Source organism: Triticum aestivum, chromosome 6B (assembly GCF_018294505.1).
Source record: "Triticum aestivum cultivar Chinese Spring chromosome 6B, IWGSC CS RefSeq v2.1, whole genome shotgun sequence".
NCBI lineage: Eukaryota > Viridiplantae > Streptophyta > Magnoliopsida > Poales > Poaceae > Triticum > Triticum aestivum.
Window position 1 is genome coordinate 538,924,938 of NC_057810.1, and position 144,179 is coordinate 539,069,116.

Here is a 144,179-nt window from a genome sequence, read left to right on the forward strand (position 1 = left end):
TGTCACTCCCGGGAAGAAACCCAAAGCTAGACCCAAGCCTGGAACTAAGTGCTTCTACTGCAAAGGAAATGGTCACTAGAAGCGGAACTGCCCAAAATATTTGGTCAATAAGAAGGATGGCAAAGTGAATAAAGGTATATTTGATATACAGGTTACTGATGTGTACCTTACTAGTGCTCGTAGTAATCCCTGGGTATTTGATACTTGTTCGGTTGGTAAGATTAGTAACTCGAAATAGGAGTTGCATAATACATAGAGACTAGTTGAGGATGAAGTGACGATGTGTGTTGGAAGTGGTTCCAAGATTGATATGATCATCATCGAGCACTCCCTATACTTTCTGGATTAGTGTTGAACCTAAATAAATGTTATTTGGTGTTTGCATTGAGCATGAATATGATTAGATCATGTTAATTGCAATATGATTATTCGTTTAAGACAGGGAATAATTGTTATTCTGTTTACATGAATAAAACCTTCTATGGTCATACACCCAATGTTGATGGTTTATTGAATCTCGATCGTGGTAATACACATATTCATAGTATTGATGCCAACAGATGCAGAGTTGATAATGATAGTGCAACTTATTTGTGGCACTACCGTTTGGGTCATATCGGTGTAAAGCGCATAAAGAAACTCCATAAAAATGGACTTTTGGAATCACTTGATTATGAATCATTTTATGCTTGCAAACCGTGCCTTATGGGCAAGATGACTAAAACTCCGTTCTCCGAAACAATTGAACGAGCTAGTGACTTATTGGAAATAATACATACCGATGTATGCGGTCCAATGAGTGTTGATGCTCGTGGTGGGTATCGTTATTTTCTGACCTTCATAAATGATTTGAGCAGATATGGGTATATCTACTTAATGAAACACAAGTCTGAAACATTTGAAAAGTTCAAAGAATTTCAGAGTGAAGTGGAGAATCATCGTAACAAGAAAATAAAGTTTCTACGATCTGGTCGTGGAGGAGAATATTTGAGTTACAAGTTTGGCCTTCATTTAAAACAATGTGGAATAGTTTCACAGCTCGCGCCACCTGGAACACCACGGCATAATGGTGTGTCTGAACATTGTAACCACACTTTATTGGATACGGTGCGATCTATGATCTCTCTTACCGATTTACCACTGTCGTTTTGGGGTTATGCATTAAGTCAGCTGCATTCACGTTAAATAGGGCACCATCAAAATCCGTTGAGATGATGCCTTATGAACTGTGGTTTGGCAAGAAACCAAAGTTGTCGTTTTGTTAAAGTTTGGGGCTGCGATGCTTATGTCAAAAAACTTCAACCTGATAAGCTTGAACCCAAATCGGAGAAGTGCGTCTTCATAGGATACCCAAAGGAAACTATTGGGTACACCTTCTATCACAGATCCGAAGGCAAAATATTTATTGCTAAAAATGGATCCTTTGTAGAGAAGGAGTTTCTCTCGAAAGAAGTGAGTGGGAGGAAAGTAGAAATTGATGAGGTAATTGTACCTTCTCCCAAATTGGAAAGTAGTTCATCACAGAAATAAGTTCCAGTGATTCCTACACCAATTAGTGAGGAAGCTAAAGATGATGATCATGAAACTTCAGATCAAGTTACTACTGAACCTCGTAGGTCAACCAGAGTATGATACGCACCAAAGTGGTACAATAACCCTATTCTGGAAGTCATGTTACTAGACCATGCTGAACCTACGAACTATGAGGAAGCGATGATGAGCCCAGATTCCGCGAAATGGCTTGAGGCCATGAAATCTGAGATGGGATCCATGTATGAGGACAAGTGTGGACTTTGGTGGACTTGCCCGATGATCGGCAAGCCATTAAGAATAAATGGATCTTCAAGAGGAAGATGGACGCTGATAGTAGTGTTACTATCTACAAAGCTCGACTTGTCGCAAAATGTTTTCGACATGTTTAAGGAGTTGACTACGATGAGACTTTCTCACCCGTAGCGATGCTTAAGTCTGTCTGAATCATGTTAGCAATTGATGCATTTTATGATTCTGAAATTTGGCAGATGGATGTCAAAACTGCATACCTGAATGGATTTTTGGAAGAAGAGGTGTATATGATGTAACGATAAGGTTTTGTCGATCCTAAAGGTACTAACAAAGTGTGCAAGCTCCAGCAATCCATTTATGGACTGGCGCAAGCCTCTCGGAGTTGGAATAAACGCTTTGATAGTGTGATCAAAGCATATGGTTTTATACAGACTTTTGGAGAAGCCTGTATTTACAAGAAAGTGAGTGGGAGCTCTGTAGCATTTCTAGTATTATATGTGGATGACATATTGTTGATTGGAAATGATATAGAATTTCTGGATAGCATAAAGGGATACTTGAATAAGAATTTTTCAATGAAACACCTCGGTGAAGCTGCTTACATATTGGGAATCAAGATCTATAGAGATAGATCAAGACGCTTGATAAGATTTTTCAATGACTAAATACCTTGACAAGTTTTTGAAAGAGTTCAAAATGGATCAGTCAAAGAAGGAATTCTTGTCTGTATCAAAAAGGTGTAAATTTGAGTAAGACTCAAAGCCCGACCATGACAGAAGATTGAAAGAGAATGAAAGTCATTCCCTATGCCACAGTCATAGGTTCTATAAAGTATGTTGTGCTGTGCACTAGACCTATTGTGTACCTTGACATGAGTTTGGCAAGGGGGTACAATAGTGATCTAGGAGTAGATCACTGGACAGCGGTCAAAATTATCCTTAGTAAGGACTAAGGAAATGTTTCTCAGTGTTGGGGGTGATAAAGAGTTCATCGTAAAGAGTTATGTCGATGCAAGCTTTTACACCGATCCAGATGACTCTAAGTCTCAATCTGAATACATATTAAAGGTGGGAGAAATTAGCTAGAGTAGCTCTTTGCAGAGCATTGTAGACATAGAATATTTGCAAAATACATACGGCTCTGAATGTAACAGACTCGTTGACTAAACTTCTCTCATAAGCAAAACATGATCACACCTTAGTACTCTTTGGGTGTTAATCACATAGCAATGTGAACTAGATTATTGACTCTAGTAAACCCTTTGGTTGTTGGTCACATGGGGATGTGAACTATGGGTGTTAATCACATACAGATGTGAACTATTGATGTTAAACCACATGGCGATGTGAACTAGATTATTGACTCTAGTGCAAGTGGGAGACTGAAGGAAATATGCCCTAGAGGCAATAATAAAGTTGTTATTTATATTTCCTTATATCATGATAAATGTTTATTATCATTCTAGAATTGTATTAACCAGAAACTTAGTACATGTGTGAATACATAAACAAAACATAGTGTCCCTAGTATGCCTCTACTTGACTAGCTCGTTAATCAAAGATGGTTATGTTTCCTAACCATAGACATGTGTTATCATTTGATGAACGGGATCACATCATTAGGAGAATGATGTGCTGGACAAGACCCATCCGTTAGCTCAGCATTATGATCGTTACACTTTCATTGCTACTGCTTTCTTCATGACTTTTACACGTTCCTCAGACTATGAGATTATGTAACTCCCGAAAACCGGAGGAACACCTTGTGTGCTATCAAATGTCACAATGTAACTGGGTGATTATAAAGATGCTCTACAGGTGTCTCCGAAGGTGTTTGTTGGGTTGGCATAGATTGAGATTAGGATTGGTCACTCTGTGTACCGGAGAGGTATCTCTAGGCCCTCTCGGTAATGATCATCACTATAAGCCTTGAAAGCAATGTGACTAATGAGTTAGTTGCAAGATGAAGCATTATGGAACGAGTAAAGAGACTTGCCGGTAACGAGATTGAACTAGGTATGATGATACCGACGATCGAATCTCGGGCAAGTAACATACTGATGACAAAGGGAACAACGTATGTTGTTATGCGATTTGACCAATAAAGATCTTCGTAGAATATGTAGGAGCCAATATGAGCATCGAGGTTCCGCTATTGGTTATTGACCGGAGATGTGTCTCGGTCATGTCTACATAGTTCTCGAACCCGTAGCGTCCGCAAACTTAACATTAGATGACGATTTGTATTATGAGTTATGTGTTTTGATGTACCGAAGTTTGTTCAGAGTCCCGGATGTGAACACGGACAAGACGAGGAGTCTCAAAATGTTCGAGACATAAAGATTCATATATTGGAAGGCTACATTCGGACACCGGAATGGTTCGGGTCATTTCGGATAAGTTTCGGAGTACCGGGGGCTACCGGAACCCCCTCCCGGAAGTTATTGGGCCTCATGGGCCTTAGTGGAGAAGAGGGAGGGCCGGCCAAGCGGTGGTGCACGCCCCCTTGCCCCAATTCGAATTGGACAAGAGGAGGGGGCGTCGCCCCCTCCTTCCTTCTCTCCTCCTCCTCCTTCCCCCCTTCTCCCACTTGGAATAGGAAGGGGGGGCGAATCCTAATAGGTTTGGAGTCCTAGTAGGACTCCCCCCCATGGCGCACCTCCCCTCTTGGTCGGCCTCCTCCTCCCCCTCCTTTATATACGTGGGGAGGGGGGCACCCTAGGACACACAAGTTGATCTTTTAGCCGTGTGCGGTGCCCCCCTCCATAGTTATACACCTCGGTCATATCATCGTAGTGCTTAGGCGAAGCCCTGTGCCGCTAACTTCATCATCACCGTCGCCACGCCGTCGTGCTAACGAAACTCTCCCTAGGCCTCAACTGGATCAAGAGTACGAGGGACGTCATAGAGCTAAACATGTGCTGAATAGGGAGGTGCCGTACGTTCGGTGCTAGGATCGGCCGGATTGTGAAGACGTACGACTATATCAACATCGTTGACAAAATGCTTCCGCTTTCGGTGTACGAGGGTACGTGGACACACTCTCCCCTCTCGTTGCTATGCATCACCTAGATAGATCTTGCATGATCGTAGGAATTTTTTTGAAATTACCGCGTTCCCCAACATACCATAGTAGATTATAACTTGGGTATTTCTTATACCCCAGGCAAGGCTAATGTGATGGCTGATGCCTTGAGCTGCAAGTCATATTGCAACCACCTCAACTACGTTCAGTCCCTTCTTATACCCCAGAAAAGTTCAGTCCCTTCTCCATGAAGAATTCAGCAGGGTGAACCTCCATATAGTTCCTTGATGTCTACTACACAACTTTATTCTTGTTGACTCGTGTTGGGCTTCCAAGCACAGAGTTTTGTAGGACAGTAGCAATCCCTCAAGTGGATGGCCTAAGGTTTATCAATCCGTGGGAGGTGTAGGATGAAGATGGTCTCTCTCAACAACCCTGCAACCAAATAACAAAGAGTCTCTTGTGTCCCCAACACACCAAATACAATAGTTATTTGTATAGGTGCACTAGTTCAAGAAAGAGATGGTGATACAAGTGTAGAAATGATAATAGATATTGATTTTTGTAATAGTAACGATAAAAAACAACAAGGTAGCAAGTAACAAAAGTGAGCACAAACAGTATTGCAATGCTTGCAAATGAGGCCTAGGGTCCGTACTTTCGCTAGTGCAATAACTCAACAATGCGAATATAATTGGATCACATAACAATCCCTCAACGTGCGATGAAGAATCACTCCAGAGTTCCCATCTAGCAGAGAACATAATAAAAATTGTTTGTAGGGTACGAAACCACCTCAAAGTTATTCTTACCGATTAATCTTTTCAAGAGTTCATATTAAAATAACACAAAGTTATCCTTTCCGATTGATCTATCCAAGAGTTCGTACTAAAATAACACCATATGATACACACCAACCAACTCTAATATCACCTAGATACTCCAATGTCACCACGAGTATCCGTGAGTTGATTATACGATATGCATCAAACAATTTCAGATTCATAATACTCAATCCAACACAAAGAACCTCAAAGACTGCCCCAAGATTTACACCGGAGAAACAAAGACGAGAATGTGCATCAACCCCTATGCATAGATTACCCCAATGTCACCTCAGGAATCCGTGAGTTGAGTGCCAAAACACATATCAAGTGAATCAATATGATACCCCATTGTCACCATGGGTATTCATAGCAAGACATACATCAATTGTTCTCAAATCCATAAAAGTATTCAATCCGGTAATAACGAAATCTCAAAGGGAAAACTCAATTCATCACAATAAGATAGAGAGGGGAAAACACCATATGATCCAACTATATTAACAAATCCCGTGATACATCAAGATCATACCAAATCAAGAACACGAGAGAGAGAGAGATAAAGAAAGAGAGATAGATAGATAGAGAGAGAGAGAGAGGGATCAAACACATGGTTAGTAGTACAAACCCTCAGCCCCGAGGGTGGACTGCTCCCTCCTCATTATGGTGGCCACCGGGATGATGAAGATGGCCTTCGGTGATGATTACCCCCTCCGACAGGGTGCCGGAACAGGGTCTAGATTGGTTTTCGTGGCTACAAAGGCTTGCGGCGGCGGAACTTCTGATGTAGGGTTATTTCTAGGGGTTTCTGAATATATAGGACTTTTGGGCGTCGGTTTCATGCGAAGATGGGCCACGAGGGGCCCACAAGACATAGGGGCGCGCCCTGGTGGGTTGTGGCCACCTTGTGGCTCTTCTGGACCTCCCATGAAGCTTCTAGTGCCTCTTTTGTTCCAAAAAAACGTCAAAAAGTTTCGTTGCATTTGGAGAACTTTTATTTCTGCACAAAAAACAACACCACGGTAGTTCTACTGAAAACAGCGTCAGTCCAGGTTAGTTCCATGCAAATCATACCAAAACCATATAAAATTGTGGTAAACATGGCATGAATACTTCATAATTATAGATACATTGGAGATGTATCAGCATCCCCAAGATTAATTCCTACTCGTCCTCGAGTAGGTAAATGATAAAAGAAATAATTTATGAAGTGTGAATGCTAGCAAAGTGCATAAGTTTGATCAATGATAATTTGAAGCACTTCTCCTAGCATCATAACAACAAATCTTTCTCATAAAACTCATCATGATAAAGTAGTAGTTGAAAACAAAATTTTTGATGTCGAATGCTACCTATTATAGTCCTCATATACTCTTTTCTTTTATAGCATGGACATTTGGACTTGCATGATTCAAAGCATAGTCTATAATTTGACATGATGACATCAATACTCAAGCATATCAACAAGCAACCATGTTTTCAAAATATCAACACTAAATTAAGCTATCCCTAGCCCATTATGCTCAATCGTAGATCCATTCATGAGACACACTCAAATATTAACTATGCTCAATGCACAAGTATGGCAATAATGTTCCCTAGTTGGTGCTTTATAAGAGAAGATGGAGACTCAATAAAAATAGAAGTTGCATAAAGTAAATAGATATGCCCTTTGCGGAGGGAAGCAGAGATTTGTAGAGGTGCCAGAGCTCAAAGCTTAAATTGAGAGATAAAATTGTTTTGAGAGACATGCTTTTCCCGTCAATGAAAATGACCGAGAATTCCGAATACTTTCCATCCTAGGTACATCATAGGCGGTTCCCAAACATAAAATAAAGTTCATTCCTTTTTCCACCATTCTTCCACAACCCATGGCTAGCCATATCCATGGGTGCCTTCCATACCAACACTTTCCAAGGAATTTATTATTTGGCAACATAAAGTAAATTTTTTTTGATTTCGGGACTGGGCATCCCTATTACTGCCACACTCTCGTGCAATGACAAGTGAATAAACACTCATCTTGAGAATAACACATCTAGCATGAAAAAATGTTGGCCACCCCCTGCCGCTTCATGAGCAGTACGGGCACACAAAAAGGAAATTCATTTTGAAAATTAGAGTTGGCACATACAAATTTACTTGGAACGACATGGAAATACCGCATATAGGTAGGTACGGTGGACTCATTTGGCACAACTTGGGTTTAAGGATTTGGATGCACAATTAGTATTCCCCACTCAGTACAAATGGAGGCTAGCAAATAGATTGAGAAGCGACCAACCAAGAAACGAAAACGATCATAAAAGAGCATTAAATATAACTAATGCCGAATAATGCACCATAAGTAGGATGTAACTTCATCGCATAACTATTGACTTTCATGCTTGCATAGGGAATCACAAACCTTAACACCAATATTCCTACTATAGCACAATTACTCACCAACATGACTCTCATATATTATCTCCATATCGCAAAACTATTGCAAGGAATCAAACTTATCATATTCAATGATCTACATGAGAGTTTTTATTATATCCTTCTTGAATATCCATCAGTATGGGACCAATTTCATAGTTTGTGCAAATTGTAATTACTATTATCAACTCTCAAAATAATATAAGTGGAGCATGAGAGTGTTCGACAAGCTACTCTAAAATGATATAAGTGAAGATAAAACGAGTAGTTAAGTAAATGGGTAGCTATGTGAGGACTCTCTCTTATTTAAAGGTTTCAGATCTAAATATTTTATTAAAATAGCAAGAAAAACAAAATAAAAATAAATGCTAATAATAGCACACATCATGTGAAGAAGTAAAAGCTTAGGCTCAACCGAGGCTAACCGATAATTGTTGATGAAGAAAGGTGGGATGTCTACCAGGGCATCCCCAAGCTTAGATGCTTGGATATTCCTTGAATATTACCTTTGGGTGTCTTGTACATCACCAAGCTTATGGTCTTGTCACTCCTTATTCTCCTCATATCGATATCTCACCCAAAACTTGAAAACTTCAATCACACAAAGCTTAACGGAACTTCGTGAGAACGGTTTGTATGATAAAGAGCAAATCATTCACTTTGCTACTGTCAAGACAAGATCCATAATTTTTCTCACACAATGCCTACTGTACTCTATAATTTTCACAATTTATATTAACCAATATAATCCATAGAAACCATAAAACAAACAAACTATGCATTGAAAACAGAATCTGTCAAAAACAGAACAGTCTGTAATGATCTGAATTCTTCTCATACTTCTGCAACTCTAAAAATTCTAAAAAATTAGGAAAAGATGGGCAATTTGTATATCAAGCATGTGTAAAACATTCAGATTAAATGCACATTCGAGTGAATTTAAACAATTCTGATATTTGGCGCAAAAGTTTCTATTTTTTCATATAATCAAATCAACTATCATCCACATTATCCCAAAGGCTTTACTTGGCACTTTATTGAAACAAAAGCCATAAAACATGATTACTTCAGTAGCCTAAACATGTGAACACACAAAAACAATATGTATAAGTATTGGGTTATCTCCCAACAAGCACATTTCTTTAATGCCTTTTTAGCTAGGCATGATGATTTCAGTGATGCTCACATCGAAGTAAAGAATTGAAACACAACAAGAGCGTCATGAATCACATGACAAACACATTTAAGCTTAACACACTTCCTATGCATAGGGATTTTGTGAGAAAACAATTTATGGGAACATGAATCAACTGGCATAGGAAGGCAAAACAAGTGAAACTTCAAAACTTTCAACACATAAAGAGGAAACTTGATATTATCGAGATATCTAAAAGCATTTGTTCCTCTCTCAAATTAATTTTCAGTAGCATCATGAATAAATTCAACAATATAACCATCACATAAATCATTCTTTTCATGATTCGCAGGCATCAAAAATTTATTACTCTCCACATAAGCAAATTTCTTCTGATTCATAGGAGTGGGAGAAAACTCAACAAAATAACTATCATGTGATTGAAAATTAAAATCACGATGACAAGTTTCATGGTTATCAATATTGAATATAGCATACATGTCATCACCATAATCATCATAGGTAGCAACTTTTTATCACAGTCAATTGAAACCTCTTCCAAAATAGTGGATTCATCGATAAATAAAGTCATGACCTCTCCAAATCCACTATCATAATGATTAGAATAAGATTGAACACCCTAAAAAATAGTGGGGTCATTGACACCTAGAGTTGACACTCTTCCGAACTCACTTTCATCATTGTAATCATCATAAATAGGAGTCATGCAATCATTATAACAAATTTGCACATCAAATCTTGGGGGACTAAAAATATCATCTTCATCAGATATAGCATCCCCAGCCTTATAGCTTTGCATATCATTAGCATCATGGATATTCAAAGAATTCATAATAATAACATTGCAATCATGCTCATCATTCAAAGTTTTTATGCCAAACATTTTATTAATTCTTATTCTATCAATTGAGCATAATCTTCATTTTCATCATTTTCAAGAAAGACATGATAAAGAAGAATAATATGAGGCAACCTCAATTCCATTTTTTGTAGTTTTCTTTTATAAACCAAACTAGTGATAAACAAGAAACTAAAAGTTTCAATTGCAAGATCTAAAGATATACCTTCAAGCACCCACCTCCCCAGCAACGGCGCCAGAAAAGATCTTGATGTCTACTACACAACTTTATTCTTGTAGACTCGTGTTGGGCCTCCAAGCGTAGAGTTTTGTAGGACAGTAGCGATTTTCCCTCAAGTGGGTGGCCTAAGGTTTATCAATCCGTGGGAGGTGTAGGATGAAGATGGAATCTCTCAAACAACCCTGCAACCAAATAACAAAGAGTATCTTGTGTCCCCAACACACCAAATATTAATACAATGGTAATTTGTATAGATGCACTAGTTCGGCGAAGAGATGGTGATACAAGTGTAGTAATGATAATAGATATTGATTTTTTAATAGTAACAATAAAAAATGGCAAGGTAGCAAGTAACAAAAGTGAGCACAAACATTATTGCAATGCTTGAAAATGAGGCCTAGGGTCCGTACTTTTGCTAGTGCAATCTGTCAAAATTGCTAATATAATTGGATCGCATAACAATCCCTCAACATGCGATGAAGAATCACTCCAAAGTTCCAATCTAGCAGAGAACATAAGAAGAAATTGTTTGTAGGGTACGAAACCACCTCAAATTTATTCGTTCTGATCAATCTTTCCAAGAGTTCATACTAAAATAACACAAAGTTATCCTTTCCAATCGATCTATCCAAGGGTTCATACTAAAATAACACCATATGATACACATCAACCAACTCTAATGTCACCTAGATACTCCAATGTCACCACGAGTATCCGTGAGTTGATTATACAATATGCATCAAACAATTTCAGATTCATAATACTCAATCCAACACAAATAACCTCAAAGAGTGCCCCAAGATTTCTACTGGAGAAACAAAGACGAGAACATGCATCAACCCCTATGCATAGATTGCCCTAATGTCACCTCAGGAATCTGTGAGTTGAAAGCCAAAACACATATCAAGTGAATCTATACGATACCCCATTGTCACCACGGGTATTCGTAACAAGACTTAGAACAAGTGTTCTCAAATCCATAAAAGTATTAAATCCGGTAATAACGAAATCTCAAAGGGAAAACTCAATTCATCACAACAAGATAGAGAGGGGAAAACACCATATGATCCAACTATATTAACAAATCCCACAATACATCAAGATCGTGGCAAATCAAGACCATGAGAGAGAGAGAGAAAGAGAGATCAAACACATAGCTACTAGTACAAACCCTCAGCCCCGAGGGTGGACTACTTCCTTTTCATCATGGTGGTCGCCGGGATGATGAAGATGGCCTCCAGTGATGATTTCCCCCCTCCGGCGGGGTGCCCGAATGGGTTCTAGATTGGTTTTTTGTGGCTACAGAGGCTTGTGGCGGCGGAAATTTTGATCTAGGGTTATTTCTGGGGGTTTCTGAATATACATGATTTTTGGGCATCGGTTTGACGCGAAGATGGGCCACGAGGGGCCAACAAGACACCAGGGTGTGCCAGAGGGGACTGGCACGCCTTGGTAAGTTGTGGCCACCTCGTGGCTCTTCTTTACCTCCCACGAAGCTTCTAGTGCCTCTTTTGCTCCCAAAAAATTGTCAAAAAGTTTCCTTGCATTTGGAGAACTTTTATTTCTGTACAAAAAACAACACCACAGTAGTTCTACTAAAATAAGGTCAGTCCGGGTTAGTTCCATTCAAATCATACCAAAACCATATAAAATTGTTGTAAACATGGCATGAATGTTTCATAAATTATAGATACGTTGGAGACATATCATTCCTCCGGGTTATCTTGCCCCCCCTCCTAAATAATTTCAAAAGATGAACCTCTGTGTTGTTACCCAGGGTTCCGTCAATACCCTGGTTGCTGAACAAGATCTCGTAGGCGACATCAGAATTATTAAGGGATATGACTCTCAAGCTCAAAAGATTAAACGCTATCTCGCGGAAGGAAAGCCCTCATTCTTCACTGTTGATGATGGTGTCGCTTTGTTCTTCAAAATTCACCTAGTGGTTTCGTGTAGGGAGAAAAACTTGGATATGACTCAAAAGGTTATGAAAGAAGCTCATGATACACCACTATCTATTCATCCTGGTAGTAGAAATATGTACCAAGACATTCGTTAGAGATTCTGGTGGCCAAACATGAAGCAAGTTGTTGCTCGCTATGTTGGTGAGTGTGACATTTGTCGATGAATCAAAGGAAAACATCAAAGACCTTCTAGAACTCTACAACCTATTACTATTCCTGAATGGAAATGTGACCATGTCAAAATGGACTTCATCACTGGTTTCCCATATCGCAGAAGGGAAATGATGCTATTCTTTTCATCATTGATCGGCTTTCCAAAGTTGCACATTTTCTGGCCGTCAAGGAAACCATCTCTGCTAATCAGCTCGCAAATCTATATGTTTCTAGAATTGTTTCACTCCATGGTATTCCGATGGTAATCAGCTCGGACTGTGGTAGCTTATTCACTTCAAGATTCTGGGAAAATTTCCAGGAAGCTATGGGAACTCATATGTCCTTTAGCACCGCTTTTCACCCTCAGTCTTAGGGACAAGTTGAACGAGTCAACCAAATTATCGAAGACATGCTTCGAGCTTGTGTCATTTCCTTCGGTAAGAAATGGGAGGAATCTCTCCCATATGTTGTGTTCTCATACAACAATAGCTATCAAGCTAGTCTGAAGATCCCCCCCTTCGAAGTGTTATATGGACGAAAGCGTCGAACTCCTCTGAATTGGTCAGAAACTGGGACTAGTCTCTCATCGATCCGAATATTATCCAACATGCCAAAGAACAAGTCTGCGTTATTCGCGATAATTTGAAGACTGCTCAGTCTTGTGAGAAGAGCCAGTATGACCGTCATCAGAAAGATATGGTCTATCAACCTAGCGAAAAGGTTTATCTTCGAGTCACACCGATGAAAGGTGCTCACTGCCTCGGGATGAAGATCCAGCTAGCTCCTCGTTATATTGGTCCTTTCACCATTCCCAAAAGACGTGGAAAAGTGGCATATCAATTGGAACTGTCGTCGAACCTTTTCCAGGTTCATGATGTTGTCCATGTGTCACAGCTCCGTCGCTGCTTCAAGGACCCCATCTAAGCAATGGACCACGAAATGCTTGAATTGCAACCAGACCTCTCCTATAAAGAGCACCCGGTCCGCATTGTTGATCAAGCCGAATGTCACAACTATCAGAAGGCAATCAAATTTCTTAAAGTCCAGTGGTCACATCATTATGAAGACGAGGCCACTTGGGAATGCGAGGATCGTCTATGTGATGAATACCTCGCCTTGTTTCGGTCTGACTCCTAAATCTTGAGACAAGATTTCTTGTAGTGGAGGAGATTCGTAACACCCCGATAATTAAGCTACAGTATTTCCATGCTAATTGTGCCATGTTATCACATTTACTGTTGCTAAACCCCACTATGATCCAAACACAATTCAAATTGTAGATGAAATAATTAAGTTATCAAACATGAAAACTAAAATGTTCAAAAAATGGCAAATAATCCATAGGTAATTATGGTGGAGAAACCAACACTTTTAAAAGTGTTTAAATGCCCTAAAATAAATAAAACAGGGGTAAAACAATTATTTAAATGCCTTTTCAAAATTTTAAAAACGCAAACTAAATTATTTAAGAGCCAAACTTTTTGTGTCAGTGGCATATTTTGTAACACTATTTTAGGTGCTATTTTTGTATTTTATAAAACTAAAACAAATAGAAACTAAAAACAAAACAATAAACAAAAAATAAATAAAAAGAAAATACAAAAGAAACTAAAAAAAGGGCAAACCCTCCCCTGGGCCTTGGCCAGCCCAGCCAGGCCGACCCAGCCGCTCCCCCCCCCACTCGTTCTCTACTACAAGGGGCGAGGGGTCGTGGCTGCCGCCGATGCCCGCCACGGACCCGACCATCGTCGTGGCGGCCATCCAGCGCCGCCCTCGCCTACTTATACCGGTCGACACTGCGCCCTTGTAACCCTAGCCGGATCCGCCCCTCTTCCCTCGCGCCCCTTCCCCTCTACCACCCTATGGCATGCCCTGTTGTCTTGTGACTCCCTCGTAGGTCGGTTGGGGCCATTCTTCGGCCGCAAGAAAGCTTATATCGGAAAAAAACATGTTAAAATTTCAGCCCGATTGGAGTTACGGATTTCTGGGAATATAAGTAACGGTTTTCGGCCAGAAACAGAGACGCGAAATAGAAGATAAACACACACACACACATACACACAAACAGAGAGAGAGAGAGAGAGAGAGAAAGAGAGGGATCCAATCTCGGATGGGCTCCTGCCCTCCGGGAACCATGGCGGCCAATGACCAGAGGGGAACCCTCCTCCCATCCAGGGGGAGGCCAAGGAAGAAGAAGAGGAGGAGGGGGCTGTCCTCCCCTCTTCCGGTGGCATAAGAGTGCCATCGATGGAATCACCGTGAGGTGATCTACACCAACAACTTCACATTTGTCATCACCAATGGTATAACACCTCTTCTCCCTGTTGTAATCTCTACTTGAACATGGTGCTTTATGCTATATATTATTACCCAATGATGTATGCCCATCCTATGATGTTTGAGTAGATTCTTTTTGTCCTATGGGTAATTGGTGAATTGCTATGATTGGTTTAAATTGCTTGTGGTTATGTTGTTGTCCTTTGGTGCCCATCATATGAGCACACACATGGATCACACCATAGGGTTAGTTCTATGTTGATAGGGCTATGCATTGGAGGGAAAGAGTGATAAAAACTGCTTCCTACCATAGAGATTGGTTCATACGGGATTGAAGAGGGACTGATATATCTTAATGCTATGGTTGGGTTCTACCTTAATGAACTGTAGTTGTTGTAGATGCTTGCAAATAATTCCAATCATAAGTGCATAGAATTCCAAGTAAGGGATGACATCCTAGGAGTGGCCTCTCCCACATATAAACTTGCTATCAGTCTAATAACTTAAGTCAATTGCCTAGGGGCAATCTCTCTCTTTGTGTTACAAAAAGTTCTCTACTAAAACAAACTAACTTTTATTATCTAGTAAAGTACTTCTAGTTTTATTCTTGGAAACTTATCCTATTACACCTACAAAGTAGTTTTATTCTTGTTCTAGTAAAGAAAAAGTTGGTGTGTGTAGAGTTGTATCAGTGGTCGATAGAACTTGAAGAGAATATTAATTCTACCTATACCTCCTCATTGGGTTCGACACTCTTATTTATCGAAAAAGGCTACAAACGATCCCCTATACTTTTGGGTTATCAAGACCTTTTTCTGGCGCTGTTGTCGGGAAGCAATAGTGTGGGGTGAATATTCTCGTGTGCGTTTGTTGGCTTTGTCACTAAGTAGTTTTTATTTTCTGTTCTTTGTTGTTTTTTATCTTTAGTTATCGATATGGCACACGAAATACCAAAAAAATGTTGTACTTTCTACTCATGGGGATGGGGAACCTCCTAAAACCCTCGATGCTGGTTATGTGGAAAACATTAAATACTACTTTAATAATCCTAATAAATCCCCATTCAACTTGATAATGGGAGATACTTTGGATCACCGGGAATACTTTAGGGATCATCACTTGTCTAAAAAGGGAAGCACTTATGGGATCAAATTAAAATGTCGCGTTGGTATGCTTGGAATATGTGCTCTATGTATGAATATACTTGTTGCTCTAAGATGAAGGCTCCACGCCTTCCCTTTCAATGTGAATTTAACGATAACGAAACCTTAGCTTCTTATCCTAATGGTATATATGATTACTATGATGTGGAATGAATAGAAGAATTTGTCGCTTTTAAGGGTGCTTATGAAATTGAATCTTTGTTTGAAAAGTATGAAAATTGTGATGATGCTCTTTATAGATATGAAAACTATGCTATTCTTAAATATTGCTATGAGAATTATAAGTACAATGCCGATATTGATGAATTTACTGAGAAAGTCTTTTATGTCCAAGAAGAGAATAATATTTTGCAGGAACCTATGGAAGAAGAAATTACTGAAATTGTGAGCTCATTAGATGAAAAAGATGAGGAGGAGAGTGAAGAACAAAAGGAGGAAGATCAGATTAGCTACCTGTGGCCACCTTCTAATGACAGTAACTCTTTATCTCATACATTGTTTAATTTCCCTTCATGCTTACCCAAGGATGCATTCTATGATAATTGCTATGATCCCTCGAATTCATTTGAAATATTCCTTTTTGATGAACTTGATGCTTGCTATGCTTGTGGCCATGATGCCAATATGAATTATGCTTATGGAGATGAACTTGCTATAGTTCCTTATGTTAAGAATGAAATTGTTGCTATTGCACCCACACATGATAGTCCTATTATCTTTTTGAATTATCCTAACTACACTATATCAGAGAAGTTTGCTCTTATTAAGGATTATATTAATGGGTTGCATTTTACTATTGCACATGATGATTTTGATGGATATAATATGCATGTGATTGCTGCTCGTACTTGCAATTATTATGAGAGAGGAACTACATCTCTACCTCTCTATGTTTCTAGTGCGACAAAATTGCAAGAAACTACTTATGCTATGTATCGGCCTTTATTATGTGTGCATGAATTGAACTTTTATGACATGCCAATGCATAGGAAGAGAGTTAAATTTGTTGTTACATTATATGTGTTTCTTTGTGCTCACTACTAAATTATAAATCATTATTAATTAAAATTGGCTTTGATATACCTTGGGATCCGGGTGGATCAATTACTTGAGCACTATATGCCTAGCTTAATGGCTTTAAAGAAAGTGCTGCCTGGGAGAGAACTCGAAAGTTTTAGAGAGTCAATTATTTATGTTTTGTGCTTTCAAAAAGTTTTAAAACAAAAAATATATAGGGGAGCCTAAATTTTTTTCAAAAAGAGAAGCGATTGAAAATTTATGCATTGAATAAGTGAGGGTCGACCTTGAACACTTGTGTTCATGCTCACATAAACATTCTAGAGTTTTTCATGAAATTTCTCAAAAAAAATCCCCTTTAACAAATCCATTTTATTATAAAAATAAGGTGCCAGGATTTACCTTTAGGGTGTTTAAATTGCTTGTTTGGTGTGTGTTGTGCAAAAGCAGAAACTTTGGCCGTAGTGCCCGAATTTACATTTTTTACTAGAATGTCAAAAGTTTGTGATTTTTTTACACAATACTGCTAAGAAAATTTCTTATCACTTCCTAAGTTTTCAGAATTTTTTTAGTTGCATAAGTATATTTTTTATCTGCATATTTACATACTATCCTGCTTTCTTAGATTGCTGTTATAGTTTCTTCATCAGCTTATGTTTGAAATCTTGTTGAGCCCCATTGATTTGGGAGCCATAGAATTGTGATAGAATGAAGTGGATAATGTTTGATTATAATTATACAATAATGTTATAGTAGTACATGATGGGATTTGATGTTATATGTACTAACCCCTCTAATAAAACGTTTGGTTGAGTTTTATGTGGATGAAGTGTTCAAAGATTGAGGAGGTATCAATATGAGAAGAATAAGGAGACGCAAGTGTTCAAGCTTAGGGATGACCAATGCACACTACTGGAATTAGAGGATTTTCCATCAGCCAGTTCTTTGTCGTCTGCTAGCTGATGGCAAATAAGGTCTTTACCGTCTGCATAAGAAAAACAGACGACAAAGAAGTGGCGGATGGCAAAGATACTATTTGCCATCATCCACTTCTTTCTCGTGTGCTCATTACCGTAACTTACAGTGCTGGACATGTTTGTCGTCTGCGGCTGACGGCAAAGACCTTTGCCGCCAGCTTTCTGGTCCTTTGACGTCTGCCATGGCAGACGACAAATCAGCTGATTCCTGTAGCGGCACCTTAAGTAAATATTCAAGGAGACTCAAGATTCTAAGCTTGGTGATGCCCCAGAAGGCATCCCATCTTTATTATTCGACAATTATCGACATGTCTTGGTTATTGTTTTGTTCACATGATATGCCTAAATTCTTGGAGCGTCTTTTGTGTTTATTTTCCCTTTTCTTTTATGCACCATGCTGGTATGAGATAGTGCTTGGTTGATTTATAGAATGCTCTTTGCACTTCACTTATATATTTTGAGTAGGGCTTTATAGAATGCTTCATGGGCTTCACTTATATCATTTGAAGTTTGGATGCTTGTTTCTCTAAATTTTGAAAACCATTATTTGTATAATGCTCTTTTGCTTCACTTATATTTATTAGAATGTGGTCTTTTGTAGAAAGAATTAAACTTTCATGCTTCACTTATATTTATTTAGAGAGTTACTAGGAATTGGTCATTCACATGGTTAGTCATAAAATCCTACATAAAACTTGTAGATCACTGAATATGATATGTTTGATTCCTTGCAATAGTTTTGCGATATTGAGGTGGTAATATGGGGGCATGCTATTAAAATAATTAAAGTTGAGTATTAATAATGGTGTTAAGGGAAGTAGGTCTTTACACAAGTAAATCCTCACACCTGTAAAGTGGTGGCCACTGACATTAGCACTGAGGTCGGTGCATATTTATTTCATTGATTGATCCTTTGTATTATTCAAATCAGTCGCGTGCGATGGTTAACTCCTCCCAACCTCCTCCCTAGGGGCATGCGAGTAATACTTCGCTTCGAGGGCTTTGACATTTTCACAATAAGTATATGAGTTTTTTGTGACTAATGTGAGTTCATGTACTACACGCACTCTCACCTTTCTGTATATTGCTAGCCTCTTCGGTACCGTGCATTGGCCTTTCTCACCTCGAGAGTTGGTGCAAACTTCGCTGGTGCATCCAAACCCCGTGATATGATATGCTCTACCACACATAAGCCTCCTTATATCTTGCTCAAAACAGCCACCATACCTACCTATTATGGCATTTTCATAGTCATTCCGAGAGCATTCATTGTCATGTTGCTTTGCATGATCGTAAGATAGCTAGCATGATATTTTCATGTCATGTCTGTTTTTAGATATCTTTGCTATGCTAGATCATTGCACATCCCGGTACACTATTAGAGGCATTCATACAGATTTATCTTGTATTAAGTTAATCGAGTTGTAAGTAAATAAAAGGGTGGTGCATTCTAGAGTGTTGCCCCTGCCAGTGGGGAAATAAAAAAATAGGCCAAAAAGAGCCCATCAAAAAAGCGAAAAAAAAGAGGAAACAAAAAAATGAGAGAGAAAGAGAGGGGGCACACTACTATCCTTTTTCCACACTTGTGCTTAAAAGTAGCACCATGCCCGAGGTCTTCATGAGAAAGCAAGTTGGATGCACACCCACTTAGTTTCAATAGTGAGCTTTCATACACTTATAGCTCTAGTGCATCCGTTGCATGACAATCCCTAGTCCTCGCATCGATATCGATTGAAAGGCGTCTCTGTGGCCAAATGATCCGAGTTGACGCGAGACTTTCTTCCTTGTTGACTTCCCTTATTTATCTCTACTACCACATTCTATTGCACCCATAGTGCTATGTCCATGGCTCACGCTCATGTATTGAGTGAAGTTGAAAATGCCGAAGCGCATGAATAAGTATGATACAATTGCTTGGTTTAGCACTGGGGTACTCTTGATTTGATATATCTATGCAGGGAATAACGAGCATGTCATGCTTACCACAACTAAGTGTATAGAGGTTGTTTCCTTTAGCTTCATTATTATGAAAGGCAATGATGATTTACATGCATGTTTTGTATTATTGTTTCAATATCAAATTGATAGACTATTTCCTTGGATCACTTGCCATGATTAGATTATTTGATCAAGATTATGCTAGGTAGCACTCCACATAAAACATTATATTTTTATCATTTACTTACCTACTTGAGAACGAGCAAGAATTAAGCTTGGGGATGCTGATACGTATCTGTTGTATCTATATTTTTTATTGTTTCATGCCAATGGGCTACAACTTCCACATAATTTTGACAATATTTTATATTATTTTTGGGACTAGCATATTGATCCAGTGCCAATGCAAGTTCCTATTTTTTTTGCATATTTTTTTTGAAAACAATCCATATCAAACAAAGTCCAAACATGATAAAATTTTATGGATATTTATTTTGGAATACATGTGATTTTTGGGAAGAAGAATCAATGCAAGACGGTGATCGAGGGCCCCACAAAGCAAGAGGGTGTGCCATAGGGGTATGGAGCACCGAGTTGCCTTGTGAATCCCTCGTAAGTCGGTTGGGGTCCTTCTTCGGCCGCAAGAAACTTATATCAAAAAAAGTTAAAATTTCAGACCAATCGGAGTTACGGATCTCTGGGAATATAAGAATCAGTTTTCAGCCAGAAAGAGAGGTGCAAAACAAGAGAGAGAGAGAGAGAGAGAGAGAGAGAGAGAGAGAGAGATCCAATCTCGAAGGGGCTCCTGCCCTCCAGGAACCATGGTAACCGAGGACCAGAGGGGAAACTGATGACCCGCAAGTATACGGGATAGTTGTAGCCTCTTTCGATAAGTAAGAGTATCGAACCCAACGAGGAGCTAAAGGTAGAACAAATACTCTCTCAAGTCCTATCGGCCACTGATACGACTCTACGCACGCTTGATGTTCGCTTTATCTAGAACAAGTATGAAACTAGAAGTACTTTGTAGGTGTGATAGGATAGGTTTGCAAGATAATAAAGAGCACGTAAATATAAACTAGGGGATGTTTAGATAAAGATGCAATAAAGTAAATAAAGCGAGTATGGAAAAGTGGTGTTAGGAGTTGTGAAAGTGTCCCTAAGCAATTGGCTACGTTACTAGACCGGTAATCACTATTGCAATTCTATTTGGGGGAGAGGCATAAGCTAACATACTTTCTCTGCTTGGATCATATGAACTTATGATTGGAACTCTTGCAAGCATCCACAACTACTAAAGATTTATTAAGGTAAAACCCAACCATAGCATTAACGTATCAAGTCCCCTTTTACCCCATACGCAAACAACCTACTTACTCGGGTCTGTGCTTCTGTCACTCACGCCACCCACCATAAGCAAATCATAAACATATTGCAAACCCTACAGCACCCACGCTTGCGCGACACGGAGGGCACAATAGGCCAGCACCACTAATAAAACATGAAACTCCAACCCATCATAGCAATTCATCAATCACCGATAGGACAATGAAAATCTACTCAAACATCATAGGATGGCAACACATCATTGGAAAATAATATGAAGCATAAAGCACCATGTTCAAGTAGAGGGTACAGCGGGTTCCGGGGGAGTGGACCGCTGAATATAGATGGGGGAAGGTGATGGAGATGTTGGTGAAGATGATGGAGGTGTTGGTGAAGATCGCGGTGATGATGATGGCCCCCGGCGGCGTTCCGACCCCACCGGAAGCAAGGGGGAGAGAGCCCCCCTTCTTCTTCTTCTTCCTTGACCTTCTCCCTAGATGGGAGAAGGGTTTCCCCTCTGGTCCTTGGCTCCCATGGCTTGGGAGGGGCGAGAGCCCCTCCGAGATTGGATCTATCTCTCTGTTTCTGCGTTCGCGAATTCTGCCCTGGCACTGTTTCCTTTATATCTGGAGATCCGTAACTCCGATTGGACTGAAACCTTCGCCTAGATTGTTTTCCAAAAATTAGCTTTCTTGCGGCCAAAGAAGGGCATCAACATCCTTATGGGTGGCCCACGAGATAGGGGGGCACGCCCACCTGGAGTGGTGGCGTGGGCCACTCTCGTGGCCACCTCGGGCACCGTTTCGCGTTGATTCCTCCTCCCAAAAATCACAAATATTCCAAAATAATTCTTTCATCCATTTTTATACCGTTTGGACTCCGTTTGATATTGGGTTTCTATGAAACAAAAAACATGCAACAGACAGGAACTAGCACTGGGCAGTGGATCAATATGTTAGTCCCAAAAAAATAGTATAAAAAGTTGCCAAAATTATATAAAAGTTGAATAATATTGGCATGGAACAATCAAAAATTATAGATACGACGGAGACGTATCAGCATCCCCAAGCTTGATTCCTACTCGTCCTCGAGTAGGTAAATGATAAAAAGGATAATTTTTGATGTGGAATGCTACCTAGCATAATCTTGATCATATGTCTAATCATGGCATGAATATTAAGGCACGAGTGATTCAAAGCAATAGTCTATCATTTGACATAAAAACAATAATACTTCGAGCATACCAATAAAGAAATCATGTCTTTTCAAAACAACATGGCCAAAGAAAGTTATCCCTACAAAATCATATAGTCTGGCTGTTGCTCTATCTTCATCACACAAAGTATTTAATCATGCACAACCCCGATAAAAGGCCAAGCAATTGTTTCATACTTTAATAATATCAAACTTTTTCAACTTTCACGCAATACATGAGCGTGAGCCATGGATATAGCACTATGGGTGGAATAGAATATGATGGTGGAGGTTATGTGGAGAAAACAAAAAGGGAGAAAGTCTCACATCGACTAGGCGTATCAATGGGCTATGGAGATGCCCATCAATAGATATCAATGTGAGTGAGTAGGGATTGAGAGAGACCGGGATTAGGGGGTATTCGGACAGCCAGACTATATGCTTTGTCCCAATTATTGGAGCGTGAAGATACAAGACTCAAGACTCCATCCCATGTCAGGATGGGACTCTCCTTTGCGTGGAAGACAAGCTTGGCGAACCGGATATTATATTTCCTTCCTTGTAACCGACTCCGTGTAAACCCTAGCCCTCTCCGGTGTCTATATAAACCGGAGAGGTTGGTCCTTAGAAGGCCGATCACAATTACAATCATAATCATCATAGGCTAGATCCTAGGGTTTAGCCTCTATGATCTCGTGGTAGATCTACTCTTGTACTACTCGTATCATCAATATTAATCAAGCAGGAAGTAGAGTTTTACCTCCATCGAGAGGGCCCAAACCTGGGTAAACATTGTGTCCCTTGCTTCCTGTTACCATCAGCCCAAGACGCACAGATCGGGACCCCCTACCCGAAATCTGCCAGTTTTGACACCGACATTGGTGCTTTCATTGAGAGTTCCTTTGTGTCGTCGCTGCAAGGCTCAATGGCTCCTTCAATCATCGTCAACAACACGGTCCAGGGTGAAACTTTTCTCCCCGGACAGATCTTTGTGTTCGGAGGCTTCGCACTGCGGGCTCATTCGCTTGGCCATTTGGACCAGATCGACGGCTACACCCCTGGCCACCAGATCTGGTTGGGAAACCTGAACTACACATCGGACATTCACGGAGACTTGATCTTCGATGGATTCGGGCCTGTGCCAGGAACATCGGATAGTCACGATGAGCATGGCTTAGACCTGCTGTTAGACAATGCTCGGGATATCATCCGTGCAGTAGCCCCGGACCTAAATCCGGTGCAGGTTGCGTTGCCTAAGGATGGAGGGATGGACCTCGCCCCGCAGGCCGCACACTCATCGGCGGTGGAGCCGAACACGGGTCTCACCTCTGTGGAGGCCTGTGACTCCGGACCTTTGGACTCATATCCGGTTGTTGGTTCTAGTCCACGAGCTCCCGAGCCAGCCGAGCCAGGTTGGGCCCCGGTAATGGAGTTTACCACTGCGGATATCTTCCAGCACTCGCCCTTCGGCGACATGCTGAACTCGTTAAAATCTCTCTCTTTGATAGGAGACTCTTGGCCGAACTATGTCTGGCCCAAGTGGGAAGCAGGCGACGAAGGAATTCGTTGCCCACCCACCACCCACTTCATTGCCACGGTTGATGATTTAGCCGACGTGCTTGACTTCAACTCCGAAGGCATCGACGGTATGGACGACGATGCAGGAGAAGATTCAGAATCTCTGGGGCGCTGGACTACCACCTCGTCACACAATATATACATGGTGGATACGCCCAAGGAGGATGACAGCGACAATCCGGAAGATAAAACCCCCGGGCAAAAGCCAAAACAACGGTGCAGACACCACTCAAAGTCCAGCAACAGTAAAAACAGCAACAAGAGCGCCAGAAAGATCGACACACCAGTCAACTCCGAAGGCAACAACGACCACATGGACCCAGCGATGGAGCAGGACGAGCCAGGTCACGCTGAACCTAGTTTGGAGCAGACGCCCGATCACAATAATCCCGAGGGACGAGTTCATCAAACTGCCCCAGGACAAGAACACAGTCCAGACGATGATGCGTTCATCATCCCGGAAAAATGAGTGGAACGAGATAACCTCCACAGAAGGCTTATGGCCACAGCGAGAAGTCTAAAGAAGCAGAAGCAACGGCTAAAAGCCGCACAGGAAACGCTCAATCGCAGATGGAATAAAGTGCTAGACACTGAAGAAAGATACGGCGATGATCTCCATACAAAGAGCTACCCAAAATGCAAGCTACTGCCAGAATTCGACGACGAGGCCGTTCCACCAAAGAACAACACAACAAGGAGGCCGGACGTACCACTACGTAACCGCAATAGAGTAGCTACCAACACCGCGCACGATTTATGTGAGCACCTGGATGAGAAAGCCGGCGCGGCTAGATCCGTCTATGGATCTAAAGGACACAACCCGGCGCGGGACTACGGCCACCAAAATGATTATACCAATCGAATACCAGTTCGGGATAAACACCAGACACAACAACAGCCGACGGCATGCCACAACACGTCCAGATACAGAGGGGCTGCTCACCCCCTGTGCTTCACCGAAGAAGTACTGGACCATGAATTTCCACAGGGTTTTAAACCTGTGAATATAGAGGCATACGACAGAACGACAGACCCAGGGGTCTAGATCGAGGATTTTATCCTGCATATACACATGGCTCGTGGGGATGACCTCCACGCCATCAAATACCTTCCCCTCAAACTGAAGGGACTAGCTCGACACTGGTTGAAATGCCTCCCCGAAAATTCAATTGGGAGTTGGGAGGAACTCGAGGACGCTTTCAGGGCCAATTTTCAAGGGACTTATGTCCGGCCTTCGGATGTAGACGATTTAAGTCACATAATCCAACAGCCCAGAGAGTCCGCCCGCAAGCTTTGGAACAGATTCCTCACTAAGAAGAATCAAATTGTCGATTGTCCCGATGCCGAAGCCTTAGAGGCATTCAAACACAGCATCCGCAACGAGTGGCTCGCCAGACACCTCGGCCAAGAAAAGCCAAGGACAATGGCAGCCTTAACATGCCTTATGACCCGCTTTTGCGCGGGTGAAGATAGCTGGCTGGCCCGTAAAGGCACAAGCGATCCTAGCACATCCGAAATAAGGGATGGCAACGGGAAGCCACGGCGTAATAAAAACAAACGTCAAAACAAGGAAGGGAGCCCGGACAACACAACGGTAAATGCCGGATTCAGGGGCTCTCGACCCGATCAGCAAAAGAAGCCATTTAAAGGCAGTAAAGAGGGACCGTCCGGTCTGAACAGAGTCTTGGACAGACTGTGCCAAATTCATGGCACCCCCGACAAACCTGCAAACCACACGCACAGGGAGTGTTGGGTCTTCAACAGGCCGACAAATTAAATGCCGAGCACAAGGGAAGGGAAACACCAAGTGAAGACGAGGATGAACCTCGCCAGGGGACAGAAAAAATTCCCACCAGAGGTTAAAACAGTAAACATGATCCATGCGACTCACACATCCATGAGAAGGCACGAACACGCGCTCAGAGATGCGTATGATATAGAGCCCATCGTACCCACACCTAACTACTGGATGGCTTGTCTGATCACCTACGATCACACGGACTGCCTAACTAGTATTTGGCGTGGAGGATTAGAGGCCTTGGTACTTGACCCAATAATCGACGGATACCATCTCACCCACGTCCTCATGGATGGCGGCAGCAGTCTCAATATAATATACGAGGACACTGTCCGCAGGATGGGGATAGACCCATCCAGAATTAGCCAAAGCAACACCACCTTTGAAGGGGTGATACCAGGCGTTGAAGCCTACGGCAGGGGCTCCGTTGTACTGGAGGTAACATTCGGCTCCCCAGGCAACTCCAGAAGCAAAGAATTACTCTTCACCATCGCACCCTTCCAAAGCGACTATCATGCATTGCTTGGAAGAATGGCCTTCGCCCGCTTCAACGCATTACCATGCTATGGCTACCTTACACTCAAGATGCCCGGTCCACGTGGCGTCATCACCGTTAACGGAAACACAGAGCGCTCTTCACGTGCAGAGGAAAACGCGATGGCCCCAGTGGCCGGACTATAAGCGGCCTCCAATATCAGAAATTATGACTGGTCATTAAGACCACAGACACGATTAGATGAGTCCGGCAGCCCGGATAAAACTGAACCAGGGCACCGTACATGTAATCCCATAGAGGACACCAGGGGCTATAAATATTTAATATAGCCCCACACTTGGCTCAACCTTATTGGCAGGCCAATGTCGTACACTTTTACTATCCATCGCATACTTACGTTGTACTCTCCTACACGAGTTTTCTTTTTTACACGCAACATTCGCGCGATACCCTTCTAGGATACGGCACAACGGAGACAAAGGCGCAAACATGCAGTAGGGCCCCGCTCAAAAGGTTTCTCTTTAGATTAAGCCCCTGTGTAAACCTTTTATATTGCCTCTTGTTGTTAAAACATCCCATGGGTTCCATACCCACAGAGGATACTGCTGTTATTGGCATTTCGCTATGACAGACTAATGCACGTACCTGGAAATACAAGGTTTATAATGAATGGGCATTCTTCAGCCCATTTTCTGTTATAAAGTCCGAATACCTTTGGGAGTGTTCGGCGTCACGAGTTTGGCCTTATATGCATCAGCTCCGAATCATGTCTTTGGTCAAATGTTGGGTTCGCCCGGCTCCTGGGTTTTCCGCCTTACGTTCCGTTCTTATCGGCTAAGGCGGCCAAAGGAGAACTACTGCGATTGTGCCCTGGTTATTCCGGATGAGCACCTCAATAGAGAAAGCCGAAAACTGACTGTCATGATACAGCGCGAGACTGTTCAACCACTCGAAGACTTAGCGGAATCTTTAGGATTCCTCCGCATTAACGAAGGGCCGTTTCCCGGCCATGTACATATGTGCCCGTATTCGGATGCATGTAAAAGTACTAGGGGCTACATAGTAGCCCCACTGTCAAACTCCTATGGCTAAGTGAAAGTGTTACAGCTATATAGTCTGGTTGCCTAGTACGAAGTCCGATCACCTCCTTAATGGACCAAGACGTTGGAACAAGTGTGATTATCGAAATTTTTCGCGAACACCCCTGCACTGTATGTGTGGGGGCTGAAGCCAACGACTGCTAACTTTCAGAATTACACATAGACATAAAAACGGCCGCACAGGAGGCACAAATAATAATTTTGGGCACAAAGTATAAATATAGCCTCATAATCAAAATAACATTGTTTTTACAATGATTCGATTTGTCACTCAAACAATACATTCTTCGAGCACTGCGCCCCTATTAAGCGGGCACCTTCTGTCACCTGCTCCAAGTAGTGCTCGGCCGGATACTGGCCTCCCGCCGGATTCTGGGTCACTACAATGGTGGCCTCCATATCTGTCCAATAGGCTTTAACGCGGGCAAGAGCCATTCGTGCACCCTCTATACACGCCGACCTCCTCATGGCATCGATCTGAGGCATGGCCCCAAGGAATTGTTGCACCAAACCAAAGTAACTGTCCGGCTTAGGCCCCTTCAGCCAAAGATGGTCTATTACAGACCGCATTGTAAGCCCGGATAGCCTATGAAGCTCCGCTACAGCAGCCATCTTCTCACTTAACGGCAGCGGGCGCGCGGGAGCATTGAATTGCAACCAGAAAAGCTTCTCCACTTCTTTATCACCTTGATCCTCGAAAAACTTGGCTGCATCAGTTGTACTCTTCGCCAAGTCCGCATACGCGTGTGCAGGACTGCAGCGTCCATCCAGGGGAGCATACTTCGGATCCAAAAACTTCGTCCGTAGTAAGCAGGAGCCCCCAGCTGCGATTTTACCGGCATGTTGAGCTCCTCCCGCACACCCCTGACCTCGGTCCGCATCTCCTTGGTGGCATTAAGTGCCTTGTTCAGGTCGGCCGAACTAGCCTTATTCTCCTTTTCAAGGAGTTCATACCGGTCAGTGGCATTTTTCAACTCCACAGCCATTTCAGCTATCTTTTCCTCGCTTCGGCGATGAGCAGCCTGTTCGGCTCTCAAATCTTCGGCCGCCTTTAGGGCAGCCGCACTGCTAACCCGAGCTTGTTCCTTGGCCTGGGCAAGTTTTGCCCTCGGGGCTTCCACGGCAGCAGCACCATCTGCAGTCCAAGCATATTGCATTAATATTATGCCCCTCTCATATTTTCCTATATAACATAATAAGGAAAGCAGAGCACATACCTTGTGACTCGTCTAACCGCTCGTTCACCAGCGTGATATCGGCATCAATAGATCAGATATGCCTCCTTAGCTCGGCAACTTCAATGGACTGGTCGGCTGCCGGGCCCTTAGATACCTGCACATATGTACAGCGCAATCATTACTATATGATCCCCCGTTTGCCGCCTAGGGCGGGCAACCAGAGTCTCAGGGGCTACTATCCATATGGAGCACACCTAGCATGTGCCTCACAGCCAAAAAATAGTGTATTTTTCACTACATACCTCAAAGCCCCCGAGCAGGCTCGTAAATGCTTCATTCAAACCGCTTGTGGCGGATGAAATCTTCTTGAGCACCACGCTCATTAATGAGCGGTGCTCCTCCGAGAGCGCAGCTCGCTCTAGAAGGCCTATCAGTATGTTCGGCCGGACATCGAACTGTGCCGGACGCTTCTCATCGCCCCCCGTGGGAGCCAAATGCTTCGGGCTCAGGGCGGTTGACGTATTAGCTTCCGGCTTCGGCAGATCCGGACTCCTCCGTGACGACACCTCGGTGTCGCCCGCTTCATGAGGCGGAGAGGTGGGTGGGGTCTCGCTCTCCCTCATTTCTGGAGGAACATCCCCTGAAGACGAACTCTGTTGAGAAGAGCTGCTAGCCAGACTGCAAAAGACGAATCCTGGTTATTGATCTCGGAGAAACAACGATTAACTTACAGCTCGGTTGAGGGCTGGCCTGTTGGCGGGCATGACGTGGTGAGGACGCCCGTCGGGGCAGAGCCCCCCGGCGACACTTTCTTCCCCTGTTTGGGCATCTCCGTCTCCAAGTCTTCGGAGGCGGCCCTTTTCTTCCCGCGCGGGGAGGTGGCCTCGGATTCCCCTCCCCGACTATCCTCCCTTGGGGAGCAAGCAATTCCCCCAGTCCGGATGCGCAGTGTGTGAAGTTCGGCTTCACTATCCTTTCCTTCATCTTTCCCTGAGGGCATTTTGCTGAGCACCCGGCCAAGCATCTTGGCAATGGTTGGACCAGGCGAGCCTTTAGGAAGTGGTGCCGGACACTTGATTCTCTCCGCCTTGCTGAGCCATTCCTGGCCACGGAGGGTTTTCAAAATAATGACTATGACAAATAAAAACAAAGTGTCCGGTTTTAAGGTTGCTTACTTGGGCATCTAGGCGATTGCAACTTAGGCCCGCATCCTAGGTGGTGTCCGGACACTTTACTTGTGGTCCGAAGAATAATTTACACATCCCTTCGAGCTTCAGGCCGAAGAAGTGCTTAATAGTCCGCGGACCCTCTGGATTGAACTCCCACATCCAGAGAGGCCGGCGTTTGCACGGCAACATCCGTCGGATTAGCATTACTTGAATTATGCTGACAAGGTTAATGTCCTTCTCAAGAAGCTCCCGGATACGGCTCTGCAGTATTGGAACGTCACTGGCGGGCCCCCAATTCCATCCTACGTCGGTCCATGATGCCAATTGTGACGGAGGGTCCGAGCGGAACTCGGGGGCGGCCACCCACTTTGTGCCTCTCGGAGCCGTAACATAAAACCACCTCCGTTGCCATACATCGGATACTTCTGGGAAAGAACCCTCTGGCCATGGGGCATCGGCGTTCCTGCTTATTATGGCACCTCCGCACTCCGCATGTCGCCCCTCGATCATCTTCGGCTTCACATTAAAGGTCTTGAGCCATAAGCCGAAGTGTGGAGTGATGTGGAGAAAAGCCTCGCACACAATGATGAACGACGAGATATGGAGGATAGCGTCCGGAGCTAGATCATGAAAATCCAACCTGTAATAGAACATGAGCCCCCTCACAAGGGGATCGAGGGTGAGGCCCAAGCCGCGGAGGAAGTGAGGAACAAACACGACGCTCTCATTGGGCTCCGGTGTAGGAATGACCTGCCCTGGAGCAGGAAGCCTGTGCTGGATGTCGGCGGTCAGATATCTGACCTCCCTAAGCCTCGCAATGTCCTCCTCTTGGATCGAGGAGGCCACCCACTGGCCTTGAGGGTTGGATCCAGACATATTGGAGGATCGGGGGTGTTGGAGCTTAGGTCTCGGGTGTTAGAACTCGAGGTGCGAGAAGGCGCAAGGGAGGTAGAAAAGAGGCATAGGCCTCGGCCCCTTTATAAAGGAGGTGAATATCAAGAGTCCTCAGTGTGACCGCTTGAGGCTTATCTAAAAGCACACTGAGTCATGCCAACGGTCATTGTGGGGTTACACACGCCCATATTAATGGAAGATCCCGTAATAAGAGGAACACGATCTCTGCTTTGGCAGGACGTGCCAATAAAACCGCCTCGCAACGCGAGTCGAGGTGGGGCGAGAAACGCCGGTTCGTGTTGGACTGGGCCACGATGCAAAGGCACGGCGTACGAAAATTGTCACCAGATTAGATTTATGCTATGTTCCCTACGATGGTATATGAGAATCATCTCGCAGATCTGGACACGGTCTAAGTGTTCGATAATTACTTTGGAGTATTCGGAGATTGAACCCGCCTTGCAATGCCGAAGACAAGACTGCGTGCCAGACTCATCGTCATTGGAGCCTGGTTCAGGGGCTAATGAGGGACTCCTGGATTAGGGGGTATCCAGACAGCCGGACTATATGCTTCGTCCGGATTATTGGAGCGTGAAGATACAAGACTCAAGACTTCGTCCCGTGTCCGGATGGTACTCTCCTTTGTGTGGAAGACAACTTGGCGAACCGGATACTGTATTTCCTTCCTTGTAACCGACTCCGTGTAAACCCGAGCCCTCTTCGGTGTCTATATAAACCGGAGAGGTTGGTCCTTAGAAGGCCGATAACAATTACAATCATAATCATCATAGGCTAGCTCCTAGGGTTTAGCCTCTATGATCTCGTGGTAGATCTACTCTTGTACTACTCGTATCGTCAATATTAATCAAGCAGGAAGTAGGGTTTTACCTCCATCGAGAGGGCCCGAACCTAGGTAAACATTGTGTCCCTTGCTTCCTGTTACCATCAGCCTAAGACGCACAGATCGGGACCCCCTACCCGAGATCCGCCGGTTTTGACACCGACAGGGATTGCCATGCAACAGATGCACTAGAGCTATAAGTGTATGAAAGCTCAAACTAAAAACTAAGTGGGTGTGCATCCAACTTGCTTTCTCATGAAGACCTCGGGCGTTTGAGGAAGCCCATCATCAAAATATACAAGCCAAGTTCTATAATGAAAATTCCCACTAGTATATGAAAGTGAAAGCATAGGAGACTCTCTCTATGAAGAACATGGTGCTACTCTGAAGCACAAGCGTGGTAAAAGGATAGTAACACTGCCCCTTCTCTCTTTTTCTCTCATTTTTTCTTTTAGTTTTCTTTTTTTTTTCTTTTTGGTGGGCTTCTTTAGCCTCTTTATTTATTTGGGCTTCTTTGGCCTCTTTTATTTTTCATAAAGTCCGGAGTCTCATCTCGACTTGTGGGGGAATGATAGTCTCCATCATCCTTTCCTCACTGGGGCAATGCTCTAATAATGATGATCATCACACTTTTATTTACTTACAACTCAATATTACAACTCGATATCTCGAACAAAGATATGACTCTATATGAATGCTTTCGGCGGTGTACCGGGATGTGCAATGATCTAGCATAGCAATGACATCAAAAATGGACAAGCCATGAAAACATCATGCTAGCTATCTTATGATCATGCAAAGCAATATGACAATGAATGCTCAAGTCATGTATATGATGATGATGGAAGTTGCATGGCAATATATCTCAGAATGGCTATGGAAATGCCATAATAGGTAGGTATGGGGGCTGTTTTGAGGAAGATATAAGGAGGCTTATGTGTGATAGAGCGTATCATATCACGGGGTTTGGATGCACCAACGAAGTTTGCACCGACTCTTGAGGTGAGAAAGGGCAATGCACGGTACCAAAGAGGCTAGCAATGATGGAAGGGTGAGAGTGCGTATAATCCATGGACTCAACATTAGTCATAAAGAACTCATATACTTATTGCAAAAATCTACAAGCCATTGAAAACAAAGTACTATGCACATGCTCCTAGGGGGATAGATTGGTAGGAAAAGGCCATCACTCGTCCCCGACCGCCACTCATAAGGAAGACACACTACTAGGAAAAGGCCTGCTAGTGGTGCACCAGTTTTGCCTACTAATGGCGCACTCTGGTGCGCCACTAGCACCACACCATTAGTATGAAATACTAATGGCGCACCACTGGTGTGCCATTAGTATTTGGTATACTAATGGCGCACCATGTAGTGCGCCATTAGTATAGCCCAACATGCGCCACCTGCCCCGCGAGATATCCGTAACCGAGATAGTCGTGCACCGTCGTGAGCAGTGCAGCTCTCATAGGGAAATATTCTTTCTCTGCGGCATCCCACGTATTGGCTAGCGTTTTCCACGGCGTGTCTAGCTCCTCTTTCAGCAGCCCCAGATACAGATTGATGTCGTTCCCTGGTTGTTTCGGCCCTTCAATTAGCATACTCATGTGAATGTACTTCCTCTTCATGCACAACCAGGGGGAAGGTTGTACATCCACACAAACACAGGCCAGGTGTATGTGTGCTTCTCTGGCTGCCAAACGGATTGACTCCATCGATGCTCGCGCCCAGCACGATGTTCCTTGGATCCTTCCCAAATTCTGGGTGTTCGAAGTTCAACGTTTGCCACTGGCTCCCATCCTTAGGGTGACTCAGCATCTTGTATTTTTTATTTATCTCCGAATCATTTGCGTCATATTCTCGCTTCTTCTCCTCCCTATCTGCATGCCAACGCAGGAGCTTTTCTACCTTAGGGTCCGCGAAATACCGCTGCAGACGAGGAGTGATTGGAAAGTACCATACCACTTTTTGAGGAGCTTTCTTCCTCTTCTTGTATCGAGTGACGCCGCATAGCGGACATATGGTAGACTCCGTGTGCTCGTCCCGATAAATGATGCAATTGTTCATGCACACATGGTATTTCACGTGCGGTAAATCCAGAGGACACATGATTTTCTTCGCCTCCTCGAAACTGGTCGGGCACGTGTTCCCCTTGGGAAGACATTCGTGCCAGAATGACATGTTCTCGTCGAAGCATGTGTCAGTCATTTTGTGTTTTACCTTCATCTCCAGATCCATGAGCACTACTTTCAGGCGGGTATCCTCGGGCCTGCATCCTTCATACAATTGAGTAACCGCGTCTATCTCCAGTTGATCCAGCTTGGCTTTCTCTCGGGCGGCATCTCTTGCGTTATCCGTCTGCTTGAGAAGCAGCTCTTGAATATGAGGGTCCTGCACCCAGCCCATCGATGGTACATCATCGTCTGCTCCGACATATTCATCTTCATGATCAGGCCCTTCGTCTGCTCTGGCATCTTCCTCATCATCATGTCCTGCATCTTCTACATGATGACTATGTATAGCATCACAGTCGTGATCATGTCCTGGAGATTCTTCGTCTTCTTGCCCGCCCGAGCCGCGATGGTTGTCTTGCTGCCCTTCCTCATTTCTTGCCCGGCCCCCATGGACGACGTCATAGTCATCTTCATCACCTTGCCACCAATAGCCATCCATGAAACCACGCAAGAGCAGGTGGTCCCACACCTGCCCGGAATCTGGGTCCGCAATAAGGCTCTTCAGCTTGCATCTTCGACACGGACATCTTATCTCCATCTTGTTCTTTTGAAGCATCTCAGCCTTCGCAGAGCTCAAAAACCTATTCACGATGCCTTCGGTCATCGTGCGGACCATGGTCACCTGCGGGGTAGAGCAAAACGATATTTTAGAACCAAGAAAAAATTTGGCATGACTTTCCCTAAAAATAGGACCAAAAAGAATGCATAGTGCCAAAATTCTCGCCGAAACAAAAATGAATCAACATTCCGGCAAAATATTGGCAACTATCGCATTTCAAATACCGGTACCTGCAAACACAAACATATATGCAACACCAAAAACATACATAGATCTAGCTAGGCCATAAAAAGTGCATGTGCACGTTGTTGGAGGGAGAACAACATAAAGATAGCTTCCCCCTTACTTACCTATCAAAAAAAGGTAATTTAACCACTTAATTTGGATGAATCTATGGTGCAAATGAGGTAAGGAGGAGGAGGCAACCAAGACAAGCTTGGAGGAGGAGGTGGAGAGAATGAAGTGGGGAAAGTGAGTGGGTAGGTGTGCCTGTCCAAAATATCTAGTTGGTCCCAGGTTACTAATGGCGCACCACCTACAAATGCGCCATTAGTAACCCTGGTTACTAATGGCGCACCTGCTGGTGGTGCGCCATTAGTAGTTTTGCAAAAAAAATACTAATGGTGCACCAGGGCACAGTGCGCCATTACTAGTTTAAACTAGTAATGGTGCACTATGCCCTGGTGCGCCATTAGTAGTTTTGGAAAAAAATATAAAAATATATAGTAGTGGCGCACTGTGCCCTCGTGCGCCATTAGTATTTTTGGAAAAAAATGTTACTAGTGGTGCACCAGCACATGGTGTGCCACTGCTATATAGTAGTGGCACACCACATGTCTGGTGCGCCATTAGTGGCCATATCATCTATAGGCCTTTTCCTAGTAGTGACAATCAATAAATAAAATTGTGCTCCAACTTCATCACAAAGCGGTTCACCATACGTGCATGCTACGGGAATCACAAACCTCAACACAAGTATTTCTACTAATCCACAACCACCCACTAGCATGACTCTAATATCACCACCTTTATATCGCAAAACTATTGCAAGGAATCAAACATATCATATTCAGCGATCTACAAGTTTATGTAGGATTTTATGACTAACCATGTGAATGACCAATTCATGTCATCTCTCTAAATAGATATAAGTGAAGAAAGAGAGTTTAATTCTTTCTACAAAAGATATGTCCATGCTCTAACAAATATAAGTGAAGCAAAAGAGCATTCTACAAATGGCGGTTGTCTATGTGAAGAGAAACAAGCAATCCAAACTTCAAATGATATAAGTGAAGCACATGAAGCATTCTATAAAGCCATACTCAAAAGATTTAAGTGAAGTGCAATGAGCATTCTATAAATCAACCAAGGAATATTTCATACCAGCATGGTGCATAAAAGAAAAGTGAAAACTAGATGCAAAAGATGCTCCAAGACTTGCACATATCGCATGAACGAAACGAATACGAAAACATACCGATACTTGTTGAAGAAAGAGGGGATGCCTTCCGGGGCATCCCCAAGCTTAGACGCTTGAGTATCCTTGAATATTTACTTGGGATGCCTCGGGAATCCCCAAGCTTGAGCTCTTGCCTTGCTTCCTTTTCCTCATATCGAGACATCCTCGCTTAGACACTTCATCCACACAAAACTTCAATAGAAAACTTGGTAAGATCCGTTAGTATAATAAAGCAAATCACCACTCTAAGTATTGTTTCAAACCAATCCATATTTTGTTTTTGCATTGTGTCTGCTGTGGTATAACTTTTCCATGGCTTAATCCACTAATATAAATTGATAGATTCATGAAAACAAGCAAACTATGCATCAAAAACAGAATATGTCAAAAACAGAACAGTCTGTATAAATCTGAACATCCACCATACTTATGCTACCCCAAAAATTATACCAAAATTAGGACAAATAAACAAGTTGTATAGCAAGACAGTTAAAAAGGAATCAGAACCAACTGACGTTCCAGTTAAAAATGTAAAATCGCGCACTACAGCCAAAGTTTCTGTCCTGCACCGTACAAACCAACAAGCATTGTAAACATCCTAAAGGCAAACCTTAGCACATTATTTTTATAATACAATGGAATTATACAAGGGGATAATTATTTTTGTTGAAAAGTTTGTGTAATCAAGGTTCACAAAGTTTCTGTGAGCATGAACAAAGTTCAAGGAGCTCTCCCACTTCAACAATGCTTGTCTCTCTCACTTTCACTTTCATTTTTGAAAAGTTTTTAAGTTCCCCTCTTTATTTATTTTTTTGTTTTTAAACAATATAAAAGCACTCAACAGAAATAAATGACTCGTTAAAACTTCCGGGTTGTCTCCCTGGCAGCGCTTTTATTTAAAGCCATTAAGCTAGGCATAAAGTACTCAAGTAATGAATCCACCCGGATCCCAAGGTATATCAAAGCCAATTTTAATTAACAATGATTTGTAATTTAGTAGTGAGCACAAAGTAACATATATCATGCAACAATGAAGTCTAACTCTCTTCCTATGCATCGGCATGTCATAAAAGAACAATTCATGCACACATAGTAAAGGTCAACGCATAATATAAATAGTTTCTTGCAATTTTTTCATATTGGAAACATAGAGAGGTGGAGATATAGTTCCTATCTCATAATAATTGAAAGTAGGAGCAGAAACCACATGCATATTATATTCATCAAAATCATCATGTGCAACGCTAAAAGGCAACCCATCAATATAATCCTTACTAAGCGCAAATTTCTCCGATATAGTGTAGTCGGGAGAATTCAAAAGGATAATAGGACTATCATGCGTGGATGCAATAGCAACAATTTCATGTTGAACATAAGGAACTATAGCAAGTTCATCTCCATAAGCATAATTCATATTGGCATCTTGGCCACAAGCATAGCAAGCATCATCAAAAAGGGATATTTCAAGAGAATCAACGGGATCATAACAATCATCATAGCAATCATCCTTCGGTAAGCACGAAGGGGAATTAAACAATGTATGAGTTGAAGAGTTACTCTCATTAGAAGGTGGGCACGGGTAGCTAATCAACTCTTCCTCCTTTTGTTCTTCGCTCTCCTCATCATCTTTTTCATCCAATGAGCTCATTGTTTTATCAATTTCTTCTTCCATAGCTTTCTGCAAAATATTAATCTCTTCTTGGACAGCGGAGACTTTCTCAATAAATGCATTAATATAGTAATTGTATTCATAATTTTCATAGCAATATCTAATTATAGTAAGATTTTCAGGCCTATAAACATCATCATCTAAAGCTTCATACTTTTCAAACAAAGATTCAATTTCATAAGCAGCCTTAAAAGCAACAAATTCTTCTATTTGTTCCACATCATAGTAATCATATATACCATTAGCATAAGAGACTAAGGTTTCATTATCATTAAATTTGCATGAAAAGGGAAGGTGTGGAGCCTTCATCCTAGAGCAACAAGTACTATCATATCTCAAGCATAGATCCCAGGCATACCAACGCAACATAATAAATTGATCCCATAATAGTTTCCCTTTTTGTGTTGAGCGATAATCCCTAAAGTGTTCACGTTGATCCAACGTGTCTCCCATTATAAAGTTGAATGGGGTTTTCTCAGGATTATCAAAGTAGTACATAATATCTTTCACATCATGAGAATCGAGGGTTTTAGGAGTTACCCCATCTCTATGAGTAGCAAGTACACCTAATTTTTTTGGTATTTTGCGTTCCATATCCATAACTAAAGATAGAGAACAACTTAGAACAGATAAAAAAATTACTTAGTGATAAAGCAAACAAGCACACACGAGAATATTCACCCCACGCTATGATTCCCCGGCGACGGCGCCAGAAAAAGGTCTTGATAACCCGCAAGTATATTGGATAGTTGTAGCCTCTTTCGATAAGTAAGAGTGTCGAACCCAACGAGGAGCTAAAGGTTGAACAAATACTCTCTCAAGTCCTATCGGCCACTGATACGACTCTACGCACGCTTGACATTCGCTTTATCTAGAACAAGTATGAAACTAGAAGTACTTTGTAGGTGTGATAGGATAGGTTTGCAAGATAATAAAGAGCACGTAAATATAAACTAGGGGCTGTTTAGATAAAGATGCAATAAAGTAAATAAAGCGAGTAGGGAAAAGTGGTGGTAGGAGTTGTGAAAGTGTCCCTAAGAAATTGGCTACGTTACTAGACCGGTAATCACTATTGCAATTCTATTTGAGGGAGAGGCATAAGCTAACATACTTTCTCTACCTGGATCATATGCACTTATGATTGGAACTCTAGCAAGCATCCGCAACTACTAAAGATTCATTAAGGTAAAACCCAACCAGAGCATTAAAGTATCAAGTCCCCTTTTATCCCATACGCAAACAACCTACTTACTCGGGTTTGTGCTTCTGTCACTCAGCCACCTACCATAAGCAAATCATAAAAATATTGCAAACCCTACAGCAGGAATCCCTCACGCTTGCGCGACACGGAGGGCACAATAGGACAGCACCAATAATAAAACATGCAACTCAAACCAATCATAGTAATTCATCAATCACCGATAGGACAACGAAAATCTACTCAGACATCATAGGATAGCAACACATCATTGGAAAATTATATGAAGCATAAAGCACCATGTTCAAGTAGAGGGTACAGCAGGTTGCGGGAGAGTGGACCACTGAATATAGATGGGGGAAGGTGATGGAGATGTTGGTGAAGATGATGGAGGTGTTGGTGAAGATCGCGGTGATGATGATGGCCCCCGGCGGCGTTCCGGAGCCACCGGAAGCAAGGGGGAGAGAGCCCCCCTTCTTCTTCTTCTTCCTTGACCTTCTCCCTAGATGGGAGAAGGGTTTCCCCTCTGGTCCTTGGCTCCCATGGCGTGGTAGGGGCGAGAGCCCCTCCGAGATTGGATCTATCTCTTTGTTTTTGCGTTCTCGAATTCTACCCTGGCACCGTTTCATTTATATCTGGAGATCGGTAACTCCGATTGGACTTAAACCTTCGCCTAGATTGTTTTCCAAAAATTAGCTTTCTTGCGGCCAAAGAAGGGCATCAACCGCCTTACGGGTGGCCCATGAGATAGGGGGGCGCCCACCTGAGTGGTGGCGTGGGCCACTCTCGTGGCCACCTCGGGCACCGTTTCGCGTTGATTCTTCCTCCCAAAAATCACAAATATTCCAAAATAATTCTCTGTCCATTTTTATCCCATTTGGACTCCGTTTGATATTGGGTTTCTGTGAAACAAAAAACATGCAACAGACAGGAACTGGCACTGGGCACTGGATCAATATGTTAGTCCCAAAAAATAGTATAAAAAGTTGCCAAAAGTATATAAAAGTTGAATAATATTGGCATGGAACAATCAAAAATTATAGATACAATGGAGACGTATCAGAAACCCTCCTGCCATCTAGTGGGTAGGCTAAGGAAGAAGAAGAAGAAGGGGGGCTCTCTACCCTCTCTTCCGGCGGCGCCGGAGTGCCACTAGGGGAATCATCATGATGGCGATCTACACCAACAACTTCGCTGCCATCATCATCAACTCTTCCCCCCTCTGTGCAGTGGCATAGCACCTCTTCTCCTTGCTGTAATATCTACTTGAACATGGTGCTTCATGCTATATATTATTACTCGATGATGTATGAGTATCCTATGATGTTTGAGTAGATTCTTTTTGTCCTATGGGTAATTGGTGGATTGCTATGATTGGTTTAAATTGCTTGTAGTTATGTTGCTGTCATTTGGTGCTCATCATATGAGTGTGCACGTGCATCACACCATAGAGTTAGTTTTATGTTTATAGGACTATGCATTGGAGGGCAAGAGTGATAAAAACTTCTTCCTACCATAGAAATTGGTTCATACGGGATTGAAGGGGGACCGATATATCTTATTGCTATGGTTAGGTTCTATCTTATGAACTTTAGTAGTTGTAGATGCTTGCTAATAGTTCCAATCATAAATGCATAGAATTCCATGTAAGGGATGACATGCTAGGAGTGGCCTCTCCAACATAAAAACTTGCTATTGGTCTAGTAACTTAAGTCAATTGCCTAGGGACAATCTCTCTCTTTGTGTTACAAAAAGTTCTCTACTAAAACAAACTAACTTTTGTTATCTAGTAAAGTACTTCTAGTTTTATTCTTGCAAACTTATCTTATTACACCTACGAATTAAGCAGTTTAATTCTTGTTCTAGGTAAAGCAAATGTTGGTGTGCACAGAGTTGTATCGGTGGTCGATAGAACTTGAAGAGAATATTAATTCTACCTTAAGCTCCTCATTGTGTTCGACACTCTTACTTATAGAAAAAGGCTACAAACGATCCCCTATACTTGTGGGTTATCATGGTGCCCCTTCTCCCCATGGGGAGAGGGAGGCCAAATTGGAGGGGGGGTCCCCCTCTTCCTTGGCCGAACAAGGGAGGGGACTTCCCATCTCTCTTGTGGTGCTCCCTCCTTCCTCCCTCTCTCTCACACACACACAGATATATATGTATATAGAGAGAGGTTTTGGGCACTTTCAAACACACAAGTTTTGGAGCCTCCTCTAGTTCCTCTAGTTCTAGTTCTAGTTCTAGTTGATCCTAGTTGATTAATTATAGCTTGAGATAGATCCTCTGATCATCATAATTATAGGCCTGATGTGGTTCTAATCTCCTCTCCCTAATTCTTCGGTGACAATTAGCTCTAGACGGTGAAGCGCTGCCGATCGTGAAGATCGTACGCTTGCAACCAAGTAGAGAGGTCGTGCTTTCAGTCTTCTTTTCGAGGGATCGTTCAAGGGCAGTTCGCGGGATCATCATTAATGGTTCGAGGGACTCCAAGTATGATATACACCGACTTGTATACTTCCGCTGCACTACGGAGTCAGTAACAATTTCCAAACCCTATATGGATCTTCATATTGTTCCTGGGTGTTCGTAGGGTAATTTTTCTTGTTTTCTACTATGTTTACCAACAGTGCCATCATGAGAGGTTCTATGAGTAGATGCAGGTTTTGATCTAGATCACATGTGGATGTGAGGGTTTTATGTTCTTGCTATGCTTCGGTTCAGTTCATTGACGGCATGGTGTAGCTTTGTACAAAGTTCTGACAATCGGCCAGCTCTAGTTGTCGATGATCTGCTAATAGTTCTTTGGGATTCATCATAGTCAAGAATAGTGAACTGTTGCATACACAAGAGGGAAATGAAGATGAACAATCTTCTAGGGCGTCATGCGTATTTGACAAAGTTTAGTGTGGGGGCAAAGTTTTTTAATTAAGTCTCTTCTTTCACAACACCCAAAAGTTAATCTAGGAACAAGAATTATCGCGTTAATTGTGCATGTAGGCAGTTAGTGTTACCTAGAAACCCTAGCAGCCATGTAATTAAAATTTGCCAAACCGATTAGAGGACGTCTAACTTGGTTTTGCAGGTTTGCATATGATGTGGTATAGCCTTCATCATGATAATGAGTTTATGTAGGAGATAGTTATATATTGTAATGTTAAGTGGCCTGCACATCACGACATGATGGTTAGAGCCATCAGATTGCCATTTTAATGTAAGACATGTAGAGATAGCCTACAGGTTACAGGTGATGGTGGCAAGTGTACATACAGGACCTCGGTGTGGAGAAGGTGTACCAGGCGCAGGAGGAGGTGCTGAAATTTCCGTGCCATGACAGTGTTTCCAGAAAGTCATGCCACGGCAACATTTTTGAAACGGCTGCCATGGCAAGGATTTTTCTACCGCCACAACGACGCTTCAAATAAATATTCAAGAAGATCATGAAGACTTCTCAGCACCCATTGCGATACCATGTCATGCTATTATGAATTTCATGAGATATTTATCCCTTTGTTGTTTGCACCCTTTGATTGTGTAGTAGTCAATTATTAGGCTGATCTCTCACAGTACAGTTAAAAGGTGCTCTTCCCAGTGTTGCTACCGTCTATGACATGTAGAATCCCGGAGTGCGTCATGTCCACATGAGTACAAACAACTTGTGAAGTGTAAGACGGGTGGATGGTCAGACCATGTGAGCAGATAACACTCGGTTGTCTTGAAGTTCTGGCAGAAATGTTCTGAGCTTAGAGCACAAATCATCGAAAGATGAACAAGAGTGATATGGAGATATGATCGACAAAGGATTTGCTTATCGGTTGGAGTTCATGCCATCAATGATGTCCACATCAATGGTTGTGAATCAAATCAAGGTCTTGAATCACTTAAAATCAATTATGAGAGATATTGATTTGAGTGGGAAAACTATTGCATATTAATTATCACTAGTGTTAATTAATTGTGTAGTTTGCATTATAGTTGTAGACTTATGGCTCACGGTTCCACCTTTGTTGTTGAAATTAATTAGCTATTATTTATCTGGTTGAATCTTTATGGTTGAGAGGATCGTCCTCTAGAGTGCCGAGAAAGATCGTTTCTACTGCATGCTTACAATATGCTCCTACGGATGCTATGGATGATGAGACTCGCGTCATTCGATCCAAAAGACTAGAGTTACATTATGGTCCGCTTGCTTCCAAGAAACCCGAACTTCAAAAATGTTTGGGATAGTTATGTGATATTCTTGGAACTGAAAAATGTTTTTCAGAGGCAAACAAAGGCTGAAAGATATGTGATATCTAAAGAAGCATTTGCTTGCAAGTTCTAGTGAAACGTTCAGCTATGTTTAAGAGTAAAATATATAAGATCTGAAAGAACCCCATTCATGTATTGATGGTGAGAACTTAAAGAGAAAGAACAAATATAAAACATGTAATGTGACTTACATGCCTAGGGAAGTTAGGGGATCGCACCACTCTTAAAGATGGATGCTTATTCTGTTAGTAGGAGAAATATTGGAAGTAAAACTATAATAAGTAAAAGGCAGAAAGAAAAGAAGACTGGAATGTCCAGCTCAGGTATGAATGTCATACAAGTTATAAGATGTAGAGATAGTTGGTCAAGTAAAGTGTAGTTCTTGGAAATATGATCAATTTGTTGATCACTAATTCTTCGGTGTTGTGGTTAAAAGTTGATGACAAGGATATTGAGTCGATTGCATATTATTGCAAATCATTATAAATTCTATGAACGGCCTAAATGACCAAAAATTAATGAGGTTAACTGATGAGGACATGACTACCTTGGATACGACCAAAAATATTGCATACATGCATATTTGTCAGGTGATTTCTAGTGCAAACTATTCAATAATCTATTTATGTTATTCAGAAGAAAAATACTTCACACACTTTTGTGTTTTGTCTAATTGCAGGTGTATGGGATATTTGTACAATTCACATATGGAGATAAGGGAGAAAGAGATGTTTAAGTGCTGTTCAAAAAGTTCTCTCACGTCACTTTTGGGCCAAGAGAAGATAGAGTCCAAGTCTCTCACGTTCTGGATTCAGATTCAGACTGCACAGACATACCTGACTCAAAACGCCAACAACTTTTTCATAAGGACTCCGAATTGGGTGATTCTTTTTTTGTTGGATTCTAGATTTTTTGCTCTTTCCAGCCGAATTGGATTCACCTTCAAATTTGTCCGGATCGTTGAGATATCGACGAAACAATCAGACGCTGCAGCAAAATCCGAGTCAAACAACAAGTCCAAAGGTGTTGCATCACCTCCACTTGGGCCCATTGGCCTTGTACGACCTAGGGTTAGTTTTAGGATGCCTTTGGGACATCCTCCCACCTCCTAGGCCACCACCCCTTGCTCCTATATAAGTAGATCCATCTACTAGCTTTTCCCTTGGGTTTTGTTTAGATTAAAGTTCGCCATAGCTGCAACTTTGCGTACTTCATTTGTGTTCAACGACCAGACAAAGGCGTCACAGAACCCCATCTTGATCAATAAAGCTTTCATCTTATATTCGCAATATCCAGATTGCAATCTCAGTTTCTTGCTTGTTCTTCATTTGCTCACAGAAAACAGACCCTCGTGGTCAGGTTGATCGTGCTCTGGCGTGGTCAATAACCTCTCGGAGTTGGTTTAGCGATTGCTAAGGCGCGACGTCCTCGCACGTTTGTAGTCAGATCGTCAAAGTTGACTTCCACCAAAGCGAAATCCATCATCTCATCGAAAGACGGGACACCTTGGCCTCTATCAAGTGGTATCAGTTTTCAGGTTGCTCGGTGAGAATTTCCAGTTTTTCCCTAGATTAGATTTATTTTCTTACATATTGTACAAGAAAAACCACAAAAAAAAGTTAGATCTATTCATCCTTTGTCCAAGCCAGTCCGAGCCTATGCAATTTTCTTTTCATTGTTTGCATTATTGAATTATTGGTTGCATCATCGTGTCGGGTTGCTGGTCTTAGTGTCTAGTTCGTTTAGAGTTTCGAGTTCTGTTCACATTAGTCACACCGCTGCTGCATCGTTATCCCTTCCACTATCCACCACCCATCCATCAAATTCCACCATGTGCTACCCACCGTTCATTGTCATAATCATAGTTGAGATCGTTCACATCTTCGCTTGATCAAATCTGCATCTTATCTAGTTTGTTTTGGAAATAGAGAGACAAAAAAAGAGAGAAAAAAAAAGAGAGAGAAAAAAGTAAAAAAAAATTCAGAAAAAAAAAGAGAAAGAAAAAGCAAAAAGTGTGAGAAAAAAAAGAGAAGAAAAAAAACAAAATTCGGATCTATCTAGACTCAATCTCGTAGTTGAATTCGGATTGGAATCTATTTTGTGCACTATTCAGTAAAACAAGCATAACTTCCTCATACGAACTCCGTTTTGGCTCCACAAGTAATCAAATTAAAGCTAGCGACTAGACGCATTTGAATGGTTGAAAAAGCTAGTTCAATATTTGGCGTCTCAAAATCAGCTTCTAATTAGGTCGTTTTGCCCTCTGAAGTTCGCGCATACAGTTTGTTCCAGTTTTTCAGGCCAGTTTTAGAATTCTTTGACTCCTCATATCAATTCGGAATTGAGTGATTCTTTTTGCATTGGAAAGCTTGAGTTAGTAGCTATAACATCCCAAAATTCTAAATTTTGGAATGTTATAATAAATAGATAGATTTGTTTGTTTGTTTGAATTGTTGTGTGATTGATTGAGTGAAATTTGAAACTTTTTGAAAGTTAAATGAGAGGGAATAAAAGGACTTTCCCAAACTTTCATTTTTGCTTTCTGATCTCCGTGAATTCAAATATTTCTCATCACAAAACCCTGGAGAGAGGATAACATGACTTCTTCCATTTAAATGAAAAAGGGGTGTTGAAAATATTTAAATTTCATTTGGAAATATTTTCTAATTCCTAAACTTCATGCAACTCAGTGATTTTCACGAGCGAAGATAAAATGACTTCTTCAAATTATATGAAATATGAGTTGGGAGTTTCAAAGAATTAAATTCAAAGTTCTTTTGAATTTATTTTCAATTTAGAGTTATTTGAGTTTTATTCAAATTATTTTTCTCCAAAAACAAAATATATGGAAAATAGGGTAACATGATTCCCTACATCAGAAAATTGGAGAGAAATTAATTTGAAGTCATTTTGGTATTTTAAAAAATGATTTTTATTGGATTTTATTGGACAGTAACACAGAGGCTTGACCGTCTGAGGTCGGGTCGCTACAGAAATGGTATCAGAGCACATGTTGACTGTAGGACGTGACCCTAGACATCGGAAAGCCCTAGGACAGGATATCTCAAAAACTCTATTTACAAAAAGACTCTTACTTCTCATCTCTTCTGACACTCTCACCTCAAATAGTTAGAATATACCCCTTTTCCCTTTTAATCAACCGGAGGATCAACTGAAGACGCTCCAAGAAGGAATTGATGACCCTTTCAGAGTAAAGAGGATTTCACCATGTATTAGAAGCTACAACAGTTGAAGACTCCGAAAACTTGAAGGATCTGAAGAGATTTGACCTTTAGAAGACCAAACCCCTGTTACACACTTACGTTAGATACAATGATTTGTGAGCTGTCATTTGTTTAATGTTTCCGACAGCCACAAAGTAAAACTTGTCTCTTCAAAAAACTATTGTTTGTATTGTGTGTATATCCCTCCCCGCCTCTCTCATATCTCATCCCAAAACTTTTGAACCCCATAGATGATGAATGAAGTTGGACTGATATTCTCTGAACCGAAGACTCAGCCGGAGGCAGAGCTATGGATTCAGAACATGGAAAATCACTTCGGGAGCAATTTGATTCCAAGGAAGTATGAGGTTCAATACGCTCTTCAGTGCTTTACAGAAAGTGCTGCAACCTGGTGGAAAATGCATCAAGCCATACAAGGATTTAATGGAGCAAGAACTTGGGAGGAATTCAAGAAGACCCTGTTGAGATCACGTCTTACCCGGAAGCACCATGATACACGAAGAAATAAACCTTGTGCCTGCAAGATTTGCGGAGAAATAGGACACACCCAGGAGGAACACAAGGATGGATGCCCTCATTGTGAGGAGAAACACCCAGCTGAGGAATGCCCAACTAGTCAGGTGACTTGTTTCTTGTGTGAAGGAACCACCCACTACCCGACCAAGTGTCACATTTACCCCATGGTGCAACAAACTATTCAGGAGCAGGAAGAAGGAATGAAAGAAGCCCTCCGAGAAGTTATGAAAGAACCTGTGATGAAGGAATGTGTTGAAGACCCTGATGGAGAAGGCCTCAACAGATTTTACTCCAATGCCTGCTATTCATGTGGAGAAGAAGGACATTTTTCGCAGTACAGCCCCAAGGGAATAAAAGAGTATCTGGGATATTTCCCGAGAGCAGTAGTGAAGTTTGATCCTCGGGAAATAGAAACTCTGATCATTACAGAGAAATCCAGGAAGAGAAAAAGAAGGCAACCCGAGAACAACACAATTTTTGCAGAGAAGGACTTGAGTCATATCACCTGTTACAGGTGCAAGGATTTAGGTCATTACGCTAGTAAATGTCCAGAAAAGAAGCCAAGAATCCAAGGAGCCTACATAATCACAAAGAAGCCCCGAGACATGTCGGAAGCCTTTTGTTTTCGCTGCAAGGAAGCAGGACATTATGCTACTAAAAGTCCCGACAAGATGAAAGCTGGAGTTGAGTAGCTGGAATTTTGATATGGATAATAAGAGTAGTAGAAAGCAATTTCATTTTCATGAGCTCAATGAGTTGAGTTATGTAATAGATTACTCAGAGATTGTAATAATTCATGACTCAATAAAGTTGATATGTCATATGCTGAAAGGCCTTAAGGAGTTGTTATATTTTATCTTGGAAATTAATATTCTGGATGAACATGGAAGAAAGTGAGTTGTGCTGCATAACTGGATGTTGGAAATTGAGTTTGAAGTTTTGTTTGGATGATATGAATGTGTACCCCAGGAGATATGTACCTTATTCAGCGCACCATTTTTGTTTTACAACTGCAGATGACGACCCTTTACGAGTCTTTCCTTAAAGGTCCGGAAACGATCATGACCCTGACAAGTGATCATGATTACCCGAAGATCCTAAAGGACATGATGAAGCATATTCACCTTGAAGGAGATGCAGTCTACAAAGGCTACCCCTTCATGCAAAAGGGAGTGGAACTTTGGTATGTGGAGGTACACCTCCACCGTTTGAAAGGAGTTTGCCCAAAGATGATGGGGCAGTACTTTTTCATCTCACGTGTACCACAAGCAACTTTCTTCGACGCTGTTCGTGAAGCAGCCATGGAAGCCATACACCAGATCGGAGAAATACTTGAAGCAAGACTTCGTTATACTCAGGAATACCTAAGAGAAGTGCATGCAGAGATGATGGAGATGAAGCTCAAGGCCACCACGATGAAACAGAAGATTGAAGATTTCAAGGCGCATGTCGCACAATTCCAGTGGGACTGAAAAATCCTCGAGGAGGATAAATAAATAAAGTTGGAAGTAATGTCTGACCATATCGAACCATGTGGGTGGCGACATTTGTAATAAACTTTTGGAATTTGGATTCACGAAAAATGGTTAAGGATGTACTAAAGGATTGATATGAAAAATGAGATTTATGGATAAGCTAGTGCATTTGTCTTTGGTGCCATAGTGCTCCGTAAAGCCACAGTATCAATGAAGAAAGAAATGTGTTATTCATGACGGTCCATAGAAGGAAGCTGGACAGAATAAGTTGGAGTTTTGCTTTTGATATGATGGTATGAAGAAACAGAGTACTACTGGAATTAAAGGAGGTGCAACATGAGCGTTACTCCAAGGATGAGTTAAAGCTGCACTAGTGTTGAAGTGGGCCATAACCCACAGGCCCAGGAATTAATAAGGATCAAGTACCCACTGGAGAAAGAAATTTTGGGAATAGACTACGATTTGATCAACCGACGATTCTATAGGAGTTTACGCAAAACCTGAGAGTGGTGAAGTGACGATAGATGTTTTGTTTCGCTTGCAGAAACCATGGATTTACTCGAACCCAGTTCGAGAACAAGAGAAATTCTGCAATGCTTGTGAGTATGCCCAAGTGTTAGAATACGTGATTCACTGTTTACGTATGTGGTAATGATTCAAGTACGGGATGGATTGGCCCCCATACCGAAGACTTCTATCATGAACTATCATATGTTGATGGAAAATCAGAGAGCCTCAAAAACCTTTGAAGGGTGTCGACGCGATAAGCCATGAAACCATAGAATGGTAGGACGATGGAACCCCTTTACAGGCAACCGTTGCCAATCGTAGGTTATACGGTGAGGTTCAACCCAGACCCGTTTTCTGCAGTAGAAACCATAAATTGTAGACCACCATGAGTATTTCGATAGTTGACTAGAATGGACACGGACCTATCAGCTAAGAAGACCCAATCTCGGAATAACCTTACCAAGATGGAAGGACAAAAGAATTGAGGAAAAGCTTATGCCACTACCGAAAGATCCCAGAGAAGGATTTATCCTTACAATCTGAGAAGACCAACACTGTCAACGATAAGGATGGAGTATATGAGTTTTGATGGAACTGTAACGATGCTTCTAAGGGTGGTAGCACCCGAGACCCCGGAGGTGATCGATGGATTTTTGAAGACCCCCAAACCCTAACCTATTTCTTGCTAGCCTCTCCGAATCTCGAGGACGAGATTCATTTTAAGGGTGGTAGATTTGTAACATCCCAAAATTCTAAATTTTGGAATGTTATAATAAATAGATAGATTTGTTTGTTTGTTTGAATTGTTGTGTGATTGATTGAGTGAAATTTGAAACTTTTTGAAAGTTAAATGAGAGGGAATAAAAGGACTTTCCCAAACTTTCATTTTTGCTTTCTGATCTCCGTGAATTCAAATATTTCTCATCACAAAACCCTGGAGAGAGGATAACATGACTTCTTCCATTTAAATGAAAAAGGGGTGTTGAAAATATTTAAATTTCATTTGGAAATATTTTCTAATTCCTAAACTTCATGCAACTCAGTGATTTTCACGAGCGAAGATAAAATGACTTCTTCAAATTATATGAAATATGAGTTGGGAGTTTCAAAGAATTAAATTCAAAGTTCTTTTGAATTTATTTTCAATTTAGAGTTATTTGAGTTTTATTCAAATTATTTTTCTCCAAAAACAAAATATATGGAAAATAGGGTAACATGATTCCCTACATCAGAAAATTGGAGAGAAATTAATTTGAAGTCATTTTGGTATTTTAAAAAATGATTTTTATTGGATTTTATTGGACAGTAACACAGAGGCTTGACCGTCTGAGGTCGGGTCGCTACAGTAGCAAACTTTTCAAGGGTAAAGTTGGAGAGAGAGTTGTTATATATCCTGCTTGGCAGTTGTTATTCATCATTATCTTTACTGCCGTCGTGATCTTCAGTTATATCTTGCTGTCCAGAGCTACTTATCCTTCATTGATGCTAGTTGTGCTATGCTGTGACCTCATTAGTGTTCTAGCTTGCGTCTCTAGTTCGGTCTAGCCTAGGACCAGCACAGTACCGTCGTTGAGCGTTTATTCAACATTGCATCTTTGAATTGATTATTGCTAATCTTTTGCTACCATATATAGCCAACCCATCTCCACATATTTCTACACCGTGTATACGTATGTTCCCCTGGCAATCGCTTTACACAATCTTCAGAGTAACTTGACATTGCTGGTTGCCTGTCACCACCTGCCGCATGGTAAGAACTTATAAGATATTGATATTTGCTTACTGTGAGCACGTTACAACCACATCCTAGTAGTTCATAGGAACATTATTCTCGAATTTTATTTCTTGTTTCTACTAATCATGACAGGTACCGGAGATAGAAGTTTTTGGACGACGAATACATCTTCACCATCACAAGAGTTGGGTAAACACACACAAGCACATGGCCAGGTTATCTCTTTACCATCATTTGAGGGTAGATTTAATCCTGCTATTTATCTAGATTGGGAGCTTGAAGTAGAACAAGTTTTTAGTTACCATGACTTTTCTGAACTTGAGCGAGTACGAGCTGCCACTAGAGCATTTACTGGTTTTGCTTCTGTTTGGTGGAGTGTGCATTGTAAAAAAACATTGATAACCAACCCACAACTTGGAAAGATTTGAAACATGTAATGAGACAACAATTTTTCCCTCCTTACTATCGTCGTGAATTGCTTCGCAAATTTGAACAATTTAAACAAGGCAATAACACTGTTCATGCTTACTACCAAGAGTTCAAATCTTATATGCATCATTGTGACATAGAAGAATCTGAGGATGGTACAATGAATAGATTTTTTGGTGGTTTGAACCATGATATTCAGGCAAGATTTAGGTATATTCCTCGTTGCATTACTGGTATGTATGTTTGTGCTTGTACCTTTGAGAGACAGTTACAGGAGGATGCATTGGGTGACTACAACAACTACTATTCCAATTCATGCTCACTACCATCGGTTGATTCCTCCACCGTTGCACCTACTAGAGCAGCCACACCTCAGATTGTGAGTGCGACATCATCTCAAGTGTATGGTACATTGTCATTGTCCATACCGACATCAGCTATGTCTTTGCGACAAGGTAACAGTAAAGGCATTGATGATATAACTTCACATGAGAATGATGCATCCCTAATTAACTTAAATACATCATGTGTTGAGTTACCTGTTGATTTGAGCACGCCACCTATTTTAGAGAATTATGTTACTATCATGAATGCATCATGTGATCAAACAACTGAAATACCAACAATTTTGAGTGCACCCATTGAATTAACTATTGATGCAAAAGAACCAATGTTTAATCATTTTGATATGACCTCTAATCTTGGTGATGATTCTGTGTCCAATGACTTACTGCATGTTTGCTTATTTAAGCATGTTGTAGCATGTAAATTTGATGCAAGTAAGGTTTATTCATCAATGTTGGGATGGTTTAATGATGAATATTGACAATCTTTTGATAGGAATAAGAGCATCACTTATATGTGCAAACTGAGTTGCAATATTTTCATGCCTTCTACTTATGATAATATTTTGGCTTTATATTTTATAATCTATGAAAGTTACTCATGTATACATGTGTCATATGTGCAAAAATCAAGGGAAGTAAAAATGGATGACATATACATATACAACATGTATACCTTGTCTCTTTTGTTAGCCACATTTCAGATTAAGCAACGCCGAGGACAGCTTTGTTTTCAAAAAGGGGAGGATGATGAGGACATGACTACCTTGAATACGACCAAAAATATTGCATACATGCATATTTGTCAGGTGATTTCTAGTGCAAACTATTCAATAATCTATTTATGTTATTCAGAAGAAAAATACTTCACACACTTTTGTGTTTTGTCTAATTGCAGGTGTATGGGATATTTGTACAATTCACATATGAAGATAAGGGAGAAAGAGATGTTTAAGTGCTGTTCAAAAAGTTCTCTCACATCACTTTTGGTCCAAGAGAAGATAGAGTCCAAGTCTCTCACGTTCTGGATTCAGATTCGGACTACATAGATATACCTGACTTAAAACGCCAACAACTTTTTCATACGGACTCCGAATTGGGTGATTCTTTTTTTGTTGGATTCTAGATTTTGTCCTCTTTCCAGTCGAATTGGATTCACCTTCAAATTCGTCCGGATCATTGAGATATCAACGAAACAATCAGACGCTGCAGCAGAATCCGAGTCAAACAACAAGTCCAAAGGTGTTGCATCACCTCCACTTGGGCCCATTGGTCTTGTACGACCTAGGGTTAGTTTTAGGCCGCCACCCCTTGCTCCTATATAAGTAGATCCATCTAGTAGCTTTTCCCTTGGGTTTTGTTTAGATTAAAGTTCGCCATAGCTGCAACTTCGCGTACTTCGTTTATGTTCAACGACCAGACAAAGGTGTCACAGAACCCCACCTTGATCAATAAAGCTTTCATCTTATATTTGCAATATCCAGATTGCAATCTCATTTTCTTGCTTGTTCTTCGTTTGCTCGCAGGAAACAGACCCTCGTGGTCAGGTTGATCGTGTTCCGGCGTGGTCAATAACCTCTCGGAGTTGGTTTAGCGATTGCTAAGGCGCGACGTCGTCGCACGTTCGTAGTCGGGTCGTCAAAGTCGACTTCCACCAAAGCGAAATCCATCATCTCATCGAAAGACGGGACACCTTGGCCTCTATCATTAACATATTTGATGGAAACCTTGTAAAAGTTACAGTATTTCCATCAGTGTTTTCCTCTGTAATTATTGTCATAATTCATTTATGAGTTTTGTACACTCTAGCCCATTGCATAGAAGTTCCAAGGAGGTTGTTCATAAAGGAATAATAGTTGTTTCGATGTTATGAACAAAATGCCATACTACTATTATGGATAGGATGTATGTTATGAATATTGATGATAAAACTAAACATCCTTAACACTGAAGCTAAATATCACAAGACTAAAAGAATACTAATATGTGCGACACTGAATTTAGTCACATTGGAGAAACCATCATGGAGAAATTCCATGGTGATGGATATTTGAAGTCATCTGACACCTGCAACTTTCATCCAAATAGTGAAGTAAACTAAAATACCGCTCACATGCCATAAAGAACGAGCAATAAAATATGGAACATGAATATTGATGTGTGTAGTTCAATAAGTGTTGTTGCAAGCAGTGGATTTATCTATCTTCAAGATTGACTCAAGTAGATATTTATATTTACTAAAACATAAATCTGGATCTTTTGAAAGGTTTTGAAAGGTTTTTCAGAATGAAGTAGAACTGATTGTAACAAAAAATTGTGTTTCTACGATTGGATTGTAGAAAGAATTTTGAGTTACAAATTTAGCAAATGTCAGATGAGCCCTGAAAAAAATTATAGCTTGCACTTCCGAGAACATTACTAAGAGTAGAATGCTTTTGAGTAGATGTAATCAAGCTATGTATGACATGGTGAGATCAAATATGACATCGATTCTTTCGCCAATGTAATTTTGAATGTGATGCTTTAGAGACTTTGGCTTTTACACTGAAAAAGAGCGCCATCAAATTTGTTGAAATAAAGTGCTACATTATAGGTTATCCCAAATTATTGGGTATTCCTTTATCACTACGCCGAGGCAAAGTGTTTTGCCATAGAGTGTGGAAGTTTTGAAGAAAATGTTTTCTGCAAAAAAAGTGAGTGGGAGGAGAGTGCAACTCGACAAGATTGCAGAATCTTTGTGATCAGGTCAAAGAAAAGAAACACTAGAAGTAATTCTAGAATTTTCTACTGCGACTGATACGAAAGCCCCTACATGAGATATAGAGACATCGGTTAAACTTCCAGTTGAACTATATAGGTTGAGCAAATTCATGCAGACCTTTGTGGTATGCAGACAAAAATATTGTTGAACAAACAATGAACCTATAATACACAAAGAAGCATTGGTGGGCCCTGACTACAGAAATTGGCTATATGCCAACATAATTCTAGATAGTATCCATTCACATAATTCAAGCTTAGAACTTGGTGAACCCTTCGAAAAACTTAGAGTCTAAAGAATAGTAATTGATCTATAAATTGACAAAGACATTCTTTTTATAATGCTTGACTTGTTACAAATAGTTTATGACAAGATCAAGGAATTGACTGTGACGAGATTATCTCATCATAGGAATACTTAAAGTCAGTTCAGGTTAAACTAGCAATTACTAAATAATTCAATTATGAGATATAATATATGGATGTGAAAATGATTCCCATGAGATGGAAAAAGAACCAAGGTTGTATATTTGATATGGTCTAATGTAATTTTGTCGATCCAGAGGATGCTAGTGTGTGCAAACGTAAGAGAACCTATAATGATTTGAAGCAAGGATAGTGGAGTTGGAATCTTTGTACTGATGAAAAGGTCAAATAATTTGATTTCACTGAGTAAAGCGAAGATGCTTGTATTTACAACAAAGTAAGTGGGAGCATGATAATATTTCTAAACATTATATGTGCATGACATATTGTTGATTGGAAATTATATAAATTTCTTGACATGGATTAAGACTTTATTGAAACTATTTTTCAGTAAAGTACTTATGCAATACATAGTCGTGGTATTAGGAATAATGATCTATGGAGATAGTTGTGTCTAATCGGGCTTAGCCAAATACATATTGGCAGAATACTAAAGCAGTTTAGTATGATATACGAAAGAAGAGTTTCTTGTCATAGTCACGTGGAAGGAGTTTTAAAGCAAGAATCAGTATCCTGAAATACATGATTTCATTCACACTTTGATAACCCACAAGTACAGGGGATCACAATATTCTTCGAGGGTAGTATTTCACCCAAATTTATTGATTCGACACAAGGGGAGCCAAAGAATGTTTTCGAGGTTAGCAGTTGAGTTGTCAATCCAACCACACCCGGAGAACTAAATATCTGTAGCAAAGTGTTCAGTAGCATAGTATCAATATCAACGATAACAGTAACTGCAATAGTTTTGTAATGATTGTAACAACAACAACAATAATAATAATAATAATAATAACTTAGCAAAGATCAACATGAGAAAGTGTAGGTATTAGATAAGCGATGGATATTTGTACTAGATGACATTCATCATATAACAATCACAATATAGAGCGACACGCAATAGCTCCAATTCATCAATAATGTAGGCATGTATTACATATATAGTCATAAATACTTATAATAAGAACTTGCACGACATCTTTTGTCCTACCCTCCCATGGCAGCGGGGTCCAAAGGGAAACTAATGGATATTAAGGCCTCCTTTTAATAGAGAACCAGAACAAAGCATTAACACATAGTGAATACATGAACTCCTCATACTACGATCATCACCGAAGAGAATCCCAATTGTTGTCAGTTTGGGGTCTACGGATCATAACACACAATAGGTGCATACAACTTGCAAGATAGGATCCAAAACACGCTTATGTTCATGAAACAATAACAGGTTCGGATCTGAAACCATGGCACTCAGGCCCTAATGACAACATTAAGCATAGCAAAGTCATAGCAACATCAACCTCGAAACATAGTGGATATAAGCGATCAAGCCCTAACAAATTGACTTGAGTACATGATAAATCTCATCCAACAACATCACCGTCCAGCAAGCCTGCGAAGGAATTACTCACTCCCGGTGGTGAGCATCATGAAGTTGTTGATGAAGAAGGGTTGGCGACGATGATGGCGATGAATCCCCCTCTCCGGAGCCTCGAACGGACTCTAGAATAGCCCTCCTGATGAATAACATGAGGTGGTAGTGGCTTTGTATTGTAAAACACGAGGAAACTTCTTCTCTTGTTTTTCTCTCAGGAAAACAGAATTTATAGGCTTGGAATTAGGTCAGACGATCTCCTGTGGGACCCACAAGGCATCAAGGCGCGCCCTAGGGTGGTAGGCGTGCCCTGTTGCCTTGTGAGCAACTAGTGCCCCCCCTCCGGCGGACCTTCTCTTCAGTATTTTTTATATATACAATAAAGAATCTCCAAAAAATCATCCGATTCCGAGAACTTTTATTTCTGCACAAAAAACAACATTAAGGTAGTTCTGCTAGAAACAATGTTAGTCCGGATTATTTCATTCAAATCATGCAAATTAGAGTCCAAAGCAAGAGTAAAAGTGTTTGGAAAAGTAGATACGACGGAAACGTATCAAATCCCCCAAACTTAACTCGTTGCTTGTCCTCAAGAAATTGGGTTGACAAACTGAAAGTGATAAAGAAAAACTTTTACGAACTCTTTTGTTCTTGTATCTATATAAAAGCTTCAATAGTAACCAAGTTTTCAGCAAAGATCAAGAACTAAGCATGTGAATGATAACACTTAGAATTCATATTTACTCATACGAATGGCATAATCAACTAGCGAGCAATAATAACATATCTCCAATGCCAACAATTTTTCAAAACAACCATGATATAATATGATAACATGGTATCTCACTAGCCCTCTCTAAGATCGTAAAACATAAATGCAGAGCACATCTGAAGTTCAAGCAGCAACTAAAAATTGTAATTCAAGGTAGAAGAGATCCAGTCATGCTCATATCCAGCATTAAATAGACTCAATGCATGTTAAACTAAGAATGACAATAGCGCTCTCAGGATTGGTGCTTTGAACAAGAAGGCGATGACTCAACAATAAAAGTAAATAGATAGGCCCTTTCTAGAGGAAAGCACAGATTTGCAGAGGTGCCAGAGCTCGAAGCATAAATCAAAGATGAATACCATTTTGAGTGGTGTGATTTTCCTGTCAAGGTCACGACAAAGGATTTCAATATCTTCCATGCAAAACACATTATCGGCCATTCCCATGCGGCAATGAAAAGTTTACTCCCCCTCAACCATACAAACACAATCCATGGCTAGCCGAATCCTCGGGTGCCCTACAAACAATCAACTTCCCAGGGGATTTTGTTTTATTATATGTTTCTTTGTTTTTTATGACAAGACTAGGCATCCCAATTACCATCCTCTCTTATGCAATGACAAGTGGATAAACACCCATCATGAGAATAACCCTCTTAGCATAGAAGATATTGACCGCCCCGTTGCTCCATGAGCGGTACGGGCACACAAAACAAATGATTATTTGAATTATTAGACATGGCACATGCAAATAAACTTGGAACGACAAGGTAATACCGTGTATAGGTAGGTATGGTGGACTCATCTGGAATAAATTTGGGTTTAAGAATTTAGATGCACAAGCAGTATTTTCGCTTAGTACAAGCGAAGGCTAGCAAATAGATTGAGAAGCGACCAACTAGAGAGCAACAACGGTCATAATCATGCATTGTGAATATTTAACATTGACTACGAGAATGAGTACGATATAAACACCCTGAACATAAATATCATGAATGTTGCATTGATTTTAAATCAACTACATGTGTGAGCATGTGCCAAGTCAAGCCACTTGAATTATTCAAAGGAGAATACCATACTAACATACTACATCATAATCATTTTACTGCATGTTGACACTTAAGTTAAATCATTATTCACTCCTAGATACTTAAGCATGGCATGAGCAACTATGATCTCTAATTGTCATCACAAACATATTAACTCATAATATGCTGAATAACGGATACTAAGCTAAAGATATTTACAGAAAACAAAAACAAGAAGGGCTCATACCATGTTTCCTTTGCCACAATCACTTCATAAAATTATCGTCATTATTGCATTTCACTTGTATGATCGAATGATATAAAAATAATAATAGTGAAAGAGTGTCGTGGACTATTAAGCTGAAATCTACAAATAATTTATTCAAAGGAGAAGACAAGGTAATATTGGCCCTTCGTTAGATCAACACCAAAGCATATGAGAGCCTCTCAAGAATTCTAGCATAGTCTTCTCCATAAGACGACTCAACAAAAAGAAGAGAAATTCAGAGAAATGCACTAGAATATTTTTTGGAGTTTTTAGTTTTTCTGAAGAAAAGAAAACTAAAGAAGAAAACGAAAAGCGAGAAAAACTATTTACACCGAAGAACTCTTAACAAACAACAAAAGAAGAAATGACAAATATTTTTGGGTTTTCTTTTAGTACTATGAACTAACTAAAGGAGAAACAAAAACCAAAAAGAAGCGAGAAATATTTTTGAATTTTCAATGTTTTCAAACACACAAAAGAAAAGCAAAATAAATCTAAGCATGGATATACAATGAAAAGGATGAACACCTTCAATTGGAATGAATGCGTGATGCATGAAAGTAATGTCGGTGAGAAAACATACTCCCCCAAGCTTAGGCTTTTGGCCTAACTTGGTGGTCACCACAGCTGGTTAGGATAATATTCATAATGATAGCTCGTGGAGGCGTTCTGTGACGCGTCCTCAGCAAGACGGGCAACCTCTAGTGCCGCAGTGTGCTCATGTACCTCATCCGCATATACAAAGCGCCTTTGTTTGTTCTAAAAATCAAAGAGGACGGGCGGAGGCAAAATAACAGAGACATCGCGGTGCTTATCAAACATCAGGTTATAATCATATTTGCAAATCTCACACTTAATAAACTTGTGGTGTTGCATCACCTCAAAATCTAGATACTTATCAGGTAATATGGGATCATTGGGTCTGGGAGAGACCCCACGTTTTGTGGCTACACATGAGGCATCAATTCCTCCATACAAATCACTGTTACCCACGTTTTGATTCAACCAACGTGCAAAAATTTCCCCAAGGTTATAATGTCTACTGTCATTTAAGGCAACATGAATAATGCCCAAATCAGGAGCACAAAGTGCACTACAGTCATGCTTACCAACAATACACATCCCATTAAAAATTACAAAGTATCGAATAGAGGGAAAATGAATACTTTTTATTCTAGCCCGCATCACACCCCTATCCTCATCATTGTAAAGGCTACAAAGAAATGCATCATAATCAGATTTCCATGGCTCGGCAAGCGAACCCCAATACATAATTTTACATGCGTCACAAAATTCATCTAGAGACATACTATAGGAATGCTCATAAAGATCAAATAATACTCTAGAATTGTGGGAATGATATTCAAACTTCTAAGTGAATGTATGGGTAAGGTTGGTGTGTTGCATGCACTTATCTGCGATGAAGGCGGTAAGCTCGGCATTTTGAACGTATTGATCAAATTCTTCCTCAATGCATGCACATGTCATGAATACGTCACACGACCATTGTCATGATTTCGCTTCAGAACCTTGCACTGAACTTGCCCACGGTTCAATATATGCTTGGTCTGTCGAGCTTTGGCTCAACGATCCTTCCGAGGAAATTCTCCTTGAAGAACTCTGATACGTATCCAACGTATCTATAATTTTTTATTGTTCCATGCTATTATATTATCAATATTGGATGTTTTATATGTAATTTATATCATTTTTGGGACTAACCTATTAACCTAGTGCCCATTGCTAGTTCTTGTTTTTTTTGGTTCTTTTGGATTTTTGGAAAATTAATATCAAACAAACTCCCAACAACAACAAAATCTTTGGATTATTTTTTTTCTAGACCAGAAGGGACCCTGGAAGGTTCAGGAGGAGGCCAGAAGAGCTACGAGGGAGCGACAAGCTCGTAGGGCGCGCCCCGGGGGGTGCGCCCCTTGAGCTTGTGGGCCTCTCATAACACATCCTAACCTAATTCCACTTCTATAAATTCAGAAATATTCCCGAACCAACGTAGGGCCACCCAAAACACTTTTTTCACCATCGCAAGCTTCTGTTCTTCCGTGATACCATTTGTAGGCCTTTTCCGATACTCTACCAAAGGGGGAATCGATCACAGAGGGCTTCTTCATCATCCTTGCTGCCTTCTGATGATGCGTGAGTAGTTTACCATAGACCTACGGGTCCATAGCTAGCAGCTAGATGGCTTCTTTTCTCTCTTTGATCTTCAATACCATGTTCTCCTCGATGTTCTTGGAGTCCTATCCAATGTAATCTTATTTGCAGTATGTTTGCTGGGATCCGATGAATTGTAGGTTTATGATCTAAATATTCATGAGAAGTAATTGAGTCTTTTTTGAACTTTATTATGCATGGTTGTTATAGCTTTGTATTTCTCTACGATCTATTGATTTGGTTTGGCTTACTAGATTGATTTATTTTTAGTGGGGGAGGTGCTTTGTGATGGGCTCAATCCTACGGTGCTCTATCCCAATGACAGAAAGCGGAAAGACACGTATTTATATTGCTTCCATTAAGTGTAAAACATTGGGGTTTATTCATATGGATTGAGTTTACTTTATCTACATCATGTCATCTTTCTTAAGGCGTTACTCTATTTTTATTAACTTAATACCCTAGATGCATCCTGGATAGTGGTCGATGGGTGGAGTAATAGTAGTAGATGTAGGCAGGAGTTGATCTACTTGTCTCGGACGTGATGCAAATATACATGATCATTGCCTTGAATATCGTCATAACTATGCGCTTTTCTACAATTGCCCAACAATAATTTGTTTACCCATTGTATAATATGTGTTCAAGAGAGAAGCCTCTAGTGAAACCTACGGCCCCCAGGTCTACCTTAATCATATATATAAAACCAAAATACCTTTGTTGCAATTTTTATTTATTTTATTTTACTTTGCAGTTTATCTATCTACCACTACAACATTTAATCCTTGCAAATAACGGCCAAGGGGATTGACAACCCTCTTGCTCACGTTGGGTGGAAGTATTTGCTTCTGTGTGTGCAGGTGCTGTTCATGAGGCTTTGTGTGATTCTCCTATTGGTTTGATAAACCTTCGTTCTCACTGAGGTAAATACTTATCTCTACTGTACTGCATCTCCTCTCCTCTTCGGGGAAAATTCCAACGCAGCTCAGAAGTAGCAGGAAGAATTTCTAGCGTCGTTGCCAGCGAGACATCATCAAAACCTATCAAGTACCTTCACACAAATTATCATCTACTTGTTCTACTTTTTATTTGTCTTTGTTTGTCGTTTTCATTCCCTCCCCCACTTCTATTTTTCTTACAGAAACACAAAAATATTTTTGATTGCTCGTCTACTTTCTTTGTCACTATGTCATGAGAATTACTATGATAACTCTTATCACGAGAAGTTGGTTGAGATTGAGAATGCTACTAAGAATTTGATGTTCACGCAGTATGAGCATAACAAATTCTTTGCTAAGGAACTTAAAGAACACTATGTTGCTAAACGTTGTTGGTAAACAACTTGATAAGGTTAATAAAGAAGTTTCTAACCTTCAATCTCAACTTGCTCTTACTGAAAATTTGATAGGAAAGATTTTCGATAAACAAACTACATTGGTAAATAAGGTGGCCGCTAAACCAGAGTCACTTTCGCTTACTAATCACGATGAAGATATTAAAATGATTGATGTCTCATCTGTTGAATCTTTATTTAGTAATATAAAACTTGATGAAAAAGGGACTGGATATGAGTCAACTTTAGCTAGAAGGCGTCCCAATTGTTCGGAGGGTGATGATCTTAATGATAAAAATGATAAAAGTGGGTTTGGAGAGGTCAAGACTTTAAATAGTGATGTGCCCACTACTTTGGATTACGAGGACTTTAATTATGATAATTTTTATTCAGTTGAATGTATTTCATTGTTGCAATCCATGATAAATTACACAATGTTTATGAACAAAATAAGGCTTTTACTAGACATATTGTAGAAGCTATGATAAAAGCTCATGAAGAAAAGTTAGAGTTGGAAGTTTTAATACCTAGGAAATTGCATGATGAATGGGAACCTACTATTAAAGTGAAAATTAAATATTATGAATGTAATGCTTTATGTGATCTGGGTGCTAGAGTTTCCACTATATCAAAATCTTTATGTGATGTGCTAGGCCTCACCGCTATGGATGAATGTTCCCTTAATTTGCATTTAGCAGATTTCACTATTAAGAAACCATTTGGTAGAATAAATAGTGTACTCATTCTTGCTAAATAGAAATTATGTGCACGTTGATTTCATTGTGCTTGTTATGGTTGCAATCCGTCTTGTCCTATAATACTTGGTAGGCCTGTCCTACGAACCATAGTGCTACTATTGATATGAAAGAAGGAAATGTAAGGTTCCAATTCCCATCAAAGAAAGGGATGGAACACTTCCCTAGAAAGGGAATTAAACCACCATATGAATCTATTATGAGGGCCACCTATGGGATTAACTTGAAAGATGACACCACTTGAAACAATGCCTTACACCTAGCTAGGGGTGTAGAACAATAGCGCTTGTTGGGAGGCAATCCAATAGTTATCTTATTTTCTCTTTTTATTTTTTATTTTTGTGTGTTGACAAAATATGCTAATGTTATGATTGTGTTTTTTAATGTTTTAATTAGCGTTTGTGCCAAGTAAAGCCTTTGAGATGATTTGGTTGATAGTTGACTTGATTATGTAAAAAAGCAGAAACTTTTGTGCTCACTTCAGGAATTTGTTGAAATCACTGGAATGTGCTTTTGATCTGAATTTTTTACACATAATTGATATACCAATTTCCCACATTGTCTTAATTTTTCAGATATTTTGGAGTTACATAAGTATTACGTTTGTTCATATCATTACAGATTGTTTGTTTTAGATAGATTATGTTTTCGTTGCTTAATTTGTTTGTTTTAATGATGCTATGGATTATATCAGGGGGTATAAGTCATGGATAAGTTATAATACAATAGGTATTATGCAATAATCAAATATGAATGGGTTTACAACAGTATCTAAACTTTATTATTTGCTTGTTATACTAACTGATCTCACGAAGTTTCTGTTGAGTTTTGTGTGCTGAAGTTTTCAAGTTTTCGGTGAGATCACGATGAATGAAGGAATAAGGAGCGACAAGACCCTAAGCTTGGGGATGCCAAGGCACCCCAACATAATATTCAAGGAAGTCCCAAGCGTCTAAGCTTGAGGATGCCCCCGATGGCATCCCCTCTTTCGTCTACAAACCATCGGTATATTACTTAGAGCTATATTTATTTATCACATGATATGAGTTTTGCTTGAAGCGTCTTGTGCCATTGTGCCATAGTAGTTTTTGCTTTGTTTGCTTTTTAGTTTACCACGATCATCTTTTGTTGGACACACATTTTAAAAGGGACATACATTTATTTGTGATTTGTTAAAATACTTTATGTGCTTCATTTATATTTTTTGATGAGAAAATGCTAGGAAACAAGACAGGCGAAGAGAAGCTGAGGGGAGTGGAGCGACGATCTGGTACTACCGAGTGAGAAAAGAATCAAGTGAGAACAAATAAAGAATCCTTCAATTCTCTTTTTTTTTGCGGGTACAATCCTTCAATTCTCTCTTTTTTTTGCGGGTAGAATCCTTCAATTCTCAATCCACACAAAACAAATCAGCACGAATCTCATGAAACAAAAAAGACAGCCACATATTCGACCGACTTCAAATGAAATTCAGGCAACTTACGTATATCAAAATTGTACATGATTACGTATTTGTAAACTCCAAAGGCACGGATAAAGAAAATAACACAATTTTTAAAATATTGTAGAATTGTGTGATGTGAATCCAGTTCCGTTAAATGGATACGATCCTACCTTTACCTTGACTAACCATTTATACACATTGATTTAGGCACCTAAATTTTTGGCAAAGAAAAAATTTTAGGCACCTGAATTAGTTAGTGTTCTCAGTAAGCAAAGCTCTACGCGCATGTTAAATGCAAATTTCTTTCGCTGGATTAAAATACAAGAGAAGCACACATTCATACTGCCATCTTGTAATCTTTCTACAATCCAAGAAAAGCCACCAACAAAAATTCGAAAAAATGTTCCTGCCATAGGATTACACTACGGCCATGAAAAGAAAGAGAAGTGATGTCCTACATTTTCTTCCTAATGTGTCTTGTGTATATATCAATATATGTACCTGGCTAAGCTATTTACTGTTCACCAATTGGCGATTGTGCAATGTAATCTTGAATCCTTGGGCGAGCGTTCACGAGATGACCGTCTTGAGCCTGTAGTTCTTGACGATGCCGCTGTACACGACGAAGTTGAGCGTGCACATTGCAGCCATGGCCCAGAAGAAGTAGTCGAGGTGGCCCTTGTTGAGGTCGTCGGAGATCCACCCGGGGCTGTCTCCCGTCGCCGTGAAGGCCTCCACGATGGCGTAGATGAAGGAGCTCATGTAGCTCCCCAGCGCGATGGTGAGCAGAGCCAGCGACGTGCACATGCTCTTCATGGTGTCCGGCGCCTCGTCAAAGAAGAACTCTAGCTGCGCGATGTAGCAGAACACCTCCCCGCCGGCAAGGAAGAAATACTGGGGCAGCTGCCACGAGATGCTGATCTCTTCCCCACGGGCCGCGCTGTCGAGCCGCTTCATTTCCACGAGCGCTGCCACCGCCATGGTGAGCGCCATGAGGAGCCGCCCGGCACCCATCCGCTGCAGCTGCGACGGCTCGCCGTCACCGCTCGAGGAGAAGCTCCTCAACGCCGGCACGATCACCTTGTTGTAGAGGAGTACCCATGTCATGACGCAGATCACCTCGAAGGAGGCCAGCGACGCCGCGGGCACCGGCACCGACAGGATGGTCATTTCCATGGCGCTGCCCTGCTGCACGAACGTGGTGTTCATCTGCGAGAAGGCCGATGACACGATGACGCTGGTGAGCCACACGGGCAGCAGGCGGAGGAGGATCTTGAGCTCCTCCACCTGAGTCACGGTGCACAGCTTCCACGAGGTCGCTGCCTCCGGCCTCTCCTCCATGTCCGACTCCGTGACGATGGCCGCCTTGTCGAGGAACTTAAAGTCGCTGGTGTGCGCGATCTTGGGCTGGGGCGAGTCGATCTTGTCGCTGACCTCGTAGAGGTGTCCGGCTTCGGCGGGCACCTTGACGCTGATCTTCTTGCACGCGGCAGCGACGACCTGGCAGAGGCTCTTGAGCGGCGTGCCAGCGGGCATGCGGCGCTTGTACATGGGCGTGGCGAGCACGAAGGCGGCGAATGCGAACGCGATGCAGGCAGTGGCGATTCCGAAGCCGAGGCCCCAGCTGACGTTCTGCTGGATCCAGACGAGGAACACGCCGGAGATGATGGGGCCGAAGCTGACGCAGAGGTAGAACCAGCTGAAGAAGGACGCCTTGCCCTCCCGGTCCGCCACGCTGTCGTCGTCGAACTGCTCCGCTCCGAACGGCAGCAGCGACGAGCGCACCCCGCCGCACCCGATCGCCACGAGGTACAGCCCCACGAAAGCCACGGTCTGCGAGCTCAGCCCCCACTTGCCGGCGGTGCCGGCACACGAGGCACCTGCCGCGCACAGCGCCGCCGTGGTGGTGGGCACGAAGGCGGAGAAGGTGACGAGCATCATGCCAAGAAGGTAGACGACGAGGGAGACGAGGATGGTGTTGTAGTTGCCCCAGAAGGAGTCGGCGATGATGGCACCGAAAACGGGGGTGAGGTAGCTGGTGCCGAACCAGGTGGCGACGTTGGAGGCGCTGGCGAGGTTGGTGCCGTGGAGGACGGTCTCGAGGTACACCACCAGGTTGGTGGAGATGCCATTGAACGCCGTGCTCTCCAGGCATTCGAACACTGCACCATTCAATTGCAAAAAGTTCAGTTAAACCACTAGCTCCTCTCCAATTAATCTACATTTTTGGTAACTGGAAAAACAATTAGAAGAAGATGGAGCTTTGCTTACATAGAATTACTGCTGGTGCCTTGCTGCCGCCGCGCTTCTTGTGCTTCAGGAGCGGCACCTGCAGCTGCAGGCTGTCGTCCTCTTGAACCTTTGGGCCATGACTCTGTAACAGAGATAGATTGCAGGAATTGTTAGCAACCAGAACAGAATCTGTATTTTTCTTAACAAGATGCATCTGTGTGACGAGTTCTGGCTGTGATGTGGATGTGGTTGTGTGATTAGGATATGCATGCGGTATTAACCACGTGTTAAAAACCATTTGGTCTTTTTTCTTCTCTCTGTTCTTGTAAGTTAGACTCGGTCTAATGGAGGTGCACAGATGCTCTTTTTGTGTTGACGGATGCTGAAGCGTGGTTCTGGATTTTGCATTTCAGTTTTCATTGTACTGATCCTCCTTCCAGTACGAACAGGTTGCAGCACAGGAGGAAGAGGAGGAGGATGGTGGCAGGGAGCTAATCGTTACCTCGGGCAGGAGCGGCGTGCGCTCGCCTCTCTCCATGGCGTCCATGTCGCCGACGAGCTGTGTGTCTAGCGGAAGCGGAAGCGGAAGTAATATGCGAATGAAGCTTTAGCTAATCCTAGCTGGTAGTTTGAGCTGTGTCCTCCGTGAACGCTTAGCTCGCCTCAGGCTTTGGCTGCTGCTCTGTCTGCTGCTGCTGCTGTGTTCTGCTGCGCGAGCGGAGTTTATATAGCAAGCAGGATTGACTTGGACAGGATCAGTGGCTAATAGTACTCATAATAAATCACGAAGCAACAAAGCTAGCACTGCTATTATAATCTCTCTCACCAACGACTGCTTATGCGTGCGCGCGCATACGAGTTTGTTCTCAGTCGCACCGCACGACTCCGCTCGCCATGCCGCGAAGTTTCGACGCAGTGGGTGGTGGCTAGCTAGTAGGTGCTTGCGGACTACAGGCTCAGGTTGCACGCAGCCACTCATCGCCGGTCTCCGGTCTCCAGAGTGTGTGCCATGTCGGATTGTTTATCTATCTATTAGTAATAGCAAACGTGGTGATTTGCTTGGCGCCGGAAGGGGGACTGAACTGGGCGAGGCGCCAAGTTGGGATCACAGGGACAGCCGGGTCGATGTCTCATCCAGTCGCGCGGTAGGTGCAGAGGCTGAGCAGGATGATGAGCTGATTATGTCAAACGGAGAACGATGGTATAGGTCAAACTTGTCGTCGACTACCGCCAAGGCTGCGTGGTACACTATCGTGTACTAGTATTTTCGTATCCATTCAGTTTATAGGTGAGCTTCTGAACTGTTCCTTCCTTGATTTGGATTTGAAAAAAAAAACAAATGTCAGTCAATCAATGTGTGCTGAAGAGTGCAGCAGTGTATTTGACCCCCTCGAGGACCACGAACGGTCTGTATGCACCTTGCTGAACGATGACACCAGCTCTAAGGTCATATGGGCGTTCGACTTCACCTAGCGGCTAGCACTTGTTGAGCACCTACGCCATCATCAACTAAAAAGTGTCGAAGTACAGTCAGGCTGCTCTTTCTTCCTTCATTCAGACTTTCCTTCTTGCCTTTTCCCTCCACTTTGGGTGAGAGGATATCTTCCACAAGAGAGCACTCAGACGCTGCCAAAACCGTAAGGAGATCCAAAAACGCTCAGTCATGATACTTCTGAGATTGTTATGGTTAGATCTTCTGAGACTGGTTGTGAAGATCGGTTGCAGAGTCAAAATGTTTCTAAACGCAAGTGAAAACGGAAGGTGTGCCCGTTGTCCGCAGTGCGTAGGAGTGCTAGGATTCGCACGGCTAAAAAATTCCATAATGAGCTATGAAAGGAATCTTTTGGAATAACAGAGGTCTAAAAGACTTGGCTAAAAGAAGGTTTCTTGCTAAGGCGTCTGTCGAGCATTGATTAAATTTTATCGCTTTATCGGAGACTGGTAGAGATAATTTTGCACCACAATTTCTAAATACTTTATCGGGAGGTATTGATTTTCACTGGCATTGCCTGCCACCGAGAGGGAGATCGGGTGGGATCTTACTCGGCATTCGATGCGATTCGCTCGAGGTTCGAAGTGTGGTAATGGGAGACTTTGCAATCAAGTTTTGGGTGCGGTCGAAGGCCGATGGGTTTAATTGTGCTTTGGTCGCGGTATATGGTGCCGCACAGCCCGAACTCAAGCCCGAGTTCTTGGCTGATCTGGTTAGGATATGCGGTTCTGAGCAGCTTCCTATCCTGGTGGGGGTGATTTCAATATCATTAAAAGACGTGAGGATAAAAACAATGATAACTTTGACGGCAGATGGTCGTTCATGTTTAATACTATCATTGAAAGTCTAGATCTGAGAGAGATTGAGCTCTCGGGTAGAAAATTCACTTGGGCTAACGCGCTGCCAAATCCGACGTATGAGAAGTTGGATCGAGTGTTGGCTAGCGTCGAATGGGAACAGAAGTTTCCTTTCGTAACAGTTCAGGCTTTGACCCGTGGAATTTCTGATCACACGCTGTTATTTGTTGACTCTGGTGAGGCCACCCACTTGGGAAACAAAAACTCGTTCTCCTTTCAGCTGGCTTGGTTTGAACGAGAGGGCTATTTTGATCTCGTAGCCAGAGAGTGGGTTAAGGATTCAGGAGGGAAAACTGCGCTTCAGCGCTGGCAGAATAAGATCAGGCATTTGAGAAGTTTCCTACGTGGGTGGGTTAAGCATCTTAGCGGGATTTATAAGGTTGAAAAGGAAAGGTTCCTTACCTTTATTCAGTCCTTAGATGTAAAAGCAGAACCCACAATGCTGCCGGCCTCGGAGCTTCATGCCAAGCTTGACGCGGAAATGAGGCTGAAAGAACTTCTTCGAGAAGAGGAATTGAAGTGGGCGTTGCGGGCCAAGGTCCGGCGAGTAGTCCAGGGGGACGCGAACACTCAATTCTTTCACATGATCGCTAATGGTAAACATAGAAAGAAGAGGATCTTTCAACTTGAGCAAGATGAAGGAACAATTTTAGGCCAGGAAAACCTAAAACTATACATTACAGAGTATTACAAGCAGTTGTTTGGACCTTCAGAGGATAATTGTGTGTCTCTGGATGAGTCCATGATTGAGGATGTTCCTCAACTCACAGCAGTAGAGAATGATATTTTAGCGTCTCATTTTTCCGAGAAAGAAGTGTTTGAGGCCATATCGCAAATGAAAAATAACAAGGCGCCAGGCCCGGATGGATTTCCGGCTGAGTTTTATAAAAAGTGTTGACATATTATTAAAGGGGATCTGTTGCCTTTGTTCAATGATCTCTTCTCTGGGCAGCTTCAGCTTTTTCAGCTGAATTTTGGAACGATAACCCTTCTCCCTAAGAAAACAGAGGCTGTGAGAATTGAACAATTCAGGCCCATCTGTCTTCTTAATGTTAGTTTCAAAAAAATTACCAAGGTCCGGACTAATAGGCTCACATAGATCATGCATGTTGTGGTGCAGCCAACCCAAATTGCTTTCATGCCGGACAGGAACATCCTTGAAGGGGTTGTGGTCCTTCATGAAACGCTCCATGAGATCCACACGAAAAAGCTAGATGGAGTTGTTTTCAAAGTGGATTTCGAGAAAGCGTACGACAAAGTCAAATGGCCTTTCCTTCAACAGGCCTTACACATGAAGGGTTTTGATGAAGCTTGGCGATGCCAAGTAGAATCCTTCACGCAAAAAGGGAGTGCTGGAATTAAAGTGAATGACGATATATGTCATTATTTCCAGACACACAAGGGCCTGTGGCAAGGTGATCCGATGTCTCCTATTTTGTTCAACATTGTGGTTGACATGTTGGCAATTCTCATAGGAAGGGCAAAGGAGGTCGGTCAAGTGGGTGGCTTGGTGCCTCATCTAGTGGATGGTGGTGTGTCCATTCTGCAGTACGCTGATGATACAATCATCTTTATGGAGCATGACTTGGCAAAAGCGAGAAATATGAAGTTGGTGTTATGCTTATTTGAACAATTGACCAGATTGAAGATAACTTTCATAAAAGTGAGTTGTTCTGCTTTGGTAGAGCCAAGGAGGAACAAGAGGCTTATAGGCAATTGTTTGGATGTGAATTAGGGGCTTTACCTTTTACATACCTAGGTATACCCATTCACCATCGTAAGCTAACAAATAGAGAATGAAAGTGCATTAAGGATCGGTTTGAGAAGAAACTGAGTTGCTGGAAGGGAAAACTTATGTCTTATGGAGGCCGATTGATTCTTATTAATTCGGTGCTCACGAGTATGCCGATGTTTCTCTTATCTTTCTTTGAAGTTCTAGTTGGGGTTAGGAAAAGGCTGGACTTCTATCGATCCAGATTCTTCTGGCAGAGTGATGAACTGAAGAGAAAGTACCGACTCGCCAAATGGGATATCATCTGTCGACTAAAGGACCAAGGGGGTCTTGGTATTGAGAATCTTGACGTCAAGAACAGATGCCTTCTTAGTAAGTGGTTGTATAAGTTATCAGTTGAGACTGAGGCAATGTGGGCGCAGATTCTCCGTAATAAGTATCTGCAGTCCAAGACTTTGTCCCAGGCAACAGTGAGACCAACTGACTCGCCATTTTGGAAGGGGCTTATGAGAGTTAAGGCAGCCTTCTTTAATAGAACAAAGTTTATTATCGGTAATGGCAACAATACTCGGTTCTGGGAGGATACTTGGCTTGGTGATACGCCATTGGCGCTCCAGTATCTGTCCCTATACCGTATTGTTCAACAACGTGATGCTCTAGTTGCCACGATTATGCAGTCCATTCCCCTTAATATTCAGTTTCAGAGGGTGCTTGTTTGTGACCAGTGGGAGGCATGGCTTCATTTGGTGAGTAGACTGATGGAGGTTCAGCTAGCTCATTAGCCCGATCAGTTGTGTTGGAAACTTACTAGGTCTGGAGAATTCACGGTTAAGTCGATGTATATCGATGTTATTAACTCTAGTGTTATTCCTAGTTCCAAACATGTTTGGAAAGTAAAAGTTCCTTTGAAGATTAAAGTGTTTATGTGGTTTGTACATAAACAAGTCATTTTAACAAAGGATAACTTGGTTAAGCGCAACGATCTACTAGGTGTAGTTTCTGTGATCGGGAAGAGAATATTAAGCACCTCTTCTTTGAATGCCCGTTGGCAAGAGTGTTGTGGCGCACCGTGCAAATTGCCTTTAACATTACTCCTCTGAATTCGGTCAGTACATTATTTGGAACGTGGCTTATTGGGATAGAGTCCGAAACAGCTAGACACATTCGTGTAGGAGTATGTGCTTTGTTGTGGGCAATTTGGAACTGTAGAAATGATTTGGCTTTTAACATAACAACAACTATTCATTTTTTGCAGGTTTTATTCTGAGCTACTGCGCTGATCCGTATGTGGTCCTTACTCACTCCGACGGAGGCCAGGGAGCGTTTGGTTACTGGATCTGTCTGGTGGGAGAAGGTAGCGCGGATATCTTCAACTGGTTTGGATGGAGGTCATGTAATAGGATAGGCGATTAATTTACCTATCTTTGTTATGCCAGCCGGTTGTGGCTTTTGGGCCTTTTGTTTTTGGCGTTCTGGCTCTTTGTGAGCTTGCCATTTTTATTGTTTCCAGACTTAAGACCTTGTTGAACCTCTTTTTTTATATATGTGGCCGTATGCATCATTCTGATGCAGAGGCTGGGGAGTCCCCCCTTTTTGAAAAAAATGCAATGAAGTTCTTACTCTTCTCTTGGAGCATCTTCAACGAGGACATAGCTTATTTGTTCGCGCTGTAGTCATCCCTCATATCCAATCTCCCAAACCCATACAATCTCGTGCAACATAGATCAACAATGCGTAGATAAATTCAACACATAGCATACGATCGGACATAGCAAGTTCATCATTACAACTTGACATAGCAAGTTCACAAAATATGGACACTTCGACTACCATAGCATTGCTAGATCTACACTAGATAGATACTTCACCACTTCCTTGCCAGGCCCTTTCCCTTCGCGCCCGACGGCAGAGGCCTCGGTCCATGGCGGCCCGTGTGTGGCGGCCGTCGACACCGGCGAGTAGTGATACGTTTTCCTAATGCTTTTCCTATCGTTTTGGACTCTAATTTGCATGATTTGAATGAAACTAACCCCGGACTGATCCTGTTTTCAGCAGAACTACCATGGTGTTGTTTTTATGCAGAAATAAAACTTCTCGGAATGGAAAGAAACTTTGCGAGGATTTTTTATACAATAAAATGAATTTCTGGAGCCAATAGCCACCTGAGGGGGGGCACCTGGGTGGGCACAACGCACTAGGGCGCGCCTGCCCCCCCCCCCCCCGGCGCGCCCAGGTGGGTTGTGCCCACCTGGTGACCCCGCAGACCCTAAAACCGACGCTATAAAATCACATATTTTCAGAAAATAATCGGGGAGAAAAAATTATCGTGATCCATGAGACGGAGCCGCCGTCACCTCCTGTTTTTCATCGGGAGGCCAGATCTGGAGTCCGTTTGGGGCTCCGGAGAGGGGGATCTTCGTTCTTCGTCATCACCAACCCTTCTCCATCACCAATTCCATGATGCTTCCCACTGGGAGTGAGTAATTCCTTCGTAGGCTCGCTGGTCGGTGAGGAGTTGGATGAGATTCATCATATAATCAAGTTATTTTTGTTAGGGCTTGATCCCTAGTATCCACTATGTTCTGAGATTGATGTTGCTATGACTTTGCCATGCTTAATACTTGTCACTTTGGGCCCAGGTGCCATGATTTCAGATCTGAACCGTTTATGTTATCACCATTATCACTACAAAAAAAGACACATCCGTGACATTTTGGGCCGCACGAAAAAAATTTATGTCGTACTTATGACACTTCAATGATGATAATTGTGACAAAACCTGGTATCATCATAGATGTGGTGGGCTCCTACTTCTATGACAAAAAATCATGACAAAAAATGGGCTTTTCGTCCTGGGCGGGCCAGAGACACAGCTGCATGACATTCTTTGGGCCGTCCATGACGGAAAAAACCATGGTAGAAGCGAGGGCGAGGAAAATATCGGAGAGTACCCGGTTATGGTGGGTGGTCGGGGGCCAAGCAATGCGCGTTTCTCTCGTACCGTACGCGCGTGGGTGCGAGGCGTTGAGCTCTAACTGAACCCGAGGCGTTGCCTAACTTAACCCGAGTGATTGCACTGCAGGCTACGCTTTACTGAACCCGAGCGATCGAGCGATTCCTTCGCTACTGCTGCTAACTGAAGCCGATTGATGCTGCCTCTGGATAAACAGTGAGCATTGCTGGGGGGGTTTGGATGAACAGTGAATGGTGGGGGTGGATGAACAGGATGGTGGCGTTGCCTCTGGATGAACAGGACCTAGTGGTGTGGAGGGCTGGATGAAACAGTAGACGGTGGAGGGGTGGCCGTGGAGGGGTGGTTTGAATAGGACCCCGTGGGTGTGGAGGGCTGGATGAACAGTAGACGGTGGAGGGCTGGATGAACAGTAGATGGTGGAGGGGTGGTTGAACAGTAGCCGGTGGAGTAGCGCGCGGTGGAGGCTGGATGAACAGGAGCCCGTGGAGGCTGGAGGAGGTCGATGGTAGCCCATGGAGGCTGGAGGAGGTTCGACGGTGGAGAGAAACAGTATCCCGTGGAGTCCCGTTTTGCGGTACGCCACACCCCTTCCGATGAACAGGACCCCCGTTTCGACCTTAGCGCTCCAACGCAAGTCTATTTCGTCTGTTTTGCGATACGCCACACTCCTCCCGATGAACAGGACCCCTGTTTCGACCGTAGCGCTCCAACACAAGTCTGTTTTCGTCCGTTTTGCGGTACGCCACACCCCTCCCGATCAACAGGACCCCCCGTTTCGAACCGTAGGAGGTCTGTTTCGTCCGTTTTGCGGTATGCCAGACCCCTCCTGATGAACATGATCCCATTTAGAACATGGTCGGTCGAACACAAAGCCGTTTCCTCCGTTCTACGATACGCCAGGCCTCGTTTCCATCGGATGTTCCGTCCAAGCCCTCCCGATGAACATGACGACGCATTCCGTTCCGACCCAGCCGGTTGCTCCCCATGAACACGACGACGACGTTGTTTCTCCATTATGACTCAGCCATGTACACGAGCCCTGGCTGTACGTATGCGCGAGTAGGCGTTCGAGACCCCGCCCGTATGTACGTACGTGGCCGTATTTTCTTTCTTGCACACTGGCCGCTGTACGTACGTGTACATGCTATGTGCGTGCCTCTACTATGACACGTGCGCGCCTCTACATCGACCAATATGTACGTACACGTTCGTGACCAGAATGACAATGCTACGTACGGTTCTACCAGGTGGGTCTCGATTGTTAGGCACTTCCCTGCGTGCGAAGATGTAGCTGGTGGGTCCCAATAGTCAGGGGGTGAATCATTTTTTTTGCCCGGACGCACTTCCTTGCGTGTGAAGATGTAGCTGGTGGGTCCCAGCAGTCAGGGGGGAAACGTTCTTTTTGCGAAATACGGTGGCCCATCCGGTGGGTCCCTGCTGTCAGGTCGAGGAATAATTATTTTGCCCGTAATAACAAGGAGGCACTTTCTTGCGGCCGCCGTGGACCCAGCTGTCAGCCTCTCCACATATAGTACTCTTCCGATGGAAGTCGTTCCTTGACCATGTTGACCACGCCGCACTGAGAGCACCAGGTCGGTGGACGACGGCGAGGCCTAGAAAGGGGACGACGCGGAACCGGGGAAGATGCGGCAGTGGATGCCCATGTGTAGAGGAGTATGAGGGTTCACTGGTTCGGCTGCAGTGTGAGGCTGCTGTCGCCGCAGAATAACAGAGGGTGTGGGTGAGTGGAGGGATGGCCTGGCCAGCGGTGGGAGTAGTAGGGGGCGGTGAGGCCTCCGCGGCATCACAGCCGGCCACGGGAGGCAGGAGCACGCGGCACGACCGGCGCTGGTTTGGGCGGCTGGAGCAAGAAGACCAGAGGTTGAAGAAGCACTACAACTATTGGATGAATATCCTATGGTAACAGGAGCTAGAATCGTTCATATTGACTAAGTTGACAAAGCCCTCCGTCCCCGTCAACTTGGTAGGCCCACAAGTTAGCCTCCCAGTATGATGGGTTCTAGCTGGCAGGGGGAGTATTCATTTTTTTGTGCGTAATAAGGAGGCACTTCCTTGCGTGCGAAGATAACTGGTGGGTCCGACAAGTCAGCGGGGGGCACGTTTTTTTCACAAAATACAGAGGCCCTTCCGGTGGGTCCCAGATGTCAGGTGGAGGAATCATTATTTTGCGCGCAATAAGGAGACGTTTCCTTGTGTGCGGCCGTGGACCCAGCTGTCAGCCTCTCCACGCACAGTCTACTTCCGATGGTGTCATTCGTTGACCACGTTGACCACGCCGCGCCGAGCGCATCCAAGGTGGTGGATGACGGCGAGGCCTCGGACAGCAACGAGCGGAGATGGGAAGACGCGGGAGTAGAGTCACAGATGGAGAGGTGTACGAGGGTTAACTGGTTCTAGTGCAGTGTGGTTCGGCAGTCGGTGGAGAAGAACATGAGGTGTGGAGGGGTGGAGGGATGGCTTGGCCAACGATGGAGTAGCGCTTCATTGCGAAGCGCGCTAAGCAGAGCTGCTAGCAGCAGGAGGCGGGAGGTGGTCCCGACGGCGCTGGAGGAAGAAGACGAGAGATTGAAGATGGATGCCGGTCGTTGGATGTAAATCCAATGGCTAACATGTCAGAATTATTTGTTGACTAAATTGACAACGACTTGTGTTGGCTTTGACCTATTGGCCCACATTTAAGCCTCCAAAAATGTGGCACGTATTCAACTCATCTTTTCAGAATTTACAGTCTTTTTTGCGCGGTAGAATTTACAGTCAATTTGATCTTTTTTTTTGAATTACAACCATTAGCTGGGCTGGGTGAACAAATAATGTAGCGTCCATGCGGCCCATTTATTTTTTTCCTAAAAAATTACAAGACCATTTGCACTTTTCTAGAATACACGATTTTGCTGAGCTGATTCTAATTATAATGTTGGGTTGGGCCAGCAATGTTATCAAAAAATAAAAAAGGGCTGAGCACTTTGTTATAAATATATTTAAATAATAAGTGATTATTATTACATTAGTCCTTAAATCTTACCAAGCTTTTGTACACAATCATTAGGATTTTCGTGCCAAAACAATCCAGGATTTTATTGTTAAGAAATTATTTTTATAAGTTAATAAGATGCGGAATATTGTTTCCTTACATATGTAAGTATCTATTAAATATATGATGACAATAAAAATAATATATAATAACATATAAAATAATTTAAATATATATAATATAGTTATAAGGGAAACATAAGTTGGACCAGGCGTTCCTATTCTAATATAGAAAAATAGAACAGACATGCGCATTTTCTATAAAACAATACATAAATTGGGCTGCCGATATCTCAGGAAAAATAAAACCTCGGATGGAAGGTCCATAGGCCGGTCGATACATGACGGGCCTCAAGAAAATACAAACAGGTCTATGGACCTCTCATCCGAGGTCGTGGGTTTCGCATGTTAAAAAAGAAAGCCTAGACGGGGCAGCCCAAAACCCAGCTGATACTTGCTGCCCCAGTGATAATAAATAATACTTGCCAGCTCCCCAGCTTTGTTGTGAATTTATCTCCTATAATAACTACGTTGAAGCACCTAAAAAATTGTAACTATGTTGACAAACCCATGGGCCCCAACATCAGTATAGCATTAGGAGGAAGTATTTTTTTGATGAGGCACTTGCTTGCGGATGGCCATAGACCTGGTGGGTCCCGACTGTTCGCCTCTCCATGTACAGTCCTCTCCAGATTCCTCTCGTTTGTTCAGCATGTTCACAATGACAGACAGCGGCGTCGCGGCGAGCGCACAAAGGCACAGGAGGGGATCCGACCACCTAAGTGTAACATCCCAATTTTTCAATTTGGAATGTTATACATTAGATCATCAATGCATATCATATTTTATTTGCTTTTGGTTTTGATCTTAGAAATTCTACGCAACTCAAGGACCCACGGAGAGAGTTGGGGATTTCGTTATTTTCATATTTGAGTTTTCTCAAATTTTGGGAATAGGATCATTTGATTTTATTTATTTTATCATCAATTATTTCTATTACAAAAATATGAGAGAGGGAATAAAATGACTTTCCCAAAATAAAGAAATATTGAGGATTTAATAATAAAATCAAATAAGATTTTATTTCGGAGTTTTTCGGTATTTTATTTGAATTTAGGAAAAATATGCATTTTCCAAAATTGCATTTAGGCACCAAATAAATGTTCACTTTGTCGGGCTTGATTTTAGAAGTCCGAGAAAATTTATTTCGCGATTTTTGGAGTCCGTTTAGTATTTCTTTTTACTTCTTTTCTGAGGGTAATTATTTATTTAAAAAAAACGAACCGACTTCGGGCCGTACTCGAGCGGGACACCGCCAGGGGGCATCCTTTAAATAGCCGCCGCCCGAGCCGCCCCAGCCCAACAGCCCCGCCGCCAGCCCACCCGCGCCTAACCCTAACCCTAGCCCGACGCCGCCGCCGCCCACCGCCGCCGCCGCCGCCGGACGCCGCCGCCCGAGGTTCGCCGCCGCCTTGTTTTCCGTGCAGTTTTTTTTAAGAAAACCGATCGGTTTTCCGTCGGTTTTATTTTTGTTTTTTTAGTTACGGTTTTGTTATTAGATCGGTTTTATTCGGTTTAGTTTATTAGCGAGCGTTTGCTCGTTCGTTCGTTTTAACGAACGTGTTCATCATTTAGATCTGGAAAACGAACGTTCGTTCGTTAACCCGTTCGTCGTTTTTCTTTTTCTCGGATTTTCCGCGGTTATTTTCTGATCGTGATTTCTGATCCGATTTTAGTTTTAGTATAACTTTTCGCTCTTTTATCGGAATCAGGCGATTCAAGCGCCTGGAGTTTCGTCTCGAAACTCTCTATCCGTTTAATCAACTTGAACATGTTTTTGCTACTGTAAAAATTGACTTAGATCCAGATTAGTAGAACGAAGTTGATTTTCTTCGCCGTTTGACCTTCGTATCTTCGTTCGATTTGATTCTTTTTGCAAACCGGAGTTCTTAAGTTGGACTTTCTAGTTAGATCTCTTATTTGAGTTTTACCTGTGCATTAGATGAGTACTTATTGTATGCTTGTTTGTTTGTCTGTGATAGAATACCCGGAGTGCGCCGCCTGTTACTTCGAATCTCTAGGTTTCGCGGATCATCAGCAAGGCAAGTAACACTTTGATCATACCTCTTTTACTACCCAGTTTTATTGCATTAGATCAATCCTCAAACATTACATGATTAGGATCTAATTAAACTATGGGATGGGAAGTAGTTGAGGTAGTACCTATTACCTGTTTTACTATCAAACCTTTGGGAGTTATTTCTACGTTTGCTTATTATGTCATGCTATGCTAGTAGACGTGGATTGGGTGAGTGATATCCATGACAGATGTGAGTTTTGTTAATTTAAAGGTTTGTCTAAGGTGGCAACTTAAATACACATCTGGGTGGATTGAGGCACCTGGGTTTCCAGGACTTGCCTGTTTCTTTTTGGACCGCCACCCAGGCTCAAAGGGATCATGAGATTATTCATGCTAGAAACTTACGTGTGCAGCCACAAGCCATTATGGGCTCTGGCGTAGTTGATTAAGTCGTGCGAACTCTTACAGTGTAGACTAGTAGATGTAGGGGAAAATAGGTGTACCGGTCTATCCATCGTAAGGTGCTAGCGCTTCTGAAAGACTATGTCTCGGTCATCCGTTTCTCAAACACCATGTAGTGCGAGAAATCCAACGGAGGCGATCGAGTCTTGTGGGGAAAAGTGCGCAAACCTCTGCAGAGTGTACAAACTAATCATGATTAGCCGTGTCCCCGGTTATGGACGTTTTGAGTATCTAGTACTTGGCATGTGAATCTCATCATGTTACTCTAAATTAATTTTGTTGGGTTTTTAATGATGATTACTTTAATTGGGATTGAGGATGCTGTCAACCATTCTCCATGTTTAACAACTACCATGATAGTTAAATTAAATTTATTCCTTTGCAATAGGGAAAAATTGGCTTTACGCAAAACAGTAACCATAGAGCTTTCCACCAGCCAAATATGCATGTAGTATAGCTTACTCTTTCATTACTCTCTATGTGTTACATTGCCAACATATTCCATGTGCTGACCCGTTTTCGGGCTGCAACGTTCATGTTGCAGACTTTTCAGACGACGAGTAAGGTGCCTTTAGGTCGTGGTCCTATACTCAGTGATGCCGTTGGAGTTGATGGACTCACTTATCTTCCAAGCCTTCCGCTGTTATCGTTATTAGATGGCCTTAAGCCATATTTATTGTAATAAGCTCTCTTTGGAGACATTCGATGTAATAAGTGTGTGATTGCTACTCTGTTATAAATCCTTCAAGTACTGTGCGTGTCAGCATTACTGATCCAGGGATGACACTGATGCACAGAGATCAGACTGTCTAAGGTCTGGTCGCTACAAAGATGGTATCAGAGCACACGCTGACTGTAGGACACGACCACTAAGCAAAAGCCCGAGAATGCTACTCTCTTCTCATTTTCCGACTCCTCATCTTTTCTATTCTTTAGGATGGCGGATGCAAGGAACAAGTTCATGCAACCGGATGAAGATACACCCTTTGGACGACACCTGAAGGAAGTCACCAAGTACTTGAAGATCGGAGTACCAAGCTTCACCGGAACCTACAACGCCACTTTACCCGAAGAGGAGCGCTGGATGATTCAAGTTCAAATTCCAGGAAGGACGTTCATGCCCGTCACTGAGACCATAGAGTTTTCCTTTGATGCACCAACCTGGAACCTAGGAAAGAGCATGGCAGCCCACATTTCCATGGGACGTATTGGAGAAGTCTATCACAAGGAACTTAAGGATACTATCTACCAGATTTGTGGGCGCCGAGATGAGCAATGGGAGATGATCAGCACCCGGAAGGACCGCTCAATTGCAGCTTTCATCCAGGAGTTGAACCAACACATTCGACGCCAGGAGAACCAAATGTGCGCAGGGATGATGGATCTGAAGAAGGCCATGGTCAAAATCACGGAACTGGAGGAAGAACTCAAGTCTACACGTGATGGATATGAGGAGGAAATAGCAACACTAGTTGAGAAGAACGATGATCTGAAGAAGAAGCTGAAAGTCTTTATGGGATTTCCTGCGACAGAAGGAGAAGATGAAGATTACACATGCCCAGAGAACTACATCATCATTGACGACACTGACTCAGACCCGGATGATAGTGATGATGATTATGTTGATGAAGCTGGAGCAGATATCATGGAGTCTTCAACGGAGCAGTTTTTCTAGTCGACTACCATAACAGTAATAGTGTTCCACCATGTATCTAGTATAATCCACACACTTTTTGCGATAGTTCTAGACCGATTGTATGCCCTTGTTTGATTGAATGAAGTGATTTTGTGTGCATTTGCCTCATGAGCATTTGGGTAGTGTTTTCTCTTTAGACCTCATTCTATTCTTAATTCTCATCTTTTCTAAACCCTCAGATGCCTCCGAGACGTGACAATGGATTTCCACCGGAGCTCACCCAGTTGATCCAGCAGCAGAATGCATTGATGCAGATACTAGTCCAGAATCAGAATCAGGGGAACAACAACAACAACAATCCACCACCGCCACCACCTGTTGATCACTTAACCTGTTTTCTTAGGCTGAATCCGCCGGTGTTCTCCAGTAGCACCGAGCCGATAGTAGCAGATGATTGGCTCCGCAAGACAGGGAGGGAGTTGACCACTGCAGGTTGCACAGATGCGGAGAAGGTGCGATTTGCCGCACACCAACTTGATGGACCCGCAGCAGCATGGTGGGAGAATTTTACAGCCACTTACCCTGTAGACACTGTCACATGGGATCAGTTTCAGCAGGCGTTACGTACTGCCCATGTTTCAGCAGGAGCTATGGCCATGAAGAAGCGTGAGTTTCACAACTTGCGCCAAGGAGGACGGACAGTTGGCCACTATGTGGATGACTTTAGTAAACTAGCACGTTGTGCCCCAGATGACATTGCTACGGATGCAGCTAAGCAGGAGAAGTTTCTGGAAGGGCTGAATGATGAGCTGAGCATGTAGTTGATGGTAGCAAATTTCAATAACTACCAGGAGTTGGTAGATCGTGCTCTTATGATTGAAGGGAAGCAGCAGCAGATTGAAAACCGCAAGTGGAAGTATGGACAGGGGAAGTACAATTCTGGAGCTCAACAGAAGCCCCGTCTTACCCCTAAATCGGGAGTTCATTTTCAGCATACCCATGGAGGAGGTAGCTCACACAACCATAATGGCCCCAAAAATGGTAATGGGAATGGAGGAAGCAACGGCCAGAACCATACCACCCCAGCAACCCCAGCCAAGAGAGACCTGAGCTAAATCACCTGTTATAAGTGTTCAAAGACTGGACATTATGCCAATGAATGTCCTGAAGGCCAGAATGGCAATGGAAGCTCTGGAAAGAAGCCGAACCCTTTCAACAGGGGACAGGTGAACCACGTTAACGTGGAGGAGGTTAAAGCTTAGCCTGATGCAGTAATATGTAAGTTTTTGGTTAAGTCATTTATTGCACTCGTTCTTTTTTATACTGGTGCGTCGCATTCATACATATCAAGGGGATTTGTGGATAAGTATAGCCTACCCACTAGAGTTCTAAAAACCCCCATGTTAGTAACCTCACCAGGAGCAGAGTATATGGCCAGTCGAGGATGTTTTCAAGTTCTGCTGGGAATAGGCAAGCATGTTTTCCCCTCAGATTTAATCGTTTTGGAATCTCAAGGTTTGGATGTAATTCTGGGTATGGATTGGCTATCAATGTATGGAGGAAACATTGATTGCTCCAGTAAGTCGATTCTGCTTACTACCCCAGAAGGGAAAAGGATAAAGTATGTATCCAGGCATGAGCCGAGGAGGATGCACGTAAATTCCTTATCAAGAGTTGTGCAAGAGGTAGTACCAGTGGTGAAGGATTTTCCTGATGTATTCCCAGAAGAGTTGCCAGGCATGCCACCAGATAGAGACATCGAGTTTTTGATTGAACTTTTGCCAGACACAGGGCCAATATCAAAGAGACCATACAGGATGTCAGCAAAGGATTTGGAGGAGATTAAGAGTCAGATTAAGGAGTTACTGGATAAAGGTTATATTCGCCCAAGTTCTTCGCCTTGGGGATCACCAGTACTTCTAGTGGAGAAGAAGGATGGATCCTTGAGGTTGGTTGTTGATTATCGAGGATTGAATGCCGTAACCATCAAGAATAAGTACCCACTGCCGATGATCAATGATCTGTTTGACCGCTTGCAAGGAGCAAAGGTGTTTTCCAAGATTGATTTGCGATCAGGATATCATCAGTTGAAGATTCGAGAGCAGGATATACCTAAGACGGCTTTTACCACCAGGTATGGACTGTATGAGTATACCGTTATGTCCTTTGGACTGACTAACGCACCTGCCTATTTCATGAACATGATGAACAAAGTGTTTATGGAGTTCTTGGATAAGTTCGTCGTAGTATTCATTGATGATATTCTGGTTTATTCGAAGAATGAAGAGGAGCATAAAGAACATTTGCGATTAGTACTTGAGAAGCTCAAAGAGCATCAGTTATATGCCAAGTTTAGTAAATGTGAGTTTTGGTTGAAGGAAGTGGGATTTCTTGGACACATTATATCCGGAGAAGGAATAGCGGTTGAGCCCGCCAAGGTTATCACTGTGACCAATTGGGAAGCACCAACAACAGTTGGAGAGATCCGGAGTTTTCTTGGACTCGCAGGATACTACCGGAGATTTATCGAGAACTTCTCGAAAATTGTGAAGCCTATGACAGAATTGCTAAAGAAGGATACTAAGTTTATATGGACTGAAGAGTGTGAGGCTAGTTTCCAGGAATTGAAGAAGCATTTGGTCACCTCACCAGTGTTGATTTTGCCAGACCAGACCAAGGATTATGAGGTATATTGCGACGCTTCACGTCGAGGACTTGGAGCAGTGCTTATGCAGGAGGGAAGAGTTGTTTCGTATGCTTCACAACAACTGAAACCCCACGAATTGAATTATGCCACGCATGATTTGGAGTTGGCAGCCGTAGTGCATGCATTGAAAACATGGAGACATTTCCTTATTAGAAACCATTGTGAGGTGTACATGGATCACAAGAGTTTGAAGTACATTTTCACGCAAAAGGAGTTAAACCTCAGACAAAGGAGATGGTTGGAGTTCATCAAGGATTATGATATGAGATTGCATTACCATCCCGGAAAGGCTAATGTGGTAGTTGACGCATTAAGCCGTAAGAGCCATGTCAATACACTAATGACGGGAGAGTTGCCAAAGGAGTTAGCCAAGGATCTTCATGAACTATGTTTAGAAATTGTTCCGAGGGGCTATGTAACAGCATTGGAGATTCAGTCAACTTTGATGGATAGAATCAGAGAAGCTCAGAAGAATGACAAGGAGATTGCCTCTATAAAAGAGAAAATGAGCGAAGGAAAGGCTAAAGGTTTTCGTGAGGATGAACACGATACCCTATGGTTTGAAGATCGTGTATATGTGCCCAATGACCCAAAGATCTGGAAGTTGATTCTGCAAGAAGCACATGATTCACCATATTCGATTCACCTAGGAAATACCAAGATGTATTTGGATTTGAAGGATACATTCTGGTGGACCGGAATGAAGAAAGACATTGCGGAGTACGTAGCAGTTTGCGATGTATGTCAAAGAGTAAAAGCAGAGCATCAAAAGCCAGCAGGATTGCTACATCCATTGCCGATACCCGAATGGAAGTGGGATAAGTTAGGCATGGATTTTATCACGGGATTACCAAGGACTCATTCCGGCTATGACTCAATTTGGGTTGTAGTTGATCAGTTAACGAAGGTAGCACATTTCATCCCAGTAAAGACCACTTACACCAGTGCTAAGTTGGCCAAGATATACATGACCAGGATTGTCTGTTTGCATGGAGTTCCGAGGAGTATCGTATCAGATAGAGGAACCCAGTTTACCTCAAAGTTCTGGAAGCAGTTGCACGAGACTTTGGGTACCAGGCTAGAGTTCAGTACGGCTTTTCATCCACAGACAGATGGACAAACCGAGAGAGTCAATCAGATTTTGGAGGATATGCTGAGAGCTTGTGCGCTAGATTATGGATCAAGTTGGGATTACAATTTGCCATATGTAGAGTTTTCTTACAACAACAGCTATCAAACCAGTTTGAAAATGGCCCCTTTCGAAGCCTTGTATGGAAGGAGGTGCAGGACACTGTTGTCGTGGGACGAGGTTGGAGACCGCCAGTTGTTTGGACCTGATTTGATTAAGGCGTCTGAACAGAAGGTGAAGTTGATTCGCGATAGGCTCAAGGTAGCCCAGTCCAGGCAGAAGAGCTACGCAGATTCTAAACGCAAGGAGACAGTCTATGAAGTCGGAGACCGAGTTTACCTTCGAGTATCACCACTTCGAGGAATTAAGCATTTTGGAGTCAAGGGAAAGTTAGCGCCCCGATTGGTAGGACCATACCGAGTTTTGGAACGTATGGGAGAAATGGCCTACAAGTTGGAATTACCCAAAGAATTGTCAGAAGTTCATGATGTATTTCATGTTTCTTAGTTGAAGAAGTGTCACGTGGAGATGGCTGACATACCGTTGAGAGACACAGTGCCGTTGGAAGCAAGTCAGTTGGATAACAATTTGACCTATGAGGAGAAACCAGTTAAGATTCTCGAGTTTGCCAGCAGAGTCATCCGCAGCAAGGTTATCAAGTTCTGTAAGGTTCAGTGGAGCCACCACTCGGAGGACGAAGCCACTTGGGAACGAGAGGAAGATTTGCTCAAGGACCACCCTCACCTATTTTCTAGCCAACCCGAATCTCGAGGGCGAGATTCATCTTAAGGGGGGTAGGTTTGTAACATCCCAAATTTTCAATTTGGAATGTTATACATTAGATCATCAATGCATATCATATTTTATTTTCTTTTGGTTTTGATCCTAGAAATTCTACGCAACTCAAGGACCCACGGAGAGAGTTGGGGATTTCGTTATTTTCATATCTGAGTTTTCTCAAATTTTGGGAATAGGATCATTTGATTTTATTTATTTTATCATCAATTATTTCTATTACAAAAATATGAGAGAGGGAATAAAATGACTTTCCCAAAATAAAGAAATATTGAGGATTTAATAATAAAATCAAATAAGATTTTATTTCGGAGTTTTTCGGTATTTTATTTGAATTTAGGAAAAATATGCATTTTTCAAAATTGCATTTAGGCCCCAAATAAATGTTCACTTTGTCGTGCTTGATTTTAGAAGTCCGGGAAAATTTATTTCGGGATTTTTGGAGTCGTTTAGTATTTCTTTTTATTTCTTTTCTGAGCGTAATTATTTTTTAAAAAAAACAAACCGACTTCGGGCCGTACCCGAGCGGGACACCGCCCGGGGGCAGTCTTTAAATAGCCGCCGCCCGAGCCGCCCTAGCCCAACAGCCACGCCGCCAGCCCACCCGCGCCTAACCCTAACCCTAGCCCGACGCCGCCGCCAGCCGCCGCCGCCGCCAGCCGCCGCCGCCGTCGCCGCCGCCAGCCACCGCCGCCGCCGTGATCCGCCGCCCGAGGTTCGCCGCCGCCTCGTTTTCCGTGCAGTTTTTTTTAGAAAACCGATCGGTTTTCCGTCGGTTTTAGTTTCGGTTTTGTTATTAGATCGGTTTTATTCGGTTTAGTTTATTAGCGAGCGTTTGCTCGTTCGTTCGTTTTAACGAACGTGTTCATCGTTTAGATCTGGAAAACGAATGTTCGTTCGTTAACCCGTTCGTCATTTTTCTTTTTCTCGGATTTTCCGTGGTTATTTTCTGATCGCGATTTCTGATCCGATTTTAGTTTTAGTATAGCTTTTCGCTCGTTTATCGGAATCAGGCGATTCAAGCGCCTGGAGTTTCGTCTCAAAACTCTCTATCCATTTAATCAACTTGAACAAGTGTTTGCTACTGTAAAAATTGACTTAGATCCAGATTAGTAGAACGAAGTTGATTTTCTTCGCCGTTTGACCTTCGTATCTTCGTTCGATTTTATTCTTTTGGCAAACCGGAGTTCTTAAGTTGGACTTTCTCGTTAGATCTCTTATTTGAGTTTTATCTGTGCATTATATGAGTACCTATTGTATGCTTGTTTGTTTGTCTACGATAGAATACCCGGAGTGCGCCGCCTGTTACTTCGAATCTCTAGGTTTCACGGATCATCAGCAAGGCAAGTAACACTTTGATCATACCTCTTTTACTACCCAGTTTTATTGCATTAGATCAATCCTTAAACATTGCACGATTAGGATCTAATTAAACTGTGGGATGGGAAGTAGTTGAGGTAGTACCTATTACCTGTTTTACTATCAAACCTTTGGGAGTTACTTCTACGTTTGCTTATTGTGCCATGCTATGCTAGTAGACGTGGATTGGGTGAGTGATATCCATGACAGATGTGAGTTTTGTTAATTTAATGGTTTATCTAAGGTGGCAACTTAAATACACATCTGGGTGGATTGAGGCACCTGGGTTTCCAGGACTTGCCTGTTTCTTTTTGGACCGCCCCCAGGATCAAAGGGATCATGAGATTATTCATGCTAGAAACTTACGTGTGCAGCCACAAGCCATTATGGGCTCTGGCGTAGTTGATTAAGCCGTGCAAACTCTTACAGGGTAGACTAGCATATGTAGGGGAAAGTAGGTGTACCGGTCAATCCATCGTAAGGTGCTAGCGCTTCTGAAAGACTATGTCTCGGTCATCCGTTTCTCAAACACCATGTAGTGCGAGAAATCCAACGGAGGTGATCGAGTCTTGTGGGGGAAAGTGCGCAAACCTCTGCAGAGTGGACAAACTAATCATGATTAGCCGTGTCCCCGGTTATGGACGTTTTGAGTATCTAGTACTTGGATATCGTGTGAATCTCATCATGTTACTCTAAATTAATGATTGTTGGGTTTTAATGATGATTACTTTAATTGGGATTGAGGATGCTGTCAACCATTCTCAATGTTTAACAACTACGATGATAGTTAAATTAAATTTATTCCTTTGTAGTAGGGAAAAATTGGCTTTACTCAAAACAGTAACCATAGAGCTTTCCACCAGCCAAATATGCATGTAGTATAGCTTACTCTTTCATTACTCTCTATGTGTTACATTGCCAGCATATTCCATGTGCTGACCCATTTTCGGGCTGCAACGTTCATGTTGCAGACTTTTCAGACGACGAGTAAGGTGCCTTTAGGTCGTGGTCCTATACTCAGTGATGCCGTTGGAGTTGATGGACTCACTTATCTTCCAAGCCTTCCGCTGTTATCGTTATTAGATGGCCTTAAGCCATATTTATTGTAATAAGCTCTCTTTGGAGACATTCGATGTAATAAGTGTGTGATTGCTACTCTATTATAAATCATTCAAGTACTGTGCGTGTCAGCATTACTGATCCAAGGATGACACTGATGCACAGAGATCATACTGTCTGAGGTCTGGTCGCTACACTAAGAAAGTGCCTCATTATTAATGAAACTACTGAACTAGCCTAGTGGCCAAGTGACACTACCCGACAGCTGTTTCGCCTGGGTTCGATTCCACGTGTGCAGGGAAAATATCTCCAAATTTTTTGCCTCTGCCTTTATTGACGTGTGGGTCCCCATTTTCATCTACGCACACCACGGCCAACACTTGCCAAAACTTCGTCCCTCATTTTCTCTGTGTTTCGCACACTCGACATTGTGTGGGCATTTTGAAAATAGCATATCTTTTTAACTGTGCATCATATGAAGATGTGCTATGCATGAATGTTGATCAACATGATGTTAACTGGCTGGTAGTTCCATTTTTTACCATGAATAAAACTTCCAACATGATGTTAACCCTGTTTGAAAAGGCCGTGTTAATATAAATGCTCTGCCTCTGAAAGTTGCAGTTTCTTATCTGAAACTGAACTTGCAGTTTCTTCTCTGAGAATCACATTGTCTGCACTTTTATACTCCTATGAAACTACATTTTTAAGTGCTAAAAATAGATCTCTAGAATTCATAAAATACTTCATATGCTCAATACTGCAAATCTGAAATTCAAAATACATTCATATCTGAAAGTACTCTCAAAATACACAACACAAAACACAATTCACAACCTACAAATACTGACAACCCTAAGCTCCTCCTGACAATTCACAACCTGCCCGACTATTGGGCTGGGGGGGCAGTCCCCTCCTATTCCTTGGCGGTAGACAGCCGCCCCGTGAGATGATGTGAACAGCGAGGGAGAGGATGGCGACGAAGCGTCGTCGGGCCAACTGCTTTCCTCCTCTTGCAGTTGGGTTCGGTCGACGAACACTCCACCAGCTCGCTCTGGCATGACACCCTTACAAACGGCACCCTATAGATGCTCGATCCTTCAATCTCTGGTGGATGCTCCATCTAGCATCGATACTCCCACCACCGCTCCCTCACGATCGGATTCGGTGAATCTGTTTGCTCCATGGCCCAGAGGAGTAGCTCTATGTACTCCCGCGAGACTCCCTCCGGGTGTATCGCCGCCTTTTCGCTCTATTGCAGATATTTGGCCATGAATGGCGCTGTCGCCGCTAGTTGGTCCTTGTTGTCAAACCAAGACTGTATCTCCAACATCCTAGCTAGCTTCATAGGGTTGCCGTCTGCGATCCTCATGTATCGGTTGTACTCCTCCATCGATCTACTTCTCCACAGCACCTTCACTCGCCAGTGGTGGTTTTTGAATGGAAGAGGATAGGAGCAATGCTGGTTTTGGATTAGAACAGGAGAGGAGTGACGCTGGTTTTGGATTGGAACAGGAGAGGAGGGGCGGTGGTTTTGAAATGGAAGAGGATAGGAGCGGCGCTGGATTTAGATTGGAACAGGAGAGGAGCGGCGGTGGTTTAAGAGGAGAAGAGCGGAAGAGCGGCTCTGGTCTTGGAAGTATTTTTTGTTTTGCGTATTTTGGGTCAAAGTTTGACCACGTACTGTATTTGACAAAAAAATGTGAATGCATGTCACCAAAAATTGTATCGTTTGGTTTGTATCTGAATGTACTTTCAAATTATATTATTTTTGCAATGTATAACATATATTTTATTTGTGAAAATCATGGTCAATTATGACCCAGAATAAATGGGAGACTAGTTAATGTGGGGTCGCTTTCTTAATTGAAGAGTAAATTGATTTTGATTTTGATCCACTCACAGCGCGCCGGCCCTCGCGTCCAATCCTAAATCGCTGCTGCACGCTCCTCTCCCTCTTCTCCATTGCAAAACCACCTCCTCTCCTCTCCACCATCTCAATTCAAAAACCACCATCTCGCCTCTCCCTCTTCTCCATTGCAAAACCACCTCCTCTCCTCTCCATCATCTCCATTCCAAAACCACGGTCTCGCCTCTCCCTCTTCTCTATTGCAAGACCATCGTCTCTCCTCCCATCTTCCAAAGCTAGCACCAGACCACTCAGAAGGACATTTATGGAGAGGATGCAGCAGCGAATCAGGCAAATCGCCGGCGGCGACCAGGCAAAGTTAGCCAGGTTGAAGGAGGTCCTTACTTGGTTTGACAATGAGTGGGAGATTTCAAGGACGGGGAGGGCCATGTGGCAATGTATGCGAAAGAGCAAGACAGCAGTGATGAGGGCGGTGATGTACATGTACTCCTCGGCGGCAGGCACGCCAAAGTCCTCCGAGTTCATCGAGTATCTCCTCTGGGTGATGGAGCAGACAGATTCGCCTGAGGCGACAGTCAGGCGGAGGTGGTGGGCGTACAGGTCGAAGGTCAAGCACCCAGAGGATAACGAATCGATCGGGTATGGTGTGCCATTCGTGAAGGTGTAGAGCCAGCCGGATCCGCATGAGTATTTGTTCTCCCACCACAAGAGGAGGCCAGATGGTGCGATGTCGCTTCCCCGCCGTTCTCCACGGTTCCCTCGACGCTCGCCTCATTTCAACGGCGGCGGTAGGGTTTAAGGTATGCTTCGCACTAACCTAATATTCCACCTGCTCATGCTTACAATCAGTGTGACATCTAATGAAAATCATGCTTACAATCAGTCTCCAAGTACTACGCCAATCACCCTAAAATATCTCTGGACCTTTGGGTCAAAGTTGTGACATAGTGTACCAATAAAGAAAAATAGATTGGTGCTTCTTTCAGAAAAGAGTACTCCCTAGAAAACTGCCAATATAAGCTACTAGTATTTGGTTAGAGGATTTCCTGCCGAGAAAGATCCGTCCACAGAGAGCGCCACACATCCCACTGGTGGTGGAGGATGCCAATGCGTGCATGGAGCATGGTTGGTGTCGGTAATTTTTACTTGGCACACCTCACACTCTGCATATATGCCAGTTCCATACGTACATTTGTGCAGTTCCACCAAAATGTAGCTGAATAACCATGTTTGCATAGATAATGAAAAAGCGAGATTACATTATAGTGGCACTAGTTGATGAAACACACAAAATAAATAGAAGAAAATATTATGATAGTATCATAGTATACAATGCTGCGAGGGCGAGATGGGCCCTGCGACGCCTCATACGGTACGGCTCATACTGGAAATCGTCCCAAGTCGCCCAGATACACCTTCTGCCAGTGATGAACATCAGTGTACGACGGTAGTACAAGGAGGCGCCTTGAGACTTTCAAATCTCTATTTTTGTGCAGATCAACTAAAATTAAGCACCCCAGTTTGCATAAACGCTTAAACATTAACAATGGGACTAGTTGATGAAACATACATTAACAAAGAGAAGCACTTTCTTTATCTACAGTGGAAATGAAATGATAGAGAGGACACTCGCTCTATGTTAACTGTATTATTACTTCATTTTATCAGTGACACTAGGGTCGAGCAGGTGGCAAACGAGGTGTACCGTGCGTCGCAAGGATGGAGGTCGAGGGTGCTTAGACTGGGATGCTGAAGCTGGCTCTTTCAGTCACCAACATGGATGATCCAATTCATGGGACCTTTTGGTGCAGTTCACCTAAAATGAAGCAATGTCCCGTGAGCTAGCAGCTTCTTCTTCTTTTTTTAAGAAAAGGGCTCCAGCCCCGGTTCCATTTCCATCAGAAAACAGAACCCACAGAGCTTCTTCTTCATTAGTTGCAATAAAATTGAGCAACATCAAGGTTGGTTGTGAAGCTCCTGGAATGTTCAACTATAATTTGGATATCATTTGTGCATTTCAACCAAGATCGAGCGTGAAATGTATATCTGTGTTTGCACAAAAAAGGTGGAAAGGAGGGTGACTAACAAGTGATGAAACGTGCATCAAATGAAAAGAAACATGTTCCTTATCTGAATGGCAATCCTAATAGGACAGTAGCAATTTCTAAAGCAGCAGCATTGCTAGATATTAGTGTGGGCATTAGGATTAACTATGACAACCGTTAAATACAACATTACTTTAATGGTGCCATTGCTTCATTTTACCAGCAATATTACATTAACAGCTGCTACAGAGTCGGTATTTGGGCACGGTAGAGTAGGCAGACCAGGACAGTTGCATTTCTAACAAAAAGAAGCAACTTATCCTAATGGGAAATTTAGCAGGACATGTAAAAAAGCGCCATTGATTCATATTACTGGAGGCATTACATTGAAAACAACATTGGTTTAACGTGTCCTTACTTTTAACAGTGTGACTGCTACATTTTACCAGTGGCATTACATAAGAGTGGCTCGGGGCAACAAACATCAGAACGGGATATCTGGGTTGGTCCCATTTTTGTTCGGTATAGCCACCTTATACTGTGTGAGTCTAGCAAATCTAGTGCCTTACTCTGCTGACTTGTCCCCCAGTCCCCACTTTCTTTCCTTTTTCAACCAATAGATCGGGTTTATATTGGGTTTGTACTATGTTTCCCTTTATTTCCCTATTAGACCTAGAGACAAGTTGGATAGCCAGTCTCTGCTACTTTTCGCCCCCATTATTTCCTCGACCAAGTCCTAGATTCAGGTAACAAATCTTCCCCCACCCCCACCCCCTTTCTTCCTTGTTTGAACCAAGTAGTACTAGATTCGAGTGCATGAACTAGTTTGACCTCTTAAACATAAAAATTTAGGTGGTTTTCGAACAGCCAATCGATCCTATCTACGAGGGGGCCTGAGAAATAGTAAAAGATACAAATGCAGCAACATCAGGAGCTCGAGAAGTAGAGCAAGGCCGGTTTCGAAGGAAGTTATACCTGAGGGTCGCCGGGATGTCGCTAGGTGGGCGGCGGGAGGCCGGATCTACCCACACTACGGCAGCAAGGAAGAGGGGTCGGAGGCCCTCCCTCGCCAGCGGTCCTTGGGAGGGAATGAGAAGGCACGCTGATCGGGACGCGCTGGCAGTGGGTAAGAGCCGTCGCTGAGGACGACCGCGTGAACGTTGCACCTTCTCACCTTCCCCGACAGAGAGGATCCGGCTAGATCTGTGACCAGCGGTGAGCAGAGGGAGAGTGGGTGGCCACCGCTGACATGTTTAGATCTTGAGAGGACGAGACAGTGTGAAGAGAGCAACACTAGCAAGCAAGCGCGGAGGCTCCTGCCTATATAGTGGAGTACTAGTTTTTTTTGTCTACCGGAGTCGGCTTGACCTCATCAATGACTGTCGATAAGTCTTCATGCACGTGGCCCGGAGGCGCAGTTGTCGTCATTTTGATCTGAAGCATCAGATTATAACATATAACACGAAAAAATGCCACATGACAAGAAATCATAACCTCACTGCCCAAAGGAGACAACATAAATCCCGACGGAAAAACTAGACGAGGATCAAAGCTCAAATTAAAGATAAACTCGTAGAAAAGGGGTCCGTTGATAGATGTCCTAATTAACATAGCCGGCTTGAGCGCTTGACCTAGATGGCAGCCGAGTAGTCTTCGTGCATGTGCCCCCAATGACTAGCCCAACTCAGTTGTCGTTGTTTAAGCCTCGCAGTGATCCGAAGCACATGACACATAATTTTGCGAGATGACAAGAAACCTTTTTTTAGATTTCTCACCAGAACTACAGCCCTGTACAACACAGCCTGCACGACATGTAGACGATAGTCAATCCAGGCGTGTGTGCTGGAGTCTGGTCACATGCATGGATGAACTGATCTTCCATGTCTTGCAACGATCGTACAGGCACCAACGTAGTACAACACTTCTCTAGTACTATCACTCGTCTCCCTATTCTATTAAGTCACCCGACTAGCTGGGCCGGGGAGTATGCCTATGGTCGGTTCTCAATTGCGGTCCCACATGTGTGTGCAAATGCAATATGAAGCGCGTTCCATTTGGGGAGCAGCGTGCCATACTGAACGACCATCTGGGGTGCGACGCGAAGGCGACGGGCGTGTTGTATACTCCATACATGTGTACCGCCATTTTCTTGAGGCTTTGCTCCATGGCGCAATCCATGGATACAAAATTAGTATACTGTACTATTTAAAAGTCGAGGGCGGGGCTTTTCCTGTCCGGTAGGTGGGGCAGTTCCGCCTAGTCGGTTCGACAGAGACGCGAGAAGATGAGGGAGTAGGCTTGAGGGAGTCCTGGACTAGGGGGTGTTCGGATAGCCGAACTATCATCATCGGCCGGACTCCAAGACTATGAAGATACAAGATTGAAGACTTCGTCCCGTGTCCAGATGGGACTTTCCTTGGCGTGGAAGGCAATCTTGGCGATACGGATATGTAGATCTCCTACCATTGTAACCGACTCTGTGTAACCCTAGCCCTCTCCGGTGTCTATATAAACCGGATGGCTTTAGTCCGTAGGACGGACAACAATCATACCATAGGCTAGCTTCTAGGGTTTAGCCTCCTTGATCTCGTGGTAGATCTACTCTTGTAACACACATCATCAATATTAATCAAGCAGGACGTAGGGTTTTACCTCCACCAAGAGGGCCCGAACCTGGGTAAAACATCGTGTCCCTTGTCTCCTGTTACCATCTGCCTAGACGCACAGTTCGGGACCCCCTACCCGAGATCCGCCGGTTTTGACACCGACATTGATGCTTTCATTGAGAGTTCCTCTGTGTCATCACCGATAGGCTCGATGGCTTCTTCGATCATCAACAACGACGCAGTCCAGGGTGAGACCTTCCTCTCCGGACAGATCTTCGTATTCGGCGGCTTTGCACTACGGGCCAATTCACTTGGCCATCTGGAGCAGATCGAAAGCTACGCCCCTGGCCGTCGGGTCAAATTTGGAAGTTTGAACTTCACAGCTGACATCCGCGGGGACTTGATCTTTGATGGATTCGAGCCATAGCCAAGCGCGCCGCACTGTCACAATGGGCATGATTTAGCTCTGCAGCCGGACAGTACCCTGGAGGCCGCACTCGAGTCCGCTCCAATCTTTAATTCGGAGCCGGCTGCGCAGATCGAGGACGGGTGGCTAGACACCACCTCAGGGGCTGCAACCTCTACGGCGATAGAGCCGAACACTGACCTTGTCCCTCATGAAGCTCGTGACTCCGAGGTGCCGGACTCCTCGCCGGACTCCGAACCACCCGCGCCCCCTCCGATCGAATCTGGTTGGGCGCCGATCATGGAGTTCACCACGGCGGACATCTTTCAACACTCACCTTTTGGCGACATCTTGAGTTCGCTAAAGTATCTCTCGTTATCAGGAGAGCCCTGGCCGGACTGCAGTCAGGACGGTTGGGATGCGGACGACGAAGAAATTCAAAGCCCACCCACCACCCACTTAGTAGCCACTGTCGACGATCTAACCGACATGCTAGACTACGACTCCGAACACATCGACGGTATGGACGACGATGCCGGAGATGACCAAGAACCAGCGCCTACCGGGCACTGGAAAGCCACCTCATCATATGACATATACATGGTGGATATCCCAAAGGATGGGAATGGCGAAGGAACAACGGAGGATGACCCCTCCAAGAAACAGCCCAAGCGTCGGCGTCAGCGGCGCCGCTCTAAATCCCACCACAGCAAGAATGAAGATTCCGGCACCGGAGATAATAACACACCAGACAGTGCCGAAGACAACCCACTCTAGCAAGATTCAGCACAGGAGGACGGAGACGCCAGCCCTCATGAGAGAGCAGCAGAAGAAGAGGTAGAGGATTATATGCCTCCCTCCGGAGACGAGGCAAGCCTCGACGACGACGAATTCGTCGTGCCTGAGGATCCCGTCGAACAAGAGCGTTTTAAATGCAGGCTTATGGCCACGGCAAATAGCCTCAAGAAAAAGCAGCAACAGCTTAGAGCTGATCAAGATCTACTAGCCGACAGATGGACTGAAGTCCTCGCGGCCGAAGAGCATGAGCTAGAACGCCCCTCCAAAAGTTACCCTAAACGCAAGCTGCTCCCCCGATTAGAGGAGGAGGCGTATGAACCTACATCACGAGCAGACAATACGGCTGACCGACCACCCCGTGGTCGCGACAGAGAGGTCTCTAGGCCCTTCACCAGAACCGTACCCCGGCATCGCTCGAAAAGCACAAGGCCACAGGGGAACGCTCCGGACTTGTGAGATATATTGGAGGATAAGGCAAGACAATCAAGATCGATCTATGGATCGCATGGGCGCCCCATGATACGTGACGACAACCGTCGCATCGGACACAGTAAGTCCGGCCGGGCCGAAAAAAATAGACAAAGCTCTTTTGAGCTCCGTCGTGATATCGCCCAGTACAGAGGCGCCGCACACCCACTATGCTTCACAGATGAAGTAATGGATCATCAAATCCCCGAAGGGTTTAAACCCGTGAATATTGAATCTTACGATGGCACAACAGACCCCGCGGTTTGGATCGAAGACTATCTCCTCCACATCCACATGGCCCGCGGTGACGATCTTCACGCCATCAAATATCTCCCACTCAAACTTAAAGGACCAGCCCGGCATTGGCTTAACAGCTTGCCAGCAGAGTCAATCGGGAGTTGGGAAGACCTGGAAGCCGCATTCCTCGATAACTTCCAAGGCACGTATGTGCGACCACCAGACGCTGATAACCTAAGTCACATAATTCAGCAGCCAGACGAATTGGCCAGACAATTCTGGACACGGTTCTTAACCAAGAAAAACCAAATCATCGACTGTCCGGATGCGGAGGCCCTCGCGGCCTTCAAGCATAACATCCGCGACGAGTGGCTTGCCCGGCACCTAGGATAGGAAAAGCCGAAATCCATGGCAGCCCTCACATCACTCATGACCCGCTTCTGCGCGGGCGAGGACAGTTGGCTAGCACGTAGCAACAACCTCAGCAAAAATTCTGGCAGTCCAGATTTTAAGGACCGTAATGGCAGGTCGCGTCGCAACAAAAACAAACGCCGCATTAACGGCGATAATAGTGAAGATACGGCAGTCAATGCCGGATTCAGAGGCTCTAAACCCGGTCAACAGAAAAAGGCATTCAAAAGACTACTCCGGGTCCGTCCAATTTGGACCGAATACTCGACCGCTAGTGCCAGATACACGGCACCCCCGAAAAGCCAGCTAACCACACCAATAGGGGCTGTTGGGTATTCAAGCAGGCAGGCAAGTTAATTGCCGAAAACAATGACAAGGGGCTGCATAGCGATGACGAGGAAGAGACCCGACCGCCGAACAATAGAGGACAGAAGGGTTTCCCCCCACAGGTGCGGACGGTGAACATGATATACGCAACACACATACCCAAAAGGGAGCGGAAGCGTGTACTCAGGGATGTATACGCGATGGAGCCAGTTGCCCCGAAGTTCAATCCATGGTCCTCCTGCCCGATCACTTTTGACCGAAGGGACCACCCCACCAGCATCCGCCATGGTGGATTCGCCGCATTGGTTTTAGACCCAATCGTCGATGGATTTCACCTCACCAGAGTCCTGATGGACGGCGGGAGCAGCCTGAATCTACTTTATCATGATACAGTGTGCAAAATGGGCATAGACCCCTCAAGGATTAAACCTACCAAGACAACCTTTAAAGGCGTCATACCAGGTGTAGAAGCCAATTGTACAGGCTCAGTTACACTAGACGTGGTCTTCGGATCCCCGGATAACTTCCGAAGCGAGGAGTTAATCTTCGACATAGTTCCCTTCCGCAGCGGCTATCATGCTCTGCTCGGATGTACCGCGTTTGCAAAGTTCAACGCGGTGCCGCACTACGCATACCTCAAGCTCAAGATGCCAGGCCCTCGAGGAGTCATCACGGTCAACGGAAACACTGAACACTCTCTCCGAACGGAGGAACATATAGCGGCTCTCGCGGCAGAAGTACTGTGCAGCCTCTTAAGGCAATTCTTGAGTCCGGTCGTTAAGCGACCGGACACGGCCAAAGCGCCCGGAGTAACCTACAACAAGACCACCTGGCACGTTCCGAGCACGCGTAGCAGTGCGGCCCCAACCCCAGCCCCTGCCAAATTTCAAGACAGGTCCTTCGCGTACACCACTACGCTTTGGAGATACCATGGACATGAGGAGAGGGGCACGACCACGATAGGCCCAGAATGCGGCTCAAACACACCAGGGGCTCTCAAGTGTGTCGTTCTTTTTTTTCTTTTCCTTTTTATTTTTACCCACAGGACTCCGTTCGTCAGAGGCCCTATCCGGCAGCAGACCTGTCGAACTCACGATGCAACAGCCAGGGGAGGAGAAAGGCTACAACGAATATCCAGGTGGTCTCCATTACGAGAATTAAATCTGTTTTATACACCATTCCGCAGCCTACCCCCTGGAGGGGGACATGTTTAATAGTCCCATCCCTTGCTTATCACACCATTTGTATCGTTCTGCATTCACAGCAGTTTTTCTTGAATAAGTAATGCAGCATCTTTTTGCTTCCAATTGCATTTCTTTCTTATACATATGTTCATTTATGACATGTTGCATCCGTACATTTTTGGTACGGCTAAATACACCAGGGGCTTATGTTTCCCGCATCATGGTGTGATAAGTCCGAACACTTTCACAAGTGCGGCACCCCGAACTTATAGCATGATATGCATCGGCTCCGAATCATGTCTTGGCTCAATAGTTGTGTTTTCCCGGCTCCCATGTTTTGGTACCTTACGTTCCGTTGTATCGGCTAAGGTAGCACTGGGAGAACCACTGCGATTGCACCCCAGTTGATCTAGGCGAGCGCCTCAGTGGAGAAAGCTAAAACTGACCGTCATGATGAGACGAGAGCCGGTTGCTGTTCGAGAGGTTTTTTGCGAGTCCCTAAAGACTTATGCCGCTTAGAGCGAGGAGCCAGCTTTGTCCGGCCCAGGCGTGGATAGCGCCCCAAATTCGGCCTTCCAAAGACTAGGGGCTTCGCCGAAATTTAAAATTATAGAATTCTATGGCTAAGTGAGAGTGTTCAAGCATTATAAGTCCGGTTGCCTTGTTCGTTGTGTTGAGCGCCTCCCTAGATGGACCCAAAAATGGGAACAAGAGTGCTCAAGTTTATCCCGAACACCCCAGCACTCGTGGCATGGGGGCTGAAGCCGACGACTTGCCATCTCTCAGATTTGATGAATAGCCGCACAGAAGGTAATATTTTAAATTAACAAGCATTGCTTAGCGCATATGAACTAAGTTTTCAGCGCACAGGATAACAAAATGCGAGTCTACTCAAATATTACATCTTTGGAGCACTCACCCGCAATAGTGCGGCCACCCTTCAGCACAGTTTATAATACATCTCGGGCGTACGATACTCCTTGCCCAGTGGTGGCGCGTTCGTCACAAGCTTCTCAGCATCCATCTTGCCCCAGTGCACCTTTGCACGGGCAAGGGCCCGACGGGCACCTTCAATACAGGCGGAGTGCTTGATGACTTCAACCCATGGACACGCATCCACCAGCCGCCGCACCAGGCCGAAGTAGCTCCCAGGCATGGCCTCCTTCGGCCACAGCCGAACTATGAGGCCCTTCATGGCCTGTTCGGCCGCCTTGTGGAGCTCGACCAGCTACTTCAGCTGGTCGCTAAGGGGCATTGGATGTCTGGCCTCAACATACTGAAACCAGAAGACCTTCTCCGTCGAGCTCCCCTCCTCGGCCCGGTAGAACGCGGCAGCATCGGACACGCTGCAAGGAAGATCTACGAACGCTCCTGGAGAGCTCCAAATTCGGGTAAGCAACAGGTAATTAACACTCACATGCTTACTTTGCATGAAAAATGCCTTACCCGCTGCTATTTTCTTCAACACCTCGATTTCTTGGAGGCCTTGTAGGCTTCGGCCTTAACGGCTTTGGCACTCTCAAGAGCCGTTGCAAGCTCAGACTCTCGAGTCTTCGAGTCACGCTCCAGGCTCTCATGTTTTTTCACGAGATCCTGGAGCTCTTGCTGTACCTCCGTCACCCGCGCCTCCTGCTTCTCTCGCTCGGTGTGCTCCGCGGCCGCATTACGTTTGGCCGCGGCCACCGCCTCCTTCAGGGTAGCCACCTCGTTAGTGTCCCCTGCAATACACATGTTATCCTTTTCATTCTTTTTGCAACCAAAATCCTTTTCTATAAGGTACAATTTTAATAAGGTCTTACTCACCTTCCTTGTCCTCGAGCTGCTTCTTGGCACGGCCGAGCTCGTTCTCGGACCGCTCGAGGTTTTGCTTCAAAGTATTGACCTCCGCAGTCAGTGCGGCAGAGGTCAGCAGCGCAGCCTGCAATCCCATATTGACATATTTTTTATGACTCCTGCGTATATCTTTCTAGATCCTCAGTCCGGCTTTTCTTTCCGAACACCGAACTGAGCATCAGGGGCTACTGTCTATGCGGTACTATTTTACATATATCAAAATTCTTACCTCAAAGCCTGTTAGAAGGCTGCTGCAGGCTTCGGTCAGCCCACTCTTGGCGAGCTGAACCTTCTGAATCACCGCACTCATAATAGTGCGGTGTTCCTCTTTGATGGAGGCGCCATTGAGCGCCTCCAGCAAGCTATCTGGCGCCTCCAGTTGGACGGAGGCTGCCGGCATCACGGTCTTGCCCTTCTTACGAAGGGGCCGCCCGCCGGACTCCGGAGCCACTATTGGTTCCGGGGCCGAGTCCGGTGCAAAGTCCGGGAGGTTTTCCTGCGACACCTCCGGGGCCTCCTCCTCCTAGTGGGTCCCTTCCCGGGATCCCACCTCGGCATCGTTCACATCATGGGGGGTGGAGGCGGTCGGAAGAGAATCCATATCCGACGCACCTAAGGAACCGCTCGACGAAGCAGGAAGATCATCCTTGGGCGGACTGCAGGGTTGTATGCGGCATTAGAAAGACATTGCATGGCAAAAAAGAAAAACCATGAAGTTATTCGGGAGTCCGGATACTTACGATCTCGCCAGGGGCTTGGCCCTTGGAGGCCAGTCCTCGTCGTCGTCACTGGCGTTGGCAGAGCAGTTCGGGGAAAGAGTTTTTCCCTTCTTGGACCCTTCGGCCTCCCTCGTTGGGGAGGCCTTCCTTTTCCTCCCTCCCCCCGCTGGGGGAGAGGCTTTCTTCTTCTCCTCCTCACCTTTGTGAGAGGAGTCGGCCTCGGAGTCGTCATCCGATAACACCTGAAAACGGGAACTCTTCCGAGTGCCCGTGGCCTTCTTCTTGGCCTTCTTCTCCGGCACCACGTGGGGTGCCGGAGCCAGCAGCCCCGTTAGGTGGGCGTCCGCTGGGTCCTCTGGCAATGGGGCCGGACAGATAGTCTGTTCGGCCTTCGTCAGCCAGTCCTGTCAAAGGAAAGGGAGTTTAGATCCCGCATAGAGTCAAACTATGGAAAACAAGCATCCCGTAAAGGACAAAATCGCTTACCTCGTCAGCCGGACGCTGCGAGCTGAATCCGCGATCTTCGGTAGCGGATGCGGGAGCCTCGGCGGCCTTGAACAGCACCTTCCAGACATCTTCACACGTAGTGTCGAAGAGCCCGCTCAAAGTCTGGTGCTGCGCTGGATCGAACTCCCACATGTTGAAGCCCCGTCGTTGGCACAGGAGGATCCGGCGGATGAGCATGACCTGGACTACGTTGACAAGCTTGAGCTTCTTGTCCACTAGCTTTTGGACGCAGGCTTGGAGTCCGGTCAGCTCCTCCGAATCACCCCATGTCCGGCCGCTCTCTTTCCAGGAGGTGAGCCCTGTGGGGATGCCAGATCTGAATTCAGGGGCCGCTGCCCATTCGGGATCACGCGGCTCGATGATGTAGAACCACCCCGATTGCCACCCCTTAATGGTTTCCACGAAAGTGCCCTCAAGCCAAGTAACGTTGGACATCCTGCCCACCATGGCGCCTCCGCACTCCGCTTGGCTGCCCTTCACAACCTTCGGCTTGACACTAAAGGTCTTGAGCTACAAGCCGAAGTGGGGCTGGATGCAGAGGAAGGCCTCACACACGACGATAAACGCTGAGATGTTGAGGATGAAATTCGGGGCCAGATCATGGAAAGCCAGGCCGTAGTAGAACATGAGCCCCCGGACAAAGGGATGGAGTGGGAAGCCTAGTCCACGGAGGAAATGGGTAAGAAATACTACCCTCTCGTGGGGCCTGGGGGTGGGGATGAGCTCTCCCTCATCGGGGAGCCGATGCGCGATGTTGCTGGATAAATATCCGGCGCTGCGCAGCTTCTGGATGTGCCCCTCCGTGACAGAGGAGGCCATCCACTTGCCTCCCGCTCCGGACATAGTTGGAGAAAGTTGAGGTGAGATGTGCGGACTTGGGCGCTGGAGCTCGAGTTTGCGGAGATGGATAAGCCAAGGAGGAAGAAGGCGCAGGTAAAAGGGTTGGATCTTTATCCCCTTATATGGGCGGACAAAAACATGTGTTCCCACCGGCCTGATAAAACTCGCTTATCTCCCAAGCGCTGCAATCAATGGCGCGGTTGGGTTACCCACGTCCGTATTGATGGGAATCCCGAAATAAGGGGAACACGATCTCTGCTTCGACAAGACGTGCCAAGGAAACCGCTTCGCTAAACGCGCTGAGGTGGTACAATAAAAACAATTCGAGTAAAGGCTTGGTAGTGGTGTGACATCACGCCACCAAATACGTCAACAGATTGAACTTGTGTAATATTATTCTCTCTACGGTGGTACGTGGAATTTATTTTGCAGAGCCGGACACTATCCTGGTGTTCACAATCTTCTACAAATTATTCGGAGGAGGAACCCGCCTTGCAATGCCGAAGACAATATGCGCACCGGACTTGTCGTCATTGAAGCCTGGTTCAGGGGCTACTGAGGGAGTCCTGGACTAGGGGGTGTCCGGATAGCCGAACTATCATCATCGGCCGGACTCCAAGACTATGAAGATACAAGATTGAAGACTTCGTCCTGTGTCCGGGTGGGACTTTCCTTGGCGTGGAAGGCAAGCTTGGCGATACGGATATGTAGATCTCCTACCATTGTAACCGACTCTATGTAACCCTAGCCCTCTCTGGTGTCTATATAAACCGGATGGCTTTAGTCCGTAGGACGGACAACAATCATACCATAGGCTAGCTTCTAGGGTTTAGCCTCCTTGATCTCGTGGTAGATCTACTCTTGTAACACACATCATCAATATTAATCAAGCAGGACGTAGGGTTTTACATCCATCAAGAGGGCCCGAACCTGGGTAAAACATCGTGTCCCTTGTCTCCTGTTACCATCCGCCTAGACGCATAGTTCGGGACCCCCTACCCGAGATCTGCCGGTTTTGACACCGACAAGGCTACTGCAAATGTAGGGTTGTGTGATTTGATAGCGAGTTACTGCTGGACAGGTGGGGCCCCGTGAATTGACTTGTCATTATCATTTTAACTGTGGCGCTACGACCGGCGTGAGTCTCCCGATTCCTGACCACCTCCATACAGGTGCCTCTCCCAATGCTCCACCATGTAGAGGCTGGCTCTTGCATGAGAGCCCACTTCTCCACTTTTTCCTTGCCTCTTTCCTCCACATATGCAAAAATGCCATGTAAAGCGGGCTTTATAGCCCACTATTGTACTTACTTGCTCCTACAGGTGCTAAGCTTCACATAGGCATAAAGTCTGATGTGGCAAGTTAATTAAGAAGGGAGAGACTAGTTTGGTGACCCAAGGAAGAAACGGTGCTAAGCGCATGTACCTAGGTGTAAAGACAATTTTGAGTCTATAGCTAATTAAATGAAGCAAACTTAGTAACAAAAAACTAATAAGCACCTAAGCATTGGGGACTTGATTGCTAAGCCATTTAATGCCCTTAGCAGCTCATCTAAGCACCATTTCATTGGAAGAGGTCAGGCAAATGCAATAAATACTACTCCCTCTGTCCCATAATATAAGAACATTTTTGGCACTACACTAGTGTCAAAAATGTTCTTATATTATGGGATGGAGGGAGTACAAAGGAAGAGATTGAGACAAGTAAAAAACACTTATAGCCAACCTTATAGCTAACATTATTGTAGTATGAGTGACTAAGTGATGACTATGTATGACATGCCAACATCATATAGCCTAACGCACCATGTTAAATCTCCAAGGGCGCGACCGCGCGAGCGACGTGATGGTCGTGGTAGGCGTGACCATGATACGGGCTACTGGCAGCACTTGGATCTAAGATCGAACGGTCGCATGCTAAGTTGCTAAAAATTTGTAGAATAACCCTCCAGGATAGGATATTTCACCCATAGATCTAGAATCACGCCATGCAACTGTTCGATCTCAGATCCAAAGGCTCTCAGAAGGTCGTATCATGGGAGAATGGAAAGCCACTACCATGTCGTTCGCACGCTGGCAGTTTGCCCCTACTCGTCCCCGCACGTCCTTTAATATTACGGCAGTTCGCTCCTAGTCGTCCCGTCCTTTCACATTACGGAAGTTCCACTAATCCTAACCCTCCTCCCAAATCCATGGCGTCCCAAATCTCCATGATCGATGGTGAGTACAAGGTTAGAACCATCACGGGCGATGAGTTCGACGTCATCTACACCCATTCTTCCGCGATGGTGAAAGGATGCCTTGCTCGCTTCAGAGGCATGTTCGAAAACTCAGATGATGAGTGGGTCGTTGGGCTAGATGTTGAGTACACCACAGTCCTGGGACGACAGAAGGATCTAAAGGAGGAAGAGAGGAAGAAGCCCGCCGTGATCCAGGTTTGCATGCATGACTTATGCTTGGTCTACCACATATGCCATGCCGATTTTGAATGCCAGGATTTTAAGAACTTCCTCAAGAGAGACCTAGTCAAATTCATTATTGTAGACTTTACGAACGACAAAAGAGCCCTATGTCAGATAGCCTCATTGTAGGCAACTCCTTTGACCTCCAGAAGAATCGGCTGCTGCCCTCCAGTGGTTAGACTTCAATGCTGACCCTGGCAGGAGCCATGGTTCATCCTTCGTACGGTAAACTGGAGAAACCTCATTACACGTTTCATCGTCATGCATGGCAGCGGAATGTACTAGATATAGACCACAACCACTACGCTACAATGGATGGCTACCTTTGTTTCAATATCTACAAGGGTTGGATGAAGAGCAAGAGCCAAGTGTGCGGTTCAAGCAAAGAAGTATCGGCCAAGAGGAAGAGGGACAAGGAAGAAGTCGAGGACGTGGATGAGGACTCCGAGTAAGGTGGCAGTGTCGTTGCTAATGGTGGTTCTAATGCAGTGTCTACCGGATTAGTTGCATAGTTTAATTTCAGGTGTGCTTAGTTTAATTTGAGAGGTGTGTTGTGCTGAGCCCCCATCAGAACTATGTTATGTTTCTTCTCGTTACTTTAACTCTTCAGTATGTACATACTAGTATTTCTTACATTTCATCTTTTAGTTGGTATAGTACTACCACTCGTTTCTTCACATTATATACGTACAATATATATGGCCAACATCATATAGCCAGCAATTTAGTTGTCAAAGAATTTCAGGGTGCTTAGTTTTGTCAAAGAATTCCAGGGTGCTTAGTTTTATTTGAGGGGTGGGTTGTGCTGGACACCATTATTGTGACTAGCTTTTTTAATAGTACTACATGCATAATTTGGCGACGAGCGCTCTCTATGTGTACCACCTTTTTTAATTCCAAGTTTTGCTCCATGGCGCAATCCATCGATACTACTACTGTACAAAAGTATACATTTTTTAAAAGGCTAGAGGGCGGGGCAGTCTAGCTTCGTCGGTTTCACGAGAGGCGACGGCCTTTGTGATTTGACGGCTCATTACTGCTGGAAGGCGGGGCCTTGTGATTTGACTGCTCGTATAAATGTGCCGACGAACTGAGGAGGAGCAAAGAACCGTGTGGTATACTCAAGTTTTCCACTGGAGTAGTACTATGACGGAGGAGCACGAAACACGGCAGCCCAGTGCCATATGGCGATAAAAATAATCTAATTTGCTAGTCATGTCATTGTTAGCATTGTTCTATTCATGCCTCACAGAGAACGTGACACGTGCGGTGAAACACCTGAAGCAAAAGATGAAACACAGGAACAAAAGAAGAAGGAAGATTATCACCCCAAATGATCTAATTCGCCGCGGAGTCGTAACTGCTTCTTCATCGCCTCCACGACCTCCATCTCCTTGCACATCTTCTTCGCCATCTTCTTCATTCTGTCCATGACGCGGGATTTCTCGACGCGAGCCTTCATCATCTATTCCACGGCCGCATTACGTACCTTGACAGCAGTCGGGTGCTCGATGCGGAGCTTCGCCAACTCCTCCTTCTGTTCCATGACGAGGGCCTGCAGCATCTTCATCGAGGAACTACTATTCTCATGCAGCTTCTTCCAGCCGGCATTCTTCTCCTTCAACAAGTTGAGCTCGTGGCAGAGCTTCGCCTTATCCTCCTGAAGTTGTAGGATTTCTCCAGTCGCCTTCTTCTCCGAGGCAATGCTCTTCTTCAGTAGCATCACCAAGCTGGCGGTCAAATCCCCCTGCTTATTGAGCTCAGCGGGCATGTCGTCGAGGCTCTCCTTCAGCAGCTCCACCAAGCCGTGGATGAACTCCTTCTGCTTATTGAGGCGCTTATTGAGCTGATCGGGCATGCCGTCGAGGGATAACGACTCCAGCGTTGCCGGATCGGCATGTTCGCCTCCGCGGCTAGGGCGCTCCTAGGAGCCATCGCCTGCCTGTGAGATATCTTTCAGGTCTGTGCATGGCGGTGAGCCCTCTTTTTTTTGCAGCCTTGGTTGCCGCTCCCTTGTTACGAGTAGTTCTCGACCTAGAGCTCTGCTCATCGGCCATGGCAAGGACGGATGAAGAAGAAGCACTTATGAGGAGGAAAGGTAGAGTAATTTTCGGTTAGTGTCGGGGATATACCCCGCGGTATGAATCGACCCGAAATATGACCCGGCCGGGCTTGGCGGTTTACTTGAGACTCGGTTAACACTTGGCGATTAACTAGGGACCTGCCCTGACCAGACGATTTACAAGCAACCTGCCCGAATGATGTTATTCACTGGTAACCCGGCGGGCGGTGTGCGGATGACAAGGCCCAAGGCCCAGAAGGCCGGTTCATGTTATTGGGGGCCGGTTTATGAGGAAAGCACAAGGAATATTCTCCTACAAAGGAAGCAAGACTAGGACTCCAATTGTAATAGAACAATCCTAATCCTACTAGGACTAGTCATGTAACCCGCCCCTTCAACATATATAAGGAGGGGCAGGGCTCCCCAAAGGGGGACAAGCAACAAGAAACAATCTCTAGGGATAGACACAACTAGAGGAGATCCAGTTTACGGCGACTCCCTCGTGATGATAATGAGACCTAGCCACAAACAGCATGTAGGGTTGTTACCGGATGATGTTTCCCGGGGCCCAAAGCTGTCTAAATCCTTGTCTTGTGTGTTGCGTTTCTCGTCCCAATCAACCCCTATTAAGCTACCATATAAATGCATTGGCCTCACGACTAAGTCCTCACATTAGGACATCTGACGTGATAATTCCACGACAGTTGGCGCCCACCGTGGGGCTCGCGCACGGTGGTGATGAGTTCTTGAAGGGATCTTTCCTAAGGATCGAGAGGCTCACGATCTGCCGGATGAAGAAAAGTCGGTCAGAATAATCTACATCGACTCCGTGTTCAGAAATCAGATCAATTCTCATCTCAAGATCAAGGGCAGAAGAAAACTCAGCAACAGGATCAATTTGCTCCTCTGCGACGGCCAACAGGATCGTCTAAAAAAAGCATACGTGGCTGGTGCAAGCGGCAATAGTTTGGGTCCGGTTCAGATTGAGAAGGAGGAAAGGAAAAAGTACAACAACGACATCCACGCATGAGGATCGAGGGGTTCCTTCGGTTTGACCGGTTCTAGGTATGGCTATCCACGTGAAGGCCAGTGTCCCGGAGTACTAGTTGTTCCACGACCAGCAACGGCGCAGGAAAGGATAGGGATCCAGTCAAAAAAAAGGGGGTAAGCCGTCGAGCCAGTTACGACCCGACACGGAGACGGTGATGACTGAAAATCAACATCCATGACCCGGATTCACCGACACCAAGCCGCAACAGATTTGGAGGCCATAGACAACTCCCGTGTGGCATAGAAATAAGGGGAGCAGCAGGAGTTATGGGCGTGGATGATGTTGGCGTCCTGTGATGAAGCAGATACAAGATCTATTTTTAAATTGCTGCACCCGGACAAACAACTCTGATGACCAGTTTGATACACTGTTTGAGAAAAATATTATTCAAGAGCGGTGGCAGTAACGTTGTCCACATGCATCAAGGAGTAATAAACACTTGATATGCATCAGGCACATCCGCATGGATAGCAAGGCATTCAAAATCAATCGTTACTTAAAAACAATAATGGGAAAAGACAAATGAAGATCCATGTAGGTACTGGTACTGCATCAGGCGTGCGTCTTTCTGGCTATCTTTGATTCGAGAACGTCCAGCATTATGCAATATTGGTATCCGTGTCTATCCGGAAAATAAATCAGGTGCTATCTGTTCTCAAAATTTTTAGCATGTATGAATACTTCTGAGAACAATTACTCTGTCTTTTAATATATTTTACGTAGGACAAAGTCCACTGCAAAAGTGACGTCATGCCATCGACATGAGGCTCACACCAGTTTAAAACGCCGCGGCCGTCTCTCATGACCGCACCGGCTTACAACGCCGCGGCCATCTCTCGCGACCGCGCCGTCTTCAACCATTGTGGCTGACTTCTACGTCTACATCAACATATGCAATTGAGTCGTCCGTGCCTACGGCCGATTTACCTGCATCCGTGTCGTTTCCAACGCCGCGGCTGATTCTCTCGTCCGCACTGGTTTATAATGCCGCGGCCGACCCTCGTCCGCACCGGCTTACAACGCCACGGACGACTCGCCCGTCCGCTTTTGTGGCCGGTTCACGCGTCCATACCGGCTTACAACGAGGAGGATAACTACTGGCCTGACGTATCAGGTGAAATCCATCCATTATATTTTTATATTATATATTGCTTTCTGAGCAATTACTTTGGGTTGTGATATTTTTTGATGTGGGATAATTGTTCATTGCAAGAGCGATCGTCATGTCATGGATATCATACACTAGCATCTGACCAGCCATAATGATCAACGAATATATATATGCAAGCCATAGCCTCTGCGGCCCTGTCTACATCAATATGATGCGGCTAAACTTACCCGTCCGCGTGGCTTACCGCGCCTGCGATTGACTCGCCCGTCCGCACCGGCTTACCATGCTGCGGCCAATTTATCCGTCCGAGCCACCTCTAATTATGTGGATGTCTTTACAATACGTCTATCGCGGCCTGGTCTACATCAACACACCAGGGCCGCACCTGTCTGCATGAGCAGTTTATTAAGTATGGGCAAGTCACTGCTTGGGTAGCCCGGTTCTTTTTTCCAACAATTTGGAGGCAATTTATCATATATTATCATCCGCCATCTGCACTGGATGGCTCAATGGGCAGGCGCACAAGTCGCCACCACTATAGTTTGGTTAGCTTCAAACAGCTAGTTGGAAGGAACCATTGGCCGAGTTGCTGACATGGCTCATACGGGATCGTTTATAACCCGCCGCAGTCACCTCAACCTTCTGTGGATTCATATCGCGCTATCAAACACCAATGATATACACCTTCTGCTCTGGTCAAATATGGAGAATCTCAAGACAACTCCTCGAGTCATCTTAAGACTCGGGGGCTACGATGACATGACTCAGCAAATCTTGCCAGTTTCAGCAAATTTAAGAACCCCAGGACGATGGAGGGAAAGATAACCCGGTCCTGGAGGCTACTGCTTTATTGATGAAAATTTAAAGGCCGTCAAAAAATTTCCGCTTAAAAAGTATATGACAGTTACAAAATCCCGGCTCAATGAAGAAGTTTCAGATCATCAGAAAGGATTCCGGTTCAAGAGACATCTCTCTCTCATAAAGCGTTGAAGCTCTCAAATATCCGGTTTAAAAATCCGGCTCAAAGGAAGTCAGTCTCACTGAAGCTCTCCAAATATCCGGTTTACAATCCGGTTCAAGGGAAATTTATCTATCACGAAGCTTTGAAGCTCTCAAAATCCGGTTTACAATCCGGTTCAAGGGGAAATCTATCTCCCATAAATCTCTGAAGCTATCAATATCCAGTTCAAAATCCCGGTTCAAGAAGAATTTATCTCTTGCAAAAAGTTAAAGGTTGCCGAAGAGGAACTGTTGGCAGGATGCGCGGTTCAAATATGGATATCCTACCTTATTGGCTCATCATATGGTTGATCACAGCTGTGACTACCCTATTAATACGGCTATCAAGCCAATGTTATCATAAGAGCACAGCTCTGGTTACTTCGGTAATCCGGCTATCAAGCCGATATTATCATAAGGGGCCAAAGAGAGTCTGCTGCACAACACAACTCAAACATGGGTATCCCTTGAGCACAGCTCACAGTATCACTTGGGGGCTATGTTCGAACCACAGTCACACATCTTGATAGGCATAAGGGCCACCAGGGAAATCATTTGGGGGCTTGGTCGTATCCGAACCATAGCTACACCTCTTGATGGGCATAAGGCCACCAGGGAAATCACTTGGGGGCTATGGGTTCGAACCATAGTTACACCTCTTGATAGGCATAAGGGCACCAGGGAAATCACTTGGGGGCTTGATCGTATCCGAACCATAGCTACACCTCTTGATAGGCATAAGGACACCAGGGAAATCACTTGGGGGCCCCGGTCATATACGAACCATAGCTACACCTCTTGATCGGTACAATGCCACAATTATGACTACTTGGGGGCTCTGGTCATATCTGAACCATAGCCTAAACCCTCTTGATCATACACATACATCATCATATATTGCATTATCATTACATCATCATAGCATGTATCATATGTGCACGGATATACCGGTTTATATGGCAGGAATCGGTTTTCAAACCAAGTTATATTATTCAAATCTTTAAATAGCCAACATGGCTGGATTTTTATTATGGTTATCAATAACCAGTATTATGATTGAGGTTATCAAAGTCGCCTTAGCGCAATGGATATTATTTTATCGATGGATATAATTTATTCTACAATGGAAAGAATAGTCCCGAGTCGCTGCAGGCTTACGGCCCGGCACTTGGGGGCTACATTATTGAAAGTGGAGATTACATCAAAAATGCAAGTCCCATGTCACTGCCAGCATGCACCATGGCACTTGGGGGCTAATGCAAAGTCATTTTTGGATCACCTTATTGAAGACCCGACTCATCACATCGTAATGAGCCATCCCTTGGGGCTACCAATTGCGCCTATCAACAATTCAAAGTACAAAACTTTTAATCCATTATATTCAAGGGTCCACTGCTCAGTTGGTAAAGCACAAGGCTCTTAACCTTGTGGACATGGATTCAAGCCCCATGATGGGGGTTACATCATATGATGTTATTTTCATTGAAGTATATATCAAGTCCCAGCTCAATATTATCTTACTGACCCGGCCCTTGGGGCTACACGTTGCCATTCAAGTCTACATGATCGTATTTATAAAGTCCCTGCTCATTATTGCATAATGACCCGGCCCTTGGGGGCTACACTGGTTGAAGTTTTTATGAGTATAAGGCAATTACAAGTCCTGGGTTATTGCAAGCATGCCAACCTGGCACTTGGGGGCTACATATATGGAGTATTGAGTCTTTATTAGTGACTGAGATGAACAAACGATTTCTTCAAAGTGGAAGTATATTGAAGCAAGTCTTAAATCATCACTTTGCTCTGCTCAAGACTTGGGGGCTACAGGTAATATATAAAGGGGAAATATCTTCAAATTCTTAGTTTTGAGCAAACCAGATTGACCCGGTGTTTGTAACAATCATGACCCGGCGTCACCAATAATCATGACTCAGCGTCACCAATAACTATGACCCGGCGTCGGCAACAATTATGACCCAGTGTTATCAATATTTACAAACCGGATTTTTTGGCAATAATAAACCGGCAAGTTCTACAAACCGGCTAAAAATCAGATGAGTATTTCAAGACCAATATTTTTTAAGCATTGGGAGCTGAATCAAATATTCTTCACAATATATTTCTATGAGAAGCCAATGTCAGAAAATTGATCATAAAGCTGGTCTATTGACCCGGACTATCCAAAAGAAGGAAATGACAAGGACTTAAGGATGTTCAGGCGCCAGTTTACAAGAATTTTTAACCCGGAGCACAACCCGTCAATTTTGTTCTTGTGTTTGTTTTACAGGATCAGTTTAACATGGATAAATCCAAGTTAAACTGGGGGCTAATGTCGGGGATATACCCCGCTAATGTCGGGGATATACCCCGTGGTATAAACCGGCCGGAAATATGACCCGGTCGAGCTTGGCGGTTTACTTGAGACCCGGTTAACACTTGGCGATTAACTAGGGACCTGAGCTGACCAGACGATTTACAAGCAACCTGCCCAAATGATGTTATTCACTGGTAACCCGGCGGGCGGTGTGCGGATGACAAGGCCCAAGGCCCAGAAGGCCGGTTCATGTTATGGTGGGCCGGTTTATGAGGAAAGCACAAGGAATATTCTCCTTCAAAGGAAGCAAGACTAGGACTCCAATTATAATAGAACAATCCTAATCCTACTAGGACTAGTCATGTAACCCGCCCCTTCAACATATATAAGGAGGGGCAGGGCTCCCCAAAGGGGGACAAGCAACAAGAAACAATCTTAGGGCTAGACACAACTAGAGGAGATCCGGTTTACGGCGACTCCCTCGTGATGATAATGAGACCTAGCCACAAACAGCATGTAGGGTTGTTACCAGATGATGTTTCCCGGGGCCCGAAGCTGTCTAAATCCTTGTCTTGTGTGTTGTGTTTCTTGTCCCAATCAACCCCTCTCAAGCTACCATATAGATGCGTTGGCCTCACGACTAAGTCCTCACATTAGGAGATCTGACGTGATAATTCCACGACAGTTAGGTAGTTCCCCTTTTTATAACCTAAGTACTAGCACTAGTACTAATACATGCATAGTGGGAACACGTTCAGGTTTGGTACGTACTAGTAGGTGTGAGCAGGGTTTCGAATGTGATGGGAACAAGGTAAAGATTAATTGATGGTTTTGGTTTCGAGGCCCAAAACGGCTCCCGATGAGTTTAGTGGAACATAAATTTCAAGTAGACTACACTGCTTAAATGCGTAAATATTATGTTACTATCAAAAATTGGCACAAAATACGAAGGATACCAACGGAAGTACTACTAGCAACCCATGATTTAACTACTCGATGCGCGCAGTGGAGTAGTAATGTCTTTCTTCCGCCCTCACGTCCACTCAATTTGCATGCGCTGTATTAATTGACCATCAATGAAGTGAACGACTTTGCTCACGTCAAATTATCACATGGGGTGGATATTGGTACAAAATTGCATTCGCCCGTGTACCCGCGTGTGCGTGCGAGGGAATGAGTGCGTGTGTGGCGTGCGTGGACATCTTCGCTTCATGCATGTACCGACAGTATGGCTCAGGGAGGACGAGTACATTCTTCTGGAACCAGTAGCACGTTACTGTGATCAATCCACACAAGGAGGTCGTGACAATGCCTCCACATGTGCCACGTGGCTTCATGAACTGTAAGAGAGACACTGTGTAGCGTGCCATTGGAATTCTAATTTACGTGTTTTGCACATACTCGAAGTACTAGTAAGGTACACGTGCATTGCACGCATCAGATTTTGCAACCAAATTATGAATAAATACCACACTATAGCATGTAAGCTCTGAGTCATATATGCATGATGTAGACCTTCGTTTAATTCCTATAGTTCATCTCATTCAAAATCAATTAGTTTTTATAAAAAAGCTAGGGCCTCTTGGATTTGTAGGATTTCCAACACGCGGGAATAGGAAGAACATGGGATTATAGTGGAATGTCGTCTTGAATCATACAGGATTGTACGAGTGTTTGATTGTGCATAGAAAAAATGCAGAGTTCTTTCAAAGAGGTTTGAGTGGATGGGATGTTTCCTATGAAATCTAGTGCAAACGAATCATATGGAAAAATTCCTATGGTTTACAATCCTATGAATCAAACAACCAAGATAGGAAAAACTCCTAAGGATTAGAATCCTCCAAAATTCCTTTGAGAATCCTTTGAATCAAAGAAGCCCTTAATCTATTTTATGATTCATGGAATTGTGCGTTGTAAAGCATAAAGTAAAAAACAAATAATGGAAATTCAACTAGAAAAAAAGTTTGGGCAGTTATGATATGGAAGATTCTAGAACAAAGGAGAACCACTATTGTTTTGAGGTTTGTGAATTATGCTTAAGTTCAACCTTGGAGTCTGCTAGATTGTACATGTGGCAAAATCCGGTGGGGGGCTAGAAGATGGTGTGAGGGGCCGAGTGGAGGGAGACTATGAAGGGGTGCACAAGTGCGAGATTGATATTTAGAGAGAGGGGGCGAGAACGTGCGCTGTTGCGTGCAGTGGTGAAGCCATGAAAAATAAATGAGCTAGGGGACCAAGCATTGCTAATCCTTTACGAGGAGGGCCAATTTATGAACTTAAACCATTTTTACCAACAATTGTCTAATGATCACATTCATATTAGCCTCGATATATAGTGATGTTAGGGGGTGGCAGGGCCCTTGCTGCCCCCTATCTTCGCCATTGTGCGCGCGTCTGAGAGATGAAGCGGAAGGCATGGACGATGAGAGGGGGGCATTGGATATATAATTAATGTGGGTGTATGTGATGTAGGGGTTGTTTGGTTCTAGGCCTAGGAGTGCCACACTTTGCCATACAATGTTGCCAAACTTGCCTAAGGTTAGTTCTTCAAATGAGAGCCACATGTTGGCAAGCCTAAGGGAATCTTGCCACACTTGTGTGTATGTGATGTGGGACCATAGTGTGGCTTGCCTAAGATGTGGCTTGAACCAAACACACACCTAAGTTGGTCAAATTTTCCTAACCTTAGGTGTGGCAAGCTTTGGCAAACTTAGTCTCAAACCAAACAACCTTGTAATCCTATATAAAGAGGTATAGATTGATCGATGTGGACGTGGGAAAGAGGGTGAGACCTCACTAGATATATAGATTGATCGGTTTGTGTGGAAAACTATGAAAGACTTTGCTATATACACGCACACATAGAGGAACATCGATCGTTGCACATGCACGCGTGAGAGATAAAGAATGCCCGGTATGATGGGGAGGGGGGTGTGTGTGGGTGTGTGCCTTCATGGGAGACCGACCTGAAGAAAAAGATTACACGTGTGTGATGGATAATGCCGACTGGTAGTGTGTGTGCATGCATGCACGAGAGAAAGTTAGTGGTACAATTATAAAGAGAAGATGACTGTGTGGGTGTAAAAGACTAGGTGAGGTCATAATCAATGTAAAGTTGAATTCAAATATTTGAATAAGAGATCATGATGTTTGAAACCCATGCATGCATGAATATAACGGAGATCTGCGCGGTGTGGTTTGGAAACGAGCATGTTGTAATGTATACACATTGAACAAGGTCAGACTGATTTGAATTTGAGATACCGATGGCAGACATCATTTGGCCACATTGCATCCGTGCATGGACACACTATTCTAATTGGAGATGATGGGTGGCTTTCGCATCACATACCTATATCTATACCCCTATATATATATATTATATTTTTTATATTGTGTGTGGGTAACTTTAACTTTGAAAGATGGTCGTTGGATGAGGCGAATCCGATGGTGCAGAGATGGCAAATTTGAGCACTACTGGCCGTTGGATATCATCTAGATTCCACCATATTTCGCCACATGTACAATCTAGAAGACTCCATGGTTGAACTTAAGCATAATACACAAACCTCAAAACACAAGCACTTATTATTTGTTCTAGAATTTTCCGTATCAGAATTTCCCAAATGTTTTTCTACATGATTTGCCATTATTTGTTTTTACTTTATGTCTTACAATGCACAATTCCATGAATCTTAAAATATATTAGCTTTCTTATAAAAACTAGATGATTTTGAATGAAATGAACTATAAGAATTAAACGAACATCTACATCATGCATATATGACTCAAAGCTTACATGCTATGATGTGGTATTTATTCAATATTTGGTTGCCAAATCTCATGCGTGCAATGCACGTGTACCTTACTAGTCTAAATGGTGTTTGTGTGTGTGTTGTGCGTGTTGAGGTGCAAATTGTCTTTTTTTGGTACACGTTAAGCTTGTTCTCCCGAAATTTCAAGTTGCGCCTTGTTATGCCAAAATTTCAAGCTAGCGTCTATGTCTATCATGCTGCGAAACTCCCGCCTCTTCAACCCGCTCCTTGTTACCCCGAAATATTTAAGATATATCTTTGTCTCGTTGTGCTCCGACAACTCCCTCCATCTCAACCCGCGCCTTGCTATTCCAAAATTACAAGGCGCGCAAAAACTCCCACCTCCTGTGAAATCCCGACACGTGAAATGCCCGTGGTACCCCTGAACCGAAAGAACCGCCTCAAATCGGTGGGGTACTTTCGTAACCTACCCCACATTTCGAACAAGCGTGTCCCTAAGCCATGGTTCCCCACTCCCATCCCATCCGCCCACCCATTCGTACACCGAGGCCACGAAAACCCGCGAAGCCCCACACCCTCCTCCGTCCGCCACCCAGCCGGAGCCTCTTCCCCGACGACGTCGTCCACAGCAACACCTCGACGTCCCTCATCCACCTTACCGGATTAGGATCCGTCGTTGATCTCGTCGTCCCGCCGGTTCACCCACCCCGTCCTCCACCTCCAAGGATCTGCCCCGATGTTCCCCTTGTCTTTTGCGCCACCTCCATTCCCACACCGCCGTATTCACCTACACCACTGGAAGAGCATCATCATCACCGTTTTCTCGGATGAAGCTGCAGCCTAATCGACGCCACCAAAGAGGTTGTACACTAATCACCGCATTTTCTTCTTGATTCGATCTCACGGTGCTGCCGACGCTCGGTCCCGAGCTGACATGGCACGGCTCCATCCACGGCGGCGTCGCCGGCCACTTCCTCCATGGTGTTGCTCCCTCAGCGCCGATGTCCACATCAATAGGAGCTGCTGCTATTTTAGCTCTCACTCGCACTGCTGCTCTGCTCTTGCTCTTGGTCCCCTGCCTGGTCTGCTCTTGCTATTGCTCTTGCTCGTGCTGCTGCTCTCGCTCTTGCTCTTGCTTGCGATGCTGCTCTGATTTAGCTACACTTCAGTCGACTGAATTGACTTTTGGGTCAGTCGATTTTCAGGGGGTGGGGGGCTCGCCGGAGTTAAGGAAGAACCAGCTGTAGCGGGGAGGGGGACTCGCCGGAGAGGTACCCCACTATCTATCTTAGGGTTCAGGGTGGGGGCGGTGGTCTCCGACGGTGGTGGGGCGGTGGCGTGGGGATCGCCGGAGAAAAAGATCGGCACGGGGGGGCCTAGAGGGATGGCCGGGGCGGCGGCGGACTGGCAGTGGGGAGTGTTTTCAGGGTGGGCGGGGCGGCACACCACCGTCCGCAGGCGGCGGGGGGCGGTTGTTTGGCCGGTGGGGGCTGGCGGCTCAGGGGGTGGAGGTTGAAGATGAACTGCATGCTCTTGATTTCGTATCCAACGGCTGCAAAATCGACTAACCAGAGATGAAAAAGTCAGTCGTGACATGTAGCCTCACCTCTAGTGCGTTCAATTTCGACAATAAAATTCAATTTCGACACCAAAATTCAGTTTTGACAGTTAAGTTCAGTTTCGACAGTTAAATTCAGTTTCGATAGTTAACTTCAAAGATGAGCGGCTGATGTATTTTACATCTAGCACTTTGTGGTTATGTATTTTACGTCCTCTATTGGAGAGGCTATTAGAATTCCACTCAGGTTAACATTGTCTCTCTTGTCCTGCTTCAGCCTCGGCGTCGTACAACTCACCGGAGCTGTTCCAAAGACGAAACCCTCCATCACAGCGGAGCAGTACCTCGGGCTCCATCTCTAGACGCCTAAGATCTTCTTCCCCTCCTCCGACAGCCAAGTCAGCCGGAGCATCCTCACCGGCCAACCCAATCACGCTAAGATCGACATGGCTTCGCCAAAGAGGTTGTACACTTGTTGCATCTCTTTTTTACTCTACATGTTATATATTGTCCACTGAGCACACGTAGTAATGGGAAATACGATTATTTTATCCTACTATATGACAAGCAGTGAGGTACCAGGCAACTTAGCTATCCGTGATGGACTCTCTTGAACGCCATCATTATTTATCTCTGCGCGTTTGAGCTATGCATTTGTCGATGGGCCTGGGAGTTGAGCTAGTAGGGCAGTGGACTGGGTCCAAAGTAATAGAAGTAGCACAAAAACAGTTTTTTAGTGTAGGATTTTCCTTGCTCAAGCCTGCCTACTAGAATCACCAGTGCTTGAAAGGAAAAGTGAATGAAAAACATAGGAATTGGAAAGTTTCCTATGGTACTACTTTTCATGAATTTGGTGCAAAGGAATGGAGCAAAGGAAAACTGTAGGATTTGTTCCTTTAGTGTCTCCTTAAAAGAAACACCATAGGAATTCTAATTTGCACTTGTCCTCCTTTTCATATTCCTATTCATGAAGCACAAGACTAAGAGATAGTAGCATAATAGCATTATAACCGTACATTTTCTTGTGGTTTGACTTAATCTCACCATGCTTCTTTGCATCATGTGATCTTCCTATTCTTGTGAATCAAACACCTAGATTGGCAGAAATCCTGTGTTTTTAAATTCTCTATTTTCCACGTGCATTCCTATCATATTCCTGTCTATTTCCTATCCCTGCATTGTTAGAATCCTCAAATTCAAACAAGCCCTTACACAATTACCTCTGTTAAATATATGTGTCAAAGAAACCCTTGTGTGGTTTGTCCTGCTCCTGCGGCGTTGTGTTCCACCCCAGCTCAGCTGCTCCAACGATGGAAGGGTTCACCACAGCAGGGATCCGCTCTACAGACTGTCTTTCGCCGCCTCAGATCTTCTTCCCCGCCGCTTCAGCCACGACAACATCATTACCATCATCAACTGAGCAGATGACCTTGAGGATTACACGGGTCCGCAAGAGAGGTTGCACTCTTCCGTGTCTGCTTATGTTATGCATCGCTTAATATGATGACATGCTACATTATCGTCATGTTCACCTATTAGACTCCAAGTCAGGTCCAAACTAATGCTGAAACTTGAGTTTTTAAATGGTTGTGGGGTACATATTGGGGCAGCAATCAGTACTATCTGTCTACTATCTGGTTAATCTCGGGTGTCTACTATGAGTTTCATGTTGGGTGCAAACAAACATTAAAGGAGCCATTATCTGTATTTTTTAACTAAAGCTATTATCTGCCTGCTATCATTGGTTTTGGGTCTATCCACAGTTTGCTACCATCACTTTGGAGTTGTGCATGCACTCCTTACGTAATCTCACTATGTTTTATTCCTATGCATGCCAGTCATTGTACACAATGGAACTGATCATGTAGAGCAAAAGAGACGAGCCTTGCATGGCAATAAAATTTCATGCAGACATCGCTCCATGGTGGGCGCAAAGGCAGCCCCCCTCCACCCATTTCGGATCTTAATCAAGAGGAAGATAACTGTTCTGAGGGGGATTCAGAAGGAGAAGACCACTCCTATTTACCCCATGAGGTCTTCACTCTAACTTGGCATGCTGATGTTGGTAATATCATGCATATGGTGCCTTGCATTGCTTACTGTATACATCAAAGATGTCATCTGCTTAGTTTAGACATGCTTTGTGTCAATGCCTTCTGTTTAGTTTCTTTATCGTATATGTGAATCATGCAATGCCATCTTGTTTACCCAGGCATCATATATGTGAATTTTGCAATGCCACCCTGGTTAGCCAGTTATCTTATATGTGAATTATATCATGGCATCATTTTTTTATTACGTGTTAAATGTGTCAACAATTTTAGTACATTCAATTACTCTTCCTGTGCATCAGCCATTCGACACGGTCATGAAAAAATCTGGAGTGGAAACAAGGTATTTAGAGCAGACAATGCTATATGGCGAAGCACATGTCTTGCTGGTTACAGATAGCTCCTCAGAGGAGGATTCAGAGACAGATGACCAGTCCTATTTCCCCCCTGAGGTGCATGCTCTAACTTGGCAGGGTTATGTTGCTCATATCGTGTGTATGGTATCTTGCATTGCTATGTCATTTGCTTAGTTTAGACATGCTTTGTGTGAATGCCACATGTCTAGTGTCTAATTACCATATATGTGAATTATGCAATGCCATCTTGTTGCAAGACATTATATAATGTTATCTTGTTGCAAGGCATTATATATGTGAATTATGCAATGCCATGCTATTTAGGCAAGTGTCATATATGTGAATTATATCATGCCGTCCTTTTTTTGTATTTCTCATTGCTTTTGTCGACAATGTTTGTATATTCAACTGCTCTTTCTGTGCATCAGCCATTTGAATTGGTGATGGAGAAATCTAGAGTGAAAACAAGGTCTTCAGAGCAGACAATGCTACCTGTTGAAGCAGATATCTTGCTGGTTACAAATAGCTCTTCGGAGGAGGATTCAGAGGCAGATGACCAGTCCTATTATCCCCCTGAGGTGTATGCTCAAACTTGGCAGGGTTATATTACTCATATCATGCATATGTTGTATTGCAATGCTTAGTTTTTACATCATATACACAATATTGAATGCCATCTCCTTAGTTGACACATCATATATGCGATTGCCCTCTACTCACTTCCTTAGTCTATAAATCATATATTTGAATTATATCATGCCATGATGTTTAGATAGATAGCATGTATCTGAATTATGGCATGCCAACCATTTTCTAAAGACATAATATAGTTATATCATCTCATCATGTTTACATAATCATATTTTAAATTATGTCATTCTATCCGTGAATTATATCATGCCATCATGTTTCCATCGACGGCATGTTTGTGATTTATGGCATGCCAACCACTTTAATAGACACATCGTATAGTTATATCATGTCATCATGTTTACATAGTCATCATATTTTGAAGTATGTCATTCTATCCTGTTTAGTTAGCCATCATACATGTGAAATTGTGTCATGCTATCCTGTTTAATTAGCCATCATATATGTGAAATTATGTCCTGCTATTCTGTTTGGTTAGACAACATAAATGTGAATTATTTCATGCCCTGTTTTCTTCCCTACTATCCATTGCACATGTCTATCTTACAGTGTCTGTACATTCAATTACTTTTCTTGTTTATCAGCCATTTCAATTGGAGGGGGTGATGGCAGTATCTGTGAGAGTAAAAACACGGTCTTCAGAAAAGATCGTGCTACCAGTCGATGCAGATAGAACCACGGTTGTACTTTCCCAAGAACCAGCCCCACCACACATAACCCAGACTCACGCAGATTGTAACCCTACCCAGTTGGACAGAGAACCAGCTACACCCCTTCTAACCCCAACCCCAGCAGATAGTAAGCCAGTTCCCGTTGACACAACACCGTCTCCACCATAGAGCACCCAAACACGAGCAGTAGGTAAGGCAACTGCAGTGCCCAAAGCACGAGGACCACCACTCCGAACCCCAAGTCAACGCTTAAAGCAGAAGAAGAATTGTTCTCAGATCAGGTTCCGTAGCTATGGTTCATACTACTTTGCTCTTGCATCACTGTATTTACTCATACCAACTAATTTCAAATTTGAAGGATGCAACTAAAACTCCAATGGTGCAACAGGTATGTTTTAAACCTGTTTCTTTAATGTGTTTGCTGTTGTAACTTGCTCTATGTTGATTTTAGTTTCAATTGAATAAACAGTTATGTTCTCATGCCATGCACATTACAAGTGTTGTTATTGCTGCGTAGTTTCCCACACTTATATTCTGTCTATGCTGCTTTGTCTTAAATAGATATGATTCGAACTGTATCTATCTTGATTTGGCAACATAAACTAGAATGATATAGACCATACAGTGACCATACTACATAGATATATGTTTGTTTCATGTTGTTATCCTGTCCACCTTACTATTGAATTGGTTTACCAAAATGAGTTTCATATACTACACTGTAAACATGTGATGTGTTTGTTTATTTCTCTTTTAGAACGCGGATAAAATATTGGAGAAGAGTACCCCATTATGCAATGGTAAAGGAAGTAATGCAGATAAGGTTCAAGATAGTTAGACATCCCTGTTGGTCTCCAAGAAAGCTGATAAAAACTATATTGAAGACACTGAGACGACCCCAAAGTCATGTCTTGATGTAGTGTTCGAGTTACTGGCTACTACTGTTGGCACCAGCTCTTCGAACTCGTTGCCTGAATCAGTTTGGCTTCTTGAGTCTCAATGATACGTCTCCAACGTATCTATAATTTTTTATTGCTCCATGCTATTATATTACCCCTTTTTGGATGTTTATGGGCTTTATTCTACACATTTATATCATTTTTGGGACTAACCTACTAACCGGAGGCCCAGCCCATATTGCTGTTTTTTTACCTATTTCGGTATTTCGAAGAAAAGGAATATCAAACGGAGTCCAAACAGAATGAAACCTTCGGGAGCGTTATTTTTGGAACAAATCTGATCCGGAGGGCTTGGAGTGCAAGTCAAGAAGCATCCGAGGGCCCCACGAGATAGGAGGGCCCCCCCATAGGGCGCACCCCCCTGTCTCGTGGGCCCCTCGGGCGGCCACCGACGTACTTCTTCCTCCTATATATACCTACGGACCCCGAAAACATCCAGGAGCACCACGAAACACAATTTCCCCCGCCGTAACCTTCTATATCCGCGAGATTCCATCTTGGAGCCTTCGCCGGCACTCTGCCGGAGAGGGAATCGACCATGGAGGGCTTCTACATCAACACCATAGCCTCTCCGATGAGTTGTGAGTAGTTTACCACATATCTACGGGTCCATAGTTATTAGCTAGATGGCTTCTTCTCTCTTTTTGGATCTCAATACAATGTTCTCCCCCTCTCTTGTGGAGATCTATTCGATGTAATCTCTTTTTGCGGTGTGTTTGTCAAGATCCGATGAATTGTGGGTTTATGATCAAGTTTATCTATGAATAATATTGGAATCTTCTCTGAATTCTTTTATGTATGATTGAGTTATCTTTGCAAGTCTCTTCGAATTATCAGTTTGGTTTGGCCTACTAGATTGATCTTTCTTGCCATGGGAGAAGTGCTTTGCTTTGGGTTCAATCTTGCGGTGATCTTACCCAGTAACAGAAAGTGTTGCAAGACACGTATTGTATTGTTTCCATCGAGGATAACAAGACAGGGTTTATATCATATTGCATGTGTTTATCCCTCTACATCATGTCATCTTGCTTAAGGCGTTACTCTGTTCTTATGAACTTAATACTCTAGATGCAGGGCAGGAGTCGGTCGATGTGTGGAGTAATAGTAGTATATGCAGGCAGGAGTTGGTCTACTTGTTATGGACGTGATGCCTATATACATGATCATGCCTAGATAATCTCATAACTATGCGCTTTTCTATCAATTGCTCGATAGTAATTTGTTCACCCACCGTAATACTTATGCTATCTCGAGAGAAGCCTCTAGTGAAACCTATGTCCCCCGGGTCTATCTCTTATCATATTTGCTTTCAATCTACTTTTATTTGCATCTTTACTTTTTGCATCTATATTATAAAATACCAAAAATATTATTATCTCTCTATCAGATCTCACTTTTCGCGAGCGGACGTGAAGGGATTAACAACCCCTTTATTGCGTTGGTTGCGCGTTCTCAGTTTGTTTGTGTAGGTGCGTGGGACTTTTGAGGAGCCTCCTACTAGATTGATACCTTGGTTCTCAAAACTGAGGGGAATACTTACGCTACACTTTGCTGCATCACCCTCTCCTCTTCGGGGAAAACCAATGCTAGCTCAAGACATAGCACTCAACTTCAAGTTGAAATACATTGATCAGATGTTATGCGACAGGAAGCCGAAGGACTGAGGAAGTCCCTGCAGAATTCAGATGCATACTTTCTGGTGCAACAGCAAGTGCTGGAGGATTTAAGCGCCAAACAAGAGAAAGTTAATAAGCTTGCTAAGCATCTTGCCAGTATTATGGGTACGCGGGATATTGTTTCTTGAGCTCTTCTGATGTGGTTTTAGTTCTAGACTTGTTTTGCTGCGGCGTTCATATGCTGCTGTGTTCCCTATATTTGCACTGGTGGCGAACTTTGATGCCTAGTGGATGTAATATATGTAATAGCCGTGATAGCCTAGCGTAAGTTGCTTGCTTATTTATTTCCTTATTGTCTTGTTTATTTCTTTGCTTGTAGTTAGTGCAGTTCTTTTTCCGCGGTTTGCCGGTGGCCGCAATAACCTATTTTTTAAAACTAGGCCACAATAACCATGGGCTACATATTTACTGTAGTTACCATTTCCCTCCTACGGTCCATAGAAACAATGGGCCTTCTACGGGTCGTAGAAACAATGGGCCTTATACGGGTCGTAGACACAATGGTCCTTCTACGGTCCTATCATCAATGGGCCTTCTACGGGCCGTATGATGGGTTGGCCAAACATGGGCCAATAACAGACCGCATTATGGTCATAAATGGGCTAGAGTTGGAATCGTCAGTTCATGGGCCGACCATAACGGGCCGTCGTTAATCGGCCGTATTTGATGACACTATGAAAACGGCCCAACGTATTAACGGGCCACAAATGGGCCGACTGTAACCTCGGGCTGAATTTGGCCCACAAGCAAAAAATGACAATAACGGGCCGTAAGTAAACGAATGCTGGAAATGAGCCAAGAATAAATGGGACCTGAGAAGGGCAAAAGATAACATGGGCTGGAAACGGCCCAACGGAATAATGGGTCGTTAATAGGTATAAAGTGATACACTATTCATTACGGGCCAGTTTCACCACGGGCCGTTAATGGGTATAAAGTGATACACTGTTCATTACAGGCCAGTTTCACCACGGGCCGTTAATGGGTATAAAGTGATAAACTGTACATCAGGGCCAGTTTCACCACGGGCCGTTGATGGGCCAAGAGTTACAAAGGGCCTCATATGGGCCGAAAGACGTCATGGGCCATACATGGGCCAGAAGTTAAAATGAGCTGGAATCATATTGGACGGCCCAGATGACGCTACTGGGCCTCATTCGGATCAATTCGCCGGCCTTCCTAGTGAAGATGCCGCTACTCATCTAAACAATTTTGTTGATTTGTGTGATATGCAAAATAAGAAAGATACGGATAACAATATTGTCAAATTGAAGTTATTTCCGTTTTCACTTAGAGATCGTGCTAAAATTTGGTTTTCGTCTTTGCCCAAAAATAGTATTGATTCTTGGAACAAGTGCAAAGATGCTTTTATCTCTAAGTATTTTCCTCCCGCTAAGATCATCACTCTTAGGAATGATATTATGAATTTTAAACAACTTGATCATGAGCATGTTGCCCAATCTTGGGAAAGAATGAAATTGATGCTTCGCAATTACCCCACTCATGGTTTGAATTTATGGATGATCATACAAAAAATTTATGCCGGATTGAACTTTGCTTCTAGAAATCTCTTAGATTCGGCTGTGGGAGGCACGTTTATGGAAATTACGTTAGGAGATGCTAAAAAATTGCTTGATAATATTATGGCTAATTGTTCTCAGTGGCACACCGAAAGATCTTCTAGTAAAAAAGTGCATGCTATAGAAGAAATCAATGTTTTGAGTGCAAAGATGGATGAACTTATGAAGATGTTTGCTACTAAAAATACTCCTCTTGATCCCAATGATATGCCTTTGTCTTCCTTGATTGATAATAATAATGAATCTATGGATGTGAATTTTGTTGGTACGAATAGTTTTGGAAACAATGCTTATATAGGAAATTTTAATACTAGACCGTTCCCTAGTAATCCCTCTAATAATTATGGAAATTCCTACAATAATTATTATGGTAATTTTAATAAGATGCCCTCTGATTTTGAGAATAGTGTGAAATAATTTATGATTTCTCAAAAGAATTTTAATGCTTTGCTTGAAGAAAAATTGCTCAAAGTTGATGATTTGGCTAGAAACGTTGATAGACTTTCGCTTGATGTTAATTCTCTTAAACTTGGATCTTCTTCTCCTAAGCATGATATCAATGAGTCTCTCAAAGTAATGATAATTTCCATTGACGAGTGCAAGGAAAGAACCGCTAGATTGCGTGCTAAAAAAGAAAGCTTTATAAAAGCATGTTCTTCTACTCTACATGAAAATAATGACGAGGATCTTAAAGTTGTTGATGCGTCTCCGATTAGATCTATGTTTTGCAAGATGAATTTTGATGATTATGGGAGTGATGATGAATCAACTTTGCCTAGAAGGCGTCCCAAAAATTCGGAATCTTTAGATCTTGATGTTAAATTTGGTAAAATAGAGATTGGAGAATCCTCAACTTCTAATAATGTTGAACCTACTATCTCGGATTTCAAGTAATTTGATTATGATAATTGCTCTTTAAGAGGTTGTATTTCCTTGTTGCAATCCGTTGTTAATTCTCCTCATGCTTATAGTCAAAATAAAGCCTTTACCAAACATATCATTGATGCCTTGTTGCAATCTTATGATGAAAAACTGAATTTGGAAGTTTCTATACCTAGAAAACTTAATGATGAGTGGGAACCTACTATAAAGATTAGAATTAAAGATTATGAGTGTTTTGCTTTGTGTGATTTGGGTGCTAGTGTTTCCACGATTCCGAAAACTTTATGTGATATTCTAGGTTTCCATGATCTTGATGATTGCTCTTTAAATTTGCACCTTGTGGATTCCACCATTAAAAAGCCTATGGGAAGGATCAATGATGTTCTTATTGTTGCAAATAGAAATTTGGTGCCCATAGATTTTATCGTTCTTGATATAGATTGCAATCTTTCTTGCCCTATTATTCTTGGTAGACCTTTCCTTAGAACGATTGGTGCGATTATTGATATGAAGGAAGGGAACATTAGATTCCAATTTCCTTTAAAGAAAGGCATGGAGCACTTTCCAAGAAAGATAGTCAAATTACCTTATGAATCTATCATGCGTGCTACTTATGAATCTAGTGCCAAAGATGGCACTAGTTAGATCTATCTTCGCTTTTATGCCTAGCTAGGGGCATTAAACGATAGCGCTAGCTGGGAGACAACCCAATTTTTCTTTATGTTTTTTATTTTTGCTCCTGTTTAGGAATAAAATCTTGCATCTACTCTCTGTTTAGATGTGTTTTTATCTTTTAATTAGTGTTTGTGCCAAGTAGAACCTATAGGATAACCTACGATGATAGTTGATTTGATTCTGCTGAAAAATAGAAACTTTGCACGCACGAATATAATTTTGTTAAATCACAGGAACGTGCTTTTGCGTTGATTATTTTTTCTTCTGTTCAATAGACAAATTGTCCAGTACTTCCTATTTTGGTAGGATTTTTAGAGTTCCAGACGTTTGCGTTAGTTACATATTGCTACAGACTATTCTGTTTTTGACAGATTCTGTTTTTCGTGTGTTGTTTGCTTATTTCAATGCATCTATGGCTAGTAAATTAGTTTATAAACCATAAAGAAGTTGGAATACAGTAGGTTTAACACTAAAATAAATAAATAATGGGTTCATTACAGTACCTTATGTGGTGGTTTTGTTTTCTTTCACTAACGGAGCTTATAAGATTTCCTGTTGAGTTTTGTGTTGTGAAGTTTTCAAGTTTGGGGTAAAGCTTTTATGGACTATGGAATAAAGGGTGGCAAGAGCCTAAGCTTGGGGATGCCCATGGCACCCCAAGATATTCAAGAGTAGCCAAAAGCCTAAGCTTGGGGATGCCCCGGGAAGTCATCCCCTCTTTCATCTTCGTTCATTGGTAACTTTACTTGGAGCTATATTTTTATTCGCCACATGATATGTGTTTTGCTTGGAGCGTCGTGTATTATATTAGTCTTTGACTTTTAGTTTACCATAATCATCCTTGCTGTACACACCTTTTGGGAGAAGCCTATTTGATTTGAATTTGCTAGAATACTCTATGTGCTTCACTTATATCTTTTGAGCTTGATAGTTTTTGCTCTAGTGCTTCACTTATATCTTTTAGAGCACGGCGGTGGAATAATTTTGAAGAAATTGCTAGTCTCTCATGCTTCACTTATATTATTTTGAGAGTCTTTTAGAACAGCATGGTATTTTCTATTGTCATAAAGTCGGTCCTAGAATGATGAGCATCCAAGTTGGGTATAATAAAAACTATCATAGGAAGTGAATTGGATGCTATGATCAACTTGATACTTGATAATTGTTTTGAGATATGGAGGTAGTGATATTAAAGTTATGCTAGTTGGGTGATTATGAATTTAAAGAATTCTTGTGTTGAAGTTTGTGATTCCCGTAGCATGCACGTATGGTGAACCGCTTTGTGATGAAGTTGGAGCACAATTTTATTTATTGATTGTCTTCCTTATGAGTGGCAGTCGGGGACGAGCGATGGTCTTTTCCTACCAATATATCCCCCTAGGAGCATGCGCGTAGTGCTTTGGTTTTTGATGACTTCTAAATTTTTGCAATAAGTATATGAGTTCTTTTGATTAATGTTGGGTCCATGGATTATACGCACTCTTTCACCCTTCCACCATTGCTAGCCTCTCTTGTGCGGTGCAATTTTCGGCGGTACCATACACCCACCATACTCCTTCCTCAAAACAGCCACCACACCTACCTATTATGGCATTTCCATAGCCATTCCGAGATATATTGCCATGCAACTTTCCACCGTTCCATTCATATGACACACATTACTTTTGTCATATTGCTCTTTGCATGATCATGTAGTTGACATCGTATTTGTGGCAAGGCCACCTTCATAATTTTCATACATGTCACTCTTGAGTCATTGCATACCCCGGTACACCGCCAGAGGCATTCATATAGAGTCATATCATGTTCTAGCTTTGAGTTGTAAATCCATAAAAGTGTGATGATCTTCATTATTAGAGCATTGTCCTCGTGAGGAAAGGATGATGAAGACTATGATTCCCCCACAAGTCGGGATGAGACTTCGGACTTTACAAAAGAAGAAAAAGAGGAAAAAAAGAGAAAGGCCAAAAAAAGAAGAAGGCCAAAGAAAAAAATAGAAAAAAAATAATAATGAGAGAAAAAGAGAGAAGGGACAATGCTACTATCTCTTTTTCCACACTTGTGATTCAAATAGCACCATGATCTTCATGATAGAGAGTCTCATATGTTGTCACTTTCATATACTAGTGGGAATTTTCATTATAGAACTTGGCTTGTATATTCCAATGATGGGCTTCCTCAAAAGTACCCTAGGTCTTCGTGAGCAAGCAAGTTGGATGCACACCCACTTAGTTTCTTTTGTTGAGCTTTCATATATTTATAGCTCTAGTGCATCCGTTGCATGGCAATCCCTACTCACTCACATTGATATCTATTAATGGGCATCTCCATAGTCCGATGATGCACCTAGTTGATGTGAGACTATCTTCTCCTTTTTGTCTTCTCCACAACCACCATTCTATTCCACATATACTGCTATGACCATGGCTCACGCTCATGTATTGTGTGAAAGTTGAAAGAGTTTGAGATTATTAAAGTATGAAACAATTGCTTGGCTTGTCATCGGGGTTGTGCATGATTAAACACTTTGTGTGATGAAGATAGAGCAACAGCCAGACTATATGATTTTATAGGGATAACTTTCTTTAGCCATGTTATTTTGAGAAGACATGATTACTTTGATTAGTATGCTTGAAGTATTACTATTTCTTATGTCAATATGAACTTTTATTTTGTATTTCATTTGGATCTGAACATTCATGCCAAAATGAAATAAAATTACATTATGAATTATCCAAGGTAGCATTCCACATCAAAAATTCTCTTTTTTTCATTTACCTACTCGAGGACGAGCAAGAATTAAGCTTGGGGATGCTTGATACGTCTCCAACGTATCTATAATTTTTGATTGTTCCATGCTATTATATTACCCCTTTTGGATGTTTATGGCTTTATTCTACACATTTATATCATTTTTGGGACTAACCTACTAACCGGAGGCCCAGCCCATATTGCTGTTTTTTGCCTATTTCAGTATTTCGAAGAAAAGGAATATCAAACACAGTCCAAACGGTATGAAACCTTCGGGAGCATTATTTTTGGAACAAATCTAATCCGGAGGGCTTGGAGTGCAAGTCAAGAAGCACCCGAGGGCCCCACGAGATAGGAGGGCGCCCCCCCCCCTGTAGGGCGCGCCCCCTGTCTCGTGGGCCCCTCGGGCGGCCACCGACGTACTTCTTCCTCCTCTATATACCTACGGACCCCGAAAACATCCAGGAGCACTACGAAACACAATTTCCACCACCGTAACCTTCTGTATCCGCGAGATTCCATCTTGGAGCCTTCACCGGCATTCTGCCGGAGGGGGAATCAACCATGGAGGGCTTCTACATCAACACCATAGCCTCTCCTATGAGTTGTGAGTAGTTTACCACAGACCTACGGGTCCATAGTTATTAGCTAGATGGCTTCTTCTCTCTTTTTGGATCTCAATACAATGTTCTCCCCCTCTCTTGTGGATATCTATTCAATGTAATCTCTTTTTGCGGTGTGTTTGTCGAGATCCGATGAATTGTGGGTTTATGATCAAGTTTATCTATGAATAATATTGGAATCTTCTCTGAATTATTTTATGTATGATTGAGTTATCTTTGCAAGTCTCTTCGAATTATCAGTTTGGTTTGGCCTACTAGATTGATCTTTCTTGTCATGGGAGAATTGCTTAGCTTTGGGTTCAATCTTGCGGTGATCTTACCCAGTGACAGAAAGGGTTGCAAGACACGTATTGTATTGTTTCCATCGAGGATAACAAGATGGAGTTTATATCATATTGCATGTGTTTATCCCTCTACACCATGTCATCTTGCTTAAGGCGTTACTCTGTTCTTATGAACTTAATACTCTAGATGCAGGCAGGAGTCGGTCGATGTGTGGAGTAACAGTAGTAGATGCAGGCAGGAGTCGGTCTACTTGTTATGGACGTGATGCCTATATACATGATCATGCCTAGATAATCTCATAACTATGCGCTTTTCTATCAATTGCTCGATAGTAATTTGTTCACCCACCGTATTACTTATGCTATCTCGAGAGAAGCCTCTAGTGAAACCTATGGCCCCCGGGTCTATCTCTTATCATATTTGCTTTCAATCTACTTTTATTTGCATCTTTACTTTTTGCATCTATATTATAAAATACCAAAAATATTATTATCTCTCTATCAGATCTCACTTTTCGCGAGCGGCCGTGAAGGGATTGACAACCCCTTTATTGCATTGGTTGCGAGTTCTCAGTTTGTTTGTGTAGGTGCGTGGGACTTTTGAGGAGCCTCCTACTGGACTGATACCTTGGTTCTCAAAACTGAGGGAAATACTTACGCTACACTTTGCTGCATCACCCTCTCCTCTTTGGGGAAAACCAACGCTAGCTCAAGACATAGCACTCAACTTCAAGTTGAGATACATTGATCAGATGTTATGCGACAGGAAGCTGAAGGACTAAGGAAGTCCCTGCAGAATTCAGATGCATACTTTCTGGTGCAACAGCAAGTGCTGGAGGATTTAAGCACCAAACAAGAGAAAGTTAATAAGCTTGCTAAGCATCTTGCCAGCATTATGGGTACGCAGGATATTGTTTCTTGAGCTCTTCTGAAGTGGTTTTAGTTCTGGACTTGTTTTGCTGCAGCGTTCATATGCTGTTGTGTTCCCTATATTTGCACTGATGGCGAACTTTGATGCCTAGTGGATGTAATATATGTAATAGCCGTGATAGGCTAGCGTAAGTTGCTTGCTTATTTATTTCCTTATTGTCTTGTTTATTTCTTTGCTTGTAGTTAGTGCAGTTCTTTTTCCGCGGTTTGCTGGTGGCTGCAATAACCTATTTTTTAAAACTAGGCCACAATAACCATGGGCTACATATTTACTGTAGTTACCATTTCCCTCCTACGGGCCATAGAAACAATGGGCCTTCTATAGGTCGTAGAAACAATGGGCCTTATACGGGTCGTAGACACAATGGGCCTTCTACGGCCGTATCATCAATGGGCCTTCTACGGGCCGTATGATGGGTTGGTCAAACATGGGCCAATAACAGACCGCGTTATGGTCATAAATGGGCTAGAGTTGGAATCGTCAGTTCATGGGCCGACCATAACGGGCCATCGTTAATCGGCCGTATTTGATGACGCTATGAAAACGGCCCAACGTATTAACGGGCCACAAACGGGCCGACTGTAACCTCGGGCTGAATTTGGCCCATGAGCAAAAAATGACAGTAACGGGCCGTAAGTAAACGAATGCTGGAAATGAGCCAAGAATAAATGGGACCTGAGAAGGGCAAAAGATAACATGGGTTGGAAACGGCCCAACGGAATAATGGGTCGTTAATGGGTATAAGGTGATACACTATTCATTACGAGCCAGTTTCACCACGGGCCGTTAATGGGTATAAAGTGATACATTGTTCATTACGGGCCAGTTTCACCATGGGCCGTTAATGGGTATAAAGAGATACACTATACATTACAGGCCAGTTTCACCACGGGCCGTTGATGGGCCAAGAGTTACAAAGGGCCTCATATGGGCCGAAAGACGTCATGGGTCATACATGGGCCAGAAGTTAAAACGAGCTGGAATCATATTGGACGGCCCAGATGACGCTACTGGGCCTCATTCGGATAGGTTGTAACGGGCTCTGGGTTAGCAGGCTATAAATGGGCTATATGCGAACAGGCCGTTAACAGGCTTTCCATGGGTCGGCCCGCCACCTTTTGACCAAGTCAAATGGGTCGGCCTTTTCACAGTAATGCGAGTTTGTTGGGCCGTGCCACGTGTCTACGTGTCATAGAAGCCTTCTGTCCAATGAGTGGATGACATCTATCCCAACGGTGAGCCGACACGTGTTTCCTCCAGCCAATGATGATTTTACATGTGGAAAATCCCCATTGGCCGGGGCTGTTAACGGGTTATCGGATCCAAAACCAGACCCAATAGCTTAACGGTGTTCCATTACGGTGGATGCCATGTGTCGGTCACCCTTGACGAAAGCACTTCTGTGAGGCGTGATTTATCGTCATGGAAGTGGACACTTCCATGATGATAAATTTGGTAATGTCATGGAACACTTCTATGACAGCACATGTATGACTATCTTGATTCTGTCATAAAATCGTCATGGATGTACATGCATGACAGAAAACGCGACCTACTGTGACAAACACGTATCATCACGGAAGTGTATTTTTAGTGTATATCCATGTTCTAGATCCGATCTTGCAAGTTATAGTCACCTACTACGTGTTATGATCCGGCAACCCCGGAGTGACAATAATCGGGACCACTCTCGATGATGACCGTAGTTTGAGGAGTTCATGTATTCACTCTGTGCTAATGCTTTGTTCCGATTCTCTATTAAAAGGAAGCCTTAATATCCCTTAGTTTCCAATAGGACCCCGCTGCCACGGGAGGGTAGGACAAAAGATGTCATGCAAGTTCTTTCCATAAGCATGTATGACTATTTACGGAATACATGCCTACATTATATTTATGAAATCGAGCTAGTGCCATATCACCCTAGGTTATGACTGTCACATGATGAATATCATCCAAAAAATCACCGATCCAATGCCTACGAATTTATCCTATATTGTTCTTGCTAAGTTACTACTGCTATCGTTATTGTTGCACTTGCTACAAAATCACTGCTATCACTATTATCGTTACTATTGCTGTTGTCACTACTATCAAAACTATCATATTATTTTGCTACTGATCACTTTGCTGCAGATAATTAATCTTGAGGTGTGGTTGAATTGACAACTCAGCTGCTAATACTTACAAATATTCTTTGGCTCCCCTTGTGTCGAATCTATAAATTTGGGTTGAATACTCTACCCTCGAAAATTGTTGCGATCCCCTATACTTGTGGGTTATCAAGACCTTTTTCTAGCGCCGTTGCTGGGGAGCATAGCTATATTTGTTGAGTCACTTGGGATTATTATCAATTTATCACTATGAAGAATCTGAAGGATGCTAAGACAAAGATTTATCATTCTAAGACGAGGGGAGGTAAGGAACTGCCATCTAACTCTGCTTTAGGTTCACCTTCTCTTATAAGTAAACTTGCAACACCACCACATGCTATCAATCCTGATATAGCGCAAGTTATTGATGATGCTACTTCTGCTATGAATGATACTTATGATGATGCTAGTACCTTGCTTGATGATGATGTGCCACTAGGTGAATTTCTTGATGAACAAATTGCTAGAGTAAGACAACATGATGTTGTTGAAACTGATGATGAGCTTGAAACTGAAAATCTTGAAACACCTACTAGAACTAGTTGTTGGGGAACATAGCATGCAATTTCAAAAAAAAATCCTATGCTCACGCAAGATTTATCTAGGAGATGCATAGCAACGAGAAGGGGAGAGTGTGTCCACGTACCCTCCTAGACCGAAAGCATAAGCATTTGCTTAACGCGGTTGATGTAGTCGAACGCCTTCTCGATCCAACCGATCAAGCACCGAACGTACAGCACCTCCGAGTTTTGCACACGTTTAGCTCGATGACCTCCCTCGAACTCTTGATCCAGCAAAGTGTCGAGGGAGAGTTCTATCAGCACGTCGGTGTGGTGAAGGTGATGGTGAAGTGATTCGCGCAGGGCTTCGCCTAAGCACTACGTGAATATGACCGGAGGCATAAACTGTGGAGGGGGTGCCGCACACTGCTTGGAACAATTGATGTGTGTTCTAGGGGCACCCCCTCCCATATATAAAGAAGGGAGGGAGAGGAGGCCAACCCTAGGCGTGCCCCAAGTAGGAGGAGTCCTACTTGGGGTCCTAGTAGGATTCACCCCCCCCCTTCCTTTTACCGGAGGGGGAAAGGGGGAGGAGAGAGAGGAGGAGAAGGAAAGAGGGGCGTCGCCCCCTCCCCTTGTCCAATTCGTACTCCTCCCTCGTGGGGGGCACGCCACCCCTTTGTGGGCTGGTGTGCCTCCCTCCTATGGCCCATATGGCCCATATCTTCCCTGAGGGGATTCCGGTAACCCCCCCCCCCCCCCCCGTACTCCGATATGTACCCGATACATTCCAGAACACTTTTGGTGTCCGAATACTACCTTCCAATATATCAATATTTACCTATCAACCATTTCGAGACTCCTTGTCATGTCCATGATCTCATCCGGGACTCCGAACAACATTCGGACACCAAATCACATACCACATATAATACAAATCATCACCGAACGTTAAGCGTGTGAACCCTACGGGTTCGAGAACTATGTAGACGTGACCGAGACACCTCTCCGGTCAATAACCAATAGCGGAACCTGCATGCTCATATTGGTTCCTACATATTCTATGAAGTTCTTTATCGGTCAAACCGTAATGACAACATACGTTATTCCCTTTGTCATCGGTATGTTACTTGCTCGAGACTCGATCGTCGGTATCTTCATACCTAGTTCAACCTCGTTACCGGCAAGTCTCTTTACTCGTTCCGTAATACACCATCTTGTAACTAACTCAATAGTCACTTTGCTTTGCAAGGCTTCTTATGATGTGCATTACCGAGTGGGCCCAGAGATACCTCTCTGATACTCGGAGTGGAAAATCCTAATCTCGATCTATGACAACCCAACAAACACCTTCGAAGATACCTGTAGAGCATCTTTGTAATCACCCAGTTACGTTGTGATGTTTGATAGCACACAAGGTATTCCTCCGGTATCCGAGAGTTGCATAATCTTATAGTCGAGGGAATATGTATTTGACATGAAGAAAGCAATAGCAATAAAACTGAACGATCAATATGCTAAGCTAACGGATGGGTCTTGTCCATCACATCATTCTCCTAGTGATGTGATCTTGTTCATCAAATGAAAACACATGTCTATGGTTAGGAAACTTAACCATCTTTGATTAACGAGCTAGTCTAGTAGAGGCTTACTAGCGACACTGTGTTTTGTCTATGTATCCACACATGTATCAAGTTTCTGGTTAATACAATTCTAGCATGAATAATAAACATTTATCATGATATAAGGAAATATAAAATAACAACTTTACTATTTCCTCTAGGGCATATTTCCTTCAGTCTCCCACTTGCACTAGAGTTAATAATCTAGTTCACATCGCCATGTGATTTAACACCAATAGTTCACATCTCTATGTGATTAACACCCATATAGTTCACATCGTCATGTGACCAACACCCAAAGGGTTTACTAGAGTCAATAATCCAGTTCACATCGCTATGTGATTAACACCCGAAGAGTACTAAGGTGTGATCATATTTTGCTTGTGAGAGAAGTTTAGTCAACGGGCCTGCCACATTCAGATCCATATGTATTTTGCAAATTTCTATGTCTACAATGCTATGCATGGAACTACTCTAGCTATATGCTCCTACATTTAATACGTATCTATATTGATCCTTAGAGTCATCTAGATCAGTGCCAAAGCTTGCATTAATGTAACTCTTTACGACGAACTCTTTATCACCTCCATAACCGAGAAACGTGTCCTTAGTCCTCTTTAAGGTAAGTAAGGATAATTTTGACCAATGTCTAGTGATCTAGTCCTGGATCACTATTCTACCCCCTGCCAAAATCATGGCAAGGTACACAGCATGGCATACTTTATAGAACCAATGGCTGAGGCATAGGGAATGACTTTCATTCTCTCTTTATCTTCTGTTGTGGTCAGGTTTTTGAGTCTTTACTCAACTTAACACCTTACAATACAGGCAAGAACTCCTTCTTTGACTGGTCCATTTTGAACTCCCTCAAAATCTTTTCAAGGTATGTACTCACTGAAAGTCTTATCAAGCATCTTGATCTATCTCTATAGATCTTGATGCCCAACATGTAAGCAGCTTCACTAAGGTCTTTCATTAAAAAATTCTTATTCAAGTATCCTTTTATGCTATCCAGAAATTCTACACCATTTCCAATCAGCAATATGGCATCCACATATAATATCAGAAATGCTACAAAGCTCCCATTCACTTTCTTGTAAATACAGGCTTCACCGTAAGTCTGTATAAAACCATATGCTTCGATCACCTCATCAAAGCGTATATTCCAACTCCGAGATGCTTGCACTAGTCCATAGATGGATCACTGGAGCTTGCACACTTTGTTAGCACATTTAGGATCGACAAAACCTTCTGGTTGCATCATATACAACTCTTCTTTAAGAAATCCATTCAGGAATGCAGTTTTGACGTCCATTTGCCAGATTTCAAAATCATAAAATGCGGCAATTGCTAACATGATTCAGAAAGACTTAAACATCGCTACAGGTGAGAAAGTCTCATCGTAGTCAACTCCTTGAATTTGTCGAAAACCTTTTGCGATAAGTCAAGCTTTGTAGACAGTAACATTACCATCAGTGCCAGTCTTCTTCTTGAAGATCCATTTATTCTCTATGGCTCGCCGATCATAGGGCAAGTCAACCAAAGTCCATACTTTGTTCTCATACATGGATCCTATCTCAGATTTCATGGCCTCAAGCCATTTATCAGAATCTGGGCTCCTCATAGCTTCTTCATAGTTTGTAGGTTCGTCATGGTTTAGTAACATAACTTACAGAACAGGATTACCGTACCACTCTGGTGTGGAACGTGCTCTGGTTGACCTACGAGGTTCGGTAGTATCTTGATCTAAAGTTTCATGATCATTATCATTAGCTTCCTCTCTAGTTGGTGCAGGCATCACGGGAACGATTTTCTATGATGAGCTACTTTCTAATTCGAGAGAAGGTACAATTACCTCATCAAGTTCTACTTTCCTCTCGCTCACTTCTTTCGAGAGAAACTCCTGTAGAAATGTTCCATTCTTGGCAACAAAGATTTTGCCTTCGGATCTATGGTAGAAGGTGTACCCAATGGTTTCCTTAGGGTATCCTATGAAGATGCACTTCTCCGATTTGGGTTCGAGCATATCAGGCTGAAGCTTTTTCACATAAGCATCGCAACCCCAAACTTTAAGAAACGACAGCTTAGGTTTCTTGCCAAACCACAGTTCATACGGTGTCGTCTCAACGGATTTAGATGATGCCCTATTTAAAGTGAATGCAGGTGTCTCTAATGCATAACCCCAAAATGATAGTGGTAAATCGGTAAGAGACATCATAGATCGCACCATATCCAATAAAGTACGGTTACGACGTTCGGACACACCATTACGTTGTGGTGTTCCAGATGGCGTGAGTTGTGAAACTATTCAACATTGTTTTAAATGAATGCCAAACTCGTAACTCAAATATTCGACTCCGCGATCAGATCGTAGAAACTTTAGTATCTTGTTACGATGATTCTCCACTTCACTCTGAAATTCTTTGAACTTTTCAAAAGTTTCAGACTTGTGTTTCATTAAGTAGATATACCCATATATGCTCAAATCATCTATGAATTTCAGAAAATAAAGATACCCACCGCGAGCCTCAACACTCATCAGACCGTATACATTGGTATGTATTATTTCCAATAAGTCAGTGGCTCGCTCCATTGTTCCGGAGAACAGAGTCTTAGTCATCTTTCCCATGAGGCATGTTTCACAAGCATCAAATGATTCATTATCAAGTGATTCCAAAAGTCCATCCGCATGCAGTTTCTTCTTGCGCTTTACACCAATATGACCTAAACGGCAGTGCCACAAATATGTTGCACTATCATTATCAACTTTGCATCTTTTGTCATCAATATTATGAATGTGTGTATCACCACGATCGAGATTCAACAAAAATAGACCACTCTTCAAGGGTGCATGACCATAAAAGATATTACTCATATAAATAGAATGATCATTATTCTTTGATTTAAATGAATAACCGTCTCGCATCTAACAAGACCAGATATAATGTTCATGCTCAATGCTGGCACCAAATAACAATTATTCCGGTCTAAAACTAATCCCGAAGGTAGATGTAGAGGTAGTGTGCCGACGGCGATCACATCGACCTTGGAACCATACCTGACGCACATCGTCACCTCGTCCTTAGCCACTCTTCGTTTAATCCGTAGCCCCTATTTCGAGTTGCAAATATGAGCAACAGAACCAGTATCAAATACCCAGGCGCTACTATGAGCATTAGTAAGGTACACATCAATAACATGTATATCAAATGTACCTTTGTTCACTTTGCCATCCTTCTTATCCGCCAAATACTTGGGGCAGTTCCGCTTCCAGTGACTAGTCCCTTTGCAGTAGAAGCACTCAGTTTCAGGCTTGGGTCCAGACTTGGGCTTCTTCCCAGGAGTGACAACTTTCTTGCCATTCTTCTTGAAGTTCCCCTTCTTTCCCTTGCCCTTTTTCTTGAAACTAGTGGTCTTGTTAACCATCAACACTTGATGCTCTTTCTTGATTTCTACCTCTGCAGCTTTGAGCATAGCGAAGAGCTCGGGAATTGTCTTATCCATCCCTTGCATATTATAGTTCATCACAAAGCCTTTGTAGCTTGGTGGTAGTGATTGAAGAACTCTGTCAATAACACTATCATCCGGAAGATTAACTCCCAGCTGAGTCAAGTGGTTATGATACCCAGACATTCTGAGAGTGTGTTCACTGACAGAATTATTCTCCTCCATCTTGCAGCTATAGAACTTGTTGGAGACTTCATATCTCTAAACTCTGGCATTTTCTTGAAATATTAACTTCAACTCCTGGAACATCTCGTATGGTCCATGACGTTCAAAACGTCTTTGAAGTCCTGATTCTAAGCCGTAGAGCATGGCACACTGAACTATAGAGTAGTCATTAGACTGTGTTTGCCAGACGTTCAAAGCATCTACATTAGCGGGAGGGGGCTTGTCAGCTAGCGGTGCATCAAGGACATAATTCTTTTGTGCAGCAATGAGGATATCCTCAAGTTACGGACCCAGTCCGTGTAGTTGCTACCATCGTCTTTCAACTTAGCTTTCTCTAGGAACGCATTAAAATTCAAGGGAACGGTAGCACGGGCCATTGATCTACAACATAGATATGCAAAAACTATCAGGACTAAGTACATGATAAATTAAGTTCAATTATTCATATTACGTAAGAACTCCCACTTAGATAGACATCCCTCGAGTCATCTAAATGATCACGTGATCCAAATCAACTAAACCATGTCCGATCATCACGTGAGATGGAGTAGTTTTCAATGGTGAACATTTCTATGTTGATCATTCTACTATATGATTCACGCTCGACCTTTCGGTCTCCAGTGTTCCGAGGCCATGTCTGTACATGCTAGGCTCGTCAATTTTAACCCGAATATTATGCATGTGCAAAACTGTCTTGCACCCATTGTGTGTGAACGTAGAGCTTATCACACCCGATCATCACGTGGTGTCTCGGCACGACGAACTGTCGCAATGGTGCATACTCAGGGAGAACACTTATACCTTGAAATTTTAGTAAGGGATCATCTTATAATGCTACCACTGTACTAAGCAAAATAAGATGCATAAAAGATAAACATCGTATGCAATCAAAATATGTGACATGATATGGCCATCGTCATCTTGTGCCTTTGATCTCCATCTCAAAAGCACCGTCATGATCTCCATCGTCACCACCCTGACACCTTGATCTCCATCGTAGCGTTGTGCTCATCTCGCCAACTATTGCTTCTACAACTTTCGCTAACGCATAGTGATGAAGTAAAGCAATTACATGGCATTTGCATTTCATACAATAAAGAGACGACCATAAGGCTCCTGCCAGTTGCCGATAACTTTTACAAAACATAATCATCTCATACAACAACTTATATCACATCATGTCTTGACCACATCACATTACAACATGCCATGCAAAAACAAGTTAGATGTCCTCTACTTTGTTGTTGCAAGTTTTATGTGGCTGCTATGGGCTTCTAGTAAGAACCGTTCTTACCTACGCATTAAAACCACAACGGTGTTTTGTCAAGTTTGTTGTTTTAACCTTCAACAAGGATCGGCCACAGTCAAATTTGATTCAACTAAAGTTGGAGAAATAGACACCCGCCAACCACCTTTATGCAAAACTACTTGTATGTCTATCAGTGGAACCGGTCTCATGAACGTGGTCATGTAAGGTTGGTCCGGGCCGCTTCATCCAGAATTAAAATAAGACGTTGGTGGTAAGCAGTATGACTATCACCACCCACAACTTGTTGTGTTCTACTCATGCATATCATCTACGCATAGACCTGGCTCGGATGCCACTGTTGGGTAACGTAGCATGAAATTTCAAAAAAAAAATCCTACGCTCATGCAAGATCTATCTAGGATATGCATAGCAATGAGAAGGGAGAGTGTGTCCACGTACCCTCGTAGACCGAAAGCAGAAGCGTTTGCTTAACGCGGTTGATGTAGTCGAACGTCTTGTCAATCCAACCAATCAAGCACCAAGTTATTCACACGTTCAGCACGATGACGTACCTTGAACTCTTGATCCAGCAAAGTGTCGAGGGAGAGTTCCGTCAGCACGACGGCATGGTGATGGTGTTGGTGAAGTGATTCACGCAGGGCTTTGCCTAAGCACTATGTGAATATGACCGGAGGCGTAAACTGTGGAGGGGAGCACCGCACACGGCTTGGAACAATTGATGTGTGTTCTAGGGGCGCCCCAACCCCCACCCCCACCCCGTATATAAAGGAGGGAGCGAGAGGAGGTCATCCCTAGGCGCGCCCCAAGTAGGAGGAGTCCTACTTGGGGTCCTAGTAGGATTTGCCCCCCCTCCCCATTCCTTTTACCGGAGTAGGGGAGGGGGATGGAGAGAGAGGGGAGAAGGAAAGGGGGGCGCCGCCCCCTTCCCTTGTCCAATTCGGACTCATCCCTCGTGGGGGTGCACCACCCCTTTGTGGGCTGGTGTGCCTCCCTCCTATGGCCCATATGGCCCATATCTTTCCCCGGGGGGTTCGGGTAACCCCCCCCCCCCCGGCCGGTACTCTGATATGTACCCGATAAATTCCGGAACACTTCCGGTGTCCGAATACTACCTTCCAATATATCAATCTTTACCTCTCGACCATTTCGAGACTCCTCATCATGTCTGTGATCTCATCCGGGACTCCGAACAATATTCGGTCACCAAATCACATAACTCTTATAATACAAATCGTCATCGAACGTTAAGCATGCGGACCCTACGGGTTGGAGAACTCTGTAGACATGACCGAGACACCTCTCGGTCAATAAACAATAGCGGAACCTGGATGCTCATATTAGTTCCTACATATTCTACGAAGATCTTTATCAGTCAAACCGTAATGATGACATACGTTATTCCCTTTGTCATCGGTATGTTACTTGCCCGAGACTCGATCGTTGGTATCTTCATACCTAGTTCAATCTCATTACCGGCAAGTCTCTTTACTCATTCCGTAATACAACATATTGTAACTAACTCATTAGTCACTTTGCTTGCAAGGCTTCTTATGATTTAGCATTACTGAGAGGGGCCGGAGATACCTCTCCGATACTCGAAGTGACAAATCCTAATCTCGATCTATGCCAACCCAACAAACACCTTCGGAGATACCTATAGAGCATCTTTATAATCACCCAGTTACTTTATGTCATTTGATAGCACACAAGGTATTCCTCCAGTATCTGGGAATTGCATAATCTCATAATCGAAGGGATATGTATTTGACATGAATAAAGCAATAGCAATAAAACTGAATGATCAATATGCTAAGCTAACGAATGGGTCTTGTCCATCACATCATTCTCCTAATGATGTGATCCCGTTCATCAAATGACAACACATGTCTATGGTTAGGAAACTTAACCATCTTTGATTAATGAGCTAGTCTAGTAGAGGCTTACTAGGGACACAGTGTTTTGTCTATGTATCCACACATCTATCAAGTTTCCGGTTAATACAATTCTAGCATGAATAATAAACATTTATCATGATATAGGGAAATATATAATAACAACTTTATTTTGCCTCTAGGGCATATTTCCTTCACTAGCCTTCCCAGATATGAATTGCCTAAGGTACTGGAAGGTTATGTTATGAATGAGGAGACAACTAGAGATATTCTTGCTTGTAAGGATAGAGAAGATCTAGAGAAATTATTATGCAAGTATAAAGGAAAATCCTTGAATGCTAGAATGCAATATGATCCTAAGTTTTCTACTTCACCTATATTTATTGATGATAAGGATTATGAATTCTCTGTCGACCCAAAGTTAATTACTTTGGTTGAATCTGATCCTTTCCATGGCTATGAAACTGACTGTTGTGGCACATCTTACTAAGTTGAATGATATAGCCACCCTTTTTACCCATGATGAGAAAACTCGCTATTACTATATTCTCAAATTATTTCCGATCTCATTAAAGGGTGATGCTAAAGCTTGGTACAATACTCTTGCTCCTAGTTGTGTGCGTAGTCCCCAGGATGTGATTTATTACTTCTTTGAAAAATATTTTCCTGCTCATAAAAACAAGCTGCCTTGCAGGAGATATTTAACTTTATGCAAATTAAAGAAGAGAGTCTCCCACAAGCTTTGGGGAGGCTTTGCCAATTGCTTAGTGCTTTGCCTAATCATCCTCTTAAGAAAAATGAAATACTTCATATCTTCTATAATGGACTAATCGATGCTTCTAGGGACTTCCTAGATAGTTGTGTTGGTTGTGTTTTTAGGGAATGACCTATTGGACAAGTTGAAGAATTATTGAATAACATATTGAAAAACTATGATGAGTGGACTCTTCCCGAACCACCACCTAAACCCACTCCAAAGAAGAGGGGTATATTATATCTCAGTCCTGAAGATATGCAAGAGGCAAAGAAATCTATGAAGGAAAAGGTATTAAAGCTGAGGATGTTAAAATTTTACCTCCTATTGAAGAAATACATGGGCTTGATACACCACCACTGCCTAAGGTGGTAGAGGTAAATTCTCTAATGAAATTCAATGATAATGATAATCCTCACAATATGCACCCTAGACAATGCCTTTATGAGTTTGAGAATTATATTAGAAAGCAAGATCACTTTAACGCAAATGTTATGAAATAATTGAAATATAATTCTGGTATGATTGCTCGCTTGAGTGACTTATTATTTAGAATCTCAAATGATGTTAGAGGTGTAGGAAAGCATGCTTCTATGGTTCAAACTCAGTTAGAAGAAGTTGCTAAATCTCAAAGAGAATTGCTTGATGAAATGAATAACAACATACATGACTTTGCTGTTAGAGTTGCAACTAGAGGAGGTAAAATGACTCAAGAACCACTTCATCATGAGGGACACCCAAAAAGAATTGAACAAGATTCACAAAGGAACAATATCACTACACCTAGTCCTTCTAAAAAGAAGAAGTAAAAGAAAAATGATAGGACTTTGCATGCTTCTAGTGAACCTGAAGTAGAAAAACCTCCTGATATTGATAATGATGTTTCTATTTCTGATGCTGAAACTCCATCTGGTAATGAACACTAATCTAGTGATGAATGAAAACATAATGCTGATGTTCATGAAGATACTCAACTAAATAATGAAAAAGAACAAGATAATGATGTTGAAATAGAACCAGCCGTTGATCTTGATAACCCACAACCCAAGAATACATGATATGATAAAAGAGACTTTATTGCTAGGAAACATGGTAAGGAAAGAGAACCATGGGTTCAAAAACCTATGCCTTTTCCACCCAAGTCAACTAAAAAGAAAGATGATGAAGAATTCAAACGCTTTGCTGAAATGCTGAGGGTAGTCTTTTTGCGTACTCGCTTGACTGGTATCTTAAAGATGCCTCCTTATGCAAAGTACATGAAAGACATCATCACTAATAAGAGAAAAATACCGGAAGCTGATATCTCCACCATGCTTGCTAATTATACTTTTAAAGATGGAGTACCTAAAAACATGGAGATCCAGGAATACCAACTATACCTTGCTCCATCAAAAGAAATTATGTGAAAACTGCTTTATGTGATTTAGGAGCTGGTGTTATATTTATGTCTTTCTCTTTATATAAAAGACTTGATTTGAATAAACTCACACCTACTAAAATATCTTTGCAAATGGATGACAAATATACTGCCATACCTATTGGTATTTGTGAGGATGTGCCCGTTGTTGTTGCTGATGTTACTATTTTGACTAACTTTGTTATACTTGAGATTCCCGAGAATGACAACATGTCAATTATCCTTGGTAGACCCTTCTTGAATACTGGAGGGGCTGTTATTGATTGCAATAAAATCAAGGTCACTTTTCATATCAATGG

The 144,179-nt window shown here is 43.3% G+C and overlaps 1 protein-coding gene across 1 annotated transcript; it reads right to left on the minus strand.

The window, feature by feature from the left end:
- Nucleotides 1-63,713: 63,713 nt before the first annotated feature.
- LOC123134380 (protein NRT1/ PTR FAMILY 8.3) lies at nt 63,714-66,371 on the minus strand. Its single transcript, XM_044553645.1, has 3 exons — nt 66,100-66,371; nt 65,637-65,739; nt 63,714-65,527 (listed from the first exon to the last, which is right to left on the minus strand). The coding sequence occupies exons 1-3, from the start codon at nt 66,142-66,144 to the stop codon at nt 63,936-63,938; spliced, it is 1,740 nt and encodes a 579-aa protein (XP_044409580.1). The 5' UTR covers nt 66,145-66,371; the 3' UTR covers nt 63,714-63,935.
- Nucleotides 66,372-144,179: the final 77,808 nt, after the last annotated feature.

What these genes read in the sequence shown, in the direction of transcription:
- LOC123134380 (XM_044553645.1), bottom strand. Translation starts at nt 66,144, where the DNA reads ATGGACGCCATGGAGAGAGGCGAGCGCACGCCGCTCCTGCCCGAG. An exon ending in GCACGCCGCTCCTGCCCGAG is followed by an intron (nt 65,740 to 66,099) that starts GTAACGATTAGC and finishes TCTCTGTTACAG; the next exon opens with AGTCATGGCCCAAAGGTTCA. An exon ending in GGCACCAGCAGTAATTCTAT is followed by an intron (nt 65,528 to 65,636) that starts GTAAGCAAAGCT and finishes TGAATGGTGCAG; the next exon opens with TGTTCGAATGCCTGGAGAGC.